We start from the raw sequence: 142,514 nt of genomic DNA, 5'->3' as shown, positions 1-142,514 counted from the left end.
AAGGATCTCAGGGAGCTCGGCTGAGAGAGGGTCTCTGCCGCCAACCAGAATAGACTGTACTGGCTTGGCTGGATCAGTGGCCCAACTTGGCACATGGCAGCTGCATATTTGGGGATTGGACAAATATGAACAGAGCCTGTTCCAGTTCTGGCTGTGTGTGCAGGAGGGCTCCAACTTAGTGTCCAGCATCACCAATCAAAAGAGTCTCAGGGAGCCAGGTTGGAAAGATCTCTCTCTGCCAGGGGCCTGAGAGGGCTACTCTCAGTCAGAGCAGGCAATTCTGGGCTTGAGAGACTGGCCCTCTGGGACTGGCTCTTATAGAGCATTGGGTCATCAGGAAAACCTTGAATATAGATCCTGGACTAAGTTGCACCCTGTTCTGTCTTCTACCCTATAAGTGAGCAAGTGAAAGTTATTTTGCAAAATTGCACTCGGCCCATGTACAGAGACCCTCTCTTCTTTATTAAACATATTGAACATATAAGGCTGCTTTATAAAACCGTGGTCCATCTGACCCAGGACTGTCTCCTCTGACTGGCAGCTGCCTACCCAGGTCTCGGGAAAGAGCAGCCTTTCCAGCCAGAAGAATCCTGGAGAAGAATCCAGACTGAGGTTCTTCCTCCTTGCTGCCCGAGAGAGACAGACCCAGCAAAATCTCTGGGCCTCTGTGAACCTCATTGACTTTATGGAGACAGATGCAATTGGAAGCAAACTCATGTTTAAAGCTTTCCTGATATGTCCCTTTTATCAGTCCTGCTCCAGAAATAGCAGGTGCCAATCAGGAGCTTATCAAAACTAGGCTGCTGCAGTTCACCCTGAAAATCACACAGGTGTGGAGCGCACAATTACCTGCATTGCTCGAGTCAAGAGAGTGATTGGGAATCTGGATGGAACCCAGGAAAGCATGTGTCAGGCTCAGCACCTGATGTCAGCCTCAGTTTCTGATGTGTCCACAATGCCTCGAGGGGTGGGAGGACACACTGGAAAAGTGGGTCACCAATGGATACCTCTTGCTCGCTTGTGGGCAGAATGCCAGGCTGGGCGTGGCAGCACCGTCTGCTCCGAGGGCCAGTTTCGTCTCATTGCCGCCTGGGCTTCTCATGGTCTTCCTACGCTCAGCCTGGCCATTGTTTCGCTCTCCTTCTCTCTCAGGAACTTGATGTCTGGAACATATTGCTTCATGTCGGGACTTGTTTACAAGTCTCTTGCGAAGCTCTGACATCCCAGTGGGGCCTTGTTTCCTGGCCTGCCAGCCTGGGAGAGGCACAGTGAAGCCAGAGAGCAGCATCAGCCTCCACCTTGAGAAAGTAATAAGCTGAGGCTGGATTAGGTGTCCTCCAGGTGGGGCCATCAGAGGAATTTGAACCTTCCAAGTTGACAAAGAGCCACCTTTGACCTCTACAATGGCGTTACAAAGTTATGTCACCAACAGGAACACAAAGGGTGGAACAAACACCTCTCTTCAGCTCTCCCAGGACTCTTTGGTTCCTAGTCTCATTGCACGCCCCCCACACGGACCCCCCAGGGAGGAAGGACTGGGCCCACCAACACTGGTTGTAATGTGATAATGTGCTTGGAAGGAAAAGCCAGCCGTGTGGCATTTGGCCGGACTGCTTTCAACTAGCCCCCTTGCCAGCCTGGCATTAGCATAGAAGGGATCCATGTCATGGGCAAATGCCACAGAGGCTCTCCACTGGAGTGAGTGTCATTTCAACAGAAGTTGGGCACATAGAAATCATCCCCTGGGGACTGGCCAAAGCCAATGCCTGAGCAGCAGCTTTCAAAAACCGGCATTTGGTGGCTGAGGGACACCGGTGTGGGTGTGGAGTTGGAATGCTAATTAGACCGAACATCAGCTGGCCGAACACTGCATCAGTGATGCATCATGTTTGATTAATGGGGATGCATTTTTCAAACTCATTACAATTCAGATGTTCACTGCACATACAGTAAAGCATACAGATGTATGTTAATGTAGGGGAGTTCACTAAACACCCTGTTCAGTACCTACATGCGTAGGCACTGCTGTATACATGCTCCGTGATATTTTTGCTGTTGCACACTGCACATGCTGTCCTTATGTACTAACAGTTTGTACACACATAGATGCCTAGTCTAGCAAATAGTCTAGCAAAGATACATAACTGTCTACATAACAATAGTCTACATAACAAAAGATACATAACAATAGTCTAGCAAATACATAACTGTCAATGAAGCCTGCCCCCAGGAGCCCACAGTTTTCCCCCACAGGCCCACAGGCATTCACTGTATATGCAATGCTATCAGGAAAACTGCAAGTATATTCCTGTGAATATACTGAACTGAAAGACATACACAATTAAGCAAGGGATGGATGGAGTGTGTAGAGAGATGCTCTTTTCCCTCTCATATAATACCAGAACCAGGGGACAGCCACTAAAATTGAGTGTTGGGAGAATTAGGACAAAGAAAATATTTCTTTACTCAGCATGTAGTTAGTCAGTGGAACTCCTTGCAACAGGATGTGGTGATGGTATCTGACCTGGATGCTTTTAAAAGGGGATTGGACAAATTTCTGGAGGAAAAGTCCATCACAGGTTACAAGCCATGATGGGTATATGTAACTTCCTGATTTTAGAAGTGGGTTACCTCAGAATGCCAGATACAGAGGAGGGCACTGGGATGCAGGTTGTGTCTGTTGTCTTGTGTGCTCCCTGGGGCATTTGGTGGGCCACTGTGAGATACAGGAAGCTGGACTAGATGGGCCTTTGGCCTGATCCAGTGGGGCTGTTCTTATGTTCTTAACTACAATTCCCAGGAGGCCTTGCAGGTCTCTTGTTATCTGGTGTGCTCCCTGGGGCATTTGGTGGGCAGCTGTGAGATACAAGAAGCTGGACTAGATGGGCTTATGGCCTGATCCAGTGGGGCTGTTCTTATGTTCTTAACTACAATTCCCAGGAAGCCTTGCAGGTCTCTTGTTATCTGGTGTGCTCCTTGGGGCATTTGGTGGGCCACTGTGAGATACAGGAAGCTGGACTAGATGGGCCTTTGGCCTGATCCAGTGGGGCTCTTCTTCTGTTCTTAGCTTCAGTGAATGCTGATGTTCCCAGATAGATGTTGGGCATGTCTACAAATGCAGAGATGAACCCCTGAATCTGAACAGGCTCCTTAATGTGCGCAGAAGTCACTGGTTTAACTGAGTGTGCAGGCATTTGTCAACATCGACATTCACTGAATTGCAGCCATTAATTTTAACATTTGAACATACTGTTGCTTTTGGTACCTGGATAGGATGAACTGGAAACTGGAAACCTGAATGTCTATATGTGCAAATGAAATGTAGGAGAAACCACTCAAGGGCAGCATCTCTCTCTCTCTCTCTCTCTCTCTCTCTCTCTCTCTCTCTCTCTTTCTCTGTCTTGATCTTCCTTCTGATTTTTTTTATGACTTCCATCAACCACCAATCAGGCCAACAGCTTTTAAGCTTCTTGTTGAAATGAAAAGACCTTTTGGTCTCCCACTTAGAAAGCTCAGGCATGACTTATTTTTATTCAGTGGAAATGGACTGTGTTGATCCCTCCAAGCTCCTCCTAATCACAGGAAGAACATTCTGAGCAGATGTGGACTAGCAGAAGCCAAGAAGCTTCAGGAGCCCTCCCAAGTGACATGCAGTTCCCTCCAATCTCCATTCACGTGTGGGGGAGGGAAACCGATCCCCCATTTACCTGCCTGCAGCCTCTGCTCCCCCCTCCCCGCACTGTTTTCCCAGCTGGGTTCCAGCTCAAGTAATGACCCTGCCTGAAAGCAAAGTGCAGGGGTGGGTCGCAGCAGGGGCTGGGGAGAGTTCCAGTCCTTGAAATCAAAGCTTCCACCCACACAGGCACTCCTCTTCCTCCAGGCAATTGAGTAGCTCCGTGTCAAGCCCAGGACGGCTGTAGCCACATCTGGCGTGGCTTTGAGGGTCAGGAGAGCTGATCTGCCTGCTTTCCCATTCAGACCATAACTCAGCTTCTCTCCCCCATGGCCATTTATTGGCAACAGGTTTAAATGCGGAGGTAATAAATGAGTTAGCACAAGCCAAGCCAAACCACCCACAAGCTCACCCCACACCCTGGCTACACCCAGCCCAAACTGTCCCCTGCCTCTCCAGTTTGAAGCAACCAGTGCCTTCGGACTACAGATACCCCTCCTCTCTCCCAGGAGGCACTCACAGGCGTTGTGACAGGCACTTGTACACCTGAACACACCTGAACACTCCCAAGGATGAACAGGCTTGACATCCTCAGAGACAGGAGGCAGGAGGGGAAGCTGTAGAAAGCTTGCAGGAGCATGCAAACAAGTGGAAAGTAGCTTTCACTCACAGGTATGTTCTCTTATGTTGAGCGTCAAGGAAAGTAGCTTTGCAAGACATTAGGGCCAAAGCACACATTACAAGAGGAAGGAAAGGTTCCCAACCTGATATTTATTTAATAATGCTGATGTGTGGAGGTAGGGATGGAGCATCTGCTGACTGGGTGCTGGATGGGAGAGAATGCTTAACCCCTTCCCCACCCTCTAGTTCTCTCCTGCAGCAATATGTACTCAACAGAGGGAGCTGGCTTATACCCAATCCCCTGGAGTTCAGGCCGCACCTTGACCATTTTGTCAATTAAAGTGAAGCCAGATGACCTCTAATAAACTGTTTGGTTTGTTTTAAACCTTTTGAGGCTTGGTGATTGAAAACAAGCATTACTGCTTGAAGCAGCTCCTGAACATGTCCCTTGTTGTATGATAGACCCAGGAACACAAAAACCTTAAATGACATATCATGCTTTAACTGGGCACACACATGACCCACAATTACAATGTGCTTAGAAGGAGCTCCACAGGAACATGGGAGAAAAAACTTGTCAAGCAAAGGGAACTGAGCTGCAGGAAATGGGGACAGGTGATTTGGCATGGGCTCATATCATTCTCTGGGCAATAATAAGCCACATGATTTGCCACACTCTTTGGGAAAACGACCTTCACCACAAGGCAGGAGGTCTGGTCTAGACGGTAGAGCCTCCGTTAGCCTGAAGATAACACCAGAAGGTTGCCAGTTCGAGCTCCCTGAACGGCTGAGAATGGCGAGACCTTGAAGCAGCTGACAAGTGATCCCACCTGCTCTTGGTGTGAGCAAGAAGTGTCTTGGCTGCCCTCCGTGTGAGAGATGGAGCTGCTTGTCAGCCTGCTGGGAGAACTGGGGGCCAGAAGTGAGACCAAACCAGGAAGATCCACCTGAAATGTTGTTGGTTCTTGAAAGAGAGAACCTCTCTCTATGATTGTAAAAATCCCCTTGAGGGGTTTAGAAACGCCTGCCTATGTAAACCGCCTTGAATAAAGTCAGAGGAGTTATATATATACCTAGTTATTAATTATTATTATTATTATTATTAGTACCACCACAAGCCTGGGGGCGATTTCTCTGGTGACATAGAAGGGAGGGGGCAGCTCTCTTCTACAGCCACTGCCTCTGCCACATTGGCCCATCCCCAGGCAGGTCCATGCTGCCTAAAGAGAAGTGGCTGGGTTGGCAGTGCTAGTGGGGCCTCTCTGCTGAAGTCAGCATGATGGACATCCACAGCTGGCTTGCAGGCCTCAGCCCGGGGAACTGTGATGGCACTTCTAAGCAAAAATATCTGGTTAAGACACAACCTGGAGACTTGACCAGGACTCTCTCTACGAGTTCCCCCACTCACTGTTGGCAACCTTCAGTCTCGAAAGACTCTGGTATCGCGCTCTGAAAGGTGGTTCTGGAACAGCGTCTAGTGTGGCTGAAAAGGCCGATTCGGGAGTGACAGTCCCTTCCACACTGGCAGCAAGTGCAGTCTGTCCCTGGTCTGTCTCCCTGGCTATGGGCCTTCCTTCTTTGCCTCTTTGCCTCAGACTGTTGGCCAAGTGTCTCTTCAAACTGGGAAAGGCCATGTTACACAGCCTGCCTCCAAGCGGGCCGCTCAGAGGCCAGGGTTTCCCACTTGTTGAGGTCCACTCCTAAGGCCTTCAGGTCCCTTTTGCAGATGTCCTTGTATCGCAGCTGTGGTCTACCTGTAGGGCGCTTTCCCTGCACGAGTTCTCCATAGAGGAGATCCTTTGGGATCCGCCCATCATGCATTCTCACAACATGACCGAGCCAACGCAGGCGTCTCTGTTTATGCTTGTAAGCCTACAAGTGAAAAAAAAAATGTGAAGATTACCTTTGAAAAGGAAATAGTTAACAAAACCATGTGTTTTAGTAACTGTGATATAATTTAATAAAAATATTAATTTTTAACCCTAGCACAAGACCCCCTTAGGCATGGGGCCCATTTGGGAGCAGTTGGTCCAATTGGCTCAAAGCCTGCTCTGCCTGAGGTTATGCTGAAGCTGACATCTGATGGATTTCTTAAATATGAGAAACTCTGTGGGGCAGGCTGTGGGGTAGGGTAGCTAAGGGAGTGCAGGGGGAAGCAATTGCATCAGGCAACAAGCTTTAAGGGGACAACAAGCTGAGCTTGACACTAGTGGCCAAAATTGTGAAAACCTTGGTATGTATGAAGAATACCATCATGTTATATATCATTGGAAAGGTAATTTAATGCAGAATGCAATGAAACAAACCACATTGGAATACTTGTATTCTATTAAAAGTTATGGCCAATTATTCAGAAAATGAAAACAACTGCCTTATGGAACAAAATTGTTATTATTAACAGTATTATATACTGCAAAAAGTGGATTTCCTTACTTCAAAACCAACCTGAGACAGATAAGAACATAAGAACAGCCCCACTGGATCAGGCCATAGGCCCATCTAGTCCAGCTTCCTGTATCTCACAGCGGCCCACCAAATGCCCCAGGGAGCACACCAGATAACAAGAGACCTCATCCTGGTGCCCTCCCTTGCATCTGGCATTCTGACATAGCACATTCTGAGAGTCAATTCGATGCTATTATGATATAGCATGGATCCAATAAAGTGTTAATATGAGTCAGCTCTCATTTCCATGTATCATAATACAATTACCCCTACTAACTGGATAAAGAGGCACTTTTTCAAGTGGTGCTCCTTTTATATTTTACAGGGGGAGAACAACTGTCCCTCTTCACCCCAGCACAATATCTCTAACCAATAAGGGGAACACTTTTTATTATTTACTTAATTAAACTTGATTTTGTTGTGGGGGGAGGGGGAGCTACAAAGTCTTCTTTGACCCCAGGTAGCAGATAGATGCCTTAGCTATGTCAGTGGCTGGGGGGGAGGCAGCAGAGCAAGTGGGTGGCAAGCTGCTGGGGTGAGGAGGTGGGTTCCCCCTCGATTTAAACTTTTTTAAAAGCCCGGGCATGATGTTATTTCTAGTTGTGACATCACTTCTGGGGCATCATTTTGAGCTTGGCACCGGACAACACCATCATTAGCTATGCCACTGGAGGCAGGAACTGCCTTTGCCTGAATCAAACCACAGATCCAGTCAGCTCAGGGTGTTCCACACTGACTGGCAGGCAGCAGCTCTCCAGGATAACAGGCAGTCCTCCCTGGAGCAGCAACCTTGGATCCTGCTCTTGAGCTATGGCCGCCTCCCCCCAAAGTCTTGCTTGTTTGGATCAGTGAATGTAAAGACCAGGTCCAAACTTGCCCACTATTTTATGGTATATCAAACTAATCAAATGTGCTATGTGGGATCCAGCTGGTTGATTTTTCTGCAGTATTCTGGGTTTTCATTATTTCTCTTTTCACTCTGTGTAAAGTGCTAGCCTCATTGCTTGTTGGCATCCTTCAGTCCCGGAAGACTATGGTATTGAGCTCTGAATAGTAGTTCCGGAGCAGTGTCCTCTCCAGTGCACGAAGCCTGGGTAAGGTAGGTATGGAGGATAGGCTGTTACCCACGCAGCAAATCCCCCCTCTCCACGTCGCTGAAATGGTCCAATGGAAAGGCAGAGGCCAATACGGTTGGTTCCAGCGGCGTCGCAGGAGTTGCCAGAACGTGACTGTGTTCAGCCATGAACTGCCTCAGGGACTCCGGCTCCGGATTTTGCCTCGAGGTTGACTCTGAAGCCTTTTCCATAACTGGATGTAGCCACAAGGCAGTGGAGGTTTGGGATCAGAGTTTTCCTTCTCTCAGATGAGCTGCCTTCCCAGGCTAACGAGTCCCATCTACCCAGTGGCTGTTTAGTCGCCTCTTATGACAAGTACAGCCAAACTGAGGGCCTATTCTTATCCCCAGCCCCCAGGGGAATGATGTACTGATGCACCAAATAAATGTCAAATCATAATCGTTATCTCTGTAATGGAGAATTAGCTTGTTTAATTAAACCCTGAAATTTCTAGACAAACCTGGATTCAACCCCATGTGTGAATGGGGTGTCAGCCAACTTCTTCCAGGCTGTAGGGGAGGGGGCTTGTGGAAGCCTACCTGAAAGGGCAGGGGAGCTTCTCAAATCTCCTGAGCTTCGGCTTAGACAAGGTCACCAGCAGCACCCCTTCTGAGGCCATGCTGAAGACACCAGCACTTCCCAGCAGGAGGCTGCTCATGGTTTCTCCACTCAACACTGGGAGAGGCTGCCTTTGCCATGGATCTCCACTGCTGACAAGTTCGAGGAAGGTTCACTTCTTCCCAAGAATAGTGAGCTTTCTCACCCCCAAGGAAAGCATTTGTGCTCCTTGCTCAGGGCATCCTGCAAGAGGAAGGGTGTTCTTGGACTGCCATCTACAGGCAGAGAGAGGATGAATTTCACCTTTTCACATTTCAAAAACCTGAAAGAAAAGCACCTGGTTGTGCAACATCTTGTGTAACACAAATCAGACTGGTTCAGTTTCCTCCAGGCAAGATGTCAACCTCTTTCCCAAACAATATTTTGAGGCCCCTTTTTCTCTGTTGGAACTTGCCCTGAGCCCTCAGCCTGTGGAAGGCAAATACTGGAAACAGTGTTTGAGCCAGAAACACAGCAAAACCAGGGATGGCGGGGGGGGGGGGGGGAATCCCTTTTCTTCATCAGTTTTTTAAATTATTATTAAGAATATTTATTGCTTTTCACAAAAAAAGTCCGCAAAGCAGTTCACACAGCAAAATCTATAAATAAAGTCATATGTATTTATATGTAAATAAATTACATTCCATATTCTTAAGTTTAGGCAAGTAGGAGCTATTTTAAAATGTAACAGTGCTAGAAAGACCTGGGTGAACTCTGCCTTCCCCCCCCCCCCCCACACACACGCTCTCACACTCTGCGATCTTGGGCCAGAAACATTCTCTCAGCCTAACCTACCTCATTGGGTTAATAAGATAAAACACGATGGGCGTAGGGCGCATGCCCGCACAACAGTTTTGCAACTCACCCTCTGAGGCAGCAAAGGTCTTTGAGTTCCTTAGAGGTAGACAGGGTGGGATAAATAAATAAAAGGAGGTACAAGTTTTGTTTGTCGAAGGGAAAATTCAGACTGAGCCGGTTCAATGTACATAGCAGAGTTCCAAAGGGCTCCAGCCCCAGCAGAACTGTGTGCCAGAAGAATGTGCGCATGGGATGCTCTCCATGTACCAGCATCAGGGAGCAAGGATACAGGGGATAGGCAGCTGGCAGTTCAGATGTCCTGGGAGACTTGTGTGCCCAAAACGTTCAATCTGCCCACACACTCTCCAGTTTTCAGAACAATGCTTTTTGCAAGGGGTGGAAAAACTGGCTTCAGCCTGGAGATAACCAAGGACAATAGTAAGGAGAGAGTCCCAAACAGCAACCCTTCCCAAGTTGTTTTGTGGAAATTGAAATCTCAGGTGTCTTGTTTTTGGACATATAAAGCAACCTCAGACCAATGGTTCACCTGGCCCAGGTATTCTCCATTCCCCATCACCCTTCTCATCCCTTCTTCCCAAGTCTGTCTCTAAAGCACCAGTGGGAAGCACCAATGGGAAGACCAGAGCCTTCCTCCACCAGAAGACCTCAGAAGACCCTTGGAGGTGAGGGGAGTCCAGTTCCTCTCAGCTCCAGAGGATGAGGGGCATCCCCGGTTATCACTTAACTGCGGGGGAGGTTCCGGAACGGAACCGCCGCAGGTACCGAGGCACACCTCTAGTTCAGAAGCTCTCTGTCATCTGTCCATCAGCTTTTGTCTCGTCTTCTCAAAGGATCTTGTGAAAGAGGCACGTTTCTTGGAAGGCTTCCTATGTCCATCAGCCACTCTTCCACCTCTTCACTGCAGGCAGTTCAATGTAGAGTAGAGAGGGCACCCCATAATTGTCTCAAGCTGACACATTGGCTGTACACTTAGTGTCTCTCTCTCTTCCTGTGCACGTGTGCGTGCAATGCTTGTGTGATTAAGGGTGCAATTCAGACTCGCCCTTGGGCTGGTCGCAAGAGGGTTGCAAACATGCCATAAGGCACTTTGGAACCTCCTCAAGAGTCAACTGGGCCAGTCGGTTGGACTTCTTCATAAGAACATAAGAACAGCCCCACTGGATCAGGCCATAGGCCCATCTAGTCCAGCTTCCTGTATCTCACAGCGGCCCACCAAACGCCCCAGGGAGCAAACCAGATAACAAGAGACCTCATCCTGGTGCCCTCCCTCCCATCTGGCATTCTGACACAGCCCATTTCTAAAATCAGGAGGTTGTGCATACACATCATGGCTTGTACCCCATAATGGATTTTTCCTCCAGAAACTTGTCCAATCCCCTTTTAAAGGCGTCTAGGCTAGACGCCAGCACCACATCCTGTGGCAAGGAGTTCCACAGACCGACCACACGCTGAGTAAAGAAATATTTTCTTTTGTCTGTCCTAACCCGCCCAACACTCAATTTTAGTGGATGTCCCCTGGTTCTGGTATTATGTGAGAGTGTAAAGAGCATCTCCCTATCCACTCTGTCCATCCCCTGCATAATTTTGTATGTCTCAATCATGTCCCCCCTCAGGCGTCTCTTTTCTAGGCTGAAGAGGCCCAAACGCCGTAGCCTTTCCTCATAAGGAAGGTGCCCCAGCCCCGTAATCATCTTAGTCGCTCTCTTTTGCACCTTTTCCATTTCCACTATGTCTTTTTTGAGATGCGGCGACCAGAACTGGACACAATACTCCAGGTGTGGCCTTACCATCGATTTGTACAACGGCATTATAATACTAGCCGTTTTGTTCTCAATACCCTTCCTAATGATCCCAAGCATAGAATTGGCCTTCTTCACTGCCGCCACACATTGGGTCGACACTTTCATCGACCTGTCCACCACCACCCCAAGATCTCTCTCCTGATCTTTCACAGACAGCTCAGAACCCATCAGCCTACATCTAAAGTTTTGATTTTTTGCCCCAATGTGCATGACTTTACACTTACTGACATTGAAGCGCATCTGCCATTTTGTTGCCCATTCTGCCAGTCTGGAGAGGTCCTTCTGGAGCTCCTCACAATCACTTCTGGTCTTCACCACTCAGAAAAGTTTGGTGTCGTCTGCAAACTTAGCCACTTCACTGCTCAACCCTGTCTCCAGGTCATTTACGAAGAGGTTGAAAAGCACCGGTCCCAGGACAGATCCTTGGGGCACACCGCTTTTCACCTCTCTCCATTGTGAAAATTGCCCATTGACACCCACTCTCTGCTTCCTGGCCTCCAACCAGTTCTCAATCCACGAGAGGACCTGTCCTCTAATTCCCTGACTGTGGAGTTTTTCAGTAGCCTTTGGTGAGGGACCGTGTCAAACGCCTTCTGAAAGTCCAGATATATAATGTCCACGGGTTCTCCCACATCCACATGCCTGTTGACCTTTTCAAAGAATTCTATAAGATTCGTGAGGCAAGACTTTGTATTGGCAACCTTCAGTCTCGAAAGACTATGGTATCGCGCTCTGAAAGGTGGTTCTGGCACAGCGTCTAGTGTGGCTGAAAAGGCCAATCCGGGAGTGACAATCCCTTCCACACCGGGAGCAAGTGCAGTCTGTCCCTGGTCTGTCTCCCTGGCTATGGGCCTTCCTTCTTTGCCTCTTAGCCTCAGACTGTTGGCAAAGTGTCTCTTCAAACTGGGAAAGGCCATGCTGCACAGCCTGCCTCCAAGCGGGCCGCTCAGAGGCCAGGGTTTCCCACTTGTTGAGGTCCATCCCTAAGGCCTTCAGATCCCTCTTGCAGATGTCCTTGTATCGCAGCTGTGGTCTACCTGTAGGGCGCTTTCCTTGCACGAGTTCTCCATAGAGGAAATCCTTTGGGATCCGGCCATCATCCATTCTCACGACATGACCAAGCCAACGCAGGCGTCTCTGTTTTAGCAGTGAATACATGCTAGGGATTCCAGCACGTTCCAGGACTGTGTTGTTTGGAACTTTGTCCTGCCAGGTGATGCCGAGGATGTGTCGGAGGCAGCGCATGTGGAAAGCGCTCAGTTTCCTCTCCTGTTGTGAGCGAAGAGTCCATGACTCGCTGCAGTACAGAAGTGTACTCAGGACGCAAGCTCTGTAGACCTGGATCTTGGTATGTTCCGTCAGCTTCTTGTTGGACCAGACTCTCTTTGTGAGTCTGGAAAACGTGGTAGCTGCTTTACCGATGCGCTTGTTTAGCTCGGTATCGAGAGAATGAGTGTCGGAGATCGTTGAGCCAAGGTACACGAAGTCATGGACAACCTCCAGTTCATGCTCAGAGATTGTAATGCAGGGAGGTGAGTCCACATCCTGAACCATGACCTGTGTTTTCTTCAGGCTGATTGTCAGTCCAAAATCTTGGGAGGCAAGACTTACCCTTACAGAAGCCATGCTGACTCTCCCTCAGCAAGGCCTGTTCGTCTATGTGTTTTGAGATCCTATCTTTGATGAGGAATTCCACCATCTTACCCGGTATGGATGTTAGGCTGACCGGCCTATAGTTTCCCGGGTCCCCCCTCTTTCCCTTTTTAAAAATAGGCGTGACATTTGCTATCCTCCAATCTTCTGGCACCGTGGCCGTTTTGAGGGACAAGTTGCATACCTTAGTCAAGAGATCTGCAACTTCATTCTTCAATTCCTTAATAACCCTTGTGGGTAAGTGTGGGTAGGATTGCAGCCTAAGACTGCTAAACATTTTTCCACTTGATGATGTCACTGCCGGTCATGACATCACTTCTGGTGGGTACTGACAGATTCTTATTCTAAAAAGCAGGTCCTGGTGCTAAATGAGTGAGAACCACTGTTCTAAGGCGCAAAGCTGGGGTGCGACAGCAGACCTCACAACCGGTTCGATCCCATTCCCCGGCCTGGCTGTGTGTGTGTTGGAAGTATTACTGACATTATTTTTAAAAAACACATGTAACATCCAGTGGGGCTGTTCTTATGTTCTTAACTACAATTCCCAGGAAGCCTTGCAGGTCTCTTGTTATCTGGTGTGCTCCCTGGGGCATTTGGTGGGCCGCTGTGAGATACAGGAAGCTGGACTAGATGGGCCTATGGCCTGATCCAGTGGGGCTGTTCTTATGTACCCAGGAGTAAGTCCCATTTACTACCATTATTAAAAGAATATACACAATAGCTTGTTAAAAGTACAGGTCTGTAACATTTCTCCAAATGCAGTTGCATACCTTGGTAGCATCAAGTTTAATATATTAAAAATAAAATTGTAGGGGCCCACCCCTGGAGGGGCCTGGGGCAGGCTTGTTCCACCCCCAGGGAGGCCTCAGATTGGCTTGAGGGGGAGGGGGTTCCAGCACCCTTGTCCTCCTCCTTAGCAGAGCTGCCATCCCTATCTTGGGAGCAGGCGCTGTTCACCTCACAGCTCCCTGCTTCACACTGCCTCCCTCTCATCCCTGGCCTCCCTGCTTTATGGAACAAGCCCCTCCCCTTTTTGGCCCCTCCCCTTCCTCTAGGAGGGGCAGAAAAGACCTTTCCTTTTTCCTGGCTTGTTTCCTTCTGTGTTCCTTGTTTGCCCTGCCAGCCCCCTCTGTCTGGTTGGGGTGAGCCAACCTTCTTTGCCCCCCTCAAGGGCAGGGAAGCCTCCCCACCCTGGACATGGGGTACCTGCTCCAGTCAAAGCATCTGGGAGGGGCCCCGACAAAAATATTGAAATGAATGGGGACCCACTTGAAACTGGCTTGTGACTCACCTAGTGGGTCCTGACCCACAGTTTGAGAAACTGCCTTAGAAAGTAGGCACAGGGGCAGGACGAGGTCCCTGCAAGCTGTTAAGGTTGGAATAGGCACCTTGGGTGTGTCCCAGCATAGAGCAGGGTGCACAAAAACAGCAGACACAGCAGAGTCTTTGAATTTTGCTGTTGTATATTTGAGCAAGGAGTTACACAGAAAGAGTAGTCAAAACAGTCCAGGTCATACACGTAGAGTAAAGCAGTCCAGCAGTACCTTATCCAAATCAGTATCCACAAAACACAATCAGTCAGTCCAAGGTCAGTAACAACATATACATACACAGATATCCAATCGTCAAAGTCTCCAGCAGCAGTATCACAGTGTTCACCTACTGGACTGGTGGAGCTGAAGACTGAGGTTTAAGTAGTCTGAGCACCCAATCAGAGTCTGCTCAGCTAACTAGGGCGTGGCAGGCACAGGTGCAGCATAATTCTGCTGACTCAGCTGCCTGCAACTTTCCTTTGAACCAACTTGTTAGCTTTGTCTCTGGCTTTGCCTCAGCAGAAAGCTAACACAAGCGACCGCCCCAGAAGCTCACAGAAGGCTTTTAGCCAAGCCCGCAAGGCCCCACCATCACGCTTGTACTGGGCATCACACTTCTCTGCCCAGGTACCATTAAGTTCCAGAATGAAGAAATGGGCCCAGATGAGAGGACTGACAAAACCATTTGTTTGAGTCCATCCTTTTTCACCTAATTGGAGGACCTGGAAATACAAAAGCTGGGTCACTCTCTTGGATGCTGACATACTCAAAAAGGCCACCAGGTGTCAGCCTAACCTTGGTGGATTGCTGCAGCGCAAGCCAATCAGGTGCATAGGAAGAGGGAGAATCTGCACCACCACATATGACTGAGATGCACCTCTGCTTCATCATGTGTCTTAACAATTGAATGTTTGTCAATGAACTATAACAACTGACTCATCATAATGCTGCATTCCTTCTGGTGCTTTTAGATGTGTGGCCCCCACTTTTTCTGGCATAAGTCTGCAGAGAGAGAGAGATGAGGATTTTAGTGGTGTCTGAATGCCAGACATAAGGGAGTGGCAAAAGGATACAGGAGTCTTTTATCTTGTGGGCTCCCTGGGGAAGCTGGTGGGCTGATGTATACACAAGATGCTGGATAGAAAAAGAAACTATTTCTTTACTCAGCATTTAGCTAGTCGGTGGAACTCCTTGCCACAGGATGTGGTGATGGCATCTGGCCTTTAAAAGGGGATTGGACAAATTTCTGGAGGAAAAGTTTGTTACGGGTTACAAGCCATGATGTGCATGTGCAACCTCCTGATTTTAGAAGTGGGCTATACCAGATGCAAGGGAGGGCACTAGGATGAGGTCTCTTGTTATCTGGTGTGCTCCTTGGGGCATTTGGTGGGCCGCTGTGAGATACAGGAAGCTGGACTAGATGGGCTTATGGCCTGATCCAGTGGGGTGTTCTTAGATTGACCTGATCCAGGAGGGTTCTCCTGATGTTTTTAGGCACTGCTGCTGCCAGAGTCCTTCCTTGGTGCTATAGCACATGAACCATGGCAAGTGTTATATAGTGGGCCCATGCAAATAAAGGAAGGCATAGTGATAACAGCTCAATATGTTGATTCCATCTTCAGAACAGAATCTGGCCAAAAAACAAGGCAAACCCCTGGCTTTTTATAGCCTTTAACTCTGACCAGACTTCCCATAATTGGTGCAATTGAAACCTTAACTAGAGGGCCAATCGGATGGTAGGATTTTGATCCATCACCTGATTGGCCAGCCATAAGTCTGGGCCAATCAGTTATGCAGGATTTTGATCCTGCATAACTTACATACATAACAGCAAGCACCAATGGAAGGCCTGTATCACCCACATTCCAGCATTCTTTGAGAGCAAAAGGTTAAACTTCCAAGGCCCTACCCAAATTCTTGCCCCACCCTGCTTTCTGAGTTTTTTTTTTTTTTTTAAAGATGTTTGGGGAATCCCAATCCTGTGGAAGTCCCTTGTGACTTTTAGTTTGGTTCTCAGGGGAGGGACCAAAGTCAAAGAGGCAGTGCTCCGGCGGTTTCTGGCAGTCACAAAGCATGCAGGCTGGCTGCAGCTGGAAGCAGTGAGTGGCCAGGTCCACACAGTCGTGGATGAGAGACGCCTGCCACCCAAAGTACAGCCATGCCGGGGGTGGGTGAAATGGGGCCACAACAGGGGTGGGGAGATTGGGACCAGGAAGGGGGCGGGTTTGGTAGCAGCAGCATCCTCCAAATCGAAGCCCCCATTCCAGGCTTGATCTGCCTTCATGAGTCTACACAAACATGCACCAATAATTTGGCTGTTGCAGGACCAGGTGGACCCACAGGGTTGGCAGGGGCCTTCCTGGGGCAAGGGGACAAATGGCCAGAACTCCCCTGCAGGATGCTGCAGATGCCCTGCTGGTGCCACTGCATCACCACATGGGGAGTTACAGTGGATGTGGCTGAAAAGAGAGACCATCCTTGGATGTGCAGTTGGCTGGATTGAACCAGTTGTGCCTCCTTGCAGTTGTGCCTGGGCTCTAGAGCTCCCTCATGTGGGGGGGGGGTCCGCTTTGCCCCTTCCCAGAAGGACCCGTCATTTTAACAGGCTCTGTGTGTGCAGCTCCTGCTGTTCTACAGCTGTTTTCATTCCTTGGCCTTTCCTAGTGTTGTTTGCCCACTCCTCTGTGTCCCATGTGGTTTTAGCTCTGTGGGTTTTCTCTTCACCACTTTTAGTGTGGACTTGATTGGCCTTTGTCTTTCTTTGATTCTCATAAGCTATACCCAGCACAATTTTGTTATAGGGAAAAAGTGGGTATAAATACGTACCAACAGCAGCTGAATAATAAATAAAATTAGCCCTGCACCATAGACAAGAAGGAAGGGGTTGTAGCTCTCAATTTACATGGTCTTAATTTGCATGTTTTTGAAATAGCGTGATTTACAAATAAGACCAGGAGTGCGATTTGTGTGGGCCATCTTTGACATGGTTGAGCTTCCAGTGCTTTCATGTATTTGGACAGCAGGAGAGACACATGAGGTATCTGGCATGCTTTTCACTTTGAGACCATGTCTGGGATGCTTCCATCTACATTGCCTGAAGAAGGCACAAAAATCAATTATAATGGATGTTAAGCTGGAGGTGATCAACCTGCTACAGAGAGGGGCGTGTATCTTGGATGTCAATCACACACTTGGCTTACAGGAGAGCATTGTTCATACCATTCAGGACAATGAGGATGAGAGAAAGAAAAGCACTCAGTTGGGGACAGCTGCAAACACAAAGGAGACCTTTTACACTGGAAACTCTGTAATGGAGTGCAAGGAGCAAATGCTGAGCACATGAACAGAGGATCAAAATCAGTGCAATGTACCGATCAGCATGTTCCTGGCTCAGGAAAAATCCTATGCAATCGTGGAAGTTCTGCAGAAGGAGGATGGAGGCCCCAGAAAGCCATTCACAGCAAGCTCCAGTTGGTTCTCCAACTTTCAGTGAAGATGCCATTTTGCAGGAAGGTCACTGTGGCATACGTCAAGAGCTGCCTGTTTGTTCTAAGATTGGAGTGGTTTCAGCCTCCACCTTTTGTGCCACTGCACTGCTGTCAGGCTGCACCTCCACCTCGAGTCTCAGCAGCGGAAGGTCAAGCAACCAGGATGGGAGAAGAGACATAGAAGGCAGCCTGGCTGCTCCCTACAGAAGAAGGGTTCAAGATGTCCACCTTTAGCCATGCCATCTCACAGAAGAAGAAGAAGAAGAAGAAGAAGAAGAAGAAGAAGAAGAACAACAACAACAACAACAACAACAACAACAACAACAACCAGTTTCAGTTTAGCACACCGCAGACAACACTGGATACTGCAGGGACTGGCTCATTCAATAGCCTGAGAGGACACTGTGTGGCAGTCCACTACTGCCACCATTGGCCAGGCCCCCAGACTGAGCCATCTGCCAGGCACGGTACTTGTCACTGGGTGCAAAACTGAAATGCAATTTGTCCCTCAAAACGGCCAGAAGATTGGAGGATAGCAAATGTCACACCTTCTTTAAAAAGGGAAGGAGGGGAGACCCAGGAAACTATAGGCCGGTCAGCCTAACATCTATACCGGGTAAGATGGTGGAATGCCTCATCAAAGATGGAATCTCAAAACACATAGACAAACAAGGCTTGTGGGGAGAACACAACAGCCCTGCTGGATCAGGCCATAGGCTCCCTGGGGCATTTGGTGGGCCACTGTGAGATACAGGAAGCTGGACTAGATGGGCCTATGGCCTGATCCAGTGGGGCTGTTCTTATGTTCTTATGAAGTCAGGAGCCATAAAGTGAAGACCACCTAACTGAGAAGGTGCAACTCCAGAATGCTCCTCCCTTCTATAGGGGCAACACAACAGGGTAACATGAATACACACCAAAGCAAGTTGCCATGCAAGTCCCTCTCCCCAGAGTGGATGCATGTTCAGGACGAGTGTTGGACGAGAGTGGATGAGTGTTGGGCGGGTTAGGACAGACAAAAGAAAATATTTCTTTACTCAGCGTGTGGTTGGCCTGTGGAACTCCTTGCCACAGGATGTGGTGCTGGCGTCTAGCCTAGACGCCTTTAAAAGGGGATTGGACAAGTTTCTGGAGGAAAAATCCATTATGGGGTACAAGCCATGATGTGTATGCGCAACCTCCTGATTTTAGAAATGGGTTATGTCAGAATGCCAGATGCAAGGGAGGGCACCAGGATGAGGACTCTTGTTATCTGGTGTGCTCCCTGGGGCATTTGGTGGGCCGCTGTGAGATCCAGGAAGCTGGACTAGATGGGCCTATGGCCTGATCCAGTGGGGCTGTTCTTATGTTCTTAACTACAATTCCCAGGAGGCCTTGCAGGTCTCTTGTTATCAGGTGTGCTCCCTGGGGCATTTGGTGGGCCGCTGTGAGATACAAGAAGCTGGACTAGATGGGCCTGTGGCCTGATCCAGTGGGGCTGTTCTTATGTTCTTAAACTACAATTCCCAGGAGGCCTTGCAGGTCTCTTGTTATCTGGTGTGCTCCCTGGGGCATTTGGTGGGCCGCTGTGAGATACAGGAAGCTGGACTGGATGGGCCTATGGCCCGATCCAGTGGGGCTGTTCTTATGTTCTTAACTACAATTCCCAGGAAGCCTTGCAGGTCTCTTGTTATCTGGTGTGCTCCCTGGGGCATTTGGTGGGCCGCTGTGAGACAGGAAGCTGGACTAGATGGGCCTATGGCCTGATCCAGTGGGGCTGTTCTTATGTTCTTAGGACCAGTGACAGCACGTGGCAAGCTAGCCCGCTTCTACACCACCCATAGCCTCCCAGACTTACACCCCAAGCTTAACTGGGCTGCTTGTTGGCAGGGCACAAGTTCTACTGGACTAAGTTCCAGCCTGCTGGCAGGAATGACTTCCACAGATGGGTTGGCACTTCCACTGGTGAGCGCAAAGAAGCTACCAGCCCAGCTGCTGCAGCCTTGCATGCACACCAGCAGCAAGGACCTTGTCTGCTGGAGCCAGTAAGGCAGCAGCAGGGACAGGGGTGGGCAGAATGGGACAGGGAATGGAGACTCAGGGGAGCATGGTGGGGGCAGAAAGAGGGCAGGTATTGGCGGTGATGGCTCCACCAATATCCTCCACTCCTTTTTGGCCCCAGCATGCCCCCTTGCGTCCTTACCTGGACTTGTGCCAGATAAAGAGGGGGCACAGATCTGAGGAGACCCATAGGGGTTCATGGAGGAGAGGAGTAAGTTAAGTAAACCAAATGCTTACCTCTCTGCCCCCACACAGTTTCTGACTGTACACAGGATGCAGCAGAACTTGTGCTGTTGTCTCCATGCCCTGCAGGTAGCCTTTCGTTAGGACTGGGCCCTTGACCACATAGGGGCTATGTCGTAAGTGACAACTCTGACTGATGTTATTCCTTGGGTTTTGTTTCTAACATGACGCATGGTTGCCCTGGACATACACTGCATGGCTGGCATGGGTGGACCGAGAGAAGTCACACAGCGCCTCCCACTGCATCAGAATATCAGTGTGACTGGTTGGTGGGGAATTCAGCATGGGCAAAGGAGGTGCTTCTTCACATGGCCCATTGGTGTGATCTATGAAATTCACTACCAGGAGATGTGAGGATGGTGCCAGCTTTGATGGCCTTAGAAGGGGATGAGACAAATTTAAGGAGGGCAAGACTGTCACTTGCTGCTTGCTGAACCATTCCCGTTCCCCTTCTCTCCTTTCAGGAGCTGCCAGCTCTCTTTTTCCCCTCATAACACACACGCACGCACACACGCGCACAGAGAGAGAGAGAGAGAGAGAGAGAGAGAGAGAGAGAGAGAGAGAGAGAGAGTTAATTCATAATGTGTTAAGTGTAAACTGATTTCCTTCTGAAACTCTGAGGTCATCCATGTTCCAGTAGCTTGAACTCATGAAGAGCACGTGGGGAGGGGGCCTTCTTGAAACACATGGCTTACATGTTGCTAGTGGGGGGAAAGGGGGATTTGTGAGAGGCACAGATACAAACACCATGAGATCACATCTTCTGAAACACCACTGGAAGAAGGATTTGGATGCAAAATTTCTCAATTGCCTCTTGGGAAAAAGAAGAGATTCTGGTGAACACAGAATGATGCCGTCAGTTTTTTCCACTCCCCCAAACACATTGTGCATTAAACAAATCCAGGGGGGCAAGTGGGAGGGACCCTGCCGCTATTGTGGAAAGAAAAGCAGAAATTCCACGTGTTCACCCCCGTAGCACCCCATATGCAAATCCCATTCAGAGCCAGAAAAAAGAGCAGATCTGGATGGGGACTTTACTTAGTCTGCTGGCTTAGAAAGCCCTGTCCTCTTAACTCGTTTTGGGTAGAAAGACCACCTCAGCAGAGAGTCATTGCAAAGGAATGTCATGGAGAACTAGCAATGAGTGAGTCTCTCATGGCTCTTGTCCAGCTCCCAGCAGGCAGGGCTCCCAGCTGCACACACAACAGCAGTTCACCCCCCCCCCACCCCTTTATGGCCTGTGTGTTTCTGGTTCAGGACAGAAAAGCTGCGCTGGCCTTAAGGATTGTGGGGACTGACTGTGAGGTTGCTTGCTGGTCCCTCTGGGTCTATGGCCTTCTGTGGCTGCCTCCTGGGCCTTCCCAGGAGGCGTCAATGTCCCTCTAACCCAGAGGTTTTGTGCTGGTCCACCCTCCTCCTGGTAAGGAAGAGTCAACACAAAAACAAAAACAAAAACCTGGCAACCAACTTGACAACTTTGAGGAAAATAAATTTCATTTGCTAAAAAAATAATTTTGAAGAACATTTTTTTGAAAGGCTTGTCAGTTATCTCAGTGTGTTTCCACTCCCTGGACAGAGCACAGAGAGGTGGAAGAGCTTCCTCCGGAGCGTCAAAACAAACACGCTCCCAAAACATTCTCCTTGGCAGTCTTGAGGTTGCAACTTCAGCAGATACGGTCTGAATGCTTTAACATCTGCAGAACATTTGCTCTGTATTTCAGTATCTAGGCTGGACCGTCTGCGCTACTTGACATCCATGCTGATAAGCAAGATGAGCACACAAAGCTGATTAATGCTAAGTCAGGTTCCTCCAGCTCTGACTGGTAGCACTTCTTTGGCACTCAAGTGGGGGAGCCCTTGAGGAGACCCTTGTCACTGGAGGCTTTGAACCTGGTACTCGGGCACCTGGTTTTCCATCATGGAGCCCATGTGCGAAGCTGCTTTCTGCTGAGTCAGATCGTGCAGAACGACACAGTGGCCCTTGGGTGCCCCTCTGTTCTGATGAGCTTTCATTGAGGAGGATTTGGAAAGATGGGTTGGTTCAGCTTGCCACAGTCTTCCCCAGGCTGGTTGCCTGAGAGGATGCAAATGAGGTGCTGCTATCAGCAGAGGGAGCCCACAGTTTATGGGACCCTCTTTCCATTTGCTGTGGTTGACACTGATGTGACAAAGAGTGAAGAGCAGGTGTGCATTCTCGAGTGCCCTGTCCGTGTTCAATCAGATTACAATCTCTGCACATGAACTGGAGGTTGTCCATGACTTTGTGTACCTTGGCTCAACGATCTCCGACACTCTTTCTCTCGATACCGAGCTAAACAAACGCATCGGTAAAGCAGATACCACGTTTCCCAGACTCACAGAGAGAGTCTGGTCCAACAAGAAGCTGACGGAACATACCAAGATCCAGGTCTACAGAGCTTGCGTCCTGAGTACACTTCTGTACTGCAGCGAGTCATGGACTCTTCACTCACAACAGGAGAGGAAACTGAGCGCTTTCCACAAGTGCTGCCTCCGACGCATTCTCGGCATCACCTGGCAGGACAAAGTTCTTAACAACACAGTCCTGGAACGTGCTGGAATCCCTAGCATGTATGCACTTCTGAAACAGAGACGCCTGCGTTGGCTCGGTCATGTTGTGAGAATGGATGATGGCCGGATCCCAAAGGATCTCCTCAATGGAGAACTCGTGCAAGGAAAGCGCCCTACAGGTAGACCACAGCTGCGATACAAGGACATCTGCAAGAGGGATCTGAAGGCCTTAGGAGTGAACCTCAACAAGTGGGAAACCCTGGCCTCTGAGCGGCCCACTTGGAGGCAGGCTGTGCAGCATGGCCTTTCCCAGTTTGAAGAGACACTTTGCCAACAGTCTGAGGCTAAGAGGCAAAGAAGGAAGGCCCATAGCCAGGGAGACAGACCAGGGACAGACTGCACTTGCTCCCGGTGTGGAAGGGATTGTCACTCCCGAATCGGCCTTTTCAGCCACACTAGACACTGTTCCAGAACCACCTTTCAGAGCGCGATACCAGAGTCTTTCGAGACTGAAGGTTGCCAACAACGATGATGTCCATGTTCGCTCTGCATGTATAGAAACATGTGCTTGCTTGTCACTTATGTCTTTGTTGCAGCCAACAGTGGTGCTGACACACGGTCCCCACGTGCGTTGCGAAGTGGGTCTGAGTAATTCTGGCTCATCTCCGCAAATGTGGGATTCGGGGCAGACTTCGAGAGTAGATGTGTGGGGAAGGGGCCTTTTCAGTGGCTGGACCTTTGAGATGCTCTCCTCAGAGGGGCCTGCCTGGCACCAGCCATTCTGTTTGTCCAGCGCTGGGGGAACGGGACCTTTGTTCATTTCCTCAGGACTTTTAGACTTTGCATGGCTTCTGCTCTCTATTTTAATTGTAAACTACAGGGCAGGCGATGCAGACACAGACCTATAAAATGTCTGAGCAGCTTTGTGCCTCTGCACAGAACCCCCACTGCTTCCTGCATCTTGCAAATGACCTTTTTGCAAATAGGGGATGTCTGGCAACTTACTCCCCCCCCCAACCTTTACATTAATGAAAATAATAGAAGCAGAGACCCCTTTATAGAAAGCAGAGTAAATGAGAAGTTAAATCACCCTCCCCCCGTCATCCGTTTCCCCTGGGCTCCTATTCATCAGCCATGCCCTGCCCCCCCCCCAGGCATTGGGACCCAGCCTATTGGGACTATCTATCCATCCATCAGCAGTGGCCAGATTAACACAGCCAGGCTGAAGCTTCAGCACAATGGCTCACACTCCTTCTCTCTCTGGCCATGTGCTTTGAAAACCATCCATGTGCCAAGAACTCCCTCCCTCCTTCCCTCTCCTCACCCCCCATCATAGCATTGCAGGCGCAGCCCAAATGCTGGCAGCAACAAGACCCCCCCCCCACCCCGAGGGGACCTTGCAGGGGTCGGCAGCCACACACTCTAATTGTTAGCAGCTGATCCAGGCACAAAAGCCACTCTGTCTACAGTTCGTTTTTCTGGCTTTATGCGCGCGCGCGCACACACACACACACAAATCCAGAAAATTATATTTATTTATTTCTAAGAGGCTTGACTACTGTGCCTAAGAAGTACTTTCCCTTCTGTCACCAAGGATGGGGCTGTAGCAGGAGGGGTTGGGGCTGTCAAGCAGGTGTTGTGTGCAGGAAGGCCCAGCCTCGGTCCCAGGCAGCATCACCAGGTAAAGAAGAGGAAACTCCTGCCTGAAGCCAGTTCTAAGCTGGATGGACTGGGAGTAAGGCAGTTTCCAGGAGATGGTGAGAAGAAGCCTCTTCAACCTCTTCATAAATGACCTGGAGACAGGGGTGAGCAGTGAGGTGGCTAAGTTTGCAGACGACACTAAACTTTTCCGAGTGGTGAAGACCAGAAGTGATTGTGAGGAGCTCCAGAAGGATCTCTCCAGACCGGCAGAATGGGCAGCAAAATGGCAGATGCGCTTCAATGTCAGTAAGTGTAAAGTCATGCACATTGGGGCAAAAAATCAAAACTTTAGATATAGGCTGATGGGTTCTGAGCTGTCTGTGACAGATCAGGAGAGAGATCTTGGGGTGGTGGTGGACAGGTCGATGAAAGTGTCGACCCAATGTGCGGTGGCAGTGAAGAAGGCCAATTCTATGCTTGGGATCATTAGGAAGGGTATTGAGAACAAAACGGCTAGTATTATAATGCAGTTGTACAAATCTATGGTAAGGCCACACCTGGAGTATTGTATCCAGTTCTGGTCGCCACATCTCAAAAAAGACATAGTGGAAATGGAAAAGGTGCAAAAGAGAGTGACTAGGATGATTACTGGAATGGGGCACCTTCCTTATGAGGAAAGGCTACGGCGTTTGGGCCTCTTCAGCCTAGAAAAGAGGCGCCTGAGGGGGGACATGATTGAAACATACAAAATTATGCATGGGAAGGATAAAGTGGATAGAGAGATGCTCTTTACACTCTCACATAACACCAGAACCAGCGGACAGCCACGAAAATTGAGTTTTGGGAGAGTTAGGACAGACAGAAGAAAATATTTCTTTGCTCAGCATATGGTTGGTCTGCGGAACTCCTTGCCACAGGATGTGGTGACAGCATCTGGCCTGGATGCCTTTAAAATTGGATTGGACAAGTTTCTGGAGGAAAAATCCATTGTGGGTTACAAGCCACAACCTCCTGATTTTAGAAATGGGCTATGTCAGAATGCCAGTTGCAAGGGAGGGCACCAGGATGAGGTCTCTTGTTATCTGGTGTGCTCCCTGGGGCATTTGGTGGGCTGCTGTGAGATACAGGAAGCTGGACTAGATGGGCCTATGGCCTGATCCAGTGGGGCTGTTCTTATGTTCTTAACTACAATTCCCAGAAGGCCTTGCAGGTCTCTTGTTATCTGGTGTGCTCCCTGGGACATTTGGTGGACCGCGGTGAGATACAGGAAGCTGGACTAGATGGGCCTATGGCCTGATCCAGTGGGGCTGTTCTTATGTTCTTAAGCCACCATGATTGCCTGCAGTTGCACCACCTGGCTTGGTGTTGGCCACACTGAGGAAACCACTCAAAACCCAGGTCTCTCTGGTATGAGGACAAGTCTCTAAGCGAAGGAGTGAAGTCTCAGGACAGGGGGCAGTATGAACCCCCTTCTCTCCTTTGCCCAGCTGGATCTGTCCAGTGACTCCACCATGCTCTTCTTCTGACCCTCCAGGTCTCATTTCTAGGCTCCTCACCACTTTGGATCCCAAAGCATGGATATAGGACCACAGGACCTCTGAGTTTAGCACATTTTACCATAAGTCTGCCAGTGGTTCTTCTCCTGGCTAGCAGTGCCAGCTCCAGGCTTGCCCTCAGTGGGCCCACATCGTCCAGGACCCACAAAAGAGTAGCAATCCCAAAGGAAGAGGAACCATGGGACTGGGGGCAGAGGCAGTCCAGAGGTCAGCAGTGGGACCTCTGTGGGGCATGGGCTCAGAAGGCACCCGTTGCTATCAGTCCCTGGAGGCAGCCCTGCCAGTTACACTGACAGCCCTGCCTGTCTTACCTGTGCCCCTTTGCACCTGTCATCTGCTTTTCTTCTCCCAAGATCCAGGCTCACAGGCTAGTCAGGATGAGGCCCCGCTCTGTTCTGCCTGCTCTTCTGCATTTGTTCCATTTGCTAGTGGAAAAGCCAAGTGGATGTCGGCTCCATGGGGTGGTGATCAACCAGGAGAACATAATGACCTTACAACATGTTGTCAGTATCAGCAGGGAAGTTCACCTCCACTGTTCAATGCACCCCCCCCCCCCCATGAACACACTTCACACATTTCCTGCAGGCATATGCTGACTTCTTGACAGGTGTCGGTGTGATGACCTGGCACTTTCTGGCTCTTGGGAGTACAGTGGTATTGGTAGGTTTATTTTAAAACTTGATTCTGTTGTGTGCCTTCACATTGTGAGCTGCTTTGGATACATGATGGAAAAGCAGTGCATAAATAGCTGTGGATAAATAAGCAAGCCTTCTCCAGATACAACTCAATAGCTGTGGGGGATAAATGACAAGCATATTGTCCTGCATGATGCCTTTGCACCCTTGCACATGTTGTCTCATGCACAGGCAGCAGAGACATGCTGCATCTGCCCACTCCTCCTGGAGAAGGAGCAGAATCCTGAAGAATGACACCCTCAGTACTCTGCACTGACACAAACTGAAGAGCGCATCCTGAAAGGGCAAAAACAGAGGTGGTGGTTTAATAGTCCAGAAAAAGTGTGGGGGAAAGGAGGGGACGAATATAACTAAGGACTGCACGTCAATCGTGGTGCATGAGAAAGAGGGGAGATTCCAGCCTGGGCACATGAGGACATGTATGGTTCCAGCCCTGGGAGCTGTGGAAGTGGGGCAGAGAGAACAGGCCTTCTCTTCTGCAGACATACCTGGGTGTAGCCAGGAGCATCAGTGGGGGTCTCTGGAGTTGTGATATGCCCTGTCTCTCTTCCCTGTGTCTCTCTACCATCAGAGTTGCTGTCGTCTAAAGGAGGCTCTGAGTACTGTTGACTCCCAGCTCACCTTCCTTTGCTGCTGCCGGGTAATTTGAGGATATGTGGCCACAGAGAATGCCATTCCTGTCCCTGGGTGTGTTTTGGAGTGGAATCCTGGCTCTGTTTGAACTGGCTCGACAGCCCCAAACTCTTGTTTTCAAAACACTGTATAATGGATGAAGGGGCGACTTGAGGCAAGACCAGAACCAACCAATTGCATTTGGAGGCAAAAATAATAAATGTCTCAAATTAAGTGGAAAGTGCTTAAAGTGCTGAAGGAAGGAAGGCTTATTTTCTCACAGTTTAAATTTTCAGCCTCTACTTGTCCCTTACATGTGAGCACTATTTTCCTAATGTAATAAGCACAAGACTCTGTTTTGTACACAACAGTGGACCCTTAACAACATCTACAGGACTTAGAACCAAGGTGGATCTTTGGCATGGACCTTCTGTGTCTCTTTTTCCCCAGGTTAATGTTAAAAAGAAAAACAGTCTTGGAAACCTGCAACAGTACAGGCTGCACTACTGAAGTATTTGTCCCTCCCACCATTTGTCTGCTAAATACTCTCTCTCTCTCTCTCTCTCTCTCTCTCTCTGGGATCTGTATCTGTTCTCCCTTGGAGAGGAGTGCAAGTGCACACATGTGTGTGTGTGAGAGAGGGGAGGAGTTAATGCAGTTGTTCAAATTGCCACCTGCTGTTGGCATCCTTCAGTCCCAGAAGACTATGGTATCGTGCTCTGAATGGTGGTTCTGGAACAGAGCGTCCTCTCCAGTGCACGAAGCCTGGGTAAGGTAGGTATGGAGGATAGACTGTTTCCCATGCAGCAAATCCCCCCTCTCCACATCGCTGAAATGGTCCAATGGAAAGGTAGAGGCCAATACGGTTGGTTCCAGCGGCGTCGCAGGAGTTGCCAGAACATGACTGTGTTCAGCCACGAACTGCCTCAGGGACTCCGGCTCTGGATTTTGCCTTGAGGTTGACTCCTGAAGCCTTTTCCATAACTGGATGTAGCCACAAGGCAGTGGAGGTTTGGGATCAGAGTTTTCCTTCTCTCAGATGAGCTGCCTTCCCAGGCTGACGAGTCCCATCTACCCGGTGGCTGTTTAGTCGCCTCTTATGACAAGTACAGCCAAACTGAGGGCCTGTTCTTATCCCCCAGCCCCCAGGGGTTGCCACCTTCAGTGCATCAGAAACACAATGGAAAGCACCCCCACTGCCCTCCCCCATATATACATCATCTTCCTGTTGGCAACCTTCAGTCTCAAAAGACTATGGTATCACGCTCTGAAAGGTGGTTCTGGAACAGCGTCTAGTGTGGCTGAAAAGGCCAATTCGGGAGTGACAATCCCTTCCACACTGGGAGCAAGTACAGTCTGTCCCTGGTCTGTCTCCCTGGCTATGGGCCTTCCTTCTTTGCCTCTTAGCCTCAGACTGTTGGCCAAGTGTCTCTTCAAACTGGGAAAGGCCGTGCTGCACAGCCTGCCTCCAAGCGGGCCGCTCAGAGGCCAGGGTTTCCCACTTGTTGAGGTCCACTCCTAAGGCCTTCAGATCCCTCTTGCAGATGTCCTTGTATCGCAGCTGTGGTCTACCTGTAGGGCACTTTCCTTGCACGAGTTCTCCATAGAGGAGAAATGCAGGGAACAACCACAGCCACTCTTTATAGCCTTCATAGATCTCACGAAGGCCTTCAACTTGTCAGCAGGGATGGCCTCTTCAAGATTCTCCCCAAGATTGGATGTCCACCCAGGCTCCTCAGCATCATCAGATCCTTCCACAAGGATATACATCATAATGGCATGCATTTTGCTTGGGATTTTCTAAGCCTCTTGGATCCCTCCCTCCTCCTGTGTTACTTAAGCAAGGTCCACTTTCTTTTTAAGCCTACCTGCATACAGACAAGATGCTCTTTTGCCCATACTGTAGTTTCTCCTATTAAATCCTTTCTGAAGTGACCAGAATGGTACAGTTTTACAGATGTGTAATCAATGCCCTGTTCATTCCTAAATTGGCACCTTGGGACACAACTGCCCTTCTCTCTCTTCCCTAGGATTGCCTGAATATGATGCTTGCCCTTCATGGAGTATGTCTGAGATGAAGTTTTCAAACACTAGAGGCTGAAAACGCCCTTCCAAATCGAGTTTATCCTTCATATTTCTCAACAAAGGAATGTGTGTAAGCAATGGAGTTAATTCAGGGGATGTTCAAAGCACCTCTCATGGGCAGGCACCGAAATTGACTTAACATGTTCTTTCCAAAGGTTATTTATACAGTGCTTATTTTTAATGGGATGGCACAATCCAAGCTTCTGAGGTACAAGAGCATCAAAGCCTCCATTTGTGAGAGGTCAGGGGTGAGCAAGCGAGTGAGAGAGTGAGGGGGGCTTCTTCCTTCCAGCATGACTCTGATGCTGCTGCTCTTTGTAAAATACACTTTACAATGTCTTTCAACTCCAGTGGCAGAAGCTACAGCCAGTTTGTAGGGCCTGAGATGAGCTAATCGTATCTCTACTCTGCAGTCTCTTCCAGGCTGTGCCTTATGCCTCTGTAACGAATGCCTGAATTTTCCTCTAGTTTTTGCCTCTTTTTCCTTCTCTTTGGACACTTCTAGATCATCAGGAGCTCCTGTGCAGGTTCAGCAGCCTAAAGAGTTGCCAGCTAGTAGCCTTTGTCCTTTGTTTGAAACTCCATTATCCACCAGCTATGAGTATTTGTGGGCTGGAAAAATGCTGGTCTGTGCAGAAGAGTTACTGCCCACATTACAGAAGGCAGCTGTGCCAACAGAGGCTTCACTGCATCCTATGGTAGGGGTGGGGATGCGGGTGGGGCAATCGAACAGCTGGCAGGAGGTAAATAAAATTATTTTATTTACCTCCCAGTAGACTGCCTGATCACCTGATCACCCCAGGGGCTGGCTCCTCAGGCATATGCCAGTCAAAGGAACCAGTGGTGTAGCTAGAGTTGAGCCCAGAAGTCAACACAAAGCCAGTGAGGACTCTCCATGCTGGCCTGACGATGTGTTCATGGTGCATACTCATTGCTTGTTAACAGTCTGGTTGCTGCGTTATGAACAGCTGTCATTCCTGGGCACTTTTCAAAGGCAGTCCAAATACAATACGACAAATTGGCCTCCACCCAATTCCTGATGTTTCTGCAGGGAAAAGGATTAGCACTTACTTTTTGGAATAGATAAGGAAAGGGGGGGGGCCTGGATTATGGTTAAGAGACAACCACTTATCCACCTTGGGCTCACTAGCCTTGCACAGCTGGTGTTTTGTGCAGTTGGTGCAGCTGTGCCCAGACCACCATGTTCATTACCTAAGTAAGACAGATGCACAAGTTGAACTGCTGCCTGTCATGTTGATGTTAAGAGATGCAGAGCTTGCCTCAGGAGGAAGAAAGGGAGGTGTTCTTTTTGCTTTTAAAGTTCATATGAATCTATTTATGTCGTTAAGCAAACACATCTTCAAAGCAACATTGTAGGAGCTGAACCCACAACCATCAAACACAGGCCGGGTTGTTGCGTCCTTAGAATGACTCCTTTCATGCATGCCTTGAAGCACAAGAGGAGCACTGGACAGCAGAGGACGTCTTGGAGTTCATGCTGGTACTGCTGATTTACGGCTGCAAGGGGAGGCACAAGGTGGCCTGGAGAGCTGAGCCTATTTTCTACCTCAGAAAGATGAAAACTGGAAAAAGCGGTTGGAGACATCCCAGTCTGACAAGGCCGGGAAAACTGGAGCAGGATTTGTGAATCCCTTGACCCAAAACAAGGATGTCTACTTTCCTATCCAAAGTTGGGAGACGTGATCCAGCAAAATATATTTTCATAGAAATGAATCTTCCAAACTTCACTGGGACTTGAACAGTCCAGTCCGGCCCATCTATGAGGCCTACTGAAGCAGTCACCTCAGGCAGAAGATTAGCTGGGGTACCAAACTCATCCACCCTCTCACCTCCATTCCTCTTCCTCCTCCCTGGATCAGAAAAGGAAGAAGGAGGCAGAGAAGAAGAGGAAGTGTGGAGAAGAGGAGGGTGGTGGGCTGGAACATTGCTCCGTAGCTCCCCACTTGCCTCCACATTTCCTCTTCCACTCTATCTTCTTCTTCCTTTTCCGATCCAGGGAATGAGAAGAGCAGATACTGGCAGATCACTGGGTAAGGCAACAGTGTTTAGCAAGGCACCTCAGGTGTCAGGAGGTGTTAGGCTTTTCCTGAGAATACCTGAGACTGCACTCAGCTTCTTTCCTCCCCACAGGCCAACAAGCCAGTCTCCAGATTCCTCACACCACTCAGTTCCTCTTGGATCAATGTCACAACATTGATTAGAGAACAAGCAGAAAGAAATTAAGGCCAGGAGCTCAGAGTCTGGAAATCAAGATGGAAGAATGGCAGGTCATGAACCATTGGTGCTGCTAGTCCATGACAAGTCCAGGTCATTCAGATTCCCCCCTCCCCAAAACAAACAGGCAAAATCTGGAGAGAAATTCAGGGAATTTCGTAAGTGTCCCTAACTGAGCCAAAAGGGCTGACTGTGTATACATGCATTTGTGCGTTTGTGTATACCAGCCATTTTCAACCACTGTGCTGTGGCACACTGGTGTGCCGTGCGTGGTCCACAACTGTGCCACAGGAATTTGGGGGAAGGTCATTTATTAATAGGGCAAATGGGAGATGTGAGTCCCTACTGGCAGCATGATGTGCCTTGTCAATTGTCAAAATCCTGGTGGTGTGCCTTGACCATTTTAGTGCCTTGTCAGTGTGTCACGAGATGAAAAAGGTTGAAAACCACTGGTGTATATGTGTGTGCATGCAACCAACTCTCCTCCCCCCACCTTTTTTGCTGCTGGTGCAACTCCAACATTGCTGCTTCGCTGCTGCCTGGGGGCTGCCAGGCTTACTTGTCAGAGGTTCCCTGGGAATGGCACCTACATCCACACAGGACAGACTCTTGGGAACCAAGAGCGGCTGCTGCAGACATCCTTCCTCCCTTTCGCTCCAGGACCCCAAATTAACACACACTCCTGTTTTCACAATGCCTGTGACTGAGGAGAAGTAACCCCCCCCCCCAAAAAAAAAAGTTGCATGAAGTTGCTCTTCCTTGTTTGCCAAAAGGAGCTGCTGGGGGGGGGGGATGTTTTTTACAAAAAGCGGTTGTAGGATCCTTTTGCCATGACTAATTCCTTGGCAGGCCAGAGTCCGTAGAGGTGAACAGGGAGCGCTCCAGTGAGGCCCGGAGCAAACGTAAACAGAGCGGAGGCGGACTGGGTTCCAGCGGAATGCTTCACGGATCTCCTCATTTGGTTGAGCAAGGACAGGCCATTTGGGGGGGGGGGCAGAGAGAGTTCTTAGATGAAGGATTTCGCAGATACACCAGCAGAGCCCAGAGAAGCCAGAAAATTCTAGCAGGCTTCAGAATAATCTGATAATTAAATGCTGAGGAAGCCACCTGGAAGGAATCCGTCCACTCTAGGCTGGGAATGTTTGGAGGAGCCACTGCCAGAAAAGCAGATAATAAATGATGGAGGGGATTTTGCGGCTGCACAATGTTCCCAATCCCACCCAACCAAGGCCTGTCACTCTGAGTCCTGGCCTGGGAAGAGCAGTTTGGATCCAAATGTCTCTCCCCCACCCCCCACTGTTGTATAACCCTGCAACTTGCAAGGACAGGCTGGACCTAATTAAACCCGCCCAGATATTGCAGGCCCTGAGACACATCTGACATGCCATAAATCTCTGCGTGGGGGGGGGAGGGGAGGTAGAACCAGCAGCTGAGACACACTTGCTATCCTAGTGGAAATATTTATTTTTCAAGGACAAGGGCAGAGAAAAGAAATCCCTCTGGCCACTGACTAGCCAGTGTTGTGTGACTCCACAATAAATTCCCTGTGCAATGCAAGCAACACAGCCCTGTTCATTTGGGCACCTGGTTTGCAAACCTTTTTTGATGTCCTGGAGCATTTGGATACGGGCGGTTCAAACAACACCTGCTCTTAACAGCCAGCTTTGAGAAATCCAGAAGGGGAGACCAATTCAGCATCCCAGGTTAGAGTGTTTTCACAGACGTGCCTTCTGCTGGTTTCTACTGGTCTTAGGACTTGCAGAGGCCCCCCCCCCCTCAAACTGTATGTGCTAGCTCAGGAAATTTGACTGCATCAAAAACAGGGAGACCCACTCCCAGGTAAAGGCATATGGGATCACTGGCAAACTGCAACTGTTGGGAAGGAAGTCTTGTTAAAATCTGTGGGATTCACCCTGTGTAATCCAGTTAGAATGAGCTTGTTGGGCTCCTCCTCTGAGCTAACAGTCTCCACCCTCAGTCTGCCACCTGGCCCAGGATGAAAGACAAGTCTGGCAATTCAGGGCGCACATTTGCATTTTTTTCTCAATGATATTACATCCACATTTACAAGACTGCCACACCCACTGAAGCAACCTTTGAGTGTCCACCTTTGCCCCCTAAGTTGGGTCTTCAATCTGGGTGTCAGGAGTACCACAAGAAAGCTGGGGGGGGGGGATGTGTTCAAGGCCCATGCCCTCTCATTATGAAAAGCCCCTTTCCCCTAACAACTGCTGTCAGAAATATCACCCCTTCTTCCAGCTTTTGGAAATCATTCATGCTTGTGACGTTAGCAGCCATTGTGTCAATCACCACTATCATATCAGAACAATTTGCAGAGCTAGCCACCCACAAACCTCACACTAAGGAAGGGGGTAAAAGTCACTGGGTTCAACAGGCCGGGTGGTAAGGGGGTTACAGACAAAAATCTATTTATTTTTAGTGTACTGATTTCTATTCTGCCTTTGTGTCATGTATCACTACATGTGATCAATCAGCTAGTGTTGAAAAAAAAAACACCATTGGGTGGGCATTTTGCTAGTGTGTAGTCAGAACAAAGCGCATTCATAACACTATGTTTAAGAGCACATTGAGAGCCCAGTTCTAGCCATATCTACTCAGAAGTAAATCCCATTGTAGTCAATGGGGCTTACTCCCAGATAAGTATGGATAGAATTGCTGCCTGACAGTACAATCCTATGCATGTCTTACTCAGATGAAGACTCCATGAATTAAATGGATCTTACTCTCAGGTAAGTGTGTACAGGACTGCATTCCAAGTCTATTAGGAAATTCTAATTTAAGCTTCTCCTGCTTAGTTTTTGGCAAAGGAACTAAGGTCTTGCAAGGCACAAGAGATCTTAGATCTCAGCTATCTGGCAACTCAAAGAAGTATATTGGAGGAGAAGGTTGGAGAAGAGTTCCAAAGAGCTCTTCTCTAACACTCCTGGCTTTCCTTGACTGCAAAACCACAGCACTGTTTAGAAAGCATGAGTGAGTAAAAGGTAAAAGGTAAAAGCCACAGCAGCCTGGTGAGGAGATCAGTTCCCAAATCAGATCTTTATCCATGACACCCTCTGCTATATTGCAGGTCTGACAGTTCCGAAAACTAGACATCCCATAGGGATAGACAGAACAGCTGCAGCAAACAGATGGGGGAGGGAACAAAAACCCATGCCAAAGATGTTTTCAGTCTCATACTCACTGAGTGTTAATTCATTTCACTAACTTTGTTCCTTCATTTGTATTTATTTAAAATACTTACGCCCTGCCTTTCTGCTTGAAACAATCTCTGGGCATCTACAATATGATTCAAGGCAGTACATTAAACAAGACAATAGTAATCACACAAACAAACACCAGCAGGCAGCCAATGACCAGAGACACAACAGAGCAGGCAGTTCCCCAGATGCTGCCCCAGGCCTGAGCAAACAGAAAAGGTTCTCCTGGCACCAGGGGCTCAGCATCCCTTCTTGCAATGGCCTGAAGAGGAAGTGTGGAGGAGGAGAGGGTAGTGGGCTCTGCTTCCTGTCCCACTCTGCTCCCTTCTTTTTCCAGTCCAGGGAGTGGGGGGAGGAGGAGCATAAAGGTGAAATGCATAAAGTGTTACTTTCCTCAACTTGGAGCAACCCTTGCAAACAGCTTGGAAGCGGTTAGTGCTGCATGGGGTGGGGATGAGTCTGCCCTGCTGCTGCTCCAACAGCTACGCTGGCTGCCGGTTCCTTTCTGAGCCCTGAAAGCCCTGTGTGCTACAGGACTGGGACACCTCAGGGGCCACCTTATGCCATATAATCCTGCACATTCCCTACAATCATCAGAGAGGGCCCTGCTTAGGATATCACTGCCACCTGAAGCCAAGAGGATGCTGGCAAGGTGCAGGGCCTTTTCTGTGGTGGCACAGAATCAGTTACTGGAAGACTTGAGGACACCCCCTCTTGCATGGTTTCCAGCAGGGCTGGGCTTTTGAGGTGGGAGGAACCTCCTAGGGGCCCCTTTTTAATCCCTGTTGGTGCTTTGGCGTCATGTCAGTGTTACACCTGCTCTTGTATCCTTTTTACGTTTTGCATGGTTTTTGTGGATTCATTCCGAGGCCTGTTTCATCCTCTGGAAGTTCTCCTTCTCTGCTGGCCAGGGTCGTTCCAGTGCCCATGCAAATGCCCCCATTCCAGGGCCAGTTTTATGCCACTGTCCTGCTTCCGTGGCACCAGGGAGAGCAACATGGAAGGGGAAAGCGCATTTCTATGCTCGTGGTGGGGGGGGGGTTCTCCTCCATGTTGCACTGCGGGGGGTGGGGGTGGGATACGGCCCTTGAGCAGCTTCCCACCCGGCCACTGCTCCAGCCCGCCCAGGGTTGCCTGCGGTCGCACTCGGGTCTTTTCTTTTTTGGGGGGAGGGGGAGTCTTGCATGACCCTTCCCGGAGACGGGGGGGGGGCTTGAGCCCAGGCCCACCCGCAGATCGAGCAGGCAGAGCCTTCCTGGGAGCGTCTTCCTCGCCCCGAGGACGCGCACTCTCGGCTCGGACGGCCTCAGTCCTCTTGGGGGGGGCGGCGATGCACGTGGGGCGGCTGCCTGCGGGCCGCCCCTCGCTCCAGGTGAGGCCGGGCGCGCCTCTGCACGGGGCCGAACGGGGGGGGGCAGGAGCCAGCGCCGGGCTGGACGTGCCTGCGCGGACAGCAGGGGGAGCCGCTGCCCGGCGCCCGCCTCCTCCCGCCCCCCGACGGCCGGGCAGGCCCTCCCGCGAGCGCAGGAGGCGGCGAGGCAGGCGGCGGAGCCGGGGACAGCCAGCGAGCGCTGCCAGCCTGGTCCGGGGCTCCGCGCCCGCGTCGGGGATGGCCCGCGGGCCCCTCCTGGGGCTGCTGCTGCTGCTGCTGCTGCTGCTGCGGGGGGCTGCGGGCGCCGAGGAGCCGCGGCCCGCCTGCCCGCCGCCCGGCGAGCCGCAGCCGCCCTTCGACGCGCTCTACGCGGCCGGCGTGGAGGCGCACTCGCGCGGGGACTTCGCCGGGGCGGTGCGCTGCCTGGAGCGGGCGCTGAGCGCGCACCGTCGGCTGCGGGAGGCGCGCCTGGGCTGCGGGCGGCGCTGCCGTCGCGAGGCGCCCCTGGCCGCCCCGCAGCTGCCCTTCGCCGCCGCCGCGCTCCGCCGGGCGCGCTGCCTGCGCTCCTGCCGCCTGGAGGCGCGCCTCGGCCCCGACTCCCTGCACGGCGCCAGCCAGGAGGTGCGCGCCGACTTTCAGCGCCGCCTGCCCTACAGCTACCTCCAGAGCGCCTACATCCAGGTAAGCGCCCGCCGCGGGCCCTCGCGGGTGCGGGCAGGTGAGGCAGGTGTGAGATGGTGTACAGGTGAGGCAAAGCCTCCCCACCAGAGGCCTTTCCGAGCCACCGTCATAGGAGTGAGGCAGGTGAGGCAGAGCCTCCCCACGGGAGTCCTTTGCAAAGGGCGTTCAAGTGCACTCAACCCACGCGCTTTGCACATGGGTTGAGTGTGCTTGAGCGTGTCACACAGCAGCGGCAGCAGCACTTTGAGAAGGACTCCAGTGGGGAGGCTCTGCCTCACCTCACACCTGCCTCACTCCCACAGCAGTGCTTTTAAAAAGACTCCAGTGGGGAGGCTCTGCCTCACCTGCCTCACCTCTGCCACACCTGCCTCACCTGTACACCATTCCTCACACCTGCCTTATCTCACACAGCAGTGGTGCTTTTCAAAGGACTCCAGTGAGGAAGCTCTGGGCCTCACCTCTGCCTCACCTGCCTCACTTCACACACCTCACCACACCTGCCTCCCCTCCCACAGTGGAAGCACTTTGCGAACAACTCCAGGGGGAGTCTCGGCCTCACCTGCCTCCCCACCCACCGCACGTCCCTGCTATTGAGAGCCTTCCCATCTGGTGCTGTGTCCTCAAGACCCTCCACCATCTCCTCCTGCTCTCTTGAAATCTCTAGGAGGCATCACTCTTCTTCCACCTGTCTTCTGGTACATGCCCCTTCATGAAACCGCTGTATCTACATCTAGATATTCTTCCATTCATCCCACAGCCGGGTACCCAAGAGTTACCTGCCTGGGACCTACCTAGAGGTGAGACTTCCCACCTCTATCCCATTCCATTCACTTCATCCAGTCCAGGTACTGGACTTGAGCCCAAATGAGCCAACCATTCCTAGCCATGCTCACTCCGCTATGTCAGTTGCAGTAACTGTCTCTCTTTCTCCATGGGTCTTGTCCCATCTATTCATTTCTTAGTGGCACTTTCCTGACACTTTCTTGCCACAGATATGTGGCACGTTCTTCCTGCACCTTTTGTTCTTCATCAGAGGTCATGCTTCAGTTCTTGTCTCTCGGTGAGGTCCAATTGGCAGGGAAAACAGGCAGGGCACCCAAAGTGTGGAAATCCCTCCCTCCGCCCTTCCTCAAGAGGCCCACACAGCTCTGTCACTCAGCGCTTTTAAACATCTGGAGAAAATTCACCCACTTAGGCTAACCTTTGATTTATAGTGCTTGTGCTGATTCATTGTGTTTTCCTATCTTTGACCTGCCGTTGTTTTATATTTTTAATATGACTTGTTCATTAATTGTTGGAAGCCAGTCTGGTGGATTCTGTGGAGGCAAGAGGCGTGGGGGTATAGGTTTCTAAAAATAAATTCAGGTGAGGTTGTAGTTTGATGCTTACTGCCACTGATGGCACGTGTGGTCACATGTATCCTTGTGTGGCCACACTGATACACCACCTGTCCTAAGAGGTCCTCCATGATGCAGGACAGGGACTCCCTTGTACCTTATCATGTTGAAATTCCCACTTACTGTTCTTTCCCCAGGGCAGGTGACCAAGCAGTGACCACAGCCTCTTGTGCCACCTGGCCCACTGTATCCCAGCTGGTTCTCCAAGTGACATCTGCCACTCTTGCCTTGATTCAGTAGTTTGGTCTAGTTGCCCATCCTGAAGAAAGTGGCCTTGAAGGAATTCTGGAAGAAAGAGTGGGAGGAACCTGTCATTCTGTGATGCATGTTCTGATCTGTCATGTTCTGGTCTAAGGGAAAACAAGGCAGGCATTGGAGAATAATTTGCCAGGCTCAGGCAGGAGGGAATGGAGGTTGGCTGTGCTGGGAATCCTCCACCTTGCTGTTGGGCATCTGTGTTGCTAATAGTGCTACAGGTTTCCTTCAGTTTTGTTGCGGGGACCTTCTGTTTCCAGACAAGGGAGGCAGGCCAACCAGCTCCTGAAGCTCCCTGCAGGAGCCACTGCAAGATTAGAAAGACGGAAGTATGTGCTGATACTGGGGAGTAAGTTCTCTTAAACCCAATGGGGCTTACTTCCAAGTAGACACACCTCTGATTGCACTGCTAGTCTGAAGGTGTGACTTGAGGAAATCTCCCTCTTGATCAACAGCAGTGTCATGTGACTGCAGAAACTGGGATCTTTCACCCTGCTGTGTGCTTGTGGGACAGGAGAGTAATTCAGTCTTGCTGGCATTGCATTTGCATTGTTAACTCGGTTGCTTACATGCTCACACTCTCTGGCTTCCATTGTGGAACTCAGGGTAACATGCATGGAGTTCCCAGGCAGTCAGCAAGGTGGAAGGAGTATTTGTGTTTTCGGACCATACCCCTGCAGCCTGATGCTGTGCTCACACACCCAGTGCCCTGGGAACATAAGAACAGCCCCACTGGATCAGGCCATAGGCCCATCTAGCCCAGCTTCCTGTATCTCACAGGCCATAGTATCTCACTTATTTTCTGTAAGTGATATTGTAGTAGTATCTCACAGTATCTTCCTGTATCTCACAGGCCATAGGCCCATCTAGTCCAGCTTCCCATATCTCACAGCGGCCCACCAAATGCCCCAGGGAGCACACCAGATAACAAGAGACCTGCAAGGCTTCCTGGGAATTGTAGTTAAGAACATAAGAACAGCCCCACTGGAGCAGGCCATAGGCCCATCTAGTCCAGCTTCCTGGATCTCACAGCGGCCCACCAAATGCCCCAGGGAGCACACCGGATAACAAGAGACCTCATCCTGGTGCCCCCCCCTTGCATCTGGCATTCTGACATAACCCATTTCTAAAATCAGGAGGTTGCGCATACACATCATGGCTTGTACCCAGTAATGGATTTTTCCTCCAAAAACTTGTCCAATCCCCTTTTAAAGGCATCTAGGCTAGACGCCATTACCACATCCTGTGGCAAGGAGTTCCACAGACCGACCACACGCTGAGTAAAGAAATATTTTCTTTTGTCTGTCCTAACCCGCCCAACACCCCCAACATCCTAACCTGCCCAACATCCCCAGAGGATGGGCTTTATTTGAAGTGGGTCTGATGTGGTGATTCAGAGGACTGGCTGTGAATGGAGATCCCCCAGTTCAGTCTTGCCTGGGCCACTGACTCACTTCGCAGCTTCTGAGCAAGCCCTTGCCTCTCAGCGTTGGGTCTTTGACAGAGAAGCGTAAGAACTTGCCTAGCTGACAGGGTGTTTGTCGTAAGGGTTGCAGAAATCATGTACAAGAAGGCAATGTGAGCACTGAGTAAAGGCACTCTGTAACAATTAAGTTGTTGTTGTAAGCGCATTCTACAAACCCCTTTGGGTTAAGATATGTTTTAATGTGGTTAGTTTTGCATGTCCTGTGGGAGCGGCTGTCTTTCGTTTCAAGCGTCGCTCCAAGAAAAGCAGCAATTAAATTTCTGTGGTCAGGCATGTTATTTATTTATTTTATTTATTTATATCCCACCTTTCTTCCACACCAAAGGCAACTTTCAGCCTGCTGCTCTTCATGCCATCTCTGTGTGACCACACAGAGAAAAGATGACTTTGTGTCCCCTTCCACTGTCATGGGCTCGGTCTTTCTTGTACCAGAGCACAACTGGCCAACCTGCAACACAGGCAGCTTCATACCTGCACAAAAGCAGGAGATTTGGTTGGCCTGGCTGTGGCCTAGGTCTGGGGCACACTTGCCAAGGCAGTTGGTCCCTGCCGTGCCTGTGCTGACACGGTGGGTGGTTGGCATAGCTGTCTTGGTGAGTCAGTGTCTGATTTCAAACCTCTTTGGCATTTGAAAGTGTGAGTGGACTTAACAGTACTTGGGGTGGTGATCATGTGCACTTTGGAGCATCTGAAAAATGAATGCAGCAAGCCTGTTGGAGCCCTTTGTACTCGACCAGACTTCACTCCAGTAGTCCAGCATTCTCTTTCCAGCCATGCTGCCAGGGAGGCTGCAGGTGAGATGCAGCCTTCCCCGCCTACCTGTCCTGGCCCTTAGTACTCAGAGGTGGGGTGGCTCTGCACAGGGAGATTCCACTCAATTCCATTCACATTTCCCTGCCACTGTACCATGGCCGTCAATGGACCTGCCTCCCATGCATCTGTCTTGGCCTGTTTGTGACACCATCTAAGGCAGTGGCCAGCTGTGAAAAAGGCCTTTGGGCAGCACAAGCTCATCCTGGAACATAGACAGGATAGAATTGCACTGGGATCATCTTATTTCCTCCATTAACACGACTGGTCTCTTTCTCTCTTTCATGCAAGATTCCCTCCTGGGCAAAGGGATTAGGGTTTTATTTTCTCTGTAACTGACCTGCAGCTCAGCACATGGCCTGTTGCTGTGGATCCAAGCTGTATCTTGACCCCAGGCTCGGCTTCTCAAAGCTGTCCAGGAAATGAGATTGGGCTAAGCTTCCTGCCTGTATCCCAAACAATCTCTTGGCTGGGGGCGGTTGGCTGCCCAGTATCTGGGCTTTTGGTTTCCTTGCCTGCTTGGGGAGAGGCCTGGGTGCTGAAGTCATTAGCATAGTCAGAGGAGAATACAGTTGGCATCCTTCAGTCTCGGAAGACTATGGTATCGCACTCTGAATAGTAGTTTGGGAACAGTGTCCTCTCCAGTGTGCGAAGCCTGGGTAATGTAGATATGGAGGATAGACTGTTACCCATGCAGCAAATCCTCCCTCTCTACGTCGCTGAAATGGTCCAATGGAAAGGCAGAGGCCAATACAGTTGGTTCCAGCGGCGTCGCAGGAGTTGCCAGAACGTGACTGTGTTCAGCCATGAACTACCTCAGGGACTCCGGCTCCGGATTTTGCCTCGAGGTTGACTCCTGAAGCCTCTTCCATAACTGGATGTAGGCACAAGGCAGTGGAGGTTTGGGATCAGAGTTTTCCTTCTCTCAGATGAGCTGCCTTCCCAGGCTGATGAGTCCCATCTACCCAGAGGAGAATGAACTGTGTGGAATGTACTTCCTTGTCCTTCCTCCCACTGACCTTCTCTCTGCTTCCAGGGGCTGCCTGAATGCATGTGAAGCTGGGGGCTTCTCGGGACAATGGTCAGTTTTATAATAACTCAGGCTTCCTCATTTGGGAGATACAGCATCATGAAAGTGTAAGGTTTTCTGCTTTGGAGGGGAAAATCCCATATTTCTTGTTGCAAAGAAGGGCCCCAACAGGTTTGCAAATGTATTTTTTCGATCAGCCATTGGTGTCTGGGACTAAAACAGACTTACAGTCCAATCCTATGTATGTCTACTCAGAAGTAAGTCTTACCGAGTTCAATGGGACTTACTTCTGGGTAAGTGTGCATAGGATGGCAGCCTTAGGCCCAATCCTTTCCAACTTTCCAGTGCTGATACAGCCATAAAAACGGGGCATGGGCTGCATCCTGCAGTGAGGGGCAGTCATGGAGGCCTCCTCAAGGAAAGAGAACATTTGTTTCCTTACCTTGGAGCTGCACTGCAGCTGCATTGGTGCTTGAATGTAGGGTGGGATTGGCCCCCAGTCAAAAAAACCATTATCTGCACATGTGCGGGTTGACTCTCCTTTGCCATTTTGCCCAGTGGAAGAACTTTGAGAGAAATAATGTTTGTTTTCATGAGCTGATCAAATTAGTGTTGTGCTAGAACCAGGTTATGACATGTGTCAGGGGTCTTTTGTGACGAAATGCTGTCGCTACCCAGGTGTGAACAAGGAACTGAAGTGCAGTGTTGCATCCTGGCAGAATGGGAAGTAGGAGAGTCACTTATTGAAACAGAGAGTGAAAATTGCCTATCCTTGAAATGAACCCACATATGCACATGTCAGCATTGGGGGTGGCAGGAAAATCTGCAGAATCACTGTTTTGCCATCTCCACACCTGGTCCTAAATCTGCTATTGATAATTCCTGGCTCTGGAAGGACCACACCCAGGGGTGCAAATCCCAGACATTGTATAGTGGGATCAACTGTGTTTCCTATTTGTTGGGGTCTCTTTCCAGCTCCTCTGATTTTGGGTGGAGGCAGAGCTCATCCTAGGCACACTTCAGGTAGCAACTGCACTATTTGCAGTCACTTTGCACTTTTTGAAAATTAAAGAGCTGTGGCAGAAAATCCTTTGCCCTCACTGGTTGACTGCCAGCCCTTGCTAAAGAGCACATGCATGCTTGTTTTGTCTCTTGGAAAGTGTCTGCAGGTTTGAACAGTGGTGTTGTATATCCAGAGCAAGGACCAAATTCTTCACTCCTGCAGACACTGAGCCCTTGAGAAACTGCAGCTGTCATCAAGCTTCTGAACAAACTGGTGCCTCCAATCTCCAGTCTGCAAATTCATTCAAAGTGTTATCAGTGTGGAGGGGAAAGACAGATTCAAACTTAGCAGACTGGGGGGGGGGGGGAACTTGCTATGGCCATTTCTGCCCAGGGGCAGCCCTGCGAATCAGGGCTTTTTTGCATCTGCCCATGACTCAGCAGAAATGCTTGGCCCAAAATAACAAGCAGTTTTCATGAGAAAGTTTAAAGGTCATATTTACAGTGGAAGCCTCAGCATGTCTGCTCAGTATTAAATTCTACTGAGTTTATTCAGAGTTCTCCATAGTGAGTCTGCTTAGTGTTGCCGCCTAAGTAGTTGTGCAGAACATGGTGACACTGCGATGTGTGTAAAGGTGCCTGAATGTTCCTTGGGGACAGGGTGGGAAGAGAACTTGCCCAGGAGCTGCGGTACTCAGTGGCAGCCCCATTGGCATCACTAGGATTCGTGTCACCCGGTGTGAGAGGCCTGCGCGTCACCCCATGCAGTGGGCGGGGCAACGCCCCAGGTGGTGGGCGTGGTGATGTACCATCACCCCGCCTCCACTGGTTTTTTGGCTGTACCTTTTGTTAGAACGCAGGTATTTCAATGTGGTTTGTTTCATTGCATCCTGCATGAAATTACGCATTGATTGATATATAACATGATGGTCTTATTCCTCCAAACTCTGATTTTAGTGATTTTGAAAACTTGTAGAGTCTCTCTCTCTCTCTCTCTCTCTCTCTCACACACACACACACTCCCTCTCAACTTACTAACACCTTTTTGCAGCAGTTCTCAAACTTTTAGCACTGGGACCCACTTTTTAGAATGACAATCTGTCCAGGACCCATTGGAAGTGATGTCAGGCCAGAAGTGACATCATCAAGCAAATTAAAATAAATAATTATAAATAATTAAATTAAAATAAAAGAAATAATTAAATAAGGGGGAGCCAGTTCTGTTCCACCAAGTGAATCTACTCTGAAGTAAGTCCTATAGTGGTCATTGGGGCTTACTCTCAGGAAAGTGTGGGTAGGATTGCAGCCTGTGAGCCCAAGCCTAGGCATGTCTGCTCAGAAGTAAGTCCCATAGTGGTCAATGGAGCTTACTCTGTAGTCTGCCTACAGTAACAACCCCCCAGAAAGAATCAGGGTGCGTCACCCCCGGCGCGTCCCGCACCCCCCCCACACCCTCCTAGTGACGCCACTGGGCAGCCTCCCTCCCGTGAAGAGGAACGCTGTGTTCTGCCTGGCAAGTTCTAAAAACAGGACGACTGCAAAGGGATAGAGGTCATGGTGGCAGGAGAAGATTCTCGCGCCAGCAGGGGTTGTGTATCAGTGTCAGCCCTGCCCATAAATCTCTCCCAACCCCCATGTTACTTGCCCGCTTGCTCACACAAGCTGCTCTCTAGGCATTTGGGGCACAAAACTGTCCTGAAAGGATGTGATGCGGGGGGGGGGGAGCTGTCTTCCACTTTGCAATATTTTTCTGCTTGTCCTCCTATAGATGACCCTTCCTCAACACAGGCAAACAGACAGGTGGCTGCTTACAAGCCCGTATGGTTGGCTATTGCAGTACAAGTAGTGCTCAGGGCAACTGGGACACGATTTCCCCCACTGGGATGATTTCCCATTCCTTTGCCTGCCTCTCCAGGGCTTTCAGAGCCGGTGCCTGCGAGCTAAAAGAGGCACTCCTTTAAGTCTTGCTTCCACCACCAAGCAACTGCAGTAGCCCTAGGCGAGCAACCATTGGCTGTTGGCCTCTTTGTCTTCCCCACCTGCAGTGCAGGGACAATAATGTTGCTGATCTGCCTCAAGATAGTAACAGTAATGTGTGGAACTGAGGGTGGGAGGAGAGGGAGGGAGGGAGGGAGGGGGCTCCCTCTCTGCCCACATTGAGGCAAGCACTGAGTCATGCTGGTGGTTGTTCGGTGAGTTAGTCCCTGGTCATCTTCTTAGTGATTTTGAGGTTTTATTTCTCTGTGAACCACTATTAATACAGTTTTCCACAGAAAAGAGGAATGGAAATCTTGTGGCCTGGGATGGAAGCTCATTTCCAGCCACACCTGACCTCTTTTGCGGTGGTCCAGCCCTGTGATGTGGGCAGCTGATGCCACCCAGTCAGCTTGGACATCTCAGGGATGAAGTGGATCCTCGTTGGCAGTCTGTGGCATTGTGCACAAAACTCCAAGAGATCTTTTGAAACTGTGGAGTATCTTCCCTTTCATGTAACGTTTGAAAGTGGAGTTTCCATTTCTCTGCAAGGGAAGCTTTGGGGGGAAAGGTTTAGCACACCTCCATGTTGGGAGGAAGAACAGGAGCACTCCCTTGCCTCTCAGACCTGTGCCGAACATGTGGAGGCCAGTGAGTGGCAGGGCTAGGCAACTTGTGCCCATTCACCCCCCTCACATGCAGGCTGGTCAATTCTGACGGAAGCTATTTCTGGAGGTTTCTTCTCCAGCGTGATATAACGTTGGAAGTTCCTGGAGGGCCTGTTAGAAGCTCCATGACTGCTCTCAGGAGTTACCTGACAATTCTTGCAGCTTCCTGGAGACTCCAGAGCTGTCTTGGAGGGTTGGCAACTCTACACACACTTTTAGGTGTACTGCCTGCAGAAGATGGCTTTGCTGCACCCCTAGGGACTTGGGTGGTTGTGTGGACAGCCCCAGTGTACATGTGCCTCCGCTTGAGTGTTGCCTGACAGCCACCTCCCATTCGCTCCAGGGACACTTGTGGGGGAATGTGGGGTGGGGGGGGGGCTGCTAAAATAAGCGAACCCAGTCAGAGTGTCGCATTTCAAGGCAGGCTGAAGTACTAACATGACTTATCTTAAAAAGGAAGCTCTGTACCTGTGTGTGTGTGTGTGTGTGTGTGTGTGTAATCACAATTGTTAGGGTAATTTGTGGGAAGTGCTTTTTTGCTGTCCCTGTGATTCCAAAGCAGAAGTTATGCTGGGTGTATTAAGGAAAACTGTGGAATACTTGCAGTAGTAATAAAGAATTTGCGCTATTTATGGGCATCTAGTTTTTGTGCAGCTATGCTCAGAAAAGTTCGTGGCAGTGGTTCTTGGAGGCCCTCTCCACAAAACTGTCATTTGGAATCCTCAATCTTTGAAAACCAGGCCTTGTGCAGGGTGGTAAAAGTTCAGATGAGATGAAGATCAACCTCCAGGGACCCCCGATGACTCACTGGACAGTCTGTAGCCGAATGCATGCAGTATCTCAGAGCTCAGCCTTGTGATTCAGCCAGGCAGCTCCGCTCTGACATGAGAATGCCCCAGAAATCTGGAGATGGTGGCACTTCTAAATAGCGCTGAGTTCTGCTGTTGTCTCTGCAACACCTCGTCATCTGGAATCCAAGAACTGGTGTGTGATGTTTCTGAGGAATTTTGTGCTCTGCCGTCTTCAGCACCTCTGGCTGTAGAACCCTTTGCAACATGGACGAGTGTGACCCGCCCAGATACAGCAGAATTCCCTGGTCTGCAACCTCCAACTGGTGGGGCTGGGGGGTAGGAGTTGATTCAGCTGCTGCCCAAAGTAGCCACCAGCCAAGAGGGAATGCAAGCAAGGAGGTGTGCACAGATTTTGGGGGATGAAGGATGGGAGGGTTTGGGTGTGGCTCCATGCATGCAGGAGGAATTATTCCTCCCTCCCCCACAAGTAAGATTAAAAAACCCTGCAGTGGATGCGCATCAAAGGTTTCTGATTCTGCCACAGAATAATTACAGCACTTAAAATAGCTGCTCTCTCCTCCCCACACCCCCTTGCTACGCCCAACTCATGGAATTGCTTTTTTTCTTCCTCCGCAAAGGGACGCCAGCCCCACACCCTGGCTGGCAAGGGTGGCCACAGCTGGCAGCAGTGGAAGTGTTTCTTTCTTTGAAATGTCCTGGGGTGTGTGTGGGGGGAGGGGGAAGAGGCATCAGTCTGAAGGGACCTTGTGCAGGACTGGCTTTTAAGCCAAGTGTTTCCATTCCGCTTCCAAAGCCTGCACTGGCTCTCTTTGCTTTGTGGTTCTGCTTGTGGCATATGCAAGCCTTTTGCAGAAGCCAGTCTGTGCTTTGCCTTCCCTGATCCGACACTTATCTCTAATGGGGGGAGCACAAGTCAGGCAGGGCTTCCCAGGGAGCTGGCATGAAGACCTCCTGCATTATGTGCTTGACGGGACATGGGCCAGTCAGCCACCTCTGAATGTGGGGCAGACACAGGCAGGAAAAGTGCTCACGTCAGCTGTTAGGCGGTGTGGCTGACTGAACAAGGTGTAAACACCTGGCAGGGGGGCCTTGGTGGAGGAAAGTCGTGCTGAGGCACCTTCAGGAGCAGCAGTGCAGCCGAGGGGTGCTGGAGGGGAAAGGGCAGTGTCTGAAGACTGGCAGAGAAAATCTCACCTGCAGTTCCCTGTATCTTTCAAGAAGATGCAGGGAAAACTCCCATGGAATGCTTGGAGAGCTGCTGCTGGTGAAATAGGCGGCACCGGACTGGGTGGCTCAAGGATCTGCCTCAGGGTCGGGCAGAGGCTTCATGTGTCCAAGAAGGCTTGAACAAGCGGGGGCCTTGCCAGCCAAACACCAGCAGTGTGTGCTGTGAACACCCATCGCAACAGTCTTCCCTGCCCTCTCTTCTGCTGCTTTTCCTCCTGCTGCTGCGACGGTTGCCCGCTTTCTTCTGGCCCTGTTGCTGCGCCTTTAACAACCTCCCGACATGCTTGGAAGTGAGTGGGTGCCGTTTTCCTGGCAGTGAGTGGAAATGAGGAGGAAGGCTCTTCATTGTGGGAGCTGCGAAGGTCACAGGAGCCTGGCAAGGTAAGAGTTGGCCACCCTGGCTGCTCCCCACTTGTACTTCATTGTGAAGCCATCTTCTGTTTAGCCAGACCCTGCACTCCAGCAGGCCTGGTTCTTGGGCAGGGTGTCACTTGGCAGTCTGGGAAACACATCCTCCCAGAAGGGCACTGAACCCCAAGGCTTTTTATTAAAAAATCAAACCCACCGTAGCACCTGGAGTGTGAAGACATGTGACAGTTCTCTGAGTTACCCGTGAACATGGAGCATGCAGCCTCCAAATCTAGCTAGTTTCTCAGCAGTCTAAACAAAAAAGCAATTAATATGGGGGGGAAAGGGCAGGTAGTATAAACACAAGCAAGCTGATGTAAAATGTCTGAGCTTGGCTAGGAGGCATAAATAAAAGTTTTCACCAAATGGATGCAGTAACCATTAACACCCTGAGGATGGAGCTTGAACATTGCTCAGATTCATCCTATTGGAAGTACCACCAGAAGTAACTGGTGATGATGAAATCAGCAGTTACTTCCTTATTGGGAGGCCAGACATGTTGTCAGAAGCATTGATAACAGGGTCAGGATGTATGGGAGCACACTAAAAGCGCACACTGGAATTTTGTCCACTGAACTGAGCTCCCACCACAGTTCGTCATGTTGTGTTCCTGGTCTTGCTGCCAGTTGGCAGGAGTTTGGAGGCCCCATGAGTACCACTGGACACCAACTCAGGTACCACTGGTGCTACAAGTACCACTGGCTGAGAAACTCTGAGCTAAATGATTCCTAGCTTAAGCTACCTACATTGCTCAAGGAAGCCCCAGCCCTTGCACTTGTGGGTGCTCTTTGGGGGTCATTCAGGCAACTGGCGGAGAATAACCCTCTTTTTCTGTAGACTGGCAAAATTATAACTTGGGTGTAATGATGTCATCATCTTATCTGATTACAGGAATGCAACTCGCCTGGTTACTCCAGCCCACCCTGTTACTTTGCTAGGCAAATTTGGCTCCCCTCAGTCCTGGAGCCATTCCTGACAGGCAGAGAAGCCAAACCCACAAATCGCACATGTTGGGGGAATAGTAGCATTTCTGGACAAAGGCTGCTTGCAAGGTGATGCTTCAGCTGATTTTTAGACTGGTGACATTCAGATGCCTGCTCAGGCATTCTGGAGAGTTAAACGTGTCCAAAAGTGCTGCAGCTTTCACTGCAGGGGTGTCGCTAGATGCATGGGCTTTCCAAAACTAGGGAGCCACACTATTAAGATGATTGTTCTCAAACTTGTCAGCTAGTTGTTAAAGTGTGTCTCAAAATGTAATTTTGAAATAGAAAGTTGTAAGATTCACCATTTCCTGGCCATACAGACATATGCATATCATTTCAGATGTTACTCCGAAGCATGGCATTGTGTGTGTGAGCCTCAAATGTGTTTACCCCCCTCCCCTCCCTCTTTTTCTCACTCCCTCTGGTTCTCTCCCAAATTCCTGTTTCTCAGTGAAGCATCATTTGCCAAACTAGACTGGCTGCCGTTTGTGCCAACCAGGACGGCAAACTGCGTTCAAATTGGGGAAAGAAAACGCCAAAATAGGAAAGGAAGAAGTGTGTGTTCTGCTTTGAAAAGGAAGAGATCGGAAGGAGAGTCGGCCCGTCTGCTCTGGGCGCCTTTCCTCTGACCCCAGCACCCGTTGTCAAGGGAAGGAAGCAGGGCTTTGTTGTGCAGTTACTGAGGTGAAGCAAAACCTTCTGAACATGATGCTTGGCTTCAGATGCAGACACTGAAGTCTCCGCCAGACTTGGGCTTTCTGACTTTCGTGCCCCACTGTGCTCTGCCTATCCTTGGTACGCTGTTTTGGAGCCCAGGACTGAATACTTGAGAAGCATGAAGCATTAGCTCCCAGCATGAAGGGCTGCCTGCTGCCCCAGCCAGGCAGGCTGGTAACACAGAAGTGCTGGTGATGTGGGGCTGGCAGCCTGTCTGGGAGCCCTGAACCTCCCAGAGACACAGAAACCCCTTGGTAGTATTTGAAAGGCTTGGGCCTCTGGGCCTGCTGCATCTGCAGAGGGCACAGCATCTGTGCAGGTGGTGACTTCTCAGTAGGAGGTGAGGCTGCCTTTGGGTGCGCTCCAGAACCTTTGACCCAGCACCAGCCTGTCTCTGGCAGTGGCTGGCTTGGGGTGACTTTTGGTGCTGCTTCTCAGTATGTCTGTGCTTGTCTCTTTGTGGACAGGCCCCAGAACTGCCCAAGGAACATGAAGCCCAGCACGTAGCACAAGGGCTGATGGGGATCTCCCATGAATTGCTGTGTGGGTGGAGGAGTTTCCACTGTGCTCGCGCTGTCTTCGTTCTGTTCCATCCTGTCATTGCCCTGGAGTCTGAGGCAAGACTAGGGTCTCATTCTTACTGTCTGGGTTGCACCCCAGATGATGGAATGCTTCTCCATATAGAACGATTCCCTACATGTAGAAGACTAGCAAATCAAAATGATTTTAGCCTAGCTGTGTTTCTGTGTGCAGGAATTTGGGGAGAATTACAGAGAAGCATTCAGTTAAGAGAGCCTCAACCTGCCACTTGGAGTGGACAGCTCAAACCCAGGTCAGCTGCTCAGTGACCACTGAGCCCAGCAGTGGGAACTTTCTGGCTTCTGCATCATCCTTTGGTCTGACCAACTACCAGCTTCAGCCCTTGCCAAAACTTGCAACTCTAGCAACCGTTCATATCCATTTTGCAGTTCCTGATTTCCCACCCGACACCCAACATCTGATCAAGCAGTACCACATAGGTTGCCTCTGAATCTGCGTGGACAGGCTGCCTTGAAAAGTACTGCAGCAGCTTCTAGGCCAGGCATGACATTATGTGTGAAGAATATGCGTGTGTGAACCTGCTGAAGCCAGCTCTTTCAAGGGAAATGAACGGGTCCCTGCTTTTCCAGTGATTTTTAAGTCCTCAGTACACTTGTGCACTGGATCTACTGCTTTTCTTTTGTGTCTTCAGTTCCTGTTGTTTCCTGTTTTTATTTTAGTGTGTTTTGTTGTTATCCACTGGGGTTGTTTAACAGGAAAGGTGGGATATCCATCCTCAATTCAACCCACACAAAATGAAGAACCAATCTGCATCCTTGGCCTGGGACCCAAGCACTGTTTACCTCCATGTGAACTCATCCTTCTGTGGCCCTACTCTTGGAGGCAAGTTAGATGCTTACCAGAGACAGGGCCCTCTCCTTCATGTCACCCTGGCTGTGGAGTGTGACGTCTTCCCAATCACATTCAGGCGGTATCTTCACATAACACCAGAACCAGGGGACATCCACTAAAATTGAGTGTTGGGAGAGTCAGAACAGACAAAAGAAAATATTTCTTTACTCAGCGTGTGGTCGGTCTGTGCAACTCCTTGTCACAGGATGTGGTGCTGGCATCTAGCCTGGATGCCTTTAAAAGGGGATTGGACAAGTTTCTGGAGGAAAAATGCATTCCGGGTTACAAGCCATGCTGCGTATGTGCAACCTCCTGATTTTAGAAATGGGCTATGTCAGATGCAGGGGAGGGCACCAGGATGCAGGTCTCTTGTTATCAGTTGTGCTCCCTGGGGCATTTGGTGGGCCACTGTGAGATACAGGAAGCTGGACTAGATGGGCCTATGGCCTGATCCAGTGGGGCTGTTCTTATGTTCTTATGTACTTCATTGTCTTTTAGGTGTGTGTGGGGGTGGGGGGTGGGGAACAATTTGTTTTAATAATAATAATAATAAAACTTTATTTTTATCCCGCCCTTCTCCCAAAAAGGGACCCAGGGCGGCTAACATATAAAACAGATTAAAACATAATTTCACAAACAGATAACATATTTAAAAACACATTAGCAGAACCCATAAAAACAGTAGTCAGAAGAGTCAGAGTAAAAGAGCATAAAACAGCAGTTCTTAGAGGAATCGGGCCTGTAAAAAAGCAACTAAAAGATATATAAAAGATGTTAAAAAGGCCATAACGTCAGAAGGCTTGGTTAAACAACAAGGTCTTCAGGCCTCGCCGAAAGGTCTAGAGGGAGGGAGCCATTCTCAAGTCAAGGGGAAGGGAGTTCCACAACGTTGGTGCCACTACTGAGAAGGCCCTATTTCTTGCCGCCGCCCCACGTACCTCCTTAGGCGGCGGCACTTGTAAAAAGGCCTTCTCTGATGACCTGAGAGGACGAGCCGAATTGTACGGGAGTAGGCGATCTCTAAGATAACCTGGCCCAGAGCAGTATAGGGCTTTAAAGGTCAAAACCAGCACCTTGAATTGGGCCCGGAAACGAATGGGCAGCCAATGTAGCCCCCAGAGAAGCGGGCTGACAGAGTCAAACCGCCTAGCTCCAGTGACCACACGGGCCGCCGCATTCTGCACTAATTGCAGTTTCGGAACCGTCTTCAGGGGCAGCCCCACATAAAGCGCGTTACAATAATCTAACCTCGATGTCACCGTAGCATGGATCACCATGACCAGGTCTGCACGATCTGCAGGTTTTCCCAGACTGTTGGCAGTGCAGTACTCAATTCTGGGCTGCTGGGATTCTTTCTATCTTGATGCTGATTCTTTGATGTGATCCTGTTTCTTGTCATCATTAGAGGAAGGTGCAGTGCTCAAGGGCAGAGCATGTGTGGGGAATACAGGCAGCCCCAGGTTCTGCATTCCCAGCAAGGGATGGAAAAGACAGAAGCCCTGGAGCACCACTGCCCATTAGTGCGGACAAGACTAAGGGTGCAATCCTAACCCCTTATGTCAGCACTGACATAAGGGCAATGCAGCTCCAAGGTAAGAGAACAAATTCTCTTACTTTGAGGAGGCCTCTGTGAGTGACACCCAACTGCAGGATGCCGCACATGTCCCATTGGCACTGCTATGCCAGTGCTGGAAAGCACTGACATAAGGGGTTAGGATTGCGCCCTTACCCAAGGGGCAGGCTTGGTGAAAGCAGCTTGTTATATTCTATCATGCCATTGACTTGATTGTGTGTGTAAGTCATGTGGAGACTGGAAATAAATACAGATTACACCCATGTCAGGCCAGGGCTTGGGAATAAGAAGTTGCCAGAGAAGCTTCCCTGGAGCTGGACAGTGAATGACCCTCCTCTGGGGACACGTTTCTGCACAGGCTTTGGTTATTCTGCAAAACACACACTGGAAAATAACTGCCTCACAGTGCAAGGTTATTCGTGGACTTGTTTTTAAAACTGTGCGCCCTGCTATCGTAATCAGCAGGCTTCTCTTTTCCACGGCTATTTCCAGACCTTTCTGTCCTGATTTGCAAATGTGCTTCATAAAAGCCCTTTGAAGTGTTCTTGGATCAGAAAAAATGCATTAAAACTCGGTCCCAAATGACCATTTTGGCTAATTCCTAGCCAAGCAAGCAAAGCCATTTGTTGTTCCCAATGTATACAAGCTGTACGCATGGCAGCTGCTCAGTGAACTTGAAATGAGAGCCTTCAGATAAAGAATAAGTGCTTTCCAAATTTCAGGCTCTTCTTTGCTTACATTCCTCCAAGAGCTATCAATCATCTTTGATCCCAAATAAACTTAGAGACTGCCAGTGACTCTTCTTAACCCAGGAGTTCCTAAAACTCCACCCCCCCCCCCAAAAAAAAACACCTTACCCTCTTTTCTGTTGTGTATGAAGCATGTGGATGTGAGGGGTTCACTTGGTTTGGGACTGAGGTGGTCTGCTGGAGGAGTGAAACCTTGAGGACTAGAAACTTGAAACCATGAGGACTTGAAACCATGAGGACTAGACATGTGCTTCTCCCCTTCGCATCTTGATGATAATTTGGTCTTTTCAGGATTTAAATAGAATCAAACGGTTGTTACCCTGCGCATGCTCGATCTTGTATGATCTCGGAAGCTAAGCAGGGTCAGGCCTGGTTAGTACTTGGATGGGAGACCGCCTGGGAATACCGGGTGCTGTAGGCTTATACCTTGATCTCGGAAGCTAAGCAGGGTCAGGCCTGGTTAGTACTTGGATGGGAGACCGCCTGGGAATAACGGGTGCTGTAGGCTTATACCATGATCTCGGAAGCTAAGCAGGGTCAGGCCTGGTTAGTACTTGGATGGGAGACTGCCTGGGAATACCGGGTGCTGTAGGCTTATACCTTGATCTCGGAAGCTAAGCAGGGTCAGGCCTGGTTAGTACTTGGATGGGAGACTGCCTGGGAATACCGGGTGCTGTAGGCTTATACCTTGATCTCGGAAGCTAAGCAGGGTCAGGCCTGGTTAGTACTTGGATGGGAGTCTGCCTGGGAATACCGGGTGCTGTAGGCGTATACCATAATCTTTCGAGACTGAAGGTTGCCAACCAAACGGTTGTGGAAAGGGGCATCCTATGGGCCAGGCATCTGCTTGACTTGGACTGCTTACTTAGAAGCTACTTACTTGGACTAGGTGGCTTAGATGACCTTCCAACTCTATGATTCTATCATTCTATAATTAACATTGATTTGTATGAGGCAAATAGTTTTGCCAGACACGGGGTGTCCCAGGTGCAGGGTGGTTCACACCTATGGGCACATTCAGGCTCAAATGATTGCCTGGGCAGAGTCAGAGTGGCTGTGTTTGCACTCAGTTCCTAGAGGCACCTGCAGGTGTGGTGAAGAAAGACCCCTCTCTGAAACCCTGGAGAGCTGCAACCGCAATGAACCAGGTGGACTGAAGGTCTGTCTGTACAGATGGCAGCAGCATCTCTTCACTGTCACTTCTTGTGCTCACCTGCTCAGGCTGTCCCTATTTTCTGGTCGTATCCCTGATAACTCCCTGTCTCCCTTTTGCCCCTAATTTTGCTTATAGGAAATGCCTGATGAAAATGTGGTTGGTGTGAGTGGTTATTCTGCTGGGCACAATTCTCCATCACCCTTTCTGAGCAGAGCGTTATCTCAAGTAAACAGGGCTGGACTTAGGGGCAGATGAGACACGCCAGACACACTGGGTTGGCAAGCAAGTCCTTTTTATGTTTGGAAAAATGTTGGAGGATGTCCTGCTGCGTGGAGAGAGCAGGAGGTAGCACAAAGTGACCTCACATTGAAAAACCCTGGTCCGTGGAGGCTCTTCTGTTACAAGCACGTTTGGACTGGATTTTAAAAGGGGCAGCAGGATGTTCCCTCCCCCTCCAGAGACACAACAAAACTGGCTTTTCTTGGATGACACAAGACGCCAACGGATTGGTCTCCACTTTCTTCTCCAGGCAGCCTGGTGGCCAGCTTAGGGGGTCCCTGAGCTCTCGGTTTTCCTCCTGGAATGCTTGATCTTCAGTTTGTGGTTTTGCTGCTTTGGAAGGAGAGTTTCTTTCTTTTGGAACAGAAACAAAGCCCTGCTAGATTGGGTCATGGGGGGGGGGCTCATCTAGTCCAGCACCCACCACCACCCTTAAGAAGGTCTGCTCAGCACAGGGATCTGCTCTGCGTCTTCATGAAGTCCAGTGCAGAGAGTGCATTCACTTTCTCTGCAATGCCATACCCTCTTTAAGATTCCCTTTTCCTCCCTTGCAGTACTGAAACGCGGGGTCACACAGTTTTCAAACCTGCAAACTTGGCAGCATCGCTATGAACCTTTTTTCAGAGAATCTTGGCTGAGGCTTAGCAGGAGGCAAATGTAGATGTTGGCCCAGGGGTGTCTGTTGAAATCTTTTCAGCCATCCTCTTTCCCAAGGGCTGCCTGAGAGACAGATTGGCCGCCAGCCTATCCCCACATACTTGAAAGCCCCATAGACTTAAAGGGGGCTTACTTCAGAGTAGACATGCATTGGCTTAGGCCCTAAGTAGCTCGTGTTGCATTAAGGCTGCAAACCTATCCACATTTTTCTGCGGGTAGACCTCATTGGTTATGATGGGACTTAGTTCTGAGTAGACGTGCATAGATTGGGCTCTAAGGCTGCAAATTTACCTGGGGTAAGCCATATTGAACCCAGAGGGACTAAATTCTGAGCCAACCAGGATTCTTAACGATGCAGTCCTACATGTTTACTCCTAAGTAAGTCTGATTGAGCTCAGTGAGACTTATTCCCAGATAAGTACATATAGGATAGCAGTGTAATATACCTTTTTATGGGAGAGATAATCCCATTTTTTAGTTTTTATACATTTGTTTTGTACTATCACAACCCACTCTAATGAAGTATAGTGGGTTGAAATGAAGTATAATTTTCAAGGGAGGAATAAATGGCAGAAGACAGAAACACTCTTCATGAGTGTTAATGAGTGTTGATGAGTGTTACTGATTAAGCATACTGAGTCTCTAGTTAACATAAGAACTAACATAAGAAGAGCCCCAACTGGATCAGGCCAAAGGCCCATCTAGTTCCAGCTTCCTGTATCTTACAGTGGCCCACCAAATGCTTCAGGGAGCACACAGGAGAAGACTCAACTTCCATCCTGGTGCCCTCCCCTGCATCCAGCAATTGGAGGTAGTCTTCCTCAAAAACCAGGAGCTTGCACTCACCTACCATGACTTGTAACCTGTGATGAATTTTTCCTCCAGAAATTTGTCCAAGGCGTTTGTTCTTTATGGTTCTCTGTGGAAGGTAGAATGTGCCAAGAAGATTAAATGAGCTTAAACATCCCTTGCAAACATTTTTAAAAAGCATTTGTGATCTTGATTAGAATTAAATATCTTGTCTGATCTGTAGTATCAAATGGTATCCTCCATCTTCTCTTCTTATTTTCAGGTGGGTGTGCCCTTCCTTGATTTTGCTTATTTCTCCTGTTTGTAGACTGCTTGTACTTAATACATGTTAAAAATGTTGTTTAAATGCTAAGAATAAACAACTAAAAGCACACCTGTACCATTATGCAGGTGAAAAAAGTGTGCACTGCACTTGTACAATAACTGGTGATGTGCATAGAGAATAGGATTACATGAGAGTAGATTAAATTCCTGCTGCCAGTCCTTTTGTCCAACTAATTCTAAACACTTTTGTGCTGCTGCTGTAAGACTGATCCACCAGTAAAGCAGAAGAAAGAAACCCCATGCTGCTTTTAGGATTAGGGAGCTGCTGTTGCTCTCCCCCAAAATTCAGAACCCAGCGCTCAATTGTAGAATCAAGGCAAGCTGCAGTTGCTGATTCCACAGATGGCAGGAATCCCCTGGCTGTCTATCCAAGCAAGAGCAAGATGGGCCCAGGCTGACATGAGTCAACAGGCTCTTGCCTTGCAGTATGGGAGTAAACAACTCCATAAAAGAGGGTGTTTTTGCAGCCTTCTCTTGGCGGGGCAGGCAGTGGATTCAGGAGAAGGTGGAGGGTGTAGGTACTGTTGAAATAAAGAGCAAAGAAGCCTCTGGGTGAGCTACAGTTGGATGCCTGAGGCTGTGCCTTTGGGGCATGATTAGAGGTTGCCAGGTTGGAGGTGAATGGATAAATTGGTAGTCATCCATAAATTGCTTCCATCTTAAAGCCATAGAAACCGTTTAAAAATGCAGTTGGATATAGCAGTCTGTCCGAAGCGCCAGTGATAAGTCAAGAGATAGACAGCAAGTCCTGTCTTGAAGTTGCTGATAGGTTCTTGGAAAATACAACTTTAGAGGGAAATGACTTATAACGAAACCAGTTTTACTGCTGGCTAATTGATATATGTAAACAAGAGCCAAGTTCCTACAGCATGTTTCTGGTCACAAAACCTCACCAAGCTTCTAAATAAAGACCCAAAACAGTTCTAATATTAAACAGTGAAATAAATGTTTCCAGGCCAGATGAAACCCATGCAGACATGTGGAGAATGTGCAAACTCCACACAGACAGTGGCCAGAGCCAGGAATTGATGTTTTTCTCATCAACTTTATAATGAAATGACTTTAAGTAGGGACTTGCTGTTCATTGAACTGACAACATGTCTCCACCACACCGCTGGCTGCGGCAGATCTTGCTTGATGTGCACAGCTGCCCAGAGGCAGGCGGGCACTCCATTCTGGGCTACAGGAAATTGTCACTTTTCCAGCTCCAATGCAGTGGGGCTGCTTCACCTCTGAAATGTGTGTGCATTTTATTCTGCAGTGTGTGGGGCAGTAATTGCTTGCAGCCCTCAAGATATTTTTGTTGTGCAGGGAAATTTCAGTTTGGCAGGCTTCGCAGAGCAGTTACAGCCAGGCTGTTGCGCATTAGCGTGCAACCAGTTTTTCTCATCAATAAGCCGTGTTTGTGTTTCATTTGCCCTCCGTGACTGCTCAGAGATCCAGGATGCTGTTATCGGCTTGGCTTATAAAAAGGAATGCTCTTCTTGACAACTGCAAGAGGTCTGGCGACTTGTGGTGATGAGGAGGGAATGCAGGTTGGCAGGGCACTTGCACAGCAGCAGTGCCAGCCAGCAGGAAGTTGGAGGAGCATAGCTCTCTCTCTCTCTTGAAATCCACTGCGCTGAGAACTGTCATCAGCAGTTCATCAGAGTGGACAGGCCCCCAAAGGGTCATGTAGCCTCGCAGCTCTCAACCCTCAAACAAGATCTGGGGACCCTCAAGCCTTTCTGCCTGAACACTCCTTGGGGAACCTTCCTCCACAGTTGGGTTTAGCAGAAGATGGCCCATGGTTGAGTGCAGGCTTTGTATGCAGGAGATCCCAGGATCTGGGCAAGACTTTGCCTGAGAACCTGGAGAGCAGCTGTCACCAGTCAGGGAAGGCAGTGCTGAGCAAGGTGGACCCAGAGGCTGCAGCTTTGCATGGGGGGCTCCACAGTAGAAGGCCAGGACTTGTCCCAGGTCCTGGACGCTATCTCCGGTGACGTCTGGTGACGTCTAGTAAAACGGATGTCACACGACAGGGCTGGCAAGGCCTTCAGCTGCCTGGGACCCTGCAGAGCTGCTGTCAATCGGAGCTGACAAGACTGGGAGAGGTGGGCCAGTGGTCTGTGCCAGGAGCAAGCTTTCTCTGTCCATCTGGGAGCTCAGCCTGTGGCTTCTCAGCTCCATGTGTCGAATCCTCAGAGTCTTCTTCAGTCTCTGTGATTGGCAGCAAATAGGAAATCTGTGGCTTGGCTGGGACTGGTGTTGCTCAACAGGAGAAGCCTGATCTTGCGGCTTGCTTGTCCAGAGCTGCCCTTGCTGCTGACCTCACTCCGGCTTCCACTTCAAGCCAGGAACCAGCCCTTGGCTGAGCCCCCAGGTGTAGTTTTGTGATCAGCTACTGTGGACCTGTTATGGCCTTGAGGCCCTGTGAATGGCCTGATTGTCCTTTGCCTGAGCTACATCCTTTGCAGGCTTCCTGTGTGGAGGCTTCATGCAGTACACATATACGTGAAGAGTGAGGGCTGGCCGGCAATGCGTCTGCAGTGTGCTTGCGCACCTCTTCAAGCAGTTGGGAATGCAGCCTTAAAGTCTCTTGATGTCATGGAGAACCTCTGCCTGGGATGGGGGCAGCAGATAAAGACTACTGAGGTTCTCCTCTGTTTAGCTGCTGATACAGTAAATGAACTATTTTTCCCCAAACTGGAAAATATAGTAGCCAGGCCCGTGCTGAAATTTGGAACTATAATGGGGCCTGAATGCCTCTCTCAGAAGCCTCTGAGTCCACCCCTGCTGCCCCCTTCTAGTCTTCTTAAGCTTACCTGCTGGTGGTCACAGCAACAGGGGGGCCTCTCTGCAGGGTCTCTGTTACTTTGTGGTACCTGAATAGGCCGTGACACCAGGCAGTTTGGGCTGTGTTGCTTCCGGAGTCTCTGATGTACCTGGTGCTGCAGAAGCTCCACGTCCCGGGTTCCCTGGTGCTTTGGACTCTGCTGGTTCTGTTTCAGATGCCAGGGCGTCAGGAGCTCCTCCTCAGGCTAGCTCCAGGTAAGGCTGGGCCTCAGTCACAGAGAGCATGGCTGTGTCGGAACTGGGCCAAGGACCTCTGGGAGCCCTGAGCCTCCTTCTTCATGTGTCATTCTGTCCAAAGGCTCAATTTTTCAATTTCTGGTTTAGTAATGGAAGGAGTGTTAGGTTTGGGGTGAATTTTATTTCCCTCTTTCCCTCAAAAACACTCATCCGATGTGTGACATTTTCTAGAAACAAAACTTCCCACAAAACTGGGTAATTATTAGGGTGGAATATATATATATTTCTCTAGTTTCTGAAGCCTGCCATGTAGCTGCTGCAGATTAGCGTGAGATTTGATTAAACCGAATTTTCAAGGGAGCCAGCTATGCCCTCTGGCATCGGGGCAAAAAAAATAAAATAAAAAAGAAGTGCTTCCCCCTCAGAAGCACTAACGGTTTTGGCCAAAACCGGAAGTGCTTTTTGAAGACCTCTGGCAGACCTTGTAAAGCCTTCTGAGGCTCAGGGAGGCTGCACACAGCCTCCCCGGGTCTCAGAAAGGCACCCCCTGACATCCCACAGTGCCTCTCCACCCCCCTTAGCTATGCCACTTAGGGAAGCAGGATATTTATTCAAAGACTCTTTCCCCACCTCTGTTTTGCCTCACTTGTTTTAAAATGAATTACTGCCCAATCCTGAACGTGTGCCCCGGCTTACTGCTGGGCCAGCGCCAGTGGTAGCCCAACGCTGACCGGTGCTGGGCTAGCGCCAGGCGGCCGCCACAGCTCCACTGCTTGCACGGACCGCTGAGCAGCAGAGAGGTAAGCGAGGGCGGGGGGGAGGCGGGGGGGGAGGCATTCCAGGGAGGTGGGAGTTGAGGAGAGGGTGGGGAGGAGGCGTTCCAGGGGGAGGGAGAAGGGAGGCGGAACCGGTGGAGCTTTGCTGCACCAGATCCAAAGCCTCTGTGTCGGGCTCGCTGCCTTACATGGAAGCTCTTGATGCACCACCGACCTTTTGGTTGGTGGTGAGTCGAGTAGCCCCATTGTGAGACTACTGGCTTTACCTGGGAGAAGGGGATGAAAGTCCCCTTCTCCCAAGGAGCCACTGGCAGAGTGCACGGGATGAGGCTGCACCCCCATGCCCCGGGCAGCTCATGAGTGAGCTGCCTATCAGCAGCAATGAAAAACTTGTCTGAAGAACTGAACTAGTCATCATGGTGGAACAGGGGGCTTAATCGCATGTCTGCGCCAGTCCTGTGCAGTGTGTACCTGCTTTTGCAATGCAAGGTGTGTGGGGATGAGGAGAGCAGAAACCCCCCCCCCATTCCCTTCTCTTGGCTCCCAACCTCCAATGCCTCAACGTGACTTACATCAGTGCCTGATCAGAGTGGGATGGAGAACCAAGCAGGGCAAGGTCAGGCGGGGCTGGGTGCAGCTTTGCTCACCTGCGTGCCCCCTTTGAAGTTAAATTGATGCAGACACACATGCACCATCACGTCTGCTCTGGCCCTGAATCACACCAGCACAGCCATGCTGCACGGAAGTGTAGAGAAAGCGAGGAGGTGATGTTGGTAGCTACAGAGGAGCACCCGAGATGAACCGTCAGAAGAAAAAAGGCTGTCGGTTGAAGAAGGGGGTCTGGGCAAGGCCAGCTCACACCATTCCCTGTTTCTCTGGCCCAGAATCTTCCACTTGCAAGCCGAGCTCTGCGTGGAAGTCATGTTTCTTCCTTGGCAAGGGAGGCTGAGTTGGCTCTTCATCTATTTAGCGTTGCGTGCGGAGGGGCCTGGTTCTGTCCCTGGCAGCCTCTCTAGTTTTCTCAAACTGCAGGATGTCCCCAGGTGTTAGTTCCACACCTGCTGGTTCCAGTGGCTTGTTGACGATTTTCCAGGACGGGTTGAGCAGAGCTGCAATCAGGGTTTATGTCTGTGGACCCAGCCTGTCCCACATCAGAGTCCCCCTCTCCCTGCTTTTGGTGACATCACTGCCTGCGTGCCATGCAAAGGCTGTTCCTGCAGTCTCCTACATCCATGTTTAAAAATCCTCTGATGAAGTGTCCTGGCTCGGAGAAGCCCCAGGCACGGTTCCCACTGACCTCATGTACATGCAATTGTTCCAAATACTGTACAACCAGGGATCATAAAGGTTGCTGTCCAACCCACGACCCTTGCAAAGCACAACCAGCGTGGATGATGGCAAGGACTGAGATGGCTCGGAGCCGATCAGCTGCAAGATGTCATGGAAGCAGGTGGCTGTGTTAACCCCTCCAGCTGGAGAGAGAGGCGACCTTGTGGGGACCACTCAGGATTACAACCAGTCCCCAGAAGGGGGAATCATTTCCGTAGCCAGCAATTGTCTCTCTCCGCCATCTCAGCCGAAGCGGCCCTGATTGGAGGGCGCAGAGGGGTGGTGTCTAGTTTCATGGCTTCACAGGATGTGAGAGTCCTCCTCCAGCAGGTCTAATCCTGTAAAGTGGCTCTTGCCTTCTTCATCAGCTTGCCCTGGTGGGGGGAGCAGTGAGCTGGGAGAGTGGCTCTTCCCTTGTGCTCTTCCCAGGGCATCTGCCTCACCACTGAGGGAAAACAGGTTGCCACTTTTGTTTGATCCAGCAGGGCTCTCCTTCCAGGGTTTCCAGCCTCAGAGAGTGGTAAAGGAGATTAAAGTGGGGTGCTGACCCCAACTACACTGCCCTGAACTCCTTGAAGGAAGAACGAGCAGTGAAGAACGAGCATGCTCCTTGAAGGAAGCATATGTGAGCAGTAAAAAGAAGCAGGCCCCCAAACTTAGGCCCAGACAAGATTTCTTGGCGGGGGGGGGGGGTCAGTCTTCCAGAGATGCATTTTGAAAGTGCTCCTGGCAGAGTCCTAGCGTGCTTTGAAAACTCCCAAGTGGAAAACCTGGTGGGAGAGGAGCAGGTTAAGGGCCTGATACAGAGCCTGGTGTGCTGGCTTATCGTTGGGTGTGCACTGTCACAAATGTGCCATAAAGCACATTTGCAGGCCTTACGCAGGCCCAGCGCCGGAGCTAACCCAGTGCAAGCCCAGTCTGGGCCAGCTCCGGTGCTGGGCTCATGTTCTGCCGCCCAGCACTCGCCTGGACCTCTGGGCGGTGGAGAGTGGCAGTGTGGGCGGAGCTGGGGAGGAGGCGTGGTGGGGGATGGAGTGGGGCAGGCTGGGGAAGAGACTGGCAGAGCTCAGATCCACCGGATCCTGAGCCCTGAGCTGGGCCTCATGACACAACACAGGACTCCCTTGATTCTGTGCCAGCTCAAGACCTGCTGCAGAATCGAGTAGCCCCATTGCGGGTCTCCTTCCTTTTCTGGATGGAGAGGACAAAAGTTCCCTTTCCCTGAGGAGTTGCCACGGGCTGCCCTGCACAAGGAGCCGCAGCAGCTTTGCATGCCGGGCAGTTCAGGATTGGGCTGCCTGCCCTTTAGTGCACTTCTGACTGCCCAAGTGTGAATCCAGTCCCGATGCAGCAAGAAAGGAACTTGGTCTTCAGAAATTGCTGAGTGCTCATTTCTGGAAGCCAGGCTTGAGTGAGGCGTCTCAGTTGCAGAGAGGGCTTCTGATGTTCGCTGGCACTCAGTACCTGCAGTAAAGGCCGCTTCCTCAGAACCAAGTCCTGGGGGTTCCCGTAGCAGCATTCATTGTACAAAGTCACACAACTTTTTCTTTGAAGGGACTGTTTACTTGGGACAGGCAGAAGGGAGGTTGGGATCTTCAGGTAGATCTCCGGTGATGTGCAGTAAGCAAAAGTTTTCAGCTCCCAGCCAAGTAACAATTAGCAAATCAAGTTGCACAGTTTTAAAAAAAGATGATCTGCCCTGGCTGACCTTGTGCTGCTTGCTTCTCTCTTGGCCTCAGTGTTCCTCATCTGTAGAATAGGAGCACTGCATTGCTAGACAGCCATTTGCCTGATCTTAGTACGGCTCTGCTGCCAAGTTTTAGAGGTTTGTGTTAGAATTCCTGATCTGCAACAACTCAGACATAAAAGCCACAAGCCTTTTCCACTTCCTCTTACTGTTCAGCCCCTTGCTTCTGGTTTCTTTCTCCATATGTGGGCATGCACACACCTACTTACTGAGAATTACACTTTGAGCATTGGTTGAGTGGGCTGCAATCCACACACACTTATCCTAAAATCATACTGTTGGCAACCTTCAGTCTCAAGAGACTCTGGTATCGCGCTCTGAATGGTGGTTCTGAAACAGTGTATAGTGTGGCTGAAAAGGCCAATTCGGGAGTGACAATCCCTTCCACACCGGGAGCAAGTGCAGTCTGTCCCTGGTCTGTCTCCCTGGCTATGGGCCTTCCTTCTTTGCCTCTTTGCCTCAGACTGTTGGCCAAGTGTCTCTTCAAACTGGGAGAGGCCATGCTGCACAGCCTGCCTCCAAGCGGGCCGCTCAGAGGCCAGGGATTCCCACCTGTTGAGGTCCACTCCTAAGGCCTTCAGATCCCTCTTGCAGATGTCCTTGTACGCAGCTGTGGTCTACCTGTAGGGCGCTTTCCTTGCACGAGTTCTCCATAGAGGAGATCCTTTGGGATCCGGCCATCATCCATTCTCACGACATGACCGAGCCAACGCAGGCGTCTCTGTTTCAGCAGTGCATACATGCTAAGGATTTCAGCTCGTTCCAGGACTGTGTTGTTAGGATCTTTGTCCTACCAGGTGATGCCGAGGATACGCCGGAGGCAGCGCATGTGGAAAGTGTTCAGTTTCCTCTCCTGTTGTGAGCGAAAAGTCCATGGCTCGCTGCAGTACAGAAGTGTACTCAGGATGCAAGTGTACTCAGGATCTTGGTATGTTCATTCAGCTTCTTGTTGGACCAGACTCTCTTTGTGAGTCTGGAAAACGTGGTAGCTGCTTTACCAATGCGTTTGTTTAGCTCGGTATCAAGAGAAAGAGTGTCGGAGATCATTGAGCCAAGGTACACAAAGTCATGGACAACCTCCAGTTCATGTGCAGAGATTGTAATGCAATGAGGTGAGTCCACATCCTGAACCATGACCTGTGTTTTCTTCAGGCTGATTGTCAGTCCAAAATCTTGAGAGGCCTTGCTAAAACGATCCATGAGCTGCTGGAGATCTTTGGCAGAGTGGGTAGTGACAGCTGCATCGTCGGCAAAGTCATGCAGACATTTCAGCTGGACTTTGGACTTGGCTCTCAGTCTGGAGAGGTTGAAGAGCTTTCTTTCTGGTCTGGTCCGGAGATAAATGCCTTCTGTTGCAGTTCCAAAGGCATGCTTCAGCAGGACGGTGAAGAAAATCCCAAACAAGGTTGGCGCAAGAACACAGCTCTGCTTCACTCTGCTTCGGATGTCAAAGGGGTCTGATGTGGAGCCATCAAAGACAACAGTGCCCTTCATGTCCTTGTGGAAGGATCTGATGATGCTGAGGAGCCTGGATGGACATCCAGTCTTGGGGAGAATCTTGAAGAGGCCGTCCCTGCTGACCAGGTCGAAAGCCTTCGTGAGATCTATGAAGGCTATAAAGAGTGGCCAAGATCCAGGTCTACAGAGCTTGCGTCCTGAGTACACTTCTGTACTGCAGCGAGTCATGGACTCTTCGCTCACAACAGGAGAGGAAACTGAGCGCTTTCCACATGCGCTGCCTCCGACACATCCTCGGCATCACCTGGCAGGACAAAGTTCCAAACAACACAGTCCTGGAACGTGCTGGAATCCCTAGCATGTATTCACTGCTGAAACAGAGACGCCTGCGTTGGCTTGGTCATGTCGTGAGAATGGATGATGGCCGGATCCCAAAGGATCTCCTCTATGGAGAACTCGTGCAAGGAAAGCGCCCTACAGGTAGACCACAGCTGCGATACAAGGACATCTGCAAGAGGGATCTGAAGGCCTTAGGGATGGACCTCAACAAGTGGGAAACCCTGGCCTCTGAGCGGCCCGCTTGGAGGCAGGCTGTGCAGCATGGCCTTTCCCAGTTTGAAGAGACACTTTGCCAACAGTCTGAGGCAAAGAGGCAAAGAAGGAAGGCCCATAGCCAGGGAGACAGACCAGGGACAGACTGCACTTGCTCCCGGTGTGGAAGGGATTGTCACTCCCGGATTGGCCTTTTCAGCCACACTAGACGCTGTGCCAGAACCACCTTTCAGAGCGCGATACCATAGTCTTTCGAGACTGAAGGTTGCCAATACAATAAAGAGTGGCTGTCGTTGTTCCCTGCATTTCTCCTGCAGTTGTCTAAGGGAGAATACCATATCAGTGGTGGACCTGTTGGCTCGGAAACCGCACTGCAATTCTGGATAAACGCTCTCTGCAAGTGCCTGGAGCATCTTTAGTGCAACTCAGGCAAACAGCTTTCCTACAACGCTAAGGAGAGAGATGCCCTGGTAGTTGTTGCAGAAGCACCTGGAAAAGACAGCATCCTTGCTGAAGTCCTAAAGTGCTGCAAAGAGATCATCGTCACTGAGCTGCATGAAATCTTCTGTCTCTGCTGGAGAGAAGGTGAAGTACCTCAAGACATGAGGGATGCAAACATCATTACGCTGTACCCTAAAATCAAATTGGTTAGTTTTCAAGGTGCCAAAGGATTCTTTGTTATTTTGATGTAGATTGTGCTTATCTACACAGTGAAGGGCCCAGGAAGTGCACAAGGCAGTTGGCTGTGCCCTGGACTGGGGCACCTTCTTTATGAGGAAAGGCTACAGCGTTTAGGCCTTTTCAGCCTAGAAAATAGGCGCCTGAGGGGGGACATGATTGAGACGTACAAAATTATGGACGGGAAGGATAAAGTGGATAGAGAGATGCTCTTTTCCCTCTCACATAACACCAGAACCAGGGTGTTGGGAGAGTTAGGACAGACAAAAGAAAATATTTCTTTACTCAGTGTGTAGTTAATCTATGGAACTCTTTGCCACAGGATGTGGTGATGGCATCGGGCCTGGATGCATTTAAAAGGGGATTGGACAAATTTTTGGAGGAAAAATCCATCACGGGTTACAAGCCATGGTGTGTATATGCAAGCTCCTGATTTTAGAAATGGGCTACGTCAGAATGCCAGATGCAAGGGAGGGCACCAGGATGAGGTCTCTTGTTATCTGGTGTGCTTCCTGGGGCATTTGGTGGGCCACTGTGAGATACAGGAAACTGGACTAGATGGGTCTACGGCCTGATCCAGCGGGGCTGTTCTTATGTTGTTATGACCCTCCCCCTCTCTGAGTCTCTACTTTGTGCCCCAGGGCCCAAGGAAGAAGCACAGCAGGTCCAGCTGCTGGGCATATGTCCTTCCTTGGTGGACACAGTCATCAGTTTTGACAGGCAGACTCGTGGGGCTCTTCTGATCTCAATCCCAGAGTCTCCCTTGTTTCTGTCTGCTTGATCAGAAAGGCAGGGATGGAATACTAAGTGGGGAGGGGTGTTCCTCATTGACATTTCGAATCCTTTCCCTCTTAGTGGAGAACATTTGAAGAAACACTATTACTGAACCAGATCATCTGTCTTGCTCTGTATTGATTGCAGCTCTCCAAGATCCCAGGCAAGAGTCTCTACCTAGGTGTTAGATAAGAGCCCTGAAATTTTTTTTTTTTGGGGGGGGGAGGCAGCAGTTCAGGGAGCCCTGAATTTTATTGGGGGGGGGGAAGCAGTCAAGATGCCAGTGGGAGGAGCGCTGCACTGGAAGCATTTTGAGATCCACAGCTGGACTTGACAACAGATGTATGGTTTGGTCCACCCCATTCAACATGACCTGTAGGGAGATTGTATGCAGACATAAATGGAGGAGGTTGTGGTCAAAACCGTGACTGTCTGGAAGCAAACTGTTCCTGATCATTCTCTCCAGCAAAGGCTCACATGCCACACTAAAAGGACTTCCAGTTCTTCTGCGGAAAGCCCAGCACTCTGTGTTGCTAGAATGCACATCTGTTTGCAAGTGTCTCTTGTTGCCTTCCTTTTCCATGGGATGGTATCCGTGCTTGCAGCACCCGTGACACCAGAAGGACTCAGCATTTTCTTTTATCTCATCCAGAAAACTTTCAGAGGTTGAGAAGAACATCCAGAAATTGTGTGTTGGGAGATTTAGGACAGACAAAAGAAAATATTTATTTACTCGGCATATTATTAGTCTGTGGAACTCCCTGCCACAGGAAGTGGTGATGGCGTCTGGCTTGGACGCCTTTAAGAGGGGATTAGACAAATTTCTGGAGGAAAAATTCATCATGGGTTACAAGTCATGGTGGGTATCTGCAAGCTCCTGATTTTGCAAGTAGGCTATCTCAGAATGCCAGATGCAAGGGAGGGCACCAGGATGAGGTCTCTTGTTATCTGGTGTGCTCCTTGGGGCATTTGGTGGGCCGCTGTGAGATACAGGAAGCTGGACTAGATGGGCCTATGGCCTGATCCAGTGGGACTGTTCTTTTGTTCTTAACTACAATTCCCAGGAAGCCTTGCAGGTCTTCTTGTTATCTGGTGTGCTCCCTGGGGCATTTGGTGGGCCGCTGTGAGATACAGGAAGCTGGACTAGATGGGCCTATAGCCTGATCCAGTGGGGCTGTTCTTATGTTCTTAACTACAATTCCCAGGAAGCCTTGCAGGTCTCTTTTTTATCTGGTGTGCTCCCTGGGGCATTTGGTGGGCCACTGTGAGATACAGGAAGCTGGACTAGATGGGCCTTGGGCCTGATCCAGTGAGGCTTTTCTTACATTCTTATGTTCTTGGTTCCTCCACAGAGAGGAAAGGAGAGGCGCAAACGGCTGGACAGGGTTTCCATGTGGAAGAACTTGAGGTGCTGGTTGTTTGCCAGTGCAAGACTGAATGCAAGTGCTTGGAGGAGGCCAGGCTGGACCTGAGATGAGACTGATAGAACATTTCCTGTCCTTGGGCTTCCAGTGGGAATTCCTTGAACAAGTGGGCAAAACCTGATAGTTGTATTAAGTTGTCGCAAATGCCGGTGGAACAGCTGCCTCTCTGTTTGGACCAGGCTGGGCAAAGGAAGTGCTAGATTTCCGAACGGGAAAAACAGAGCGAGAGATGAACAAGATTCCAGACAGCAGGCCAGAAGCCCCCCCGTGTTTTGCCAGATCGCAGTGCCCAAGACTGGCATTAAATGAGGCCCACTGCCAAGGTGCAAAATGAGGGTTTCCAGTTCAGAACTGAGCCAAACAGGATGACATCATGGGGGCGAGACGAGCTTGTCTGTGAAGGGGCCAGGAGTTCCAAAGCGAGACAGTAGCTGCCTGCGGTTGGAGGCTGGGAACTGTGTCATGTCTTGCCAGGCTGCGTGGTGGTGTCCAACACAAACAAAGCTTCTCTGCTAAAGGGAGCAGACTCAGGGAAGCCTCTCGTTGTTTGGAGGTAGCTTGGAGCCTCCAGAAACGTGACTTCTTTATTTATTGAATCGGAATCCCAGGGCAACTTCTGTTCTTGAATGGCCAGGGCCTTTGCCAAAGTCCAATGAAGTCAGTGGAAAAAGTGGTGTGTCAATGTGCTCTGTGTCTCCTACAGCGCCTGTTTCCTCTCTGCCAGCATCCAGATGGGGTGATTAGTCCTGCTGTCTCCATCTGGTCTCTCGACCCCTTCAAACGCAAACACAGCTTGTGCCTGGCCCCTTCCCTCCACCTGGCACTGCTTGCCTGCAAAAACCACTTTCTTCCATGCACAGAGAATGCTGCTCTCGGCTTCTGCTGCAATCCAGGGTGGTGGCGCTTTTCCTCCCCTCTCCCCAAACTGGGCATTTAGGGGCCATGTGGAGGGGAGAGCGAACAATGTATATTCCAGAGCAGATGCCATTCGCTTCTCCTGTGGAGGAAAGTAATGGACTGGCTTCAGGCACAAATTTGCACTGGGGGCCAAATCTGCCTCCTCTTCCTGGTGCTGTGAGGCCTGGTTCTGCAGAGGGGCCCGCAGGACACAGGCTCTCACCCCACCTGTCTTCATCAGGGATTTCAGTACAAGCACAGACCCATTTGGTAGAAAACGACTTTTGGTGTGTTTGCTGCTGCCATTTTCCTTACATCTGAGACAGATGATGAGAAAAAGGGAGCCCTCTCCTCCCTCTCCAGCCTCCCGTCCACACAGGCAAAACGCTTAGTTTCTGTACATGGATGTTTCCCCCCCCCCCCCAAAAAAAAGGAGGATTTTCCTGTGTACCTCAGGGTCTCTCCTCTGCTGAGAACTGACCCAACCCACTCCTTTCCTTATTTCTGGCACCTCACCCATAAAGACAGCTCTGCTTGAGTAGGACAAAAGTCCATCAGATCCAGTCTTCTACTTCCCACACAGACCACCAGGTGCCTCCCCAGCAACAGTTATTCAGAGGTCTTCTGGCTGTGAACATGGAAGTTCCATACAACCAGGCCATTATGGCTAAGAGCCCTTTATAGATACACCATCTCCTTCTCCTCCATGAATTCATCTAAACCTAAAGTCATCTAAAACAGTGGCATTCGGCCCATCTTGTGACAGAGAATCTCAGAAGAGAAAGCTGAAATTCTGTACATGCTTTCCTGGGAGTAAGCCTCATGGAATATAATGAACACACATGATTGTGCTGCAAGTGTGCTCTGTGCAAACAAGGATTTCCTTGTGTCTGTTCCAAATCCATTGTCTAGCAATGAGAGATAGAGCAAAGCTTCTTCCCTCCCTCCCTTCACCAGGCATAATTTCACAGACCTCCATCATGTCCCCCTCAGTCACTTTTTTCCTAGTCCCAAGTTTGTAAGGAAAAGTGGTGCTTCAGTGTTCTGTAGAGCAGGGGTGTCCAAACCCCGGCCCTGGGGCCACTTGCGGCCCTCAAGGCCTCTCAATGTGGCCCTCAGGGAGCCCACAGTCTCCAATGAGACTCTGGCCCTCCAGAGATTTGTTGGAGCCCACACTGGCCTGACACAACTGCTCTCTGTGACTGTTTGAGTGTGACTGTTTGACCTCTCACGTGAGCTGTAGGATGAGGGCTCCTTCCACTGCTTGCTGTTTCATGTCTGTGATGCAGTAGCAGCAGCAAAGGAAAGGCCAGCCTTGCTTTGTGCAAGGCCTTTTATAGGCCTTGAGCTATTGTAAGACCTTCATTCATTAATATAACTTCATCTTTAATATATTCATTTATGTAAACTTATGTAAATTTATTCAAATTTTAAATGTAAATTAATTCTTTTTTTTTCCCTGGCCCCCGACACAGTGTCAGAGAGACGATGTGGCCCTCCTGCCAAAAACTTTGGACACCCCTGCTGTAGAGGATGCCTGGGCACCCACTCTCCAGAGCTTGGGAGTCATGGGGAGATGATGTAGTTGTGCCAACAGAGCCAGGGGAGTTGAATGAGATGAATGGCTCAGGAAGGGGGACCAGGATTACTATGTTGTCTTACTATTTTTTACTATGTAAAAGTAAAATGCTTTCTGAACTACCCTTGTTGAAGAGCAGTATATGCAGTACTCATAATACATAGGACTAGTAACAGGCAGCTTTATTCTGAATTTTGTAGGCATTGGAAATAAGTTGCTGCCACTATGGCTGGAGCAGTCTGTTGTGGCAAAGAACCTGGAGTGTTCTGATAATTCTGTTTTGTTAACACCACATCTTCCCATATTTTCTCCCCCACCCACCCCATTCAGTTTCAAGTAGTTTTATTTGGAGTCAGTCTCTTGGCTGATGTTATTATGGACTCCAAAGTCTGAAATCCCTGCAAAAATCCATTTCATGCTTTTTCACATGGGAGCAAAAAGATCCCAGAGTCTGGGCTGTCCTGAAGAAGGTGCTTAAGGGGTCAGCATGATTGAGATTTGTAAAATCAGATATGGTATGAAGAAAGTAGATAGAAGTTTCCCTGCCTCTTATCTTGTTCAATGAGTCTTATTGGTGAGAGATTTAAGATAGATGAAAAGAGGTGCTTCTTTTATCCATCCTAAATAGTCTCTAGTATGGATGACTTTGAAAGGGAATTGAACAGGTGGGTGAAAGAACAGTGGCATCTCATTGGCTGCCCGTCATAATGACTGCTCTGCCTCCAGGTGCAGCAGCAACCTGCCTCAGCTACCAGGAGCAGAGAAAACAATGGTGGTCCTGTTAGTGGGCTTTTTGGAGGCAACTGGTGGGTCACTTTGAGGAACAGGATGCCAGATGAGATGGGTGTCCATTGGCCTGACTCAGGAGGGCTTCTTGCAGTTGTCCTCTCTGTTGGCCCTCACTCTTTTTCATTTCTTCTGAAGAAGCAGGAGAAACCTGTTGTTCGAAGAGTTTTTTTTTATTTAAAGTATTTGTCTTTTAAGGATCTAAGGCAGTGTTTCTCAAACTGTGGGTTGGGACCCACTAGGTGGGTCGTGAACCAATTTCAGGTAGGTCCCCATTCAGTTCAGTATTTTATTTTTAATATAGACTTGATACTCTCATGGCATGTGACTGCATTTGGGGAAATGTTACAGATCTATACTTTTAACAAACTACTATGTATATACTTCCAACAATGATAGTAAATGAGACTTACTCCTGAGTAAGTGTGGGTAGGACTGCAGCCTAGGATTGTGACTGCTTGATGATGTCGCTTCTGGTCATGACGTCACTTCTGGTGGGTCCTGATAGATTCTCATTCTAAAAAGTGGGTCCCCATGCTAAATGTGTGAGGACCACTGATTTAAGGAGGTGCCTCAAACAGAGTCAGGCCGTTCCCCACCTCTCAGGCATCCCTGGGGTGGGTGTCACCCAGTGTGGCTCTTACCTGGGGAGGCTTGGCATTCTGGAAGTTTGGGAGTGACAGAATTACATAATCGCATCCCCCTTTATCTTCCAGGCTATTGCTTTGCATTAAATGAGAAAGCCGTGCAAGACATAGCTTGTGGAACTCACTGCCACAAGATGTGGTGCTGGCCACTGGTTTGGATTAGTAGCAGGGGATTAGACAAATCCATGGAGGAGGAGCGGTCTAGAAATAGCTGTTAGTCATAGTGGCTAAGTGGAACCCACCAGTTCAGAAACAACCTGTCTCTGATTTCCAGGACTTGGGAGGTACACGGGGGTGGGGAGCTCTTGGGTTTCTGGCTGACCACTGTTGGAAACAGGATGCTGGACTTGAGGAGCCTTTCTTTGGACCCAGCAGGGCTCCCAGCTCAAGTTTGACGCTGCCAGGTGTGCTTCTACAGAGAGATTGGTGGCACCGGCAAGCACGCCCTACATGTTAAATTGCCCCCAGAAGGGGAGTAAATGGAGGTGAGAAGAGAATTCTGTCTAGCCTTCAATTCTATGCAGAAGGCATAGAATGCTATTTGTTGTGGTGTGTTCATTGGGCCGGCAACTGGGAAACAGAATGGCATGGAATTCTCTCTCCCATGGATTTTTGCCGCTTCCCAGTAATGGCCTGCCCACAGCATTTGCATGAGGTAACTCTTTCCAGCCCATAAGCTGATGCAGAACAGATCCCTACTGTCATCGCCCACACATGTGGAGTTGGGTGGCTGCTCTGAAGGGGGTGAGTTCCTCCAGTGTTGGAACTGGGATGCCAAGGATCTGCCACATCACCTTCTGGCTTTGAATTGGCCATCCAGCAAATGCTGTCTTTACTCTCACCCTTGCCAAGCCCCCAGTTGGGGGAAGGGGAGATACTAGCTGGGAGTGACTGCAGTGATTAGTGATAAGCCCTGCAGCAATTAATTACAAGACCACTTACATGTCAGGATTCCTGGTTTCTATCCCTGGGATCTTCAGCATGCTGAGAGCTGCCAACACGCCATTCTTCAGCCAGCGCTTTCTGTCTTGTGCTGAGCAGGCGCATGGAAACTTTTTAAGCAAAATCCATTAGAGTGTTTGCATTGCTTAACTGAAGGGTGTTTGAGGCAAGGCAAGGCCCAGCTCCCTTCGCCCCACCCTTGCTGGGCTGCAAAGGGAATGACACCACTTGCCTCAAATGTGCTCTTATGAGTTCCTCCAAACACTGGAATGGGTGTGTGTGCCTGTGATGCTGTGGAAGCGATCGCAAAGGCTTGGGCTTTCAGTCCTGCGCTGGAAGCCAGCCTTGCAATAAGTCTTGGTAAATCAGTGAAGTGTCCCAAAGCTACTTACATTGCTATTCAAATGCTGAATGCAAAATTTCAGTGTGGACATATCCCTTGGCTCATGATGATGACGATGTCTCCATTCTTGTGTTGGCTTCGGTTGACTTCAAAGATTTAATGAGTTTGTTGTCAGGTCCTAAATAGCACTGCATGCCAACTCTCAAATGCAGAAGTCAGATATGACTTGAAGAATGAAGTAGCCAATCTCTTGACTAAAATGTGCAACTTGTCCCTCAAAACGGCCACAGTGCCAGAGGATTGGAGGATAGCAAATGTCACACCGATCTTTAAAAAGGGAAGGAGGGGGGACCCGGGAAACTACAGGCCAGTCAGCCTAACATCCATACCAGGCAAGATGGTGGAATGTCTCATCAAAGACAGAATCTCAAAACACATAGACGAACAAGCCTTGCTGAGGGAGAATCAGCATGGCTTCTGTAAGGGTAAGTCTTGCCTCACTAACCTTATAGAATTCTTTGAAAAGGTCAACAGGCATGTGGATGCGGGAGAACCTGTAGACATTATATAACTGGACTTCAGATATATATATCTGGTGTTATATATCTGAACACAGTCCCTCAGCAAAGGCTACTGAGGAAACTCCACAGCCAGTCAATTAAGAGGACATGGATTAGGAACTGGTTGAAGACCAGGCTACAACTTTTGGGGCTCTTCAGTCTAGAGAAAAGGCACCTGAGGGGGAACATGAATGAGACATACGAAATTATGCAGGAGGTAGATAGAGAGGTGCTCTTTTCCCTCTCACACAACACCAGAGCCGGGGACAGCCACTAAAATTGAGTGTTGGGAGAGTTGGGACAGACAAAAGAAAGTATTTCTTTACTCAACGTGCGGTTAGTCTGCGGAACTCCATGCCACAGGATATGGTGATGGCATCTGGCCTAGCTGCCTTTAAAAGGGGATTTGATAAATTTCTGAAGGAAAAGTAATCATGGGTATCAAGCTAAAGTGTGTATGTGCAACCTCTTGACTTTAGAAGTGGGTTACCTCAGAATGCAAGGAAGGGCATCAGGATGCAGGTCTCTTGTTGTCTTGTGTGCTCCCTGAGGCATTTGGTAGTCCACTGTGAGATACAGGAAGCTGGACTAGATTGGCCTTTGGTCTAACCCAGCAGGGCTGTTGTGTTCTTATGATGTTAAATTCTGTTATTAATACTGTATTTGGTAACTATTTGGCAAGTTTTCAGAGGAGTGTGAACTTTAGGGCTGCAGCAAAAGTTATATTCTGAGTGTGTTTGAAACGGTGCGTTCTAGATACTGGAAACTGGGTGAGAATTTCATTTCTAAAATGTGTTTTGGTTTAGATATTGCCACCCAGCTTGTTGCATCAAAAGACATCTGTCTTCAGGAAGAAAAATAAGTCCCATTTGATACCTAACATACTTGATCCCCCAGATGCTTTCCCCTAAACTGAACTTTGACTGTCAATCCTGAATTCATAACTCAGAATTGACATGAGAATCCTCACAGCAATTTCCATTGTTTAAGGTTGGTATTTCAATGTTTCTGGTCTCCTTGGTCCATGGAATGTGAATCCCTCTTGGGGTTTAAAGCCTGCTCTGCCTCTCCTATGAAAAAAAAAAAATCCCCTTTGCCTCTCTCCCTTCTAATGTGAACTGTGTGGATGCAAAGACTGCAGCAATGCAAGAGCTTCCATCCTGACAGACCCTTAATCCACTGCTTATAAAAAAGCTTAGTCAATAGGAGGACAATGAGTATAAATAATTGTGCAGTCCTGAAACCTACTAAAGAGAGATGGAGACAACTGTGGGTACAAGTTGGTCTCTGAAGTCTTGGCCTGAGATGTTTGGCAAGGGATCAGCTGGCTGGCTATTTGGCAAGGAGTCACAGAATGCCAAGGAGCTTGGAAGGAAACTTTCTCACACGAAAAGCCAACGACCTAGTGGCTGAGACTGTGGACTGTGACTCGAGACTTCCCCAGTTCAAACTTTACCTCTGCCATGAACTCACTTAGTGGTCCTCGACCAAGCCATTCCTTCTCAGCCACAGCTGCAAACGGAGATAGGAATACTGTACTTGCCTTCACAGGGTTCCTAAAAGACCAGCATCAGGTGAAGACATCAGGTTAAGACTTTGCACATTCAAAAAGCACAGCGCACATGCTGAGCATGATTATGAGCACCTGTTAGCCACGATAACTAAATGGCACCTCTGTGTATCAAGGCTGTTTGTCTCTGGGCATCAGGTGCTGGTTGTGAAATCAGGTAAGGGCCATTTCCTTCACATCCCGTCTCTGGGCTTCCAAGAGGCATCTGACTCGCTTCCATTGGGAATAAGAGGCCGGACTCAGTGGACCTTCAGACTGCGCCAGAAGGGCAGCTTATTTTAAAAAGTTTGTTTCCTGCTTTTCTTCCAAATGCAACCCAAGCAAAAATTTAAAAAAAAAAAATTGACCCTGTCAAAAAGGCAACCAAAGAGAAGAAGAACCAGAGAGAGAGAGAGAGAGAGAGAGAGAGAGAGAGAGAGAGAGCACCCAGTGCAGCAGCTAAAAGTCCTCTTTCCAAGCACAGAACCATCAGCCACTTTTAAATCCTTGTTGAAAAAGCCCTGTCTTTGCTTGGGGCCTGAAGAAGGACAATGTAGAGACTGAACAGGCATCTAATGAGATGGCATTCCACAGAGCTGGTGCCGCTGCAGAGTAGTCCCTGATCTTGGTGGACATTCACTGAACCTCAGGTGGCAGGCAGCGCAATCCTAACCTGCACTGGTATAGGCAGGCAGGTCTTCTTTGTATCTGGAGCAAGGTTGGAGATGCCTGTGGCACAACTTGAGGCAAGGGGATATTTTTCCTCATCCTGAGCACTATCACAGCCACTGCAATAGGACTGCTTGGATCTGCTCCAGCTAAATTGCGCCATTCTTGTCAAACTGTCAGAGCTGAATGATGGATCTAGGAAGAGAGGGGACTTGAAAATGGGATATGCAACTGAAGTTGGAGTGATCCAGATTAGTCTGGTGACCAGGGAGCTGAGGTTTGGAGGCGCTGGGCTGCTGGTTGCAGGGTGTTCATGAAGAACCGCTCCTGTTTTTGCAGCGATCAGTTATTTAGGGCGCAATCTTAACCGGCAGTTATGCTGGCATAGGAGGCCCTGGAAGGTCACAAATGTGCCGTAAAGCACGTTTGCACCTCCGTGGGAGGAAGCTGTGCCCGGTGCATGGAGGCCGATGGAGGCCTCCACAGCGGCTTCCTCCCCACCACTTGTACCAGCGCACCAATGCCGACACAAGTGGCGAAGGTAGGCTTGGGGTGGGCAAGGAGGAGGTCGGAGGGGACATTTCCAAGCAGGGGGAGGACGGGCGATGGGCGGCCCCTGGGGGTTATGCCGGATCCCAGCCCCCTTCCAGAGGTGGCGCAGGTCCGAGGAGAACCATTGGAGCACGCAGCCCTTACCCAGGGGTAAGGGGAAGAGCTTCCCCTTGCCTCTGGCTGAGCCACTGCACCCAACAAACCTGCGTTGGATGCAGCGCAAGCCTCCTGGTTTGGATTGTGCCCTTTATGGCATTAACGTCTCCTTCTTCTCCTTGTATAGCTCTAGGGCAGCCAATTCCCGGATAGCGTCAGTGGATGGAGCATTATGACCATGATATGACTTACTTTTGAATAGACACACATAGGATTTCACTGTCCTTTGTGGACAAGGACATGCTCAGTCATCCTGAAGCAAAGAGCACCATTCTCTGGTCTTAGGGCAGTGCATGGCACGGACTGAAGCAGGCTGCGTCTGGCAGAAGTTGTTCTCTGCCATGTGTGGGAGAAGGGAGGCTGCCTCTGCTGCAGCTTGTAGAAGTAAAACTTGTAAGGTTTTACTGTGGAGCAGATTTTCTATATAGAATAATTTTTTATTTGTTCCAAGTACATTCTCTGTGCTTCACTGATTCAGAATATTTCAATTTAAATACTTTTTGCAGCTGGAAAACTTTTGAACTATTTACACAGCATGTAAAATTGACACAGGACACTTTTAAGAAGTTGTATTTGCTGAACTTAAGTCAAATAAACATGCTAAACCAGATCCCAGTCAACGTAGGACATCAGAACATGCCTGGTGGGAAATGTGCTAGAAACGCACATCAGTGAATTTGTGGGTGATGACGCTGGCCTGTCTCCAGGGCTGCAGTGAGGATTCCTGCCTGCATGGAGTGCTGTGAACTCTTCTAAATCCTCCTCAAAAGGAGAGGTATTCTGGGGATTTGGAATGGGGTGTCAGCCGTATGCTGATGACACCCAGCTCTCCTTTCCACCACTTACCAGGATGGCTGTTGAGGTCCTGGAGGCATTTGGGACCTAGATGAGGGTGAACAAACGGGGATTAAATCCGGACAAGAAAGTGATTCTCCTGGTTCAGAAACCCGTGATATGGGTACTGCATCATCATCCTGCTATGAATGGGGTCACAATCCCCCATTCATAAGAACATAAGAACAGCCCCATTAGAACATAAGAAGTTCTGTAAGAACATACACCACTGGATCAGGCCATAGGCCCATCTAGTCCAGCTTCCTGTATCTCACAGCGGCCACCAAATGCCCCAGGGAGCACACCAGATAACAAGAGACCTCATCCTGGTGCCCTCCCTTACATCTGGCATTCTGACATAGCCTATTTCTAAAATCATGAGGTTGCGCATACACATCATGGCTTGTAACCCGGAATGGATTTTTCCTCCAGAAACTTGTCCAATCCCCTTTTAAAGGTATCTGGGCCAGATGCCGTCATCACTTCCTGTGGCAAGGAGTTCCACAGACCAACCACACGCTGAGTAAAGAAATATTTTCTTTTGTCTGTCCTAACTCTCCCAACACTCAATTTAGTGGCTGTCCGCTGGTTGTGGTGTTATGTGAGAGGGAAAAGAGCATCTCTCTATCCACTCTATCCTTCCCCTGCATGCATAGGTCTGCAGCTTGGAGAGGGGGTTCTCCTGGATTTGCAGTTGCTCCTGAATTCCCAGGTGGCAGCTGTGACCAGAGGAGACCTTTTTCCAGTTTTGGTTGGTGCACCAACTGTGGCCATGCCTGGATCTATTGGAGCTGGACATGGTGGGCCACAGCATGATAATATCAAGTTTAGACTACTGTGACACACTCTACATGGAGCTGCCCTTGAAGACAGTTTAGAAAATGCAATTAGTGCAAAATGTGACAGCTTGTGTGGTCCTGGCAAGTCAGTCAATTCGCCTCTGTCAGACTGCTGAGGCCTAATTCGAGGTGCTGGACTTGACCTCTAAAACCCTATCGTCTTGGGACTAGCGTATCTTCCATATAATCTGGCCCACCCTCTTCAGTCATCAGAGACGGCCTTTCTAGATACGCCGTTCTGGAGGGGCATCAAAACATTTATATTTAGACCAGGCTTCTGATTTTATTTTTATTTTAGTACTGGATGTTCTGCTGGTTTTTTATGGGTGTGTTTTATAGCTGCTCTATATTTTATATCCATGTTCTTATATTCTTTTTTCATTGGGGGATTGCTGCTGGTTTTTTTATATTGGTTGCTTTTGTTTATTTTTTTAAACTTTTAAAATTGTGTATTTATATCTATTTTATGATTTGATTTAATCGTTTCTTATACAGGTGAACCGCCATTATTCACAAAGTTTCCGTTCCTGGAACCCATACAGATACCAAATTTTGCGTGTAATCAAGTCAAGCAAAATTTGGGGTCCACCCAGCTCTGAATGCGACCGGTGGCTTCCTCCGGAGGGCTCAGATAGGCCCATGTCTTGCTCCTGGCAGGTCCTGGGGGCTCGTGTTCAGCCAGTTTCACAAATAGAAATTTTGCAAATAAAGAGTCTCCACCTGTACTTTTATATTTTGTAAATCTCTTTGGGTGCCCATTCAGGAAGAAATCAAGGCATACATTGAATGAATGAATGCATGAATGAATAGCATTTGGGCATGAAACAATTGATCATTAGCTGCTCTGGAAGGCTTTGTGAAAACTCCACTCTTTTTCTGTCTCCCAGCAATGAGATCAGGTATCAAGATGGCCCTGGCAGGTGTAGAGGAGTCGGCTGGATGTGGGGGAATCGGCCTTTGGGCCATTTGCCTGACTAGTCTCCCATGGTCTCACTGTAACATTTAGATTGCAAAAGGCCAGTGCTGCTTGAGGCGTGATTTGATCAATAATATTCTTCCTTCTTTCCATATTTCTTTTGGATTTATGACTCTTCATCTTTGCCAAGGCTCGCTTTAGAGCAGCAAACGGGCTGGACATTCAGTCATCGTGTCATCGCTGAACCACTTGGGTACTGAGAAGCTGCTCCACAGGGCTTTGGAAGCAAAGCCTCCTGCCCACTTTGCAGTCCAGGGACTCTGTGATGGTCACAGGTCCCCATGTGCTGATTTCACCAAGAGCGAGCAGGGTTTTTGTGCAGGCTGCCCTGTGCTTGGTCACGGGTCTCTCCTGGCTCCTTCCACCTGTGCACTGCTTTCTTCCGGGGCTCACAGATGTGGTGGTTGTTCTCACCGTGAGGTGGAGAGCAGGAGCTTCCAAACACCCAGGCAGGAGGAGGACTGGCTTCTCTCCCTCCCACCCCTTCTAATTTAAGCCTTCCTGTCCCTTCCTTGATCCAGCACTACTACTTTGGCAGGGAGTGGGGAATGAGTCATGGCTCCGGCCTGCACATTTGCTCCCCGCTCCATTCCCAGGAGGCGAAATGGCCCGAGTCCGTTCCAGAAGCACAGGGAGCGTGAAACAAAGCGGCCGCATTGTCCGCCAGCCCTCCTCCTATCAACTGTTTGTCAGGGTCAATTAAAAAGCAGCAGCCTGAGGCCTGTGACCGAGACGATTCTGTGCTCTCCTTCCTATGGACAGAAGGCTGTTTTGCTCGTGGTTCCTGTACCACTGAAGAAGCGTAAAGGAGATGTGCTCAGGGGATTGTCCCTACCTGGCAGAAAGAGCCGGTTGGAAATTTGGCTTCTCTAGGCCCAAGACTCTGAGTGTGGGCTGGGCACTTTCTGGTTCCTGTGAGCTGTGCACATGTGGGGGCTGCCGGTCCTCGTCTCCTTCTGTGTCCCACTGTGATTTCAGTGGAAGAAATGTGTGACGTGGCCTCATCCTGCTCAGGGCTTTCCCCAACCACACTCACCGGCTGACTGACGCTGGGGCGGTGAGCAGCATGACATCATGTGCCATGCATTCTCTAACAAAACATCACTGGGGACCTCGGCGGGGGAGCCAGTGGTAGTAGCCATGGCGACCCATTGCTTGGGTCTCAAGAGCAGCTGCTTTCTGCATGTTACAGAATTTCATTTCCTTCTCACAACAGATCTGTGAGGTGGGGAGGGGGGGGGTGAGTTGTCAGGAGAAAAGAGCCCCATTTGGCAGATAGGGAGACTGAAGTGGAGGTGATGTGCCCAAGTCTGCACAGGACATCTGTGATTAAGCAGAGATCTCAGTGCAGCCTGGGGGTGTGATGCTTTCATGGCTGGCACATGTAGCTTGCCCGGATGGGTTCTAGCCTGGCTTAGTAGTGGATGTACTGGGTAACTTAGGGCAAATCCCCTCCTTCTAGGGCACTGCTTTTGTATCTTTACTTTCTCAGAAGTTCTGTGTAAACCAGAGATTCGCAGCATTTGAAAATCATGACAAATTTCAGCTTGTCCTAAACAAGGAATGGAGGGAAGATGCTTTCTTTCCTCACATGTGGGCCCAAGGCTTGTGAGTGGTCTGCCAAGCTAGGATTAAATAAGCATCCTAGCTGATTTGCTGCATGATGCACAGGGTTCCCTTGAGTGCCATCTTGCCACTGCCCAGAGCCCTTCCGTGGCTGCACAGCAGCACAATCATGTCTTATGATGCTTAGTGATGACGTCCGATGTCATCAAGCTTCAGGGTGTGTGGGGCTTCGCTTCAGGCAGTGCAGCCATGTGGCTGTGCAACTTAGAAGGAACAGTGTGGGTGAGGAGACCATTCTGGGGCTGGAGGGACTCGTCGTCCATAAGGCAGCTCTGTTTCTTCTTCATGACCCATGTGAACCCAGGAGGAGGCGCTAACCAAGCATGTGACCTGCCAGTTGGCCACTGGACATGATCTGGGAGAAGTTGCGCGGAGCCTCTCAAAATGATTTGCCATTTTCCCCTCTGCTCTGAGTCAGCTCTTGGGTCAGATCTGGTGACAGGTCTGAGCGGCAACAACTCTTCCTGTGTTCAGGCAATGGTCCAGAGAGAGAGAGAGAGAGAGAGAGAGAGAGAGAGAGAGAGAGAGAGATCTGGGGGCTGATGATTGTTAAGTGGAGACAGAACCTGGGATCTTCTCCCTACCCACTATGTGCCCAGACGCTGAGCAATGGCTCTCCTCAGTCTGTCATTGCCATTCCGCTTCTGTGGCCAGTGTACATTTGTGATGCAATCCTTTTTTACTTCAATTTCTCCAGTGAAGTCATTGTACGCTATTTATACTTCCTTATAGACAAAAAGCTGGCTTTCCACTGCCTGTCTGCAGCCCTTCTCCCCAGCTGCCAGTTGAGGGACTGAATGCGATCCATTGATTTGAGCGAGCTAGCCAAAAATTTGGCTGCAGGCCTAGAAAAGTCTAATTCCTTTGCCTTGAAAAATGGGTGATTTTTCACCCACGTGGGTGGACCCATAAGAAGAAAGGCCTGAGTTACCTGAGCAGCTCCAGAGTGCATGGAGGCTGCTTAAAACAACAGTAATAGAGGCCCAGCAGAGGTGTATACCGCAAAGAAAGAAGGGTTCCACTAAATCCAGGAGGGTGCCCGCATGGCTAACCAGCCAAGTTAGAGAGGCTTTGAAGGGCAAGGAAGCTTCCTTCCGTAAATGGAAGTCTTGCCCTAATGAGGAGAATAAAAAGGAACATAAACTGTGGCAAAAGAAATGTAAGAAGGTGATATGGGAGGCCAAGCGAGACTATGAGGAACGCATGGCCAGCAACATTAAGGGGAATAATAAAAGCTTCTTCAAATATGTTAGAAGCAGGAAACCCGCCAGAGAAGCGGTTGGCCCTCTGGATGGTGAGGGAGGGAAAGGGGAGATAAAAGAAGACTTAGAGATGGCAGAGAAATTAAATGAGTTCTTTGCATCTGTCTTCACGGCAGAAGACCTCGGGCAGATACCGCTGCCCGAACGGCCCCTCCTAACCGAGGAGTTAAGTCAGATAGAGGTTAAAAGAGAAGATGTTTCAGACCTCATTGATAAATTAAAGATCAATAAGTCACTGGGCCCTGATGGCATCCACCCAAGAGTTATTAAGGAAGTAAAGAATGAAGTTGCAGATCTCTTGACTAAGGTATGCAACTTGTCCCTCAAAACGGCCACGTGCCAGAAGATTGGAGGATAGCAAATGTCACGCCTATTTTTAAAAAGGGAAAGAGGGGGGACCCGGGAAACTATAGGCCGGTCAGCCTAACATCCATACTGGGTAAGATGGTGGAAAGCCTCATCAAAGATAGGATCTCAAAACACATAGATGAACAGGCCTTGCTGAGGGAGAATCAGCATGGCTTCTGTAAGGGTAAGTCCTGCCTCATGAACCTTATAGAATTCTTTGAAAAAGTCAACAGGCATGTGGATGCGGGAGAACCCATAGACATTGTATATCTGGACTTTCAGAAGGCGTTCGACACGGTCCCTCACCAAAGGCTACTGAAAAACTCCACAGTCAGGGAATTAGAGGACAGGTCCTCTCGTGGATTGAGAACTGGCTGAAGGCCAGGAAACAGAGAGTGGGTGTCAATGGGCAATTTTCATAATGGAGAGAGGTGAAAAGCGGTGTGCCCCAAGGATCTGTCCTGGGACCGGTGCTTTTCAACCTCTTCATAAATGACCTGGAGACAGGGTTGAGCAGTGAGGTTGCAAAGTTTGCGGACGACACCAAACTTTTCCGAGTGGTAAAGACCAGAAGTGATTGTGAGGAGCTCCAGAAGGATCTCTCCAGACTGGCAGAATGGGCAGCAAAATGGCAGATGCGCTTGAATGTCAGATCTCTTTCCTGATCTGTCACAGACAGCTCAGAACCCATCAGCCTATATCTAAAGTTTTGATTTTTTGCCCCAATGTGCAAGTGTAAAGTCATGCACATTGGGGCAAAAAATCAAAACTTTAGATATAGGCTGATGGGTTCTGAGCTGTCTGTGACAGATCAGGAAAGAGATCTTGGGGTGGTGGTGGACAGGTCGATGAAAGTGTCGACCCAATGTGCGGCGGCAGTGAAGAAGGCCAATTCTATGCTTGGGATCATTAGGAAGGGTATTGAGAACAAAACGGCTAATATTATAATGCCATTGTACAAATCGATGGTCAGGTCACACCTAGAGTATTTTGTCCAGTTCTGGTCACCGCATCTCAAAAAAGACATAGTGAACATAAGAACATAAGAACAGCCCCACTGGATCAGGCCATAGGCCCATCTAGTCCAGCTTCCTGTATCTCACAGCGGCCCACCAAATGCCCCAGGGAGCACACCAGACAACAAGAGACCTCATTCTGGCGCCCTCCCCTACATCTGGCATTCTGACTTAACCCATTCCTAAAATCAGGAGGTTGCGCATACACATCATGGCTTGTACCCCGTAATGGATTTTTCCTCCAGAAACTTGTCCAATCCCCTTTTAAAGGCGTCTAGGCTAGACGCCAGCACCACATCCTGCAGCAAGGAGTTCCACAGACCGACCACACGCTGAGTAAAGAAATATTTTCTTTTGTCTGTCCTAACCCGCCCAACACTCAATTTTAGTGGATGTCCCCTGGTTCTGGTATTATGTGAGAGTGTAAAGAGCATCTCCCTATCCACTCTGTCCATCCCCTGCATAATTTTGTATGTCTCAATCATGTCCCCCCTCAGACGTCTCTTTTCTAGGCTGAAGAGGCCCAAACGCCGTAGCCTTTCCTCATAAGGAAGGTGCCCCAGCCCCGTAATCATCTTAGTCGCTCTCTTTTGCACCTTTTCCAAATGGCTGGGGCACCTTCCTTATGAGGAAAGGCTACGGCGTTTGGGCCTCTTCAGCCTAGAAAAGAGACGCCTGAGGGGGGACATGATTGAGACATACAAAATTATGCAGGGGATGGACAGAGTGGATAGGGAGATGCTCTTTATACTCTCACATAATACCAGAACCAGGGGACATCCACTAAAATTGAGTGTTGGGCGGGTTAGGACAGACAAAAGAAAATATTTCTTTACTCAGCGTGTGGTCGGTCTGTGGAACTCCTTGCCGCAGGATGTGGTGCTGGCGTCTAGCCTAGACGCCTTTAAAAGGGGATTGGACAAGTTTCTGGAGGAAAAATCCATTACGGGGTACAAGCCATGATGTGTATGCGCAACCTCCTGATTTTAGGAATGGGTTAAGTCAGAATGCCAGATGTAGGGGAGGGCGCCAGAATGAGGTCTCTTGTTGTCTGGTGTGCTCCCTGGGGCATTTGGTGGGCCGCTGTGAGATACAGGAAGCTGGACTAGATGGGCCTATGGCCTGATCCAGTGGGGCTGTTCTTATGTTCTTATGCTCCCTTGGCCCTTTTGTTTCACTCTTTTTGGGGTTAAGGAAAACACAACTCTCCCTGTGCTACCACGTGGTTGCCACAGCCTTGACCATGTCTCCCATCATGCCCCATCCATGCCACACTGTGATGCTTTGCGCAGGCAAAAAAGCTTGTCTAGTGAAGAGACTGAGAGCCACATGAGGGTTTCTTCCAGGATCAGCAAACATCCGGAGATTCTTGTGTCTGCCATTGTTTGCATCTAGTACTTGAGACTGCTCTGAAGGCAGTTTCTGCCCTGTGCAGACAACAGCTGGGGAAGCAAATTCATGCTGCTGACCTTAAAAAAGCAGCTGAGATTAAATCAGTGAACATGAAGACTTCATGTTCTTCAGGTATCTGACCTGGAGCCTGAACCACTTGCTGTGTGTGAAGGGGGGGACATGCAAGGCAAATATTTGCATCTGCTGAAGAGTCAATCCCAACTCCATTAACTTCTGAACTCTTCCCTGGTTGTCAGCCTTAGACGTCACACTGCAAATTCAGCTCTTACAGAGACCCTCCAAGTTAAACAAGGCATGGGCACAGCCCCAACAGCCCGCCTCAGGGTGACAGCATTTGCTTTTCCTTATGCCGGTGCTGAGAACCATCACTCCAGTGTTCCCCCTTTTTCCCCTTGCCGTGAGATCAGGGACGTGTCTGTGACCAGCTTTCTTGCATCAGTACCTCTTGGCTCAAGCTGGTGATTTCTCTTCACGTTCTGAGCAATTTGAACAGCTGGACAGCTGGGCATTTTCTTCATTTGTAACTACTGGCTGAGGGATGTGAGGCACACTTCAGAATGCTTGAACGTTGGACATGGTTAAAGCTGGTTGGTGAAGGAGGCAACTGGCACTGAAGACCAGAGCTCTGTGCAGTCATCCCCTGATGCATGGACAGGACTGGGGACCGCTCTTGGTGCTCCGTTCTTCCACATATTCAAGGCTCTGTTTGCCCAGGGCCTGCACATGAATGCTGAGTACATGTGGGCTCGCCACAGCTGTTGTCTGTCGGCAGCATAAATGGAGGGTATGGGTTGCATGCAGGGCCATGTGCCAACAGAACCTTCAGTGCATGGTGGCTGCCTTCTCTTTGTGTGTTAATTTCTGTACTGGAGGCTCATCCAATCACATGATCATCCAATCACATCAATCTTCTAGTGACCTTGGATCTTTAATTCTTGGCTCCCTTTAAGTTCTCTCTATGTGTGAGGTCGTGCACTGGTCTCTGTCTACGCTACCAGCTTATTTAAAATGAGATCTTCCCGTCTGCCAGTCTGAGTGTTATGCAAATAATTCTGGCAGTTGTGACTTTCTCAGTGTGTTGTAACTCCCAGCTACTGCTCCTCTTCTCATGCAGCTGCAGTGCCCAGAGTTCTTGGGAGACAGGACCACAAACTCCAACACCGTTTCAACTGCAGTGTAGGTGAACATCTGTCCACGTGACAGCCGTGGGGCTTTATTCTCTCCCAGCCACGAGGAAACTCTGACCGCCAATGTGATTTAAGCCCCGTTCAAGTTCTTGTCATCTCAGTGGAGCTTGAATCCGAGCCTTTGTTCTGGCCCTTTGTTTTCCTGGGAAGGATAAAATGTTCTGTTTCCAAGCAGTTGCACCAAAGATGTGTTTTGCATTAATCCCAACAATGATCATAACATGTTTTCCAGTGTCCTCTGCTGCTGCTGCACAGGGATTTATTGTGGCCTCTCCTTGGCAGTGCAGGAGTCATCTCTGGCTTGGACTCTCCGACTGCAGGCGTTGGAGGAGGCTGCCCCTGTCTCTCATAGCCTCTTGCAGAGGAGCAGGCCTGGCGCAGGAAGGCAAATAGCAGCAGTCAGACACTGGAGTCAGTTCCTGTGTCTGGTGCTGTTGCTTCCCCGAATACCCTCCTCCAAAGCCATCTTTTCCATGAAGCTGTTGGCACAGCCCTGGTGGTCCTTGTGCTCCACTGTCATTCAGCCCAAGTGTGTTGAACTAAGTCACCACCGCTGTCTCCACAGTCTCTCTCCCTGGTCTTGATTTCTTAACTGTAAGAGCCTGTGGGCAGGGACCCATCCCCTCCCTCTTTGCAAAGCATTCTTCTACATTAGTTATGCCCAAACCTACCCTCAGCCCAGTAATCATCTTAGTCGCAATCTGAAGTATAGATGGTGAACAGTAGTGGACTCAACACACAGCCCTGTGGAGTACCTGTATTGAGAATCCTGGCAGAAGAAACAAAGTCCCTTAATCTCACCCTCTGGGCGATTTGACAGAAAATCCATGATCCACATACAGATTAGATCTGGAAACCCAAGGTCTATAAGTTTAGATATCAGTTTGTGTGGTATAATTGTGTTAAATGCAGAGCTAAAGTCCACAAAGAGCATTCTTACATAGGCCCCCCGATGCTCTAAATGAGTTAAAGCAGTGTGTAAGATGATGTTTATAGCGTCTTGTTTATAGCATCTTAGCAGCATATTGTGCTGCTAAGGCAGTAAGGGGGGGGGGGTGTTTTCACTTACTTTGGGCTTCTGCAAGCAGCAGGAGGCGCGGGTAGCCCCACACAGCCCTCCACAGGGCTCCCCAGGCTTGGAATATTCAGAAACAGTGCACGCAAACCACTTCCAGTTTCGTGTCACAGCCAGGAGGTGGTTTGTGTGCGCTGTATCTGAACATTCTAAGCCTTGGGAAGCCTTGTGCAGGACTGCACAGAGCTCTCTGCACCTCCTGCTGCTTGCAGAAGACAACAGTAAGTGAAAGCACCCCCCTCGCCCTCCTTAACAATGTGATCCTGGAGATTATGTCACTGCCCTTGTCCCTCTCCTGCGAAGACTTACTTAGGGAGTGTTGCTCCTTAAAAGTTTGAGAACCACTGTCCTAAATAAAGGAATAAATGTTTGCTTACCTATTCCACTCTGCCACAGTCCCTAGTGGGTCTACTCGGATCTGCACCAGCCAGTCTGAGTGGGCCCAAGAGGGCGTGTTGAAGCCAGGCTTGGGGCATAGGATATCACACCACAGCTGCTCTTTGGCTGGAGCAAGTCTGAGTCGGTTCAAGTGGTCGTGCTGAGGCCGGGCAGGGGCTGTATGAGACCACCACTGCCACTGTCATGGATAGCCACTCCCTGCCCTCCCCCAACATACACCACCGTCAGCCCCAATTGTGCCCTCCCCACCCACACCTCACCTGTGCAGCCAGCTTATTACCAGGTGCTCCGGTGGGTCACGTGCTCAGTGACCAGCCATTCCTGCTGACACAACAACACTGCAGGTGTTGTGGCTGTGGCTGCAGTCCAAGCCCTTCCCTTGATGGAACACAGAAGGCCTGCATTAGATTGAACCGTGAATCAATTCGTTAGAATAATACTTAAATTTTTAATTATGTATTTTTTAAAAAAAATTATAGCCCATTTTTTAGATTTGAAAAGAACCTCACAAGGCAGCACACAGCAAAACTGAATATGCAGTGAGAACAACTGAAACAATAAAAAATCAGTGGAAACAGCAGCACAAAACCAGCCTTATGTAATTTAAACAGAAACGAGATTTTAATTAAAAAACTTTGCATAATGAGATCTTAATGACTTGTTTCAAAAGCAGCAAATGAGGAGTACTGGCACACTTCCGATGGTTCCAATGGAGTAAAAAAAGAGGTTTAGTTAATGCATCTCCTGCTTTTCTTTAGTTACTTGGAGGATTTTTTGTAATGTGTAAAGCAGCCCTAGATGGAGAATTTCCTCAGAGGTCTGCTCATCAAATACCAGGCAACTCCAAACTGGGTGGGAGAGCCAATACCCCAGAGCAGTGTTTCCCAAACTGTGGGTTGGGACCCACTAGGTGAGTCACGAGCCAATTTCAGGAGGGTCCCCATTGAATTCAATAATTTATTTTTAGTATATTAGACTTGATGCTAGTTTGATATGTGGCTTCATTTGGGGAAATGTTACAGATCTGTCCTTTTAACAGGCTATTGTGTATATGATAGTAAGTGGAACTTACTCATGGGTACGTGTGATTGCAGCCTAGGATTGTTAAAACTATCTGCTTGATGATGTCACTTCCTGTCATGACATCACTTGCGGTCGGTCATGACAGGTTCTCATTCTAGAAAGTGGGTCCTAGCGCTAAAAGTGTGAGAACCACTGCCCCAGAGGACAGAGATCCAGGATGACCTGGACAGGGTGGAAAATGGGGCAAATGCAAACAAAATACACTTCAACAGGGATAAATGTAAACTTTTGTATTTAGGTAGGAAAAATCAAAGGCATGCATATAAGACTCGGAATGATTGCCGGAGCAGTAAGTAGTACGTGTGAGAAAGATCTGGGTGTTTGTGGATGACAAGGGTAGATGTGAGCCGGCAATGTGAAGTGACTGCAAAGAAGGCGAATGTGATTCTAGGCTGCTTCAACAGAAGTCTGGTATGGAGATAAAGAGAAGTAACAGTACTGCTGTGTTCTGTATTAGTCTGAGCCCTCTTGGAATACTGCGTCCAGTTCCGGGCACTGCAGTTTAAGAGGGCTACCCGGGCTACCCACTGAGGGCACAGTCCTATTTCCAGCCAGCCCAGACCATGAAGCCCCACTGACAGAGCAACGGGATGTGTGTGGCCTGACAGCTCAGGAGAGGTAACTAAAACCTTATGTAGCTCTCCATAGGCTGCTGAGCTTCCAGTGGATCTCCTCAAACCTACACTAGCTGTTTTGCCAGCTATTTTGGTGGCTTAGATCTGAGGAGTCTCAGGGGGTGGCCACTGCTTGTGCCATCAGGCCCAAAGCATAAGATGTGGCTTTCGTGCCACCAGTCCAGGGCTTGTGAGGTTCACCAGCTTAAGGCCTGGACAGGATTGGGCTGTCAATCACCTTCAGATGTGTTGATGGCTATTTCATGATGATGAACACCTTCTTTTCTCAGGAAATTTGCAGCCCTTGTGAAACCCTAGATTGGGATAATGGCCTGCGGGGCAGAAAGACATAAAAGTTTTCAAATTGCTACAAAGAAGAATTAATGTATCAGTGAGGAGAAGCGAATCTTGTACTCCACAGGAAGGACACCTGTTCTTGGCAACACATCTCACTTTTGTTTTTGTCTGTTCCCACCCCTGCTTTTTACAACAGGATGTTCTCTGTTTGCGTCCAGAGAGAATCAGCCCACCGGAGGCTCTGAGCAAAGGCAGGCCCTTGTCAGGCAGGAAGTACAAGTGTAGGAAGCCGTTGCTGCCTCTGGATCCCTTTCAAAAGAGGCAATGACTTTCCCAGAACATGACCCGACATGACTTTTCTCTTTCTAGCCTTTCTGAGTCTCCATAAACCCCGTGCTACAGAATGAGGCATGTTTGACTTTCAAAGGGGAGCTCGAGTGTGGACAGGCGCGGGAACAAAGAGCGACTTGTGCGGGTTGCTAGAGGGAGGCCTAGAAAGAGAGACTGACAAGGGCGGCAGGGAAAAAAGCACAGTGGCCTGGCAGGGCCCTGGAAATAGCATGACTGCTTCTTTAACATGCAGCCCTTGGGTCTCCCAGGGCACCTGGTTTGTGGCTTCTGAACAACCAGGGTAACTGAGTCAGGAAGAGGGTGGACTCCAGTTGTCGAGGAACCAGATTCCTGGCTTGGAACTTCTGGTTTCACTGAGGACAAGGAGTGTTTGCTGCCCCAAGCACCAGGTCTCATCTCCTTGCATTCCTCAGCGTTGACTCCATTGCTGGGGTTGTAGGCTCTAGAGGTGGCTGGGGAGCTCTGCAAGCAAAGGCCAGCCAGACTGCCAGGAATGAATAACTGTCACTTTGGCAGAAGGAAGAAGAAGATTCTTTCCAGTCTTGGGCACCAGGAGACTCCGCCTTGGCGACAGTGTCGGAGAGAAACTGAGCGAGGCTTCTCTTCCCTCCTTGGCTCTCTTTGGCTGCTGGCGCTGCTAATTTTGGCCCCACAGTGGGCTTCTCTTTGGGAAAGGGAGAGGGCAGCTGTCTCTTGGCGGAAGTCTTTATTTGGCTAAAGAAATGAAGGGGACAGTGCAGAAGTCAGACAGTGCAGGCCAAGTCAGACTGAGGCTTCCGATGCCTCTTGTTCACTTCTGTATAGATCAGAGTCAGTGTGGGGGTCCTGGAGAGACCCGGTTCAAGTGCTCCACTTGGTCATGAAGCTCACTGGGTGATTTGGGGATAATCTTCATCTCTCTGCCTGACCAGCTTACCCTGCGGCCTCGTTGTGGAAAGACAAGGTGGGTGGAGAGAACCGTGGCCCTGGCTGTTTGGAGAAAGGGCAGAATAAAGCTGCAGGGCCATCATGCGTTCAGTCCAGGGGGTGATTGTTTTGCTGAGCTGTGCCCAGTAAAGCAGCAGGTGGAGCTGCTGCCTGTTGCCCACAAAGGAACTTCCCACCTGCATGCAGAGAAAGAGCACAGGGTCAGTGAGGTGGCTGGGCTCAGGGACCCAAGCACTTCCCTGCTGCAATCGGGGCACTTCTGTGATGCTCATGTTCCTCATGTGTGGATCCCTGACCGGGCCTCCACAGCCCCCTTCCCGAGGCTGAAGGCCTGTGGGTTGCAGCCATGTCCTTGCTCTGTGACAGCCTCTCCCCCAATAACGCTGACATCCACAGGACCTTCCCACACTTCATGTTACTTACAGAAGTGAGTCCTGAGCTGACATTGTCGCTTGAGGGCTTTTGACTTTAAATTTGAGTGGAACATCATTGCGGAGACAAGATTGGGGGGGGATTTACCACTGTCAGCAGCAGTGGAGACTTCTGTTTATCTCTTTAGACCACGTCTGCATTGCCGCCTGCAGCAGTCGTAGAGTGTCTCTGTGCAGGGGCTGGGGTGTGCCTGCTGTTTTTCCCCGGGAAGCTCCAGAGGTTGTAGCATTTGGGGGCAGGTTTGGATGCTGGTGGGGTGGCCATTTCTTTTCCACAAACCCTCCAGTTTAAAACGACCCCCAGCTGCTGCTTCTGCTGCTGCAGCCACCACTGGCAAGCAAACCCCCCACTGTGGTTGCTGGCAGGAAGGCCATCTGTATTTCCACTGAGCAGTGTCGTCTGCAGTCTCTTGGATTCTAACTGATCCTCGGCACCCGTAAAAATCTGACATTCTGAGTTTGGCCAGTGCTTTTCAACGCTTCATATATTCTTGGGCTGCTCCTAATTTCTCAGTTTTGGATCATGAGGCTAATTGGAGCCATATTTTTTCAGGCAGCAGCAAAAAGGACCATTATCTAAGAATGTCGCAGTACAGTTTGTGTAGCAGAGTTGCAAATGTTTCTGTCTCAAGAAGGACATTGCAGAGCAGTAAAAGGGGCCGATGAAGGGACGAACAGTGGCGAGCGCAGTGGCGGCTTGGGCCTCTTTAGTTAAAAAACAAAGAAAATTGGGGTAAGAGGCCGGGGAACGTGATATCAAAGGGGTTTATAAAATCATGTGTAGTGTAAAGTAACAATCAATCCTATTTGCATCAATGGAGCATGTGTTGCATGCTGTGAGGTGGGCATTGGTCAGCCTGCAGAAGTACAAATATTTGTACATTAAAATACCCCAGGTAAGCTGCCCAGTTGCCTCGATCTCCTCAGATGGATGCCAGCCATTTTGCTGGTGTGTGACTGAGGAGAGAAAAGGGCCAAGGAGGGTTCCAAAAGAGGGCATAAGATCTGGCATGTTCTGGTGCTTCCTCTCCATGCCCACAACATGCCCCACCGCCAACTTACCAGTGGCAACAGAGGCCCCTGGAGCTGCTGCTGTGCATGGTGTGCCAGTGCTCACATGCAGCAGTGGCCCAGAAACATGTGAGTGTGTCCTGGCTTTTGCGCTGCTGTGAAGGACCTCACACTGCTGGAACGCTAATTCCAGAAGTGAAGGCCTGAAATAGGATTGAGGCCTAAGGCTGCATTCCTATAAACACCTTCCTGGGAGTAAGCCTCATTAACACAGTTGGATTTACTTCTGAGTAGACATGCTTAGGATTGCAGCCCTAGTTCTTGGCCACCCTTAATTGATTCCCAAACCAGATGCTCAGATATTGGCTCTGTTTTTCCTGCTTGTCCTCCTTGGAGGGATTTGTGTTTTAGTTCTCCCCCCCCCCCCCCGGCCTGCATTCTGAATATTTATTCCCTGTGAAATGGAACCAGAGCCAGGGATTTGGTGCAGTGGTGCAGCACCAGACTTTGAGGCCTGGGCATCCCTCTTGTTGCGACAGCTCCTGATTGGTTTTGCCCTTGGCAGAGGGACCGGCAGAGGGGCCAGGATGCAGCTGCTGCTGATCGATTGATTGATTGCTCAGAGCCTGTTTCCTTCAGTGTTCCTGCTGTGGCGCTGGTGGGCGAGCTTGCAGACGAGATCTCCTTTCTCCGTCAGGCCTCTTGTGCTTCATTGCATCTCTGCCCCATCCCGGGATCCATCTTCTTTTTCCAGATGGAAACATTCCCATTCACTGCCTGCCCTCCAGCTTCTCAAGTAACAAAACGCCTCTTGCCTAGTTAATAGCAGTTGCAAAGTCAGTATCCAGAAGGGACGAATTCCTCACTCATGAGCCAGGCCTTCTTTCCCAAGGAGGTTCCAACAAACAGCTGATGAACTCCAGGAGACCTCTCCTTGCGCGCTTCCCACTTCCTTGAGTGGGGGAACGTTCTGGGACAGCACTGCTCAGACGTTTGGAGGAGGGAGCCTTGGAGGCTCGGGGCAATAAGACCTGGGTAATATTTGACTTATTTACAAATATACCAGCAGAGCATATGTGAAGGCAAAGGTCTGCTGCTTGCACCACATTCCCAGAGAGAGGTCCTGAGCCTCCAAAGTGCCTTTAGCCAATTCCTGGCTCACTTTCCACTGCTCCCTCCACTGCCGATGCCTGCATCTTCTGTCCCTTGTGGATTCACCTTTGGACCCTTAGCTAGAAGGGGTCTCCTTCTCCAACTCTGATGGGCATTTGCTGTATTTTTGTATTGCCCCTCCTCCAAGGAGTTCAGAATGACATTTGTGGCTCTTCCCCACCCCATGTTATGAGGTAGGTCAGTCTAAGACCTAATGACTGTTCCAAAGACACCCAGAGAGCTTCATGCCTTGCAGAGAATTTGAACCCAGATCTCCCCAAGTCCAGGTTGAACTGCAGTACCACATTGGCTCAATTTGCAATCCTTAGGGCGCAATCCTATCCTGCACTGGAACAGGCAAACCAAGAGGCTTGCGCTGTATCCAGTGTAGGATAGGGGCCAAAAGCGGCTCAGCCAGAGGCAAGGGGGAATATTTCCCCTTACCTCTGTGTAAGGACCACTGGCCCCTAAGGGTCTCCTCGGAATTGCACCACCTCTTGAGGTGGCACAGGTCCGAGGAGAGTGGAGCAGCTTGGAGCCACTCCGTTCTCCCTGGGAATGGGGGTTGGCCCCACCTCCTGCTCCCCAGCTGCCTGCCCCTGGGGCTGCCGACCGCCCACACCTCCCCCCACTCCCCGTCTACCTCAGAGCCTTGCGTTGGCACAGCCAGGCCAACTCAAGGAGGAAGCTGGCACAGAGGCTTGTGTAGGCCTCTGCAGACCAGCACTTCTCTGAGCGCTGACCTGGCTTCCTCCCGGGGATGCGCAGACACGCCTTATGGCACATTTGCAACCCTCCTGGACCAGCTTGCGCCGGCCCAAATCAAGGGCTGGCTTGCACCTCTTCTAACCCAGAGAAGCTTTAAGATCCTCTTGAGGTCCTGGTGACCTAATTGGGTTCACAAGGTCTAGAAGCCTCCCTGCAGCGTGTATCCACTGAAATCCTCCCCTCTATCCCCCGCCCTGAATTCATTGACTCAGGGGGTGGTGTGTCAGTGGGCTGCTGATTTGCAGCAGTGTGCTGTAAGTCATAGGAAATGTCCTGAGGAGTCTGGGTCTGCTCCAAAGTGGACCTAGGGAGAAGATTCCAAAAATATGGTGCCCAACCCACCCTTTTCAGGGTACTTCCTTGCCCTGGCTTGCTCCCTTTAATTGCATTCCAGTCAGAGAAGATGGCAAGGATCAACCTGACACATTCCAGGCCCAGACAACCCAGCCTCGGAGCAATTACCTAGAGAGGACGGTGTCATTTTTCTCCTCTTGTCTCAAGTGCATTTGGACCCAGATGACCCTTGGCCTGTGACCCACCCTCCACATTCTCTCCCCCTCCCCAGATATTTCCTGTTGAATACTTTCCTCAAGGAAACATTTTTCAGGGCTGTTTGATGTGGGCACCAAAAATGTGTGTTTGCCACTCCTGGTTGGAAGAATTTCCAGAGCTACTGCATGCCGCCTTTGTGCTTTGGAGAAACAGGGAAGGGCAACTACTTGACTCTGAAGATTGTTTGCTCACCTTGCAATTCTTGCTGGGATGTGCGCTGTGAGAACATGAAGTGCACTTCCTGAACACATGCTGGAGAGGAGGGTTGGGCTGCCACCTCTAAGAAAAGCAACTGTGCTTTTGATCCCCCTTGGAGCTGGAGCCTTTCAGAGGGGATCACCCAGTTCTTTTAGGCTCTTCTGCTCCCGAAAATGCCAGAGCTCCACAAAGATGTGAACTGAAGGGTTGCAGTGGCCTTTTCCTCCTGCTTCTCTGGAGAGAGTGGCCGTGTTTGAAGGCCACAGTCGAAAACCAGAAGAATTAATCCAACAGAATGGACTGTCCATTCCTCTCAGGGCAAAGGATGATTCACCAGGTGAAGACTGGTGCCGAAGAAGTCAGAAATCTTACTGGAAATAACGTGTGATGAAACCCACTTTATTTTGTAAGCATTGCCCTGTCCCCACTTTTGCTCCCTTCTTTGCCACAGGGGGCAGGCTGAGTGTGGGAGCAGTGCTGTGCTTGCAGAGCCATTGTGGTGTGCAGTGAGACCAGAAAGACCAGGACTGTTCAACCACAACGCTCGCTGGGTGACCTTGATCCAGGGACCAACTCTCTGCTGAACATACCTTGCAGGGTTGTTGTGAGGGAAAGGCATCTAGGGACCATAAGGTCCCTAGGGGAAGAGTGGCATAAAAAGTCAGCAGGCGAAAAGATTAATGATGTAGGCGTCAAAAGTGATTCAGGGGGCAGCTGCTCTCATATGAACCTGCCTGGAACTTAAGGCTACTTTGGAGATGCTCCTCCGAATCCCTCCTTCAGTTTCAGAGGTTTCAGAGCTGCTTCCTGGATGAGGCATATGCCAGGAACAGACATGGCTGGTGCTAGCCGTTTGGGTTTTCAGGAGTTGAGTCCCAACCTTTTATTCCCCCTTCAAGGAGTGATTGGCAGCTACTGCAATGCTTTGTCTCCATCTATTTGCCTGTGATTTTGGACTGCTTGCTGTTGCAGTGAGCTCAGGGTGTCTGATTGCACTGTTGTTGTTTCGTGAGGAGGTGCTGTGCTTTGGATATTTTAGCAGGAAAGTAGAGTAAGGCATTTTACATTGTTAACAAGAAATGGGGGGGGATTTGCAGTGGAGCAGACATCCGACTTTTCTCTGGTCTTCTGACCTGCTTGCTCTTCTTTTCCTTCACAGCTGAACCAGCTGGACAAGGCCGCGGATGCCGCACACACCTTCTTCCTGGCCAACCCAGAGCACCTGGAGACACAGCAGGATGTGGAGAACTACAAGACCATGGTGGGGAAGGTTGATCTGGTGGACCGAGAGGCCAGGCAGCACATGGTAAAGTTATTCGGAGCAGAATAGGACCCTTGATGTGCTTCCAGTAACATCGTTGCAGGTCTTCCTGCTGAATATTGGGGCAGGGTGAATCTGAGCCTTTGGCAGGAACACTTAGCAAGCCACAATGAAGTTAAGCCACGATGAGGCCAGGGGTGAAGTGCAGCCCCCTGTTTCCTGCCAGACCCCCTCCCTGTCTTCTCAAGCAAAGGAGATGTACCTGCTTTGAGATTGGGGCAACGGGCTGGGAACTTCCTCAAGGCCTTGCAGACGTGTCTCCGTTTGCCTCTGGGGCTGAAGAGCTGCCGGGCAGAACTGATGTAAGCAGATGCTAGGGAGGGATGAGAAAGGAGGCTTCATTCAGGAGGGGGCTTGTCCCTTCTGGGGCTGCAGTGTCAGCAACTGTTGGGCAGGTTCTGATCAACTTTGCAGTGGATAGGTCCATGGCAGTCAGGTGGCACCGGCTTCCCTCCTGCTGCAGCCTCACAGTTGTGGCTTTGTCAGGGGCAGTGGCTGTCCCTCAGGGGCTGGGAGCCAGCAGTGAGATCCCCCCTCGTCAGTTTCAGGGTCTGGCACAGGGATGTCCTGACAGGAAGGCAAAGGGGAGCAGACTCTTTGAGAAGCATGAGGAAGTCTGAAGCCCTTTGGGAAATGGGGCTGGGGCTTGATCAAGGGGAGCTCACATTTCAGTCTGAGAGCAGCACTCAGAATTAGTTTGGAGATTCTTTCTCAGATGACACGTCTTGGGACCATTCAGGGAAATCTGAAGAGTGTTGGGAAGTCAGCGGAGTGTCTCAGGAAGGTTTTCTGTGGGACAATCGAGAAAGGTGTGGATGGTTTAGCAATTCAGTCTGGAGCAGTGTTTCTCAAAGGTTGTCCTCTGCCGTACCACTTCACATGGTCCACCTATTCAAAGTACCACTGGATGTAATTGGCAATGACATCAGCACCAGTTATTTCAGGGTTGGGAGGTCAGGTACGATACAACAAACAGCAGTAGGAGGCTCAGCGTGAGCAGGAGGGCTGTTTCAAGTTTGAAAAAGCATGCTAAGAACATAAGAACAGCCCATCTAGTCCAGCTTCCTGTATCTCACAGTGGCCCACCAAATGCCCCAGGGAGCACACCAGATAACAAGAGACCTGCAAGGCTTCCTGGGAATTGTAGTTAAGAACCTAAGAACAGCCCCACTGGATCAGGCCATAGGCCCATCTAGTCCAGCTTCCTGTATCTCACAGCGGCCACCAAATGCCCCAGGGAGCTCACCAGATAACAAGAGACCTGCAAGGCTTCCTGGGAATTGTAGTTAAGAACCTAAGAACAGCCCCACTGGATCAGGCCATAGGCCCATCTAATCCAGCTTCCTGTATCTCACAGTGGCCCACCAAATGCCCCAGGGAACACGCCAGATAACAAGAGACCTGCAAGGCTTCCTGGGAATTGTAGTTAAGAACCTAAGAACAGCCCCACTGGATCAGGCCATAGGCCCATCTAATCCAGCTTCCTGTATCTCACAGTGGCCCACCAAATGCCCCAGGGAACACGCCAGATAACAAGAGACCTGCAAGGCTTCCTGGGAATTGTAGTTAAGAACCTAAGAACAGCCCCACTGGATCAGGCCATAGGCCCATCTAATCCAGCTTCCTGTATCTCACAGTGGCCCACCAAATGCCCCAGGGAGCACACCAGATAACAAGAGACCCTACCTCATCCAGGTGCCCTCTCTTCCTCATCCTGGTGCTCTCCCTTGCTTTGGAGCTCTGCCCACCAGGCCAAGTGTCCTACTGCTGTTTTTTGTGTAATGTTCCTGGTTTCACTGCTAGGTGGCAGGTGTCCAAGGGTCCCACAAGTACCACCGAACTTCACCTCAGGTATCACTGGTGGTACAATGTACCGCTGATTGAAAAACACTGGCCTGGAGCCTTCCGCATGCCAAGGAAGTGGACCTCCGTAGAGACAAGGGCCCTCCCTGCTGTTGGACCCCCAGCCCTGCTGTGCTTGCAGTTTAGAGACCATGTTTACTATCCTGGGGTCTCCAGGCCTCCCCCCCCCCCAATGCTGGTAATTAACACCAGCCCATTCTTGGTTTTGTAGGAGGACTACCTTCTGGGAGTGAGGCATTATGAGCAAGAGGAGTTCCACCTGGCCACAGACTTCCTGGAACGGGCCCTGAGGGGATACAGCACTGCTGACGAGGAATGCCGCATCTTGTGCGAGGGCCCACAGAGGTTTGAGGAATACGAGTACTTGGAGTACAAGGCTACCCTCTACGAAGCCATTGCAGGTAAGTCTCTTGGTGGAAGAGGCCGGCAAGGGATCTGGGCTTCGACGTCTGCCGGACCTGGCTCCTCAACCCTGCCCAGCTGACCTGGACTGAGGCCCAGCCCTGACTAGAACAAAGAATGGGTGACTAGAGAGGGACAATGGAGGTCATCTAGTCCAAATTCCTGCTCACTGCAGGTGAATACAAATGTTGTCACTCCAGGAACTGATTGCATTGCAGGTGGCGGAACATGCGCCAACAGGTTGTGGGGATCATTCACAGTGGTGGCTTCTGTCTAGTTTATAAATACATTTTTTTAAATGAGCTGGCCTGCCTTCTTCCGCCTCCAACATTAAACTGAAAGTTCTCCTTCAAAACCTGTCCTTGTAAGACCAAAGTCCAAAGACCTCTGGACTTTGGGGAGACTTTTACCTTTGCTGTCCTTACACCTTCTATGAATGTATCTCCTGCCCTGTCCCCTCAATTCCTATTTCCTCTAGTCCTACACATTGACTTATCATCTGTTTGTCAGGATGCTTCAGGCTTGTCCACCTGACCGTGGAGCAATTGTGTCAATTTCTCCTGACCTCTCAGCACCTTGACCCACAGCCCAATCCTATCCACATTTTCATGGGAGCAGGTGCCATTGATTCTAATGGGACTTACTTCTAAATAGACATGCATAGGATTGGGCTGTCAATCTCTTATGGTCACCCAACCCCCCCAGCCTACCCATAGGCTTCATTCTGCTCTCTGGTCATAAGGGCTGGTATTGTCAACAAAGTCCCTCATTCCTGTTCTCACTCCTGAAAGCCAGCATCTGGGGGCAGAAAGCTGCAGCACCAGGTCTCAGCTGCTCATGCAGAAAGGAGATGAGAAACCCACGGAGGGCTCCGAACGCTCTGGTCTTGCTGATCCTCATTCCTCACTTGGCCCTTGGCCTGGCTGGTTTAAGAATGAAGAGCAGCATAAACGGTTGATTGGCCTTTGGGGGAAATGTTGGCCAGAGATTGGTCTTTTTGGCTGTGGGAAGCTTATTTAGCTGGATTTCAGGCCTGACGCATTCTCTGGGCTGAGGTTCATTTCTGCTGCTCTTGCTGCTACCATGGAAAAAATAAAGATTGCCATTCCGAACAACAGACCCCAGGAGTGCAAAACTCCTGGTGTTCAGGAGTCCCTGCAGACTGAAAGACTGAGCCTTGGAATTGATGCCTGTGCTACTGAGGAGGGCAGGGTGCAGCCGCCTCTTCCTCACCCTTGCTTCCAAGTGTGCTGCTGTTTAGGGACCCTGGCTGCCACCCTCTCAGCTTGCTCCCTGAGTCCCTCCCTCAGGCCCAGCTCCCTTTCAGCTCAACTGGGCTTCCTGCTCTTTCAAACTGACATAGACGGAGATGGACCAGCAGCAGAGAAACCCATCTCGATGTCTCAGTCTGCAGCACATCATAGCTGGAGGCCTGTCGATTGGTAGGCAACCAGATGGAATCATCCAGATTGACTGTTGAGCAGGTGCTTGTTGGGTAGAGCTGGGGAGTGGAATGTCTTGCAGATATTTGTGGGAAGAAGGGTGTGATTGGTGTGCTGGCCAAGGTCCCAGTGGCACTGTAGCCTTACAACCCATTCTCCAATATGAGGACCTTGGGTATCTGGAGGAATTTTTCCTTCTCCAGGGTGTCTCGGGGGAACTAAGCTCAGCCTTTTATTTTCTATTGCCTCTGAGCTTTCCAATAGTTCTGACTAAACTGACAAAGCAGTTGAGGTAGAGAAGGTGAACTGAAGACAGGAGGCTTTACAGGCAGCCCAGCTCTGTTCCTGCTTGCTCAAATGTACAGGATCAGAAGTCATGTGTGCCCTGCCATCACCCCTCCTCTCTACCACATCTTCAACCCTTTCTCCTCCTCAAGCTCCATCCCTCTTCCATCGAGACTTGCCATTTCCCTCCCCCCCAAAAAAATCCCTTGCCCTGTCCTTCCTCTCTTCTGTATGTTACCTCCAAACTACTGGAACATGCTCCGCACTCCTACAGCCTGGACTTCTTTCCTTCTGGATCCCCTTCAGTCTGGTTTCTGCCCACTGCACTCCACTGTGAAGCTGCATGCACAAAACTCACCAGTGAGCTCACAACTGCCAGATCAAAAGGTCTCTATTCTGTCTTCATCCTCCTTGACACTCTGCTGACTTCAGCACAGCTGATCCCTCTCTTAGGCTCTTCCAACACCACCACCCTCCAGAAGTCTCTTTCTCCCTGAAATGAGCCTGCCCTTTGTCCTTTACTCCCCATGTGCTTAGAACATGCCCCCCAGAGCACCTGGGTGGTGCCTCCTCTTTTATCTCCTTCAAATACCCACATTTTCCATGCAGAGTTTGCAACCACACCTGTGTCCTTTTTCCGTACTGTAACTAAGCTTCACGTATGTGACTGACAACAATGGCATCTTCTCTCCCCACCTACTGTCCCTTCACTCCCCTTCCCTTCCTCTGTTGACTCCCTTGGGTCAATATCTAGATTGTAAATCCCGCAGAGCAGGGGCTGCCTTTTCGCAGTGTAGCATGCATGGAGAACGTACTAATGATCAGAGGAGAAATTCCAGTAAGTGAGTGGGACTCCCTCCCCAATATCTGGGTGGATTCCAGGGACAGAAAGCATAATGCAGATGGAGGTTTGCAGTTGCAAGTGGAAGGGAGGTTCTGTCAGAGGTTCTGCCTTCCTGACAAATGCGAGACTGAGATGAAAAAGTATGTCTGTTTCACACCAGCAAGTTCTCTTCCACTAACATGCAAGTTCTTCGGTTTAGCAAGAGCCATTTTTGACTTATGCACTGATTGACCTCTCACTCTAGGAATGACATTGTTTCATTTACTGACGTGTCTGCAGAAAGCAGCTGCTCCCAGTCTCATTTGTGCAACATTTCCCAGCTGGGGGAAAAAAATGTCATTTTGTCAAAAATCATTACTTTCCAGCCCCCACGTCCCTGTGGAAAATACTGATCTAAAGAAAGAAAATGCTTTAAAAATTAGTTATCATAAGGGTTTTAAACAGTTTTAAACATTTCCACTGAATATTGTTTTGGTTTTATTAGAAGAGGAGGAGGAACACGAGGTGGGAAATATAAGAACATAACATAAGAATATAAGAAGAGCTGCATCAAACCAAAGGCCCATCTAGTCCAGCTTCGTGTATCTCACAGTGGCCCACCAGATGCCTCAGGGAACACACAAGACAACAGGATACCTGCATCCTGGTATCCATTCCTGGAGCTTTTCCGTCTCTCTGTCTCCTTCAGAATGCAGTTTCGCAAAAGTGCCTTGGCTTAGCCCTTCATCCCTAAGTGGAAACCAAACCCAAGTTTGGGCTGTGTGGAGTGAGCAGGGCTAGAGAGTTAGCCTGCTTGAACCAAAGCGGCATCAAAACTGGGAAGACACTCCCTCTGTTTGCAGGCCCCTCGTGTCGTGTTTCAGAAACATCAAAAGGCTCCTCTTTGGCACCCATGAATTTTTCCAATCCCCTTTGAAAGCCATCTAAGCAAATGGGGCTCCTGGTTTTCAAAGCGGCCTAGCTCTGAGTGTCAGGAGCAAGGGAGTGGCAAGAAGATACTGGTATCTTGTTGCCTTGTGTGCTGCCTGAGGCACCTGGTGGGCCACTGTGAGGTACAGGAAGCTGGGCTGCGTGGGCCCCCTTGGGCCTGATCCAGTGGGGCTTTTCTGATGTTCTTAAAAAAAAAAAAAAGCAATAAAAGATCAATGCAAAAAATATACAAAAATCAAAATAAAAACAGCAGCAGCAGGATGCCGATCATATGCAGCACATCTAGAATTACCAGAAGCCAGGCCTGAAATGGGAACTCAATCCCCCTTGTTCCTATTTAATGATAAGCAAAGCAAAGCTCTGCATTTGACTTACGAGAATGGCATTTCCTTGGCTGTTTTGTGGCCCCCTTTGATGTCACCGTCTGCATCCGTTTGCCCCACCACAGACCACTACATGCAAGTCCTGCTGTGTCAACATGAGTGTGTGAGGGAGCTGGCCACGAGGCCCGGGCGACTCTCTCCCATTGACAACTTCCTCCCCCTCCACTATGACTTCTTGCAGTTTGCCTACTACAAAGGTAAGTCCTGCTTCCCCTGTGCTTTGGCTGTGATTCAGGTGTTTCAGTTGAGGTGTGGCTGTGGCCAATTCCCTGTGAACTGCATGGTGGTCTCCGCAGTATTGAAGGGAAACTTGCACAGCCCAGCGTTAGGACCCCCAACCAAGCTTGTAGGTTGGGCAGGAACAGTATGCTCAAATAGCTCCCTTTAAATTCAGAGGCTCCTGGAAGCAGGAAAATTCTGCATGGCTTGCATCTTCCTTATCCTGACTGCTGCATTTCCATGCTAAGGCCATTTAAACCCAGGGCCTCCTTTTCCTCCTGCTGCCTTTAACTGGGATGTCATAATGCAAGTCTCACCTCTGCCATGAACCCGGCAGGTGGGTGTAGACAGGCTGCCACCTCTCAGCCTCTGTCTTTCCCATGGGCATCAGTCAGCAGTATGAGCCTCATAATAACTGTACCCATTGGCTGTTGGGAGGCCTACATCAGGATAACATGTTTGAGACTCTTTGCACAATCTGATAATTCCAGACACACCTGAAATCTTATGGGTATTTTTCCATCGGACCCCGATGAGGGCGAGGTTCAAACAATACAAAACAATTGCGCTTTTTGTTATGGAGAACACACAATGAATAGACTCACGGGTGTCAAATGTAAGGCGTGGGGGCCGGATGCGGCCCTTGGAAGCTTTTTATCTGGCCCTTGGGCTCTCAGCTGCTGAGCAATGTGGAGGTGACACTGCTGAAAGGGTGGTCCACATGATAATTGGGCTCTCCCATAGCTTGAAATATGATCAAGATTTGTGTATTTTCTCTCCTGTCATTAGCAGCTAATGAGTTCCTACATGAGAACAGAGTGTTTATTTCTGGTTTTGACCTGTTTAATGACATCAATTCCTGTGTAATGACATCACCTCTGGCCCTCAGCAGGCATCATGAATGCTTTTCGGCCCTCTGTATGACATGAGTTTGACACCCCTGGAACAGAGTGACCAAGGGTTAGGAAGGAAGCTTAGCATACAAACACACTTTGCCTGTGTCTTCATGTATGAAACATATATACATACAAAGGACATGGCATACACACATTTTAAAATACACCTTTGGGACCTGTGAAGACTCCAGATGCAGAGGAAACTTGAAGCTTTTATGGTCCATTAGAATAAGACATTTCCAGACCCATAGTAACAAACGTCTCAGGAAGCCTACATGTGGCAGCTGTTGAGTGATGCAGAAATAAAACAGGTGAATGTGATCGGCTGAAGCTTGCAGAGAAATTTAGCAAGATTGGAGTTCCAAGGTGAAGATTCTTCTCTCTTGCTACTGTCTTCCAAGGCAGTTGTTGCTATGAAAGCAGAGTGGAGGTGTCTCCTCCGCTTTGCTCTTGCCTCCCCAAATGGCTTGGTAGCTGGAGGGGGCGTGCTTTACACAGGCATCCTGACACCTGATTTGCACCCCCTCCAGGAATGCCAGTGGGCATAACAGCTTGTTGAGGGAAACAGCTTGGAAGAGAGATGAGTTCCAGCCATGCTGGTTCCTTCCTCACTGCCACGTTTTAGCGCTGCAGAAGGGCCCAGTCACATGACAGTGGTGACCATTTTGTTTCTTCTGCCTGAGGCAGCCGTTTCCCTGGCCGCTGGTGACCGCTGTTCATCTTTCTGACCTCTTTGCCACTCGCAGCTGTTGTGGTTTTGCCTGCAGAAATATCCTAAAGGTGAGCTGAGCAATGAGCAAAATTGTATGGACTGCTCATGAGCAAATAACTCAGACAAACCGTGCACAGTAGGGAGGGAAGAGCATAAGAGATGAAAATGGTCACCAGAAGCAGGACAGTCTCCTGCACCAGCTGGGAGGAAGCACCATGGCTGAATCTCTTTTCTGTGAGAAGGATGCCCCCTGCAGGGCCAGATGTGCACTTGCACTCAAACTTGTGGATCTTTCAGGAACCAGATTTGCCCTTTGGGCACATTCATTCTCCATAGTACCTGTGCAATTTGCTTCCGGTTGTGATGGTTGCCTTGCAAATGGACAGGAATGATTTTGAGGCCATCACAGGTCATGCATTTAAGAATGCAGAAGAGCCCTTCTGGATGAGGCTAAGGGCCCAGCTACTCCAGCTTCCTGCATCTCGCAGAGGCCCACCTGATGTCTCAGAGAGTGATGCCAATGGTGTCCGGTCTCTACCCCAGGATAGTGGTCACCTTTTCTGTGGGCAGTCTATCATCATATGGGTGAAGCGTATTTGTGTGGGTGTATATAACTGACATTAGCATCGCATACGCTTCCATGCACACCCATCTTCGGCTGGGTTAGACGTAAGGAGAAAAAGTGTGTGTAAAGCAACCCTCAGGTTCATGAATGGCAGAAAAATATATTCCGCCCCAGTATTTAACCCAAAATGGGGTCCAGCTTCTGAGTCCTACCTTTTCAGGGTTCAAATGGCATCATCCTGCAGCTGATGTGATGGAGGCAAAACACAGTCCTGAGAGCCTGAGCCCCTTGCTCCCCAATCGAGGTCTGTTGGCCCCCATCATTCTAACAAGCGTTCCCCATCCCGGCACCCTGTCGTCCAGCCACTGCAGCTCCAGAGTGTGGAGTTCATGGGCAGAGGTGGGCATTGCTCTCCCCTTCATGGCAGATTCTCTTGGAAAGAAATTGAGTTGTTTCCAGAGAGAATGACCTGGCTTATTTTCCTGCTCAGATCAAGATTCTGCCCTCCCCATCAGCCTCCTTTTCCTTTGAATCCTTGTCAGACCCTGGGCAGAAGCAGGAGTGCTCTTGGAGCAGGGTGAGAGAAGGAGGGAGTGATGCCCTCCCTCCCTCCCTACTTGGCTTGCTGCTAAAGACTCTAGTGGCCCCTGCAGAATGGAAAAGGGAGATCTGAGTTGAACCACAGGAAGGTATTTGTGGAAATTGGGGGAGGGACATCTTTGGAGGCGGGAGGGTGATTCGCTCTCTTTTGCTGCAACCCTTGGCTTCCAGCTGCCAGTCTGTAGCTTAGTCCTTCTCTGTTTGCAACCCACCAAGCCTGGCACAGCCCACTCTCCATTATGTGTGATGGTCCCAGGTTTCTTGGTAGAAGAAGCAGAAGGTTTCTTGAGTTCCTCACCAGCTGCCATGCCTGGCTGTTGGTTGGATAGGGACCCGTGTTGTTTTGGCTCCACTCGCACAGCAGATTCAGTTTTCCATTTCCAGAGAGAGACTTCCTCAAGGTAGGCCCAAGTAGGCATTCTGTGGAATTCAGCCCAGTTAAACTTGTTACCCTTCACTTTTCCAGTTGGCGATTACATCAAAGCCCTGGAGTGTGCCAGGTCGTACCTTCTCTTCCACCCAGAAGATGAAGACGTCTTGGACAATGAGAGCTACTACGAAAGCCTCTTAGAAGACTCAGTGGACCTGGAGAGTGTCAAGCCCAGAGAGGTCAGAATCTGGTCATGAAGTGGGACTTTGATGATGTTCTGTCAGAAGCTTGGCCAGATGACGTGAATCACATGCACACGCACTGAGTTCCACATCCCCTGGTGCCTTTACACCTGTTCTGCTATTCATGTTAACACTGGATGGGGGGCAGAGGGGGCAAACCATGACCTTGAGATTCCCTTTCTTGCCTCCCTGTGTACAGTGAATGGCGCCAAATGTCTGTGCAGTGCTGTGGTCTGGTGTGATCCCAGAAAAGGTTCTTGGACCATGTAGTTGTAGACCTCCCCGCAATCCTCTGGCTGCAGAGAGATGCTGTCACCCTTTCATTCAAGTCCTGAAGGCCACAGAGGCCTCAAAGGCAGCCACACATGCATGCTATACCAGGGATGTGTGGAGGATATAGAAAGTACAATTCCCATTGTATCCAAGTATCCTTGGGAGATCTTTGGAGTACACCACGTATGCATGGCATCCAGGGCTCAGTGGAGCATGATGCTTGAAGTCCTTGAATTGGGCCCTTTCCAATATCCTCACCACTTCTGGAGAGGCAATGAGGGAATTGGGGAGGGGTATGGATGACAACAAGGGCCAAATCAGTGCTGGGCATGCTGGCCACAGACACCTGTCCCAGAGATTGTGACAAGGCCTGGATCCTTAAGCCATGGGGCCCACAACCATCCTTACTAATCTGAGAGATCCAGTATGTACTTGGAGATCTAGCAAACACCAAAATCAGACCTGGATTTGTGTATCTCTCTGCCCCTCCTTTGAACCATGATTCCTACCCCCAAGGAACATGACAATTGCTGCAACCCGCGTGTGTGCCCTCTCAGTAAGGAGGCTTCCAAAATTCTCCCCATTGGAATTTATTTGGCCTTATTCTGAAATAGAGCCAATGCATCAGGAATCCTTCAACATTCTATGTCTTGTTTCCAGATTCTGTACAGTACAGTGTTCAAGCACATTGATAAAACTCTAAACATAGAAGCAAACCACAATCTTGGTGTAGTTTTACACTGAATGCATCAAGATTCTTTTTGTGTTATGCTTTACAGATGTGCAGGTTCACTTGCCTCCCCAAAAGCTGTTGTAATGCTTTTGTACGTAGATGTTTTGTGTGTGTGTGTGTGTGTGTGTTTTACCAATCTACTGGAGCATATGGGTGCTTTAGTAAAATACACACACGAAGACCTTGATGCAGTGGTACATATTTTCATATCAAGATTGCTTTTTTGCAGTGTTTTATCAGTGTGCATGTATGCCTTGGTAGCATGAGCACTAGGTGCAACTAGTCAGATAAAACTAAAAGCTGTGGTCAACTACACACAAATTTTAGAAATTCTGCAAGTGAAACTGGAATTCAGGAGAACTGTAATGCAGGGCAGGGATTTATTTATTTAGCATATGGCATATAATACATGAACTTATATATCACTTTGCTGCGAGCAGTTCGGAGGACCTGCAGGTTGCGCTCACTGGGACAGACCTTGTATGCAGGTCCTCCGAACTGCTCGCAGCAAAGTCCAACAGACTGCCAGGAGATGTGCTAATGACTACTGGCTCCAGCTCTGTTCCGAGATACAGATAGCAGCTGACACGGGCAACATCAAGGGGATGTATGATGGTATCAAGCAGGCCCTAGGTCCAACACAGAAGAAAATTGCCCCTCTGAAGTCTGCCACAGGCGAGGTCATCCAGGATCGGGCGCAGCAGATGGAACGCTGGGTGCAGCACTACTCTGAGCTATATTCCAGAGAAAATGTAGTCACCGAAGAAGCACTGAACAACATTGAGTGCCTGCCTGTGCTGGAAGAGCTTGACAGTGAACCAACCCTAGAAGAACTTCACGTGGCCCTGGACTCCCTTGCCTTTGGCAAGGCACCTGGAAAAGACAGCATCCCTGCTGAAGTCCTAAAATGCTGCAAAGAGATCATCGTCACTGAGCTGCATGAAATCCTCTGTCTCTGCTGGAGAGAAGGTGAAGTACCTCAAGACATGAGGGATGCAAACATCATCACGCTGTACAAGAACAAAGGTGACAGGGGTGACTGCAACAACTACCGCGGCATCTCTCTCCTTAGCGTTGTAGGAAAGCTGTTTGCCCGAGTTGTACTAAAGAGGCTCCAGGTACTTGCAGAGAGCGTCTATCCAGAATCGCAGTGTGGATTCCGAGCCAACAGGTCCACCACTGATATGGTATTCTCCCTTAGACAACTGCAGGAGAAATGCAGGGAACAACGACAGCCACTCTTTATAGCCTTCATAGATCTCACAAAGGCTTTCGACCTGGTCAGCAGAGACGGCCTCTTCAAGATTCTCCCCATGATTGGATGTCCACCCAGGCTCCTCAGCATCATCAGATCTTTCCACAAGGACATGAAGGGCACTGTTGTCTTCGATGGCTCCACATCAGACCCTTTTGACATCCGAAGCGGAGTGAAGCAGGGCTGTGTTCTTGCACCAACCTTGTTTGGGATTTTCTTCGCTGTCCTGCTGAAGCAGGCCTTTGGAACTGCAACAGAAGGCATCTATCTCCGGACCAGATCAGACGGAAAGCTCTTCAACCTCTCCAGACTGAGAGCAAAATCCAAAGTCCAGCTGAAATGTCTGCGTGACTTCCTCTTTGCCGACGATGCAGCTGTCACTACCCACTCTGCCAAAGATCTCCAGCAGCTCATGGATCGTTTTAGCAAGGCCTGCCAAGATTTTGGACTGACAATCAGCCTGAAGAAAACACAGGTCATGGTTCAGGATGTGGACTCACCTCCCTGCATTACAATCTCTGAGCATGAACTGGAGGTTGTCCATGACTTTGTGTACCTTGGCTCAACGATCTCCGACACTCATTCTCTCGATACCGAGCTAAACAAGCGCATCGGTAAAGCAGCTACCACGTTTTCCAGACTCACAAAGAGAGTCTGGTCCAACAAGAAGCTGACGGAACATACCAAGATCCAGGTCTACAGAGCTTGCGTCCTGAGTACACTTCTGTACTGCAGCGAGTCATGGACTCTTCGCTCACAACAGGAGAGGAAACTGAGCGCTTTCCACATGCGCTGCCTCCGACGCATCCTCGGCATCACCTGGCAGGACAAAGTTCCAAACAACACAGTCCTGGAACGTGCTGGAATCCCTAGCATGTATTCACTGCTGAAACAGAGACGCCTGCGTTGGCTTGGTCATGTCGTGAGAATGGATGATGGCCGGATCCCAAAGGATCTCCTCTATGGAGAACTCGTGCAAGGAAAGCGCCCTACAGGTAGACCACAGCTGCGATACAAGGACATCTGCAAGAGGGATCTGAAGGCCTTAGGGATGGACCTCAACAAGTGGGAAACCCTGGCCTCTGAGCGGCCCGCTTGGAGGCAGGCTGTGCAGCATGGCCTTTCCCAGTTTGAAGAGACACTTTGCCAACAGTCTGAGGCTAAGAGGCAAAGAAGGAAGGCCCATAGCCAGGGAGACAGACCAGGGACAGACTGCACTTGCTCCCGGTGTGGAAGGGATTGTCACTCCCGGATTGGCCTTTTCAGCCACACTAGACGCTGTGCCAGAACCACCTTTCAGAGCGCGATACCATAGTCTTTCGAGACTGAAGGTTGCCAATACCTAATATATCACTTATATATATATAGCCAGGGAGACAGACCAGGGACAGACTGCACTTGCTCCCGGTGTGGAAGGGATTGTCACTCCCGGATTGGCCTTTTCAGCCACACTAGACGCTGTGCCAGAACCACCTTTCAGAGCGCGATACCAGAGTCTTTCGAGACTGAAGGTTGCCAATATATATCACTTAGACTAGATCAAATGTCAATGTCCAGTTCATGCAGCCATTCAAGGAGAGAGTAACCTTCATAGAAAAAGTCAGACCAAGGGCCAGTATGCGCCCTCAGTTTGCAGCCAGACACAGTGTGGTACATGGTTTGGTGGGAGAACCCACAATCACACTGAGGGGTAGATACTAGCCCCCATTTAAACATTGAGTCCTGGCAAACACCATGCAGGGTACGGATCCTGTTCAAAGTTTTGAACTGTGCTGGCGAGGTAAGTCGAAACCTGGCACCTTAAGTGTAGGATCGTCTATTTATCTACCCGTTTCTGGGTGTTCAACTGCCCATTGAGCTTTCCATTGGGCATCGATGTTGAAATTGTGCAGATGTTATGCAAGTGCCAGAGAAGGCTTCCTGGATTTAAGCCTACCGATCGATAGATGAGGAAGATCGGCCTGCACTGGTAAAAGTGGGTTGTTGGTGATTTTTCTGTATTCTTTCACTAAAGCCTCTTGTCTCCGTAGGGCTGGTGGTGCTACGTGGCTCAAGAGAGGGAGCCAATAGGCAGGAGTGGGTCTTACACAGCTGCTTATGATCCTCATGGTTTCATTTAATCTGGCATCAATCTTGCTAGTATGACAGGGAGGGAGAACCCTCAGAATAGCAAAGGAACAGAATGGGGGAAACTGCATATCCCCTATACCAGTGGCGCTCAAACGTTTTAGCAATGGGACTCACTTTTTAAAATGGCAGTCAGCCAAAACCCAGCAGAAGTGATGTCATTAACCTGGAAGTGATGACGTGGCCAGAAGTGACAATCAACGGAGGCTTCAAACCTAAACCACGTTCAGCCAAAGGTCCTATTACGCAGCAGGCTCTTGCTGTTATTTTGCATGACTTGGAATTCAAACTTTCCAGCTCGGAAGTCAAAGCAGAACACAGATTTGGATCCTTCTCCAACCACACAGCCCTCCCACCTTTCCAGCATTCCATCTTACCACTTATTCAGGGCAAAGCACCAGGCCTCTTCCCTACCGTAAGCCCGCTCTGCCCAGCAGCTCTGTACCCTGTATTTTCAGCTCTGTATTTTCAATGGTGGCTGAGCTAGGTGCTAAGGGACCCACCTGAAATTGACTTGCAACCCACCTAGTGGGTCCTGACCCACAGTTTGAGAAACACTGCTCTACACCCATGTTATGGCTACTTATGAGAGCACATACCCTGAAATGCATTTTTTTTAAAGCAACATGTAAATTAGCTCTATGATTCTGTACATGTACCATGTGATGGCTGTTCCACCTCTGGAGGTGCCAGGGTGGCCTGCATGCACTGATTTCTGAAGAAGGCATTTTGGACATTTAAGAAATGCAGTTGCACAGATTGATTCTGGCTCTGCATTGCCACTGAGAACAAGCTTTCCCTGATTAGCATGACTGCAGATCCTTCTCTGGGTTATTTCAGGAAGCCGTGAGGTTCCTGAGGCAACATGAGCTGGAAGCGTACCTGTTACAGACTGCGGCAGCTGGCCTAGGGTTCTTGTACACAGAGCCGGTAAGAAGACACAACTGTGAGTGGGAGGGGGGCATTTTGGAAATCCGGGTTCAGATTCTGACAATGCCGTAAAGCTCCCTGTATGATCTTGAGCAGGTTCCCTCTTGCATTTGTGTACTGGGCTGGGTCCTTCTGAGGATAAAAAAAATACATCAAAACTTGCACTCAGAAAAGCCCTGGAGAAATGATCAGTGATGATGTTGACCAAGTTACCACCCTGAAGAACTGGGTTGGATCAGAGCCAGGGTCCATCTGGCTGAGAGTTCTCCTTCCAGCCAAATGCCTTTGGAAGCTCACAAGCAGAGCGTAACAGAGAAAGTCATCCCTTGTCAGTTGTCCCCACTGTTTGGTACTTAAGGGTATACTGGTTCTGAACATGGAGGTTCCATTTAGCTATAATAGGTGGAAGACCTATCCTTCAAGAATGCGGGCCCAATCCTATCCAACTTTCCTGTGCTGATGCAGCTGTGCCAACAGGAAATGCGCTGCATCCTGCATGGCGGGGGGGGGGGTGTCACAGAGGCCGCCTCAAGGTTGGTTCTCTTACGTTGGGAACTGCATTGTGGCTACTTCAGTGCTGGAAAGTTGGATCAGTTTGGGCCCTGTGTCTAATTCCCTTCTTAGCAGCATCTAAGCCAGAGGCGACAGATTCCATCCACAGTAGGGAATTGGCTGGAGAGGTCCATTCTTTTGTCAGTCCTGAATCTGTGCGCAGTTGCAGTTGAGTGGCATAAATGTTAGTGTCTTGAGAAAGGGGATCGTTTTTCCTCTAAACTTAAGAAATCAGCCTCTCTTTCTTACAGAACTATTGGAGTGTCTCTGAAGGTCGGCAGGATGAACACAGGTAGGGAACCTCAGCCAAGGCACCGTCACACAGTGGCTGCTCTGTGCAAATACCCCATTGTGTGGTGAGAGCCAGTCTGTCGCATGCCACATAGAACCACAGAGATGTTGGGTCTCCAGCAAAAAAAAAACTTGACCATGTGCTACAGGCTGTGGAAGCGTTTGTGGAAGTCTGAAGTCTCAGCTCCAGCTGTGGTGCAATGAAATCATACCAGTGACAGCTCTGGTTTCTCTCATTCTCCTCAGATGACAGCTAAAACATTCTCTGCCCTCTTCCATAAGTCCCACACTGCAGCGGGAGCTGTGCAAGGGCCTGGCATCCTAGACAATTGGGCCCTGGCCAAGGATCTGCAGGTCTCCACAGGGCCTGCCAGCTCATCCCCAAAGGCCGTCAGCACAGCGCCTGGCACTATTTCTGCCTTCTGTCGTGCTCCCTGCCTGCAAGGTTGCAGGGGCCTCTGAAGAAGCCATTCACACCTGGCTGAAGACGGGGGAGAGGAGGTGGCAGCCAAGGGCCTCACTCTTCTGCCTCCCTGGCACCTGGATGCTACTCCAGCTGCGCTGTCAAGGCACTAAGGGGGGGGCAGAGGTTGTTCCCTTTTCCTTTCCTAGCTAGGTGAGTCGGGAAAGGAAAGGGAAGTGACCTCCCTAGATCTCTCCCGTTTACTTTTCCCAACTCATCTGGCCGGGAGAGGGAAGGGAAGTGGTTTGGGTGCTCCTCAGTCTTGAGGTGGGGCAGCCAGTAGTAGTGTGCAAGTGTAAAGGAGGGGAAGGAGGGGCTCAGCACAGGATTGTGCATCAGGGCTCCCCAGAATCTGGCAATGGTACCACCCTTAAGCATTAACTGATGTGTTGCCACCCCATCTCCACGAAGGATATATTCTCATCCATGCCACTCCCATCCGCAGGTAGACAGCAGGTAGTAGAGGAAGTCTTGGGCCACTCTCCAGGGATAGCAGCATCCCTGTGGGCATGGGACGCCCCGTTTGAGAGATGTGTGCTTGCTTCAAGGCCAGCATCTGGAAGGAGAGGTGGAGAGGAGGCTTCCTCTTTATGCATCCTTACAGGAACAGTTTTGCTGCTGCTGGCTTCAGGTCACAGCAAGGGGGGGACTTGCTGGGGTCTCTTGCTCCTCCCTTCCATAGGGGGAGGAGTGGCAGTGGCCGTGGGTGGAAGGGAGTCAACAGCACAAGGCAAAATCCAAGCAGTGTTCCATGATGTGTTCCGTCCTTTTCCTTTCACAGAATTCCTTCAGGGGTTCACAGTGACCAAGTGGATGGCTCTGGGAAGCCCCCGGGAAAAAAGACCCCCATGAAATTGGATCGCGAGCTGAGGGAAGGTGAGACAAGTTGTAGTATTCAAGCAGTCTCCTAAAAAAGAACAACTGGGGTGTGTGGGGGTGGGGGGGCAACTGGAATGGGGCAGTTGTCAGCACCTGATGAAAGGCTAGTAAGGAAAGGGCCAGACAAGTGTCCAAGTGTGCCAAAGATTTTCCTGCAACGCCAACTTCACTTAGAAAAGTCGTCTTGTGGTAACTTGACCCTGTGGTTAATTTCTAAAATAAAATGTTTCTGAACTATATCTTAAGCCTGGCTGGAAATTTGGCCTTTCCCTTTATCCAGGCAATGTGGCCATTACTCTGTGACAGCCCATAGACATTTTGCCCATGGTCAGAAGTATTCTTTACTCCACTTACTTTAGCATTGGAAACAACTTCCACTTATGGAGCTACGCTAAGGCCTAGCTCAAGCAACGCAATTTACAGCCCATCAAAATTTTAGCAGGCAAACGCTCCCCGCTCTTCCCCTCCACTTCTGCCGGCCCTGGATTCAGAGAAGCCTGGCCTAGGCTATGCTCTGTGTGTGTCATGACGTGTCCAGGGACTTGGGCTAAGGTAGAGTCACACTGAGTTCCCAGGGACAGGAAAGAATTTAAATTAACATGACAGCACGGCAGAATCTGACTGTTGTAAATGTCTTTGGGGAGTTGTGCAAAGTGTGCCCCCAGCGGGCCATTCCAAGCCAAGCAGCAGCTTCAGGGAAGTGCTGTGCCCATGTGGCTACTGGTGCTCAGTGATTCAATGTGGTTGGCTGCTGCTTCAGCAGCTGCACTGGCTTCCGGTTCACTTCCGGCCCAATTCAAAGTGCTGCTTTTGACTTTGAAAGTCCTTTACCAGATGGGTCAAGAGTGTTGCAGGGTCTGCCTTCCCCCACACATTCTGACCCATCCCCTAAGGTCTTCAGAGAAGCCCTGCTGTGTGGGCCACCAGGGAGGCAGGAGTGGTGAGAAGTAGAGCCTTCTTGGTCCAGGCACAGCATTTAGGGAGTCCCTCCCTGTACCTGATGAACTGCCCATCTCTCAGGGCAGCAAACATTTTATTTCACCTGGCATTTGTACAGGGCGGGAGGTGTTTGTTTTTGTTTAATGTTATAAATCTGCTTTTATTACCACCTCTGGTTGCCGTTTTATTATCTGTGCTGCTTGTGCTGCTGCTTTTATTTGCTGAACCGTTGGCTGCTTTTATGTCGACCTTTCTGCTGTGGCTTTGTCATCCCAGATTTTAACTTTTAGCTTGCTGCTGCTGCTGCTGCCTTGCTATATTTTTAGATTGTGTGTGTGTGTGTGTGTGTGTGTGTGTGTAATTATTAAATATTATTCTTGTTTTTACATAAGCCAACTCAGGCATCCACATAAGTAAAGTCAGGGTAGAACTATTTTAAACCACATAAATAACCCCCTTATGGTCATTTTTTGTGTATCACAAAAAAAGAAAACAAAATCAACTCTTTTAAAGGGAGCACGAAGATGAGTTTGTATACCACTTTTCAACAAAAAAGTGCATCAAGGCTTTGTACTGCATCCTCATGCTGTTCTGGAGACCGGACCATGATGAGGGCAGTCTGCTGAGGGACGGTGTGTGTCTGGGACGCAGAAGGGCTTCTGTACAAGGGCTTCTGTGCGCAGTATGGGCAGCTCAGCAGGGCAGTTCCCATCCCTAAGAACTTCTGGCACACTTTGCATCTTGTTGCTCATACAGCCCAATCCTATTGCACACCAGGCTATAGCATGCATCTGCGCTGATGGAGTGTGTGCCACATGCTATGGGGGGGACGACCAGAAAGCCAACTAGAGGTAAGCAAAACACTTCTGGCCACCAGTGGATCTTCTCCAACACACAGCAGCGATTTTGCTGGTGTAAGTTCAAGGAGAGGAAGTGAACAGGGCTGGCTAGAAAATCAGGGATAAGATCCAGCGTGTGCTTTTGTTGTCAAGATCCACTCCCTCCAATCCAATCCCACCACCTGCCCTCCCCCTTCCCTGTTAATAGCCACCCCGTCACCAACCTCCCTGAGTTGGCGTGGCCAGGCTCCACTGCACTGCTTGTGCAGTGTCGCCAACTCTCATGTCATGGGCTCCAAATCCCCAGCAGCACTATGCTGTTTCTGACAGTGCCACTGTGGTTATGACTGCAGAAGGCGACTTCTGCTATCACAGTCAATGGATTTGCTTGGGCTGTAAGACTGAAAGAGCAGCAGGGGAACCTAGCAGTCCAATGTCTCCTGCTCGCGCCTGGCTGCAGCCTCTTGCACCCCGGAAGGGCTCCCTGAAAACTCCCAAAGGGACCAGTGTGGTGGGCAGAGCGGGTCCAGGTGGGAATTGTGAGGCAGGTCCAGGTGAGTATTGTGTCCAGTTCTGGTCGCTGCATCTCAAAAAAGACATAGTGGAAATGGAAAAGGTGCAAAAGAGAGCGACTAAGATGATTGCTGGGCTGGGGCACCTTCCTTATGAGGAAAGGCTACGGTGTTTGGGCCTCTTCAGCCTAGAAAAGAGACGCCTGAGGGGGGACATGATTGAGACATACAAAATTATGCAGGGGATGGACATAGTGGAGATGCTCTTTACACTCTCACATAACACCAGAACCAGGGTTCATCCACTAAAATTGAGTGTTGGGAGAGTTAGAACAGACAAAAGAAAATATTTCTTTACTCAGCGTGTGGTTGGTCTGTGGAACTCCTTGCCACTTGATGTGGTGATGGCAACTGGCCTGGACGCCTTTAAAAGGGGATTGGACAAGTTTCTGGAGGAAAAATCCATTACGGGTTACAAGCCATGATGTGTATGTGCATCCTCCTGTTTTTAGAAATGGGCTATGTCAGATGCAAGGGAGGGCACCAGGGTGCAGGTCTCTTGTTATCTGGTGTGCTCCCTGGGGCATTTGGTGGGCCATTGTGAGATACAGGAAGCTGGACTAGATGGGCCTATGGCCTGATCCAGTGGGGCTATTCTTATGTTCTTATGGAATTCACCTATCCCAGGGGTCGGCAACCTTAAACATTCAAAGAGCCATTTGGACCCATTTTCCAGAGAAAAGAAAACCTTGGGAGCCACAAAACCCTTTTGACATCTAAAATGAAGATAACACTACGTATATAGGTTTTTTTTTACCTTTATGCTATGTATATAAAAAAAAAAAACTATAGTGTGTTGCATTTTTTTAATCCCACCAGACACCCCTCAAGCACCACTGGTGGTACCACTGGGTATACTGGTGGAGAAACCCAGGAAGGCTGCATGTGCTGATCACGACTTGGTGCCTCAGAAAGCACAGCCTTTGGGCCACCCAGGCACACAGACACCCCTGCCAAGGGCACTCACATGCAGTGGCGTAGCTGGAGGGGGACGCAGCACTCAGCCTGGAGGGGAGGTGGGCGAGCGGTTGCAGGCAGACCTTGAACGCCCCTTCAAGGATCCTGCCCCAAGGGGCTTGAGCACTCAGCGGGTGCGGGGCTGGAAGGAGAGGAGAGGCTCTTCTCGCCCTCTTCCCCACAGCTCTCTGCCTCTCTCCTGCTGCCTCTGGCTGCAACCCGGGTGGGGCAGCATCCCTTGGCCAGTGAAGGGGGCAGCTCTGCTGGACGCACATCTCTGGTCTGCAGCCCGGTGGTGCTGATGATGGGGGTCCTGGAGGGAGTCCTTCTGCTGCCCCTCTGCCTCCTGGCGCTCCTCGCACTGCCCGGCGCCGCCCCCGTCACAGGTGATGTACGTTCCATTGATTACAATGGGACTTACTTCTGAGTAGACAGGCACAGGACTGGGAGTCAGAAGTTTGTCCCATTGTAATCAATGGAACTTACTCCCAGGAAAATGCAGATAGGATTGCAACCCCAGCAGCCCGGATCGCGGCCAGCCTCTCCGCCTCAGGCTGCGATCCTGCACACTTTCCTGGGAGTAGGCTCTTTGGAACACAGGGGGACTTCCTTCTGAGTAGACCCGCACAGGCTTGTGCCCTCCTTCTCCTGAAAGAGGAGTTCTGCTGGGCTGGGCAAGTCCTGGAGGCTCCGTGGCAATCAGCGGAGAGAGGAGGGCTGCCGTGGCTGGGGAGGGGAGTGATGAGCCCCCCTCCAGCTGGGCTCTCCGCCCGTCCCTCCCCACCTGCAGTCTCTTCCGTTGGGAGGCGCCTTCTCCTTCGCTGCAAGGGCTCTCCGCCTCCACCAATGGCCAAGCTCCAGGAACAGTGAGTGCCGCCACTTTCACCTGGACTCTAGAGCCGCAGGTTGCTGACCCCAGACCTATCCCATGTCCGAGGCAGATTGTGGGAAAACCAGAGAGACTGATACCCACCAGAACGAGGCAGAGAAAAGATCCACAGAGGAAACACTGTGCTCTGGGAAGGTTTGTGAGCACCCATGCACTGAACTCACTGCCAAGTGGATGCTCCCTCGCTCCCACCCTGTGCCTGTTGCCCCCCACCAGTTCCCATGGAGCACAGGGACTCTCTTTTGCACATGAAATTCAGAGCCAAAACACAGCCTAAGAATCCTGGCTTCTGTCTGCCTCAGGCAGAAATGTTGCTGCAAAAGCAAGCCCATTTTCAAGAGAAATGTTCTTTTGATATCATCGCAGTTTTGCAGATGCTTTCCTCTTCTTTCCTCTGTTATTTTTCCCCCCTCAGAATTTTGCAAGCGCAGGCAAATTGCACATGATTTAAAGCCATCTCACCTTCCTCCCATCTGGTTTGGTTTGTGTCAGCTCCCTTCCAAAACACAGGGCTGCGCATGTCCAAATGCCTGGCTTTTGTCTCTGCTCTCAAGTGTCTGGGGAAAAACGACCACTCCTTCTGAGATGTCCGAGAACAACTGGAAGTCCTCAAAGTGTCTGCGTGCCAAGGAGGGCAATAGTTTCACTCCCGCAACAGTTTGTGTGGCACGTGGCTGATGCACTGGATTGCATAGGGGGATCCCGCTGAAGCCACAAGAGATGCCAAAACCAACCCAGGCAGCCACAAGCCATCAGAAAAACACAACACAGGGGCTTTTTCCAGGCACAAGCCTGTTATTATCTGAAACCACTGAGGGTTAGTGAGCAGTTATCTGGAAGGCCTTTATCTCCTCAAAAAACCCAGGCTCACTGGAGAATTCTTGGGAACTCTCTTTGAGTTTGTTCTACTCTTTGAAACTTTGCCAGTGTTTTTAAGTTTTTCCTGCAAGGAAATGTCATCCTCAGTGTGTTGATTCATGACATTGTGTCAGTGAAAACCTTTGCCTGGCTGGAAACAATTTCCAGGCCTTCTTAATAGCCCCGGGAGCTGGTGAAAACAGTCCGCTAGAATGGTCCTATAATGTAAACAGCCTGTCCCTATAGAACAAACAACTCCCTGTCCTCTCTGTGATAATTTGGGACAGCCAAATTCTGACTTTTCTCAGATTTAGGAAAGTTTGAAGGTGTGATTCTTGGGGAAGTTTGCCAAAGACAGTCAGATGGTGGAACAGCCAAATGCAATGAGAATGGTAGCCCAATTCTGTTGGGTGCTTATGGTGATGGATCTCCCTAAATGCTGGAGTAGGTGCCGGTGCATCACTGCAAAAGTTTAGCCACTGTCATGCGCCACAGGACTACTTGCACAAACAGCCAGAGACCTCGTGCATGCACAGGTAGCCCACCCAGGCTGCACCAGATCAGGTAAAGTGGCAGCAAGGGTGGTTCGTGGGTATTCTGGGAGAATTGCGGCAGGGAACAGGCTGGGCTGGGGGCAGGAGGGTGTGGGGCAATGCACGTTGAGATATTATCACCCTTTCGTGGACCAGGCCACCCTCTGAAGCACCTCAGACTCACACCAGCTAAATAGCTGGCCTAGATTTGAGGAGACCCATTGCACCATGGGGTTCTTGAAGTCTGCCCCAGAGGATGCAGGGATGCAACTCTCCCATTGCACGTGAATTTAGTAATGACATAATATTTATTATTTCTTAAGCATCTCAAAGTTGAGGTGCTTGTGACGCTTTACTCAGAAGCAGTCTCGTAATGTAGGCTTCTTTAAAGCTAATAGGAACCTACCACTGGGAGGAGTCTGTTTGCCCATTTCCTTCCTGGCAGGGCTGTTGCTTCTTGTGTGACTCTTTTCTTTCTTATCTCTCCTTCCCATCATGGTCAGGGCTGCTTTGTTGTGCATTTTGGGAAGGTGGGGGAGGGGGTCCCTTGCAAGGGAACTTGGGGAATGTCTAGTTCAGTTTGGAAGCTGCTGCAGTGGTGGCCGTACAGTTATTGTCACCCCACACCGCTGCTTGGAATGGCTATATAGTTGAGCAGTCATATTCCTGTCCATGCATGTGAGATTCCGTGCCATCTCCTGCAAAGTCATGTGCTCAAGAACCACAGCCCTGTTTCAGACAATGCTCAATTCCTTGTCCAAATCCACAGAGCCTCTCTCTCCCTCATTCCCTCCCTCTCTTTCTCCCTCCATCCTTTCCCAAGCTCAACGTGCAGCTAAAAGAGGGGATGGTTTATGTTGGCCAAACCACAAGAAGTCCATTAACTGGGTGGGGGGCGTGGGCTGTCCTGTGGAGTGTTCTGCAGGATTCCAGGAGGAGTGTTTTGGAATGTGGTCCATCTGTTTTCTGAGAAGCTGACGGAGAAGGAAAGCCCCACCTCTCTTCCAAGAGTTCACCCTACCTTCCAACTGTTGCTTGCTGCTGCCTCAGAGTTTGGAGCCATTTCCAAGTGCTGAGTTCAGCTCCTTTGGAGTGAATTTGTCTCGCGGGGGAAGCTGCATTCAAATTTTTCAACTTTAGGATGTGCTGACTTAGCAGTCTTACACATGCGCCTTGAAAGCCGTACCTGTGCTTCTGGTTTGGTGGCTTTGAAAGAAACAGAACCAAATTGGAAGCACTTCATTCCCAGGTTTCTGAGAAGTGGTTCTAAGTTCCCCTCATGACCAATCCTGTGCTGGAGTCCCTGGAAGCCTTGCAGAACCCATGCACAACCTCTGCCCTTCCCCTCAGTGTGGTGGCTCTTGAGTTGAGCAGCGGGCAAGCGATTGCCCACCCCAGTGGCTGTTGCTGCTGGCATCTGCTGAGATGGCAAGTACTTGGAACGCAGAGAGCCATCTTCTCACTCTTGTTGCTGGGTGAACTGCCTGAGAATGATGTTTTTGTTGAATATACATTTTTTCAGATAAATCTATGGTCAGGCCACACCTGGAGTATTGTGTCCAGTTCTGGTCGCCGCATCTCAAAAAAGACATAGTGGAAATGGAAAAGGTGCAAAAGAGAGCGACTAAGATGATTACGGGGCTGGGGCACCTTCCTTATGAGGAAAGGCTATGGCGTTTGGGCCTCTTCAGCCTAGAAAAGAGACGCCTGAGGGGGGACATGATTGAGACATACAAAATTATGCAGGGAATGGACAGAGTGGATAGGGAGATGCTCTTTACACTCTCACATAATACCAGAACCAGGGGACATCCACTAAAATTGAGTGTTGGGCGGGTTAGGACAGACAAAAGAAAATATTTCTTTACTCAACGTGTGGTCGGTCTGTGGAACTCCTTGCCACAGGATGTGGTGATGGCATCTGGCCTGGACGTCTTTAAAAGGGGATTGGACAAGTTTCTAGAAGAAAAATCCATTACGGGCTACAAGCCATGAGGTGTATATGCAACCTCCTGATTTTAGAAATGGGCTATGTCAGAACGCCAGATGCAAGGGAGGGCAGCAGGATGAGGTCTCTTGTTTTCTGGTGTGTTCCCTGGGGCATTTGGTGGGCCGCTGTGAGATACAGGAAGCTGGACTAGATGGGCCTATGGCCTGATCCAGTGGGGCTGTTCTTATGTTATTCGCCCACGCTTGATGGATGAGTCTTGAGCTTGTGGAGGCTAAAAGCCAGGTTGTGCCATCATCAAGGGGTCAAGCTGTTCCTGGAAGAGATGGTATTGCAGATTAGATGAGTGTGGAGGGGTTGACGTGCATTTGAATTCCTCTCTCCCACCATTGAAATAATCCTTTGCCTAGCCTTATATCTGGAGCACACCTTTGCCACACCTTGTCTCTTATACACTGTTGTTTTTTTTCTGAGAGATCATCCTGACCAAGTCTGAGCCAGAAGTTCTCCAGGGAGAACAAAAGTGTGGGGGGCAAAACTATCTGACTGCCATGATGCCCGCCTCCGTCCCCAGTAGCAACTCTGAGTCCAAACCCAAGGAGGTGGAACTAAGTGTGGACTAAGGTTCCAGTCCTGAGTCAGAGCCAGAAGAGCTTCTGGAACAGGAACCCTCAAGGGCAACGTCCTCTGAGACTCCCCCAGCCTGAAGGGCTGGCCTCTCCCATGCCAGGAACCTTCTCCTTGGTTCCTGCATGCCAGTGTGGATAGAACCCAGGCAGGGCATGGCCAGCAGAGATGAAGGACCAAACTGCAGGCCAGAAGGCAGCCCTTTCTGGACTCTTTTCAGAGTGACCTGTTCCCTTCTACCTTGTCTAGGGTGGTCCTGGGACTGTGGCCTGCCTTGTTCTGCATCTGCCTGGTCTTGCCCCTATGGGCTTGGGCTCCCAGTTTGGACACAGCAATTCCCTCATTCCCTATCCACTGCTGCTTCTTTCAGACTGGTGGCGGCAGCATTCCTCCCAGTGGCTGCTGGTCGGTGGCCACCATTTGTCCCCTCCCCCCAGCATTCAATTTCCCCCTCCATTTCACACACTCGGGTGTCGCCAAAATGCTACAAACTGGGCAGTGAAAATGGAGGGGCATTTTGGCTCAGCCCTAATTTACCGACCCGAAACCCAAAGCAGTGTGGTCCTACAAGAGCTCTGCCACTCAGTCCTTGGGATGGTTTAAACTGCTGCTTGTCCCAGGATGGCCATCAGAGCCTCCAGTTCATGCACTCACACCTTCCCCCCGGGGGAGGGCTTGACTTGGTTCTGTGGCTCAGTGGTACAGCAGCTGCCTTGCATACGGAAGCACAGCTGTCCTCGCTTGGCTGCCCTCTCATACCCACAGAGCAGCGGCCCATGGAACTATCGCCTGGCCAGAATTATTTGCCTGTACTCATTTGTCGGGGATAGTTAAGCTTGCCCTCTCTTGTCCTCGCTCTCTGGCCCACCTGCAGGAAGCAGAGTCCACAGTGCCCAGAGGGAGGGAGAGACACAGTCAAGACCCATTTCAGCCTCATATGCTCTCTTTGCACTGCCTTTCTGGTCCATCTAGGCGCATCTCTTGTGCAAATACCCCATGAACCCATTCCAGGAACCGTTGTCCATTGCTTCCCCCTTCCACTGCCACTCCCAGGAAGATCCAGCAAAGAATGGTCACATTTCTGCCTCTCTGTCTGTCTTCTAGGAGGCCCCATCCTCTTCAGTGATGTGACCTTTGTCTACAACTCAGAACAGCTGAATGGGACTCAGCGGGTGCTGCTGGACAACGTGATCTCTGAGGAGGAGTGCCAGGAGCTGCACAAGGTTGCTAATGTGAGCAGTGTTAGTAGAAGAATGTCCGACCTCTGGATGATGAATTCCATAATGACTCCAAAGACACAAGGGGGTGGGAGGTGTTTGCTTTGTTTAATTCATGGCTAGAGCTGTCTGGAGCCCTTGGGAGTCACGTGATGAGTGGAAAGTGCTTCTTTCTACCTGCCTAAGCCCTTCCAGGCCCTTCCATTGTTGGGGATCCTGTTAGGATCTCCCTCAGACCATCCCTGCTGTGGTCAGTTGAAGGGAACCTTCAGCTCCACTGTGGTGGAACATAAGAGGTAAAGAGTGTTCTTGTGCAGATCTGGTAGGTGTGCAAGAAAAGAGAGCGGTCTGTTCCTAGCAGAAGCTCTGAGTGAAGTGACTGCCATTTCTACAATGCTGTGCTAACCTCAGACCTGTAGTGAGGAGAAACTCTTGGTACTGATCCAGTTCAAATAGAATAGAATCCAGCTTGCTAGAGGTGAGAAGGCCTTTGTGAGGAAGAATGCAGGGGATTGCAGAGCCCTCAGGGAAGAGGTGTGTGTCCCGCCACAGCCAGTCACCTCATGAAGCTGAACTTGCTCTTGAGCTAGGACCAGGCCCTCCAGAAGGGCCAGCTTCACACAACACCTGCTACTGCCAGGAACTGGGGCAGGCCACTGGTCCAGCCAACTCTGATTTGGCCGCACAGACTGGCTGCAGCTGTCCAGACATTCCCTGCCCAGCTGAGAAGTGGATGCAAGGAATTGCAACTGGGACCTTCTGCGTGCAAAGCAGTTGTTTGTCCATCGAGTTCCAGAACTCTCCCCAACTCAACATGCTCCTCTTCTCTTCGTTGCCAGGAATTCTCAAGGACAGCAAAACTGCACAAAACTGTGAGCTCAGATTGCAGACCAGGAGGACAGGCACAACACACACAACCTTCACAAGCCCCACTAAAATGAATGGAATGTGCAGGAGCTGATGGCTCTCACTGGTGTAAGTGGGGTTTGCAAAGGACCTAACCCCACTGACACCACTGATCACATCCTTTTGAGTTCTGTCAGTGAATCCGCTGGCGTCACCCTTGACCTTGTCTCATCTTCCTTCCACTTCAGGGCATCATTCTTGCTGGAGACGGGTACCGGGGAAAGACCTCACCTCACACTCCCAACGAGAAGTTTGAAGGAGCCACCGTCCTCAAGGCTCTCAAGGTACAAAGGGGCTTCCTGCCAAGTTGGTGGTCCTCTTCCCTGGGACCTTCACTTTTCTGTTTCACAACCAAGCTGAGTGCCACATCTGTTGGGTGTGGGGGGGAGAGGCAGAGGCCCACTGGGGCAGGGTTGCCAGCTGCAAGCTCTTAGCTCGCGCACGAGAGACTGTAAATGCTGTCCACCAGTTCACTACCTGTGGCCTCTACCTTTAGAATCCTTCCCTTTGAATCATGCAAGAGAAGGGCTGTAGGAGGGAGAGTGTGAGGCTCAGCACTCAGCAGAAGGAGAATCTGGGCTATTGGGTCACTTTATTTAACATGGAGAAGATGCCACATGTTGATTTTCCCATCCATTTCTCATGGTCAGGTTGTGCTTGATGGCATCCTGACTTTTCAGGGATTGGGAGAGGGGCTGTGGTTGCTGGAGAGGTGAGCCCTTTCACTTCAGGAGCTGGGAACCTTCTAGTTTGCCAGCAGCATCCAAGTCAGTGAGAGTTCAGGGACATCTGAACCGAGTTATAACCTAATGCCTGCCTAGAAAACGGACACTGTATCAGCCCCCGCATGGGTCAAGCTTTGGTCATTTGGTGGAGATGGCTGTGGAGGTGGGGAACTCAGCTGCTGAGACCTGCCTTTTTGCTGTTCTTGTTTCAAGGCCTTAAGGGGCAAGTGAAGTGCGTGGCAACTACTGCCCAAGTCTCAGAGGCCTCAGATGTGTCCTTGATAGATGTCTTTTGTGGGTTTGACCAGTATGCAGCATGACCGGCCAGTTGTCTTGTTGTCTCCTGGCTGGGAGAAATTAAGAGAGACAGTTTAGTAGTGCCTGAGAGTGTTGAACTCGGACATAGGAGTCCCTCCCTCAGCCATGAAGGTCACAAGGTTATTTTGGGCCACTTAGCCTCACCTACCTCATGGGGGGCTGTAACATGGGGAGGGGGAACTGTTTGCTCAGCCAGGATGTCCCTGGGGGAAGGGGAAGGGAATAAAGCAGTAACAGTGGTTTGGTTTGCTTGAAGTTTGGCTACGAAGGCCGCGTGCCTCTGAAGGGAGCCCGCCTCTTCTACGATGTCAGCGAGAAGGCCCGCCAGATTGTGCAGTCCTACTTCATGCTCAACTCCACCCTCTACTTCTCCTACACACACCTGGTGTGCCGGACCGCTCTGGCAGGTGAGATTGGGCCAAGTTATGGGACCATGCGCTTCTCTGCCCTGGAAGCTGGAGGATAGCTCCAAGTCGAGCTGACATTGTCATGGCCCTCCCTGCAACGACTCCGATCCTCAGCGTGAGTTCCTCTCCTTCGGTTCTTCTGCCTCAGCGGTAGCTGGTGGAGACTATTGGGTGTCTGCAGGTGGGCAGGGCTGCTTCTCAGTGTCTCTCCCCAATCAGGAGTCTTCCCAGTGGAGCAGAGGGAGAAGCCAGCTGTAGAGGCAGGAACTGCTGCTTGCAATCACCCTCTAATCACCACTTGCTTCTTCTCTATGTATTGGCTGTTTAAAAAGAAAAAAAAAATCAGATTCCCATGTCAGCAAATGGTTATCCATTTGTAAGACACAGGAGGAGAAAGTCATAGAATCATACAGTTGGAAGATACTTAAAAGGTCATCTTGTCCAACCCCCTGCCTGTAGCAGGAAATCCCCCTAAAGCATCTTCCACAGGTGCTTGCCGAACTCTGCTTGAAGATCTCCAGTGAGGAGAATCTACCACCTCCCGAGGCAATCTGTTCCGTTGCCAAACGCCACTTACTGTCAGGGATTTCTTCCTGATGTCCAGTTGGAATGTCTTCTCTTGCAGTTTGTACCCGTTTGATCTAGTTCTGCTTTCAGAGGCAGCTGAGAACAAATTTGTCCCTTCTTCCATATGACAGCCCTTCAGGTATTTGAAGAGAGCTCTCGTATCCCCCCTCAGCCTTCTCTTCTCCAGGCTGAACGTACCAGTTTCCCTCAACCTTTCCCCATAGGTCTTGTTCTCCAGCCCTCTGATCCAGCCCCTGATTAGCCCTCCAGCCCTCTGATCATTAAGTAAGCCATTGAGTATCCCGAGTATTACGAGTAGTACTCGTAGATTTAAGAGTGAGTTTTTCAGCCCCCAAAGCACCACTGTCTTGGCTGTGGCTTCCTTCCTGCCGCTCCCAGTGGTGCTGGAATGGTTGTTCTGCAGGTGCAGCTTGGGGTACGTGGCCTGTGCAAGGCCATTGAGAGCTGCCTTGGAAACAGCCATGTTGTTTGGCTTCCAGGGATGACACAGGCACCCCTTGCTCATGGGACTGGATTCGGGCCTCATTTTGTGTAGTCCCGCGACCAGGCGACACTTGTCTTGCTTGGCCTACGGCCCCTCTTCACAACTGCTCCCCTACTCGGCTCCATGCAGCTGAGGACCTTGAAAGACCCTGCTTCAGAGCACTGTTGGTCTTGAGTCTTTCAGGTGCCGCAAGATGCTTTGTTGGGTCCTCCATCAGAACACTGCCAGAGCACCAGGGGAGCCACAACCACAGAACTAACAGCCCAATCCCGCCCCTCACCAGCCCAGACCAGGCAGCGCCACTGACAGAGTGTGCACTGCAGGCTATGGAACCAGATGGCCCAGGAGACTTCCTGGCCTCCAGTGAGTCTCCTTGCGCCTGTGCCAAGTATTTTGCTGGTGTGCGTTTGGGGCGTATATGATTCGGGCGATTCAGGGCAGGGAAAGAGGGATAGGACTCCAGTGTGTGTGGCTGCTACCATGATCTCCCCCCCCCAGCTGCTCTGGAACTGCCCCCAGTCCAGCCCAATCCTTGCCCCAATCATCTGCTAACCACCCTCTCCACCACCTTACCTGCTCCAGCAGGCTGCCTGCAACCAACTGTTGTCACACATACACGGAGCTTCCAGCTGCCACACTAATGCTAGCAGGCTGAAAATGGAGGCAAGACCAGTGTGACAGCATACCACACAGTGCTCTGACACACTGCGAGATTGGGATTGGGCCAGAAGGTTCTGAATTGACCAGTGCAACACTGCTTCATGGAGGTGTTAAGAACATCAGCCCCGCTGGATCAGGCCATAGGCCCATCTAGTCCAGCTTCCTGTAGCTCACAGTGGCCCCACCAGATGCCCCAGGGAGCACACCAGATAACAAGAGACATCATCCTGGTGCCCTCCCTTGCACGTGACATTCTGACATAGCCCATTTCTAAACTCAGGAGGTTGCACATGCACATCATGGCTTGTAACCCAGAATGGATTTTTCCTCCAGAAACTTGTGCAATCCCCTTTTAAAAGCGTCCAGGCCAGATGCCGTCACCACATCCTGTGGCAAGGAGTTCCACATGTTATCTGTGAATCTCAATATGAAGTCAAGTGCAGTTGCCAGTGAGGCTGAGATGTGTTTCCCTGTTGCTGGTAGGCCAACAAGAGAGGAGGAATGACCTGAGCCACCCAATCCATGCTGACAATTGCCTCCTGGACCCAGAAGCCAATGAGTGCTGGAAAGAACCCCCTGCGTACACCTTCCGTGACTACAGGTAAGTCTGGATAGGTATCCAGGGGTACATAAAAGGGACATCAGGTACACTCAGATGAGATCCCACAAAGTTCCTGCAGGTGCGCAGAGCTGCTTGGAGCAGGTGATGACCAACTGGGTTCCCAGGCTGCTGGGAGTGCCTTGGGCAGCCTCAACCAGTGCTGTGCTGAAGGTGCATGGCTTGGAGGATGGGAGTGGCTAAGCCTCCTCCCTCCCAATTTTGTGATTTCATTCACCCCCTGTTGTCCTTGTCATACGTGCTGCTAGCTGCAGAAGGGAAAATTTGCAGCACAGGATTGTGCCCATAAGACGTCCTCTTTGCAGGAATTTGAATTGTGGCTTTGGCATGAGGACAAAGGAGCACCCCATCCCCCAAGTCTACTTTCTGAGGTAGAAGAAAGTAGGGAATCTCAATCACGGAACTCCCACGTCACTTTTAATTTGGACTTGTTCTCTCCATCTTGCCCCTGAGAAACCTGAGTCAGAGAGAGACTTTCTTGAGCCTGTCTGCTGAGACTTGAACCAGGGACTTCCCACTTCAGAGCTGAGTCTCTTCAGGTGCAATCCTGAGCACATTTTTAAGGGGGAACACACAGCAGAAAGTGCTTCAGACTGCTCCTGTCTAGAATTGGGCTGTGTATCCACGGTCATATGGACTTGGGCCCCTTGAGCAAAGCTTCCTGCAACGCTCCCACTTCTCTCCCTCCTAGTGCTCTCCTGTATATGAACAGTGATTTTGAAGGCGGAGAATTCATCTTCACCGAGATGGATGCAAAGACCGTGACGGTGAGCAAACGCCTTCCTGACCTTGGGTGGGTTGAGTGTGTGGAACTGAAATGGGGTCAGTTGTATTCCTCCCCCCCCACCCCAGTGGGTTTTCTTCCACACCACCACAAAAGTGCTGGAAGTGACTGAGAAGTTGTCTTGGTTTGTGTAGTTAAGTGGCCTATTGCGGGCCTCTGATTCCCCTGCAGGGGCTGCTGAATCTCCTTGGCAGGAACAAAGGGCCCAATCTGATCCCTGACCAGCCCAGAGTCCACAGCATGCTGTGGGGGGATCAGGGGGGACCAGATGGCCCAGGGGAGGGAAGTAAAACTGTTTCTTATTTACCTCCCCTTAGGCTGCCTGGCCTCCAATGGGTCTCCTCAAACCTATGGCGGCTATCTTGCAGGCGTAAGTCTGGGGAGACTCAGGTGGCTGTTGGGGGGGGGGGGACAGAAAAGGGGATAGGATCTTGGTGCTGCCACTGAGAACTTGCCCCTCCCACCACCAAACTGCCCCTAACCTGACCCACTGCCCACCCTGAACCATCCACAGTCCTCTCTCGAACCGCCCCCACTACCAGCCTATCTGCTTCAGTGGCATGTCTGGGAGCCACTGTTTCTGTGTGTAGGGCTGCCAGCCGTTTGCACCAGCAGCCCTGGAGTGCCCCATGGCAATTCAGTCTGGGTCTTACAGTGGTGAGTCATGAGATGTGTCACTGAAAGCTCTCCTAGTGCTGCGGTGAAAGGTTTCCCCATGAAACTGACTGGCAGAAAAAGCAGGGCAGACCAAAGGAAGGGATGACCAGTGGCCAAATGTCGTGGACTTGGGCCATTCACTGCCACATGGAATGACAACGATCAGAAACTCTGACAGCTTGAGAAGAGACCTATGAATATTCATACCAGAAAAACCTATGAATGAACATACCAGCAGCCATGATAGCCAGACAGAAGTTCCCTGTTTGGAACAAGAATACCGTCAGAGGAGGATGTTGCTCCCAGGCTTTCTGGAGGTGTTTGGTGGGCCACTGTGGGAACGGGGAGTCTGGACTGGGTGGCTCTCTCCATCCTGGTCCAGCGGGGAAGGGCTTGTCTTACGGTTGGCTGTTGTTTTCTGCCAGGCCTCCATCAAGCCCAAGTGTGGACGCATGATTAGCTTTTCGTCTGGTGGGGAAAACCCTCATGGCGTGAAGGCAGTGACCAGAGGCCAGCGCTGTGCCGTCGCCTTGTGGTTCACGCTCAACCCACTTTACCGGGAACTGGTGAGTTCTTTATAAGCAGGTCTTTAGCCTTTTAAAAACATTTAGCCTTTTTCCTGAGGCTGGCAGACTTGATGCTCCATTGGTATCTGTCTGATCAAAGGCAGCATGAATCCAGCCAGGCTCATTGAGTGTCTCTGTGCACACCCAGAACCACACACGTTTGTGCAGCTGTGTTGGGCAACACCTCTAACGTCCCTTTCCAAAGTTTGCTATGCATTGTGATAGACTTGTCTCTGCTAACATGGACTAGTTGCTAGCAAGATCATTTCTTAGAGTACTACTGACCCCTTGTGGTGCATTTTGGGACTTATCTAGGAAAATGTCCCTCAGGTGAGTTCCATAGACCAGTGATTCTCACACATTTAGCAGCAGGATTCACCTTTTAGAATGAGAATCTGTCAGGACCCACAGGAAGTGATGTCATGACTGGAAGTGACATCATCAAGCAGGAAAATTTTTAAGAATCTTAGGCTGCAATCCTACCCACAGTTACCCCAGAGTAAGTCCCATTGATTATCATTGTTAAAAGGATATACATAGTCGCTTGTCAAAAATACAAGTCTATAACATTTGTACATACCATGGCAGCATCAAGTCAAATACAGTATATTACAAATAAAATATCGAAATGAATGGGGACCCACCTGAAATTGGCTTGTGACCTATCTAGTGGGTCCTGACCCACAGTTTGAGAAACACTGCCATAGACAACTGTTGAGAACAAATAGAAATGGCAGCAGTCACTGCTATTGAACTCCTGTCAGTGAAGGCACATTCAGACTTTCGAGTCACACAGAGCCCTTCAGAAAGGGGGATAGAAGTCTTGGCTGTGTGAAAAGGCAGGTAACTTAACAAATGCCTTCATTACAAAGGCTACAGTCCAGCCATACTGAAGCCCTTTTCCATCCCCTGGATTTCAGTGGATCTGAAGGCCTTAGGGATGGACCTCAACAAGTGGGAAACCCTGGCCTCTGAGCAGCCCGCTTGGAGGCAGGCTGTGCAGCATGGCCTTTCCCAGTTGGAAGAGACACTTGGCCAACAGTCTGAGGCTAAGAGGCAAAGAAGGAAGGCCCACAGCCAGGGAGGCAGACCAGGGACAGGCTGCACTTGCTCCCAGTGTGGAAGGGATTGTCACTCCCGGATTGGCCTTTTCAGCCACACTAGACGCTGTTCCAGAACCACCATTCAGAGCGCGATACCATAGTCTTTCGAGACTGAAGGTTGCCAATACAAATAATACAATTTCAGTGGAAGAGTGACTTGTCACTTTGCACCCTGCTTGCACGGAACAGGGATGGCCCAGACTTTTTCACCACTTGCGGCCCAAAGGCCACCTGTCACCCCCAACACTCACATGTCCTTCCCTGTCCCCTCCACCACCCTCTGCTCCAGCGGAGAAGGCTCACAAAACACTCCACAGCCGCACACAAGATCCTTTGATTTTGCACAGGCAGCAGAGTGGGAAGTGGGGCAGCCCACTTGTGTAGGGAGGAAGCACTGCTCATCTCTTGGTGGCATTCAGCAGACCAAAGACCGAGAGGGTTGAGCTGGTCAGGCCCCTTGCTTTGCTCAGTCTTGTGGGAAGAGTGGGGACAGGTAAGCTTTCTTTCTCCCTCAGGCACCTTAGCAAGGCGAGACAATCATGTCTGCAGAGGTGGGGCATAGCATTAAACAGCCAGACCAAGAAAGTGGGGCAGGGGGTACGTTGGTTGTTGCTGGCAGGGACTTAGCACATGGTGCCCAGGAATCTCAGAAGCAGCTGGCCTGGCCTGGCTCCCCGGTGCTTCCCTTCTGAGGATTCAGGTGGAGGAAGGAGGCCCCCAAGGAGCAAATACTGTTCTGCTTCTTTCTTGCCCTCCTGGGCACCACTGTGATTTCTCTGCATTGCGCCACCCTTCTCCACTACGCTGCTTGAGGCGAGAAACCCTGAAAGGTCCCTGCCAGCCAGAGCCAAGCAGGCTGAATTGCTGATTCGGACACAGGCAGCTCTCCACATTCCCCGATGGCAGGCAGACACGGCCCAGAACACTTGCCACTGGGCCAGGCCTGTCGTTCCCCTGGATCTTCCTCTGGCGGAGCAGCCAGCCGGGCCTTGGCTCACACTGTGCCTCCTCCAGTTTGTCAGGCCCACGTCAGCCTGTTAGCCGAGAGGCCTGCTTGTTTCTGGCCCTGCTGCTCCCGTCCCAGGCTGCAGCCCTCCTCACTGGTGCTTCTCCCTCCTTCCACGCAGGAACGGATCCAGGCAGATGAAGTGATTGCAGCCTTGGAGCAGGAGCGCCTCGGAACCCCTGAACCTGGCATCAACCCCAAGGACGAGCTATGAACCAGGCCCAGGGACTTGCTATTAAAATATTTATTTAATATTTGTTGTAAATCTTATCAGAACCCTTTATTTTTGTACAAAGCCTTGGTATAAATTAACTAATAGATGAGTTTGAGAAGGAGCGGCAGCAGGGACTCCCCTGTGTCCCCTCCTCCTTGGCTAGGCACAGCTCCCCCCACGTCCCTGTGTGTGGGCCTCATTTCTCCTGAAGATCTTCGGGAGTCTTTGTGGGGAATTTTCCAGCATGTTTCTGGACCCTATTCTTGGCTGCTGCCTCTTGTGGCTGCCCCCACCCCAGCCAGTGTGCCCTTCCTAGGCTGGTTGGCGACGGAAAGAGCCTTGAGATCCCAGCTGCCTGGAAGCTGCCACCTCTGCTCAGGAATGCCTTCTCTCTGGTCCCAGGTGTGGTGGGGCTGCTTGGTCACCCCACTGATGAGAAACAGCTGGAGGCATCCTTTTTTCCTCTCTGCGCCAGGCCTGAGCCCCCTGGCATTCAGAACCCATTTCTGGAGTCCCCAAAGCGACAGTCACCCCAGAGTTCTGACCTGTATCTAGCTGGGCGCCCTGGCCCTCCAAGGGCATTTGTGTCCGGTTCCAATTCAGCCCATGTGAACAGTCTGCATCAGTGTGCGCCTTCTGGCTTATCCCCATCTTGGCAACCTCGGTCTGAATTTTTCCAGTCCTTGCTAAAGAACAAAGTCTTGACCCTCCATGCAAGGACTGCCATGTTGTGTCAGGCAAAAAATCCTTCTGTCCCAGGACTCTGGCTCTGACTGTGCTGCCTGCATGTCCTGGGGAAGCTCATCAGCAGGACAGCTTGGAGAGGAGCACTCTCCACTCTGTAGCTCTGGCATTTGGCACTCAGATACAGCACCCCTTACTATGGTGAGTCCAGCTGTCATTTAGACCAAACCCCTAGGAATTAATCAGATTCTCTTGTAATGCCAGTTGTTGTTTGTTCAAGTTCCTGAAGTTAAATATGTGTTAAATGAAGAAGTGTTTCTTTTTGCTTCTTCTGACTGTGGTGCTAGTCCATTTGGATTAGCCACAGACAATCTATGACTCTCCAGTGGGTTTGCAGTGGGAAAGGGGGGAGAACCCTCATGCTTTCATTGCATGTAGCATGAATCCTATCACTGTGGATGTCTGAAGTTGAGTCTACCTGGTCCTGGTTGCTTCCTGGAGGGGAAACTAGTGGAAGTCCCAAGTCAAATGCACTGAGCCTTCTTAGGAAGAGTGCGATATATGCAAGAGTCATAAATCATCACCTGCCCCTCTCCCATATAGGCACCCAAAATCCACTGCCTGAGATCCCCTGTTTGGGTGATGGCAGCCCAATCCTATTGGACTCTTAAAATGGCAGATCTCTCAATCCACCACCTTAACTGCCGGTAAGGCTTTGCAAACGCCCCACCACTGTTGTGTGTTATGGAGCCACTGGTGCAAATGTCAGAGGTTCTGTGTACACACTCGTTGCTCCCGGGCACTGCACCAGAGCAAGTAAGGAGGCAGAGGGGAAGGATTGGGGCAGGGAGCAGGCCAAACTGGGGAAGGGAAGGGCAAGATCTTGGCAGTAGTCACCCACGCCAAGATTCTCTTCCCTCCTTCCTGGCCCTGACCCCACCCCCCCAGGAGTCTCCTCAGACTTATGCCACCAAATACCTGGTTTAGGTCCGAGGAGACCAATTGGAGGCCAGGCAGCCTATGGGGAAAATAAATAGAATGGGTTTTTACTTACCTCTCCTAGGCCATCTGGTCACCCACTCTCATCATTGGTTTCATCTGACTACCTCTGTGATACTGCTCCAGTATTGCTAGTGTAAACATATCACAGCCTCTTATTCCTAATTACTCCTCTCAAAAAAGTGAGCCAGAAGCAGGCATGTCAAGCCCATTCCTGGGCTCACCCCAGCATTCTGCAGGTGGGGCAAGCAGCCCCAATCTCTTTGCACAAGGATGCTGGGCTGGGTTTGATGTTCACCGCCAAGCTGTGTCTAAATCCAAAGGGAATAAACTTGGAAAACAGACCTGGGTGTTCTCTCTCCTTTCTTTGTATGGTTGGTTCTCCAGCAAACCTGGAAGCGGTGGCTAGGGAGACACACCTGCTCTCAGGCATGCAACTTCATTTTTTATTTGTGTGTGGCAGAAAAGAATCAGGAAGGATGATCTCTCCATTGTAAATTGCCTGCAGTAGCAGCTCTGCCTGGTCTTGGTTCAGACTTTATCCAACAGGACTGCTTCCAAAATTCTCTTCATCCATGTGTCTCCTCAGAATTTGGATTTCAAAATTACCTGGTTTGGCTTCCAGTGTGGAGAAACTGATGCATGTTGTAGACAGTGTTGGGCATGAGCTGTTTGCCTCTGATTTCAGCTCCTTCAATTCATCCATGTCTTCCCTCCATGTTACTGATGGTCATTGATAAAACCTTGCAAAAAAAGCCATCTCAATGTGATCGTTAGTTGCAGCAAGATCCTTTTAGTGTAGTGTTTTATCAGTGCCTACTGATATGTGCCTACTCAGAACATGAGTAGAACAGGATTTCCCCTATTTTAAAAAAGTAATTAGAACAAGGGAATACCAGTATCCCAACATTTTGTCCCCTGAAATGGAAAATATTAGTACAAAATAGTTCTAATAAACTAAGGGCGCAATCCTAACCCCTTATGTCAGTGCTTCCCAGCACCAGCATAGCGGGCCAATGGGACGTGTGCTGAATCCTGCAGTTGGGTGTCACTCACGGAGGCCTCCTCAAAGTCAGGGAACGTTTGTTCCCTGACCTCAGAGCTGCATTGCCCTTATGTCAGTGCTGGAAAGCACTGGAAAGCACTGACATAAGAGGTTAGGATTGTGCCCTAAATTGACACTCCTTTATGGTGCCCAAACTCCAATGCTAGGGACAGGTGCTTCACTCCCTAATCACTGGTTTCACCACTGACACATTACTGAGTTGGAACATTCCAACTTCTGAGAAAGTTTTGAGAAAAGCTGTCAATGTACGAGGCCAGGTGGGTCTGCGCAGTGTTGGTGGGGATGATTCAGCAGAGAAAAGAGTTGTCTGTGATGTTTCCAAGACTCACATTTTGAGGCTCTGAAATATTAATCTTGAATGAGAGGTTAGCTTTGTTGCCCCACCCAAATTGTTATCTGACTCAGGTTTTATTTGCAGCAGTAGAAAAATGTCCTTCTTTCTCCCCTCCCATGCAGCCCCCTGTAGATCCCCCAAACCCACCCTCTGTTCCTTCTCCCCCCAACTAGGTGGAGTAATGGTGTTGCTTTGACAGCAAGCTGTGCCAAGCTCTAAGGAGAGCAAAGGAAGTGATGTTTCTCTTATCAGATGCCAGGGACACCATAATTTGTTGAAACAACCTCGGAAAAATGACATTTCCCGGGTGCTACTTTGGCCTAGTGTGCCTGGGTTTGACAAACTGCAACCAGGGAGGGAAGCACCTTCCATTCCTTCCTTTTCCTTAAAACTTTCTGGAGCATTGTCGCCACTCAGTCTGGAAACTGGAACACAAGGGGAAGATGACGCTGGTAGACAAGACAAGCAGAGAGCATTTAGGCGCTCAAGCGGCAGGCAAATTTAGGTTGATCCAGGAATTAGCAGAGCGCCTCCTGTTTGGGGAGAAGTAATTCTGCTCATCGATGAGCCAATTGATAAGAACATAAGAACAGCCCCACTGGATCAGGCCATAGGCCCATCTAGTCCAGCTTCCTGTATCTCACAGCGGCCCACCAAATGCCCCAGGGAGCACACCAGATAACAAGAGACCTCATCCTGGTGCCCTCCCTTGCATCTGGCATTCTGACATAACCCATTTCTAAAATCAGGAGGTTGCGCATACACATCATGGCTTGTAACCCGGAATGGATTTTTCCTCCAGAAACTTGTCCAATCCCCTTTTAAAGGTGTCTAGGCTAGACGCCATCACCACATCCTGTGGCAAGGAGTTCCACAGACCGACCACACGCTGAGTAAAGAAATATTTTCTTTTGTCTGTCCTAACCCGCCCAACACTCAATTATAGTGGATGTCCCCTGGTTCTGGTATTATGTGAAAGTGTAAAGAGCATCTCCCTATCCACTCTGTCCATCCCCTGCATAATTTTGTATGTCTCAATCATGTCCCCCCTCAGGCGTCTCTTTTCTAGGCTGAAGAGGCCCAAACGCCATAGCCTTTCCTCATAAGGAAGGTGCCCCAGCCCCGTAATCATCTTAGTCGCTCTCTTTTGCACCTTTTCCATTTCCACTATGTCTTTTTTGAGCTGCAGCGACCAGAACTGGACACAATACTCCAGGTGTGGCCTTACCATAGATTTGTACAACGGTATTATAATACTAGCCGTTTTGTTCTCAATACCCTTCCTAATGATCCCAAGCATAGAATTGGCCTTCTTCACTGCCGCCGCACATTGGGTCGACACTTTCATCGACCTGTCCACCACTACCCCAAGATCTCTCTCCTGTTCTGTCACAGACAGCTCAGAACCCATCAGCCTATATCTAAAGTTTTGATTTTTTGCCCCAATGTGCATGACTTTACACTTACTGACATTGAAGTGCATCTGCCATTTTGCTGCCCATTCTGCCAGTCTGGAGAGATCCTTCTGGAGCTCCTCACAATCACTTCTGGTCTTCACCACTCGGAAAAGTTTGGTGTCGTCCGCAAACTTTGCAACCTCACTGCTCAAACCTGTCTCCAGGTCATTTATGAAGAGGTTGAAAAGCACGGGTCCCAGGACAGATCCTTGGGGCACACCGCTTTTCACCTCTCTCCATTGTGAAAATTGCCCATTGACACCCACTCTCTGCTTCCTGGCCTCCAACCAGTTCTCAATCCACGAGAGGACCTGTCCTCTAATTCCCTGACTGTGGAGTTTTTCAGTAGCCTTTGGTGAGGGACCGTGTCAAACACCTTCTGAAAGTCCAGATATACAATGTCTACGGGTTCTCCCGCATCCACATGCCTGTTGACCTTTTCAAAGAATTCTAAAAGGTTCGTGAGGCAAGACTTACCCTTACAGAAGCCATGCTGACTCTCCCTCAGCAAGGCCTGTTCGTCTATGTGTTTTGAGATCCTATCTTTGATGAGGCATTCCACCATCTTACCCGGTATGGATGTTAGGCTGACCGGCCTATAGTTTCCCAGGTTCCCCCTCTTTCCCTTTTTAAAAATAGGCGTGATATTTGCTATCCTCCAATCTTCTGGCACCATGGCCGTTTTGAGGGACAAGTTGCATACCTTAGTCAAGGTAAGCATCTGATGTAAGCCAGAAAGCCAGAGTGGGGTCACCCTCATCAAGTTTATCTGATTTGGGAGATAAACTGACAAAACCAATATTTTTCTGCACATCTGGTCTGTTTTTAAATTTGACACCAAATGTGTCTCTCCATTACCCCATTGCAGGTCCAGAGATGTAGAAGGATGATAAAAAAAATACATTAATTCATAGGTGTGGTAGAGCTGCTTCCGGCCATTGAAAATAAGGTGCAGGGCTAAGTCTGCAGATGAAGTGTGTTACAATTAACTGAACAGTATCAAGGTGTGTAGAAGTGCATTGTTGAATTACTATGTGGTGATCAGAAGGTGGTGCTATTGCCACACTGAACTGTGCTGTGAGACAGATGTGTGTTGTGGAGGGGGGGGTGCCTCTTCAAGTGATCCAAAGACCCTGGGCAGGTGCGCAGGTCTGTTTTTTGGTTAATCAAGCCCTGAGGATGAAAAGCACCAGCCTTAAACCTCTGAGGCTTCAGGGTGAGGAAAGGAGCCTTCACTGTAGGGTTGGGAAAGCTGCTGAATCGCCTACCACACCTTGAGGATGAAAGATTTATTTACAATACAGTGCATTGAGTTTGAAGCAAAAGGGTTATTAAATCTATCCCTGGGAGGTAAGCCACGGAGCGCTGCAGGAATCTGGCTTATCCCACACAGGGGCCCCACCCTGGGCTGAAAGCGGGGCAGGGTGGGACACAGACTGGTTTGGTAACTTCATCACCCAGCTACCGTGTGGCTGCAAACCACAGTGTTTTGGAGGCTTGGGAACAGATCAGGCCTCCCCCCAATGGCTGGGCGTGCAGGTGAGATGGCCTCTGTTGCTGCTGGTGAACCAGTGAGGACCAACCTGCCTAAATCCTTGCCGATAATGCCAGGGTAACTGCCCCTTGTGCCTGTCTTCCAAGGCTGGTGCACTGTCAGCAGCCCCACTTTGACTGAGATCTGCTCGGCTCTCTGATCTCTTCCTTTTGCACTTTGTTCTCCGGGTCCGCCTTCACTGAGGCTTCCTATACAGGCTTGTGAACAAAGGGAATCCTTCCCCATGTTACATTGTCAGAACACTGCTGTGCCAGACAACCAAGCTCCTGCGCAAACTCTTGAAAAGGATCTAACCTGCATGGCAATCTCAAGATTCCAGCTCTGCTGCAAACAGCAGCTGACTTTGCTAAAGTGCAGTTGCCAGACAGACTTGGTGGTGACAGTGACCCATGCACTGCACTCTAGCTGGCAACCTTCAGTCTCGAAAGACTGTGGTATAAGCCTACAGCACCCAGTATTCCCAAGCGGTCTCCCATCCAAGCACTAACCAGGCCTGACCCTGCTTAGCTTCCAAGATCAGACGAGATCGGGCATGTGCAGAGTAACAGTTGCTGTATGCACACTGCAAGGACTTTGCTCTTGGCTAAGTGCAGAGCTTTTGGATCAGCTTGTCGTGACCCCCAACACTGTGGCCTGTTCAACTGACGCGTGTCTCAGAGGCCCCTTCTGTCAGACGTGCCACGGAGGAAGGCCTGGTGTGCGTGTTCTGCACTCTTCTTCCTCGCAGGTTTGGCCCCTTCCTCTGCCCTCCCAGTTGACTTGACAACCAGTCTGCGCTCCTTCGTCACTGCCAAGATCAAGGCACAGCCAAGCATTTCAGTCACTTCAGTGGTGATGTGTTAACTGGCAGCTGAGAGCGGATTGGATGGACGGGAGCATCAGCAGGGAGCCCCACAGGCCCGAAGCTTCTCATGACTGGCCAGAGCAGGTCTCTCAGAGAAAAGGTCGGGGAAGCTGCCTCGTCACACCTGGCTGGCTTTGCCCTCGCACTTCCGTGTACCCAGCAGACATGGTCCCTCTCATGGAGAAATTGCACAGCCTCGTCTGGTCCAACCAGGAGCTTTTTTGCATCTTGTGCCTCTTCAGTGGTGGGACCAGAGATGGGGAGGCTCCAGCAGAAGGAAAACATCCCTGAAGGGGCGGGAGGCTGACAGCCCAAGTCTGAGCCCAGGGAAACAGGTCCGTCCGCCTCCTCAGGAGTGATGATGGGCCTCTCCCAACTCGTCTTTCCAGCCTAGCCAGGAATCTTTTCTCCTGGGAAATCTGCCCCTTCTTCTCCTCTGAGGGCGGTCAAAGCTTCACAAGACCTGTGTGCCAGTTGATCGTGTCACCCCCTCGGTGGCGACACTCCTCGCCCTGCCCTCCCAGTCCACTGCTCCTGTCCCCCCCTTCTGGTAAAGGCCCTGCCCTCCCTCAGGGCCTTGGCTCCCCTGCCTCACCCACTCCCCACATTCCATCTGTTCCCAGAGCCTCCCTCTGCAGCCTCCTTCCTCTCTGCCCCCGAGTTCACCCCTAAGCCGTCTCTCCTCTGACTGCCGCAACCTCCTGCTACCCTCTGATCTTCCTTGAGCCTCGTCATGGCCCTCCTGACACCTGTGCACTGGCTGTCCACTCCTGGGTCCAGCACAGACTCCAGGCCCTCACTTTCAGCACCCCCTGGCCTCTTCCTCCTTGCCTCTCGGCTGTCCTTTCCTGCTATTGCCCATGACCTCCAGTGGCATCACCACCCTCTGTCCCCCTGATGGCTCCATCCCTTCCTCCTTGCTGCTCCTTCAGCTTGGAACCTCTTTCTCTGATCACCGGGGGGGGGGGGGGGGGCGGGACAGGACAGTGCCCCTGCTCTTGCTTCCTTCAGATCCCTCCTCAAAACCCACCTTTTCCACAAAGCCTGTGGAACTAGGCAACCAAGTCCAGGTATGAGAAATAATCACCTTCTTCCCTGTGGTCTGCCTCCCCTCTCTTTCCTCCTTTGTCTTCCCTGTGTCTGCTTTGGGCTGTGAGCACCACAGGGCTGGGATCTCCTGGACATATAGTTTGGGGTGGATGATGGGGAAGACTGGACTGGAAGAGAGATGGGGGCACTAAGAACATAAGAACAGCCCCACTGGATCAGGCCAGAGGCCCAACTAGTCCAGCTTCCTGTATCTCACAGCGGCCCACCAAATGCCCCAGGGAGCACACCAGATAACAAGAGACCTGCAAGGCTTCCTGGGAATTGTAGTTAAGAACATAAGAACAGCCCCACTGGATCAGGCCATAGGCCCATCTAGTCCAGCTTCCTGCATCTCACAGCGGCCCACCAAATGCCCCAGGGAGCACACCAGATAACAAGAGACCTGCAAGGCCTCCTGGGAATTGTAGTTAAGAACATAAGAACAGCCCCACTGGATCAGGCCAAAGGCCCATCTAGTCCAGCTTCCTGTATCTCACAGCGGCCCACCAAATGCCCCAGGGAGCACACCAGATAACAAGAGACCTGCAAGGCTTCCTGGGAATTGTAGTTAAGAACATAAGAACAGCCCCACTGGATCAGGCCATAGGCCCATCTAGTCCAGCTTCCTGTATCTCACAGCGGCCCACCAAATGCCCCAGGGAGCACACCAGATAACAAGAGACCTGCAAGGCCTCCTGGGAATTGTAGTTTAAGAACATAAGAACAGCCCCACTGGATCAGGCCATAGGCCCATCTAGTCCAGCTTCCTGTATCTCACAGCGGCCCACCAAATGCCCCTGGGAGCACACCTGATAACAAGAGACCTGCAAGGCTTCCTGGGAATTGTAGTTAAGAACATAAGAACAGCCCCACTGGATCAGGCCATAGGCCCATCTAGTCCAGCTTCCTGTATCTCACAGCGGCCCACCAAATGCCCCAGGGAGCACACCAGATAACAAGAGACCTGCAAGGCTTCCTGGGAATTGTAGTTTAAGAACATAAGAACAGCCCCACTGGATCAGGCCAGAGGCCCATCTAGTCCAGCTTCCTGTATCTCACAGCAGCCCACCAAATGCCCCAGGGAGCACACCAGATAACAAGAGACCTGCATCCTGGTGCCCTCCCCTGCATCTTGAATTCTGACATAGCCCATTTCTAAAATCAGGAGGTTGCACATACACATCATGGCTTGTAAACCGTAATCGACTTTTCCTCCAGAAACTTGTCCAATCCCCTTTTAAAGGCGTCCAGGCCAGACGCCATCACCACATCCTGTGGCAAGGAGTTCCACAGACCAACCACACGCTGAGTAAAGAAATATTTTTGTTTGTCTGTTCTAACTCTCCCAACACTCAATTTTAGTGGATGTCCCGCTTTTTACCTCTCTCCATTGTGAAAATTGCCCATTGACACCCACTCTCTGCTTCCTGGCCTCCAACCAGTTCTCAATCCACGAGAGGACCTGTCCTCTAATTCCCTGACTGTGGAGTTTTTTCAGTAGCCTTTGGTGAGGGACCGTGTCGAACGCCTTCTGAAAGTCCAGATATATAATGTCCACAGGTTCTCCTGCATCCACATGCCTGTTGACCTTTTCAAAGAATTCTAAAAGGTTTGTGAGGCAAGACTTACCCTTACAGAAGCCATGCTGATTCTCTCCCAGCAAGGCCTGTTCGTCTATGTGTTTTGAGATCCTATCTTATCAAAGAAGAGGCTTTCCACCATCTTACCCGGTATGGATGTTAGGCTGACTGGCCTATAGTTTCCCGGGTCCCCCCCTCTTTCCCTTTTTAAAGATGGGCGTGACATTTGCTATCCTCCAATCCTCTGGCACCGTGGCTGTTTTGAGGGACAAGTTGCATATCTTCGTCATTGTCCCCCTGCATCTCTCTCCAGGGCTTCATCCCAAGAGGACAGAGGAGGCCAGACCCACCTGGTGGCAGTGGTGGCGGCTAGCCTTGGCGCAAGCCCCACTCTGCACCCCACACGTGGCTGCTTTTCTGTGGCACATCCTGGAGTTACTCTGGTTCGAGGCACCAGAGAATCAGAGTGTGGAAGAGGCTTTCCTGAAAGTGCTGAAAAGCTCATTTGTGTGCTGATATTGTGGGTGGGACACCACTTTCCTTGGCAAGCCAAGCCTGCAGCCTCAGAAACCTAAGTGTGGTTCCCTGAAGGAAGCACTCTGGCCCTGTCAGTGAGTGGCCAGTGGAGAGGGGAAAGTGGCCTTGGAGGAACCTGAGAGAGGGAGGGAGCTGGTGGACGGACGGAGCGAGAACCGCTTCGCAAGTGAATGCCAGATGCTGCAAGCACCGCTGCACAGTCCTCGCAGCATGAAGAACAGCCACACACCCAGCAGGCTTCTTGGACAGCTCCACTGGTTCTTGTTGATAACTCACTGGAAAAGCCTCGTGCCTGCAGCTCACCTGGTGGGCAAAAAACAAACATAGCTTGGGCAGCCCAGTCCATCGGAGGCTTGGACTGTTCAGAGCCCACACAGGCCCAGCCATTCCACACTGGTTTCCACCG

The 142,514-nt window shown here is 50.1% G+C and overlaps 1 protein-coding gene and 2 pseudogenes across 1 annotated transcript; 2 read left to right on the top strand and 1 right to left on the bottom strand.

Moving 5' to 3' along the window:
* Positions 1–35,710: 35,710 nt before the first annotated feature.
* On the top strand, positions 35,711–133,990 carry P3H2 (prolyl 3-hydroxylase 2). The gene is made up of 15 exons (XM_066621584.1): positions 35,711–36,433; positions 96,130–96,276; positions 98,366–98,555; positions 102,506–102,637; positions 105,899–106,041; positions 111,273–111,362; positions 112,166–112,206; positions 113,450–113,544; positions 122,814–122,941; positions 124,021–124,116; positions 125,132–125,282; positions 127,498–127,615; positions 128,325–128,400; positions 129,500–129,640; positions 131,871–133,990. The coding sequence occupies exons 1-15, from the start codon at positions 35,711–35,713 to the stop codon at positions 131,961–131,963; spliced, it is 2,364 nt and encodes a 787-aa protein (XP_066477681.1). The 3' UTR covers positions 131,964–133,990.
* On the top strand, positions 53,260–53,376 carry LOC136646386 (5S ribosomal RNA; annotated as a pseudogene).
* Positions 133,991–138,497: 4,507 nt separating the features above from the next.
* On the bottom strand, positions 138,498–138,617 carry LOC136646132 (5S ribosomal RNA; annotated as a pseudogene).
* Between the last annotated feature and the right edge of the window lie 3,897 nt (positions 138,618–142,514).

This window comes from Tiliqua scincoides, chromosome 3 (assembly GCF_035046505.1).
Source record: "Tiliqua scincoides isolate rTilSci1 chromosome 3, rTilSci1.hap2, whole genome shotgun sequence".
NCBI classification, from domain to species: Eukaryota; Metazoa; Chordata; class Lepidosauria; order Squamata; family Scincidae; genus Tiliqua; species Tiliqua scincoides.
This window is presented reverse-complemented; position numbering and strand designations above follow the sequence as displayed.

What these genes read in the sequence shown, in the direction of transcription:
- P3H2 (XM_066621584.1), top strand. Translation starts at nt 35,711, where the DNA reads ATGCACGTGGGGCGGCTGCCTGCGGGCCGCCCCTCGCTCCAGGTGAGG. An exon ending in GAGAGGCCAGGCAGCACATG is followed by an intron (nt 96,277 to 98,365) that starts GTAAAGTTATTC and finishes TTGGTTTTGTAG; the next exon opens with GAGGACTACCTTCTGGGAGT. An exon ending in AGCTGCACAAGGTTGCTAAT is followed by an intron (nt 122,942 to 124,020) that starts GTGAGCAGTGTT and finishes CTTCCACTTCAG; the next exon opens with GGCATCATTCTTGCTGGAGA.